General features: G+C 42.9%; 4 protein-coding genes and 1 pseudogene across 5 annotated transcripts in view; all 5 read right to left on the bottom strand.

Moving 5' to 3' along the window:
* Positions 1-40,507: 40,507 nt before the first annotated feature.
* LOC308662978 (E3 ubiquitin-protein ligase TRIM7-like) lies at positions 40,508-53,279 on the bottom strand (the record flags this gene model as incomplete). Its single annotated transcript, XM_081319122.1, has 7 exons — positions 40,508-41,025; positions 42,982-43,014; positions 44,910-45,022; positions 46,812-46,834; positions 49,561-49,791; positions 49,903-49,998; positions 52,878-53,279. 7 exons carry the CDS (start codon positions 53,277-53,279, stop codon positions 40,508-40,510), a joined length of 1,416 nt encoding a protein of 471 aa, XP_081175248.1.
* Positions 53,280-65,456: 12,177 nt separating this feature from the next.
* LOC308663283 (E3 ubiquitin-protein ligase TRIM11-like) lies at positions 65,457-76,911 on the bottom strand. Its single transcript, XM_081319581.1, has 7 exons — positions 76,467-76,911; positions 74,444-74,539; positions 73,626-73,856; positions 71,620-71,642; positions 70,314-70,432; positions 68,458-68,490; positions 65,457-67,307 (listed from the first exon to the last, which is right to left on the bottom strand). The coding sequence occupies exons 1-7, from the start codon at positions 76,869-76,871 to the stop codon at positions 66,811-66,813; spliced, it is 1,404 nt and encodes a 467-aa protein (XP_081175707.1). The 5' UTR covers positions 76,872-76,911; the 3' UTR covers positions 65,457-66,810.
* Positions 76,912-79,227: 2,316 nt separating this feature from the next.
* LOC308663286 (zinc finger protein RFP-like) lies at positions 79,228-89,909 on the bottom strand (annotated as a pseudogene). The gene is made up of 7 exons (XR_014028824.1): positions 89,483-89,909; positions 85,951-86,046; positions 85,140-85,358; positions 84,280-84,302; positions 83,033-83,151; positions 81,630-81,662; positions 79,228-80,057 (listed from the first exon to the last, which is right to left on the bottom strand). The product of XR_014028824.1 is annotated as a zinc finger protein RFP-like (transcript).
* Positions 89,910-98,142: 8,233 nt separating this feature from the next.
* Positions 98,143-113,343, bottom strand: LOC308663282 (E3 ubiquitin-protein ligase TRIM39-like). Its single transcript, XM_081319580.1, has 7 exons — positions 112,689-113,343; positions 106,848-106,943; positions 106,047-106,265; positions 104,936-104,958; positions 100,982-101,100; positions 100,179-100,211; positions 98,143-98,848 (listed from the first exon to the last, which is right to left on the bottom strand). The coding sequence occupies exons 1-7, from the start codon at positions 113,103-113,105 to the stop codon at positions 98,334-98,336; spliced, it is 1,422 nt and encodes a 473-aa protein (XP_081175706.1). The 5' UTR covers positions 113,106-113,343; the 3' UTR covers positions 98,143-98,333.
* A 20,919-nt stretch (positions 113,344-134,262) lies between these two features.
* Positions 134,263-144,179, bottom strand: part of LOC308663281 (E3 ubiquitin-protein ligase TRIM39-like) — a 10,419-nt gene continuing 502 nt past the window's right edge. The window contains exons 1-7 of the mRNA XM_081319579.1: positions 143,999-144,179; positions 142,828-142,923; positions 142,023-142,253; positions 139,559-139,581; positions 138,206-138,324; positions 137,001-137,033; positions 134,263-135,704 (exon numbers count right to left, since the gene is read on the bottom strand). The exon at positions 143,999-144,179 is cut by the window's right edge and continues 502 nt beyond it. Coding sequence (XP_081175705.1) covers positions 135,193-135,704; positions 137,001-137,033; positions 138,206-138,324; positions 139,559-139,581; positions 142,023-142,253; positions 142,828-142,923; positions 143,999-144,179 — 1,195 coding nt within the window. The 3' untranslated portion in view covers positions 134,263-135,192. The remainder of the gene's footprint in view (positions 135,705-137,000; positions 137,034-138,205; positions 138,325-139,558; positions 139,582-142,022; positions 142,254-142,827; positions 142,924-143,998) is intronic.

Genomic DNA, 144,179 nt, shown 5'->3' with positions numbered 1-144,179 from the left:
CTTTCAAAAAGGCTCCAACAAACAAAGTTTTCTGGTAAGAGAACATCTCTGCCTTTGGTTACTGCTGGTTCTAAAACTTGCAGATGTCCTCTGACATCTTCCAATGAGGAACAACTTTACTTTATGAGCAATCTCTCTTAGCTAGAGAGGTTTGTGCGGAATGAAAATGAAGGCACTATTCAATGGCCAACATGTCATTTCTGCCTGCAGCTTTCTAGTTTACATAATGCAAGATTTTTTTGCTAAGCCTTAACTTTAGACAAGATCTTCTACTTGGCTTTAAGTCAATAGAATGGGGCTGGAGCAGTGGTGGGATTCAAATATGTGAACAACCGGTTTTCTGGGTGGATGCTGCTTCTGGAAGTCCATCCTGGGCCTGGGCAACAAAAAATCAGCTACAGGTTCTGCCGAAAAGGTGTGAACTGACTGAATCGAACCACTGGGCTGGAGGTGTCTCATCACTTTTGTCTGGTTCGCCCTGTAATGTTGGGAAGAATAGTTGAATAAAGATGAAATTCAGGGAACTTGCCATCCATGAAGGGATCTCACTTGGACTTGTTCTACTAGATCCAGCCTGTTAGCTCATTGGATGGTTTTTTCAGACCCTGCTTTTTCCTCCTGTTTCTCTGTCTACAAATTCCTTCTGCCTGATATTCAGTATTGCCAAAAGGCACACCAGCCAAAAGTTATGCTCCAGAAATACCCCCAAACCTCTTCCTGTTCCATTCCCAGGAACATTCCATTAATATTCCTGTTTTTTCCTCTTTTCACAACAATAAAGCAGATGTCCCTACAGTTTGAAGAATTTCAATGCTTGTGTGACACTCTATCCAATTTTGCCCACTGGAAGGGGACTCTAATCTTAAGATCAATGCTTCATCCAAAGTCTATTTGTCTTAGCTGGATGTGGGCAGTTCAAAAATGTGGAAAAGAAAATAAATAAAAATAATAATATACCAGGGCAACTCATCCTATGAAATCAGCGAAATCGATACTGAAATTCTGCATTCTATGAGATGCTTAGTTGTCCTGTGAGAGTCTATATTGTGGGACCATATACAGTACAAATGTGTACAGTATGTCTGGTGTCTTACAAGTCGAGAAAAAAAACAGAAAACATAAAAAATATAAACATCTCAAGTCGGTAATATTTAAAAAATGGCATAGAATTTCTAGGTTAAGACTGAGGTGTCTAGAGGGGAAGGTAAAATGATTTAGACCTTCTTAAAAATGGAATACATTTTTTAGGAGAGGCTTCAAATCAATTCCCCCAGCACATACCAACCAACAAGTTGCTCTACATCTACGGGTAGATCAGTTTTAGCATCATCTAGAAATGAAACATTTCTCTTTTATAGAAAAACCAAGACTGAAAAAAAATACAGGACCTTGTTCTTATATATCGTAACTGCTTCAAGGCTTCCATATGCACAAAGGTGGGAGGATATATGAATTCACACAATGAAGAAATGGATTGTGAAGTTAAGGAATCTGGCCAAAATATCAAAATTGACTGCTTTGATTAAAGATATTAATTTTAGTGCTTTGGTTTCTACATGGAAACACTTAAGGATTATTATTTTTTTGCTTTATATAAAGTTTTGATTTTGGGATTTGATGATTATAGATGTTTTGGTAATGGAAATGTTGTGTACTGTTGATGTTTATCAGATGTATGTTTTTACTTTAGGTTTTTGTAGTTGTTTAAATTCAGAGGATGTTTTATTACAGATTTTTGAACTTAGAGATAATTAGGAGGATGTATATTTCTGGAATTGCTATTATGCATTATGGGTTGTATAATTTTTTAGATTAAGAGATATATTTTTTGTCCCTATTTAATTATTTGATTTTATATCTTTATATTTTTAGTTTTGCGTCTGCTTTCTTTTGTTAATCTAAAACAAGAGTGTATTTTATTATATCACATATTCATATTAAAGAGAGTTGGAAGTAACTTTTTAATGTTATCTTTTTCTGTGTCACTTGTTAAACGTTCGGTGTTATTCCACTCACCAACCCTTCCCTTTTTGTTGCAACTTTGTATTTTGATTTTATTTTTTGAAACTTAAAATCTGCTTTTAACAAAGAGAAACCAAGAGAATCAAAGAAATCAATACGGAATTAATAACCTTCCTGTTAAATAGTGGGTTCTTTGGCGCAGTAATGAAAACGAGGTAACAGAGTACAGGGTAACGCATAGTTTATTTCATGCAGAATCTGAACTGGGGGAAAGGCTGCAACTAGCCACAATATATAGTGTAGCCCCTAGGCGGCAGCCAATAGGTTTGAATCAGCCATTGATACCTAGTGATAGCCAATTGCAGCACTGGAGACTTGTAGTCTGGGTTGCTGGAGAGCCGTTAGCTCAGTACATAACACTTCCGTTGATACAAAATGACATGGATATTCATATATGTTTGTATATTTGTGTGTGCATGTGTATTTTCAGGAAAGTAACCACAAAGTACTGGAAAATCCTGTCCTTCTTGTTTACTGTCCATGAGATCAACCAGGATCCCAGTATCTTACCCAACCTCACTCTGGGCTACAACATTCATGACAATCATTTTGATGCTAGAACAACATCAGAGGCTGTGGTAGATCTGCTCTCTCCTGGGCTGGCAAATGTTCCCAACTACAAGTGTGGAGGAAGACAAAATAACCTCTTAGCTATAATTGAAGGGACACAAACGGACATCTCCATCCAGATTTCATTATTGTCAAGTAACTACAAAATTCCCCAGGTGAGAAAGTCTTTTCTTTAATTCCACTTAAAAAAGTGATAATGGGCGAGGGATCTAATTAGCTGGAATCTGACTAATGGGTATCAATCCAATATTTGTTTACACTCCAAAATAAGTATATTCTTTAACAATTACTGTCTAAAGAAAGCCATAGATGAGATGATATAAATCCAAATAAAGGCCCTATAAATTCCAAGCAAATGTTAGATACAGAGGACAATGAGATGGTGATATGAGAGACACATCATAAGACATTTTTTGATCTCTGGTGATCACCTCTCATTAATGCAGCATCCAAGTAAATAGGATATAAGGAGAGCATCTATTGTAGGCCTCCAAGGATCATGTTGCTGTAAGGATTGGATTATTGCAGAGGATTTTAGGAGACAAATGAATGAAACAGTAGTAACAAATATTACTATAAATAGGACACCCCATGCTAATAAGAATAGATTTGAATCTCTGAAACCATATTCAAGATTAACAGGAGTCTGGAAGCAAAACAGTTGCAAATGCTGTCCTGAAACTGAATCAGTCACCATGTTCTTCTCTTTAATAGGTCAGCTATTCTTTTGTTTCCCGTCTTCTGGGTGATAAAACACACTTCCCCTTTTTCTCCACCATCGTTCCCAAAGAAGGAATACAATATCCGGGAATCCTCAAATTGCTCCTGCATTTCCAATGGACATCAATTGGTCTCTTTGCTCCAGACACTGACAATGGCAAGAATTTCATAGCAACGATGATGCCAGTGCTGTTCAAGAATGGGATTTGTGTTGTTTTCTCACAAACCTTTTCAGGGATGAATACAGAGCATATGAATATTGACCGTACCTCAGTACGAGCATGGAAAGAGGTCAACGTATTTATTTATTTTTCAGAAGCCGGTTTCTTTTTAGATGGAGTAGTCGTAATAGAGACATTAATTAAATGTTATATATTGGACATAAAATCAAATGGCATGGAATCTACAACCCCCACAGGGAAGGTCTTTGTCACAACAGCTTTGTGGGATCTCAACGTGGACTTGAAATACAGTTACATTACACATCAACACATTCTTGGTTTCTTTTCTTTCCTCATCCAGAAAAAGAAAAAAGTAAAAGATATTGATTTCATTCCTCTTTTTACTTCTCTGCATAACTTTGCACAGAAAGCATTTCATTGCTTATACTCCAAGGCTGCCTCTACTGTAAAAGGCTGGACAAGATGCACCAAGAAAGAAGCAGTGGAGACCCTTCCCCAAGAAGACATTGAAAAAACTGTGTCTCTAGAGGGAACCTACATCTATCACACTGTCTGGGCCCTGGCAAGGGTCATAGATAGAGCTTATTCTGCCCGATCCCAAAAGAGACTGAAAGGTGGTGGAGAGATACCAGTACTGCCAATTATCCAGCCATGGCAGGTATTCCCTTTTCCATCACAATGGATTCCTACTGAAGATACATAGGAAACCCCAGAATCTTTGGAATATGTCAGCTTTAGTGGGAAGCAGATTGATTTACTAATATTTCCAAATACAATTTACAACATAGGGCTCGTGACAATTTAGAGTCCCATGATTATCATGTATTAGCTACAGTAGATACTAGACAATCCATGACTTGCTGAGTCATTGTTTCAGAGATATTTTTCAACCAAAGCTTTTAATTTATTCCCTGGAATTTATTTCACTGGAAAAGTTATTAAGAATTCATGGTGATATTCAGAGATGTAGCTTTCTTTGAAAATTGCTGATGTTCAACTGTATACCACCATTAAACCTCAGGAACTGACCACAAGAAATGTTTCAGGATATTTTGCATTTACTGTATGTCATAAAATGTTTTTATGTCACAAAATATTTTATAAAATATGCCAAATTTCATTTCCTAGAGGAGTCATGGGTTTTGGATTTTGGATGCATTCTGTGAATTTGAGGTATCTTGGTTCAGAGCCTTGGTGGAGCAGTGGGCTAATGCCTCCTTAAGTAACACCAGCTGCCTGCAATTAGTGCAGGTTCGCATCCCACCAGGCTCAAGGTTGACTCAGCCTTCCATCCTTCCGAGGTAGGTAAAATGAGGACCCAGATTGTTGGGGGCAATTAAGCTGACTTTGTAATAATGCCGCTTGGGGTGTGTGTGAAAGCCCTAATAAGCAGGCATATACATAGAATGAAGGCTACTGCTAAGCTTGTAAGCCGCCCTGAGTCTTCGGAGAAGGGCGGGATATAAATGGAATTAAAAAAAACACATTTCACCCAGTAACAATACACATACTGTAGGCAAAAAGGAGAGTATAGAGATAGAAATAAGAGCCCAAATGAACAAACGATCTTAAGTCAGGACTATCATCATTAGCATCTATTAGCTTTGTGGTTTAAAACAATCTGAAATGATTTCTTCATATATTTGCCACACTCTCCATCTGGGACAAAATATGTTCAGAAGTGTGGGGTGGCTGAAAGAATGAATTCATTGTGCCCTTTAAAATACATTTCAGGTCGGGGGCTAGCAACTTTTTCCTGCATTGAAACTATGCTGTGAGAAACTCATGGATCTCATTTCTGAAGACCCGGAACCATTAATTTTGTAAGAAAGGAAATTAGTTCAAAATATATAATTCTTATCATTTATAACAAGGTTAATTAATAGCAACTATTTCACGTTTATAGGACTTCTCAGCAGATATTCAGTGTCCATCTTTACTCAAGGCAGATTCTCTTCTCTCCTGTTTCAGTTTCACCCTTTCTTGCAAGACTCTCAGTTTTACAACACTTCCATTGATGGAATATATTTGGATGAGAATGGTGAAGTCGCAGCTGATCTGGACATTGTGAATTGGGTGAAGTTTTCAAATAAGTCTGTTGTCAGTATGAAATTTGGGAGCATAACAAGACAGGGTTTCCCAGAGCCCCTATTCAAGATTGATGAAGAAGCCATAGTATGGCCCAGATGGCTTAACCAGGTGGGGAAGAGAAGTCATTCCATGTCACTTCCTTTCTCCTACAATATATGTTATGTATTGAAGTAAATTATATCGGCAGTTATAAATGAGTAACTGCTGTGTTCATTTAAACGTTAATTGTCTGTCTGCAGTTTTGCAAGCTTGTGTTTTGGGTGGGAAAATTGGTTTAATTTCATTGACTGCCATGTATCGGCAGTCCGTATAAATAGATGTCAAGGCTGCTGTTAGAGCCACTTCTGTGTAACCTAATAAATGTTCTGTTACTTTCACCTTTGCCTCATCAATGCCTCAAAGATCCCAGTACACAACAATATAAATATTGGAAGGTTCTCTCTGTAGTTCTCTAAATCTTCTGAATCCTTATCAGTTTTGCTGTCCAGGTGGCCATGCAAAATGCAAAAAATCAAAATGCAAAATCAGAAGATGTGGATAGACCTGGTCCATAAAACCACCAAAGATTAGATGCAACTGAATGGATAACATCATCATCATCATCAACAACAACAACAACAACATCACAATACTGATAAAGGAGAATGTTTCTAATTCAGGGTTGAATTTTTATTTATTTAATTTATTCAGTAAGTTTATTTGCCATCCATCTCATTTCAAAATGACTCAAAGTAGGAATAGACTTATATAGCACTTCACAGTGCTTTCTGGAAGTATACGTTCTATTACATTTTTTATCACTCATCCTTAGACATAGCCCTGTTCCTAGTGTTAGTTAGTTTCACTTGTTTTTCTGCTTAGACCCTGCCTCCCTCCAGATGCGTGGAAAGATGCCGTCCTGGGCTACTCAAGGTGGTTCAGAGAGGACGGCCAATTTGCTGCTATGACTGTGTTCCTTGTGCGAAGGAAGCCATCTCCACTCAGGAAGGTGAGTGGCTCAGGCTGTTGAAAAAGATTACAAACCATTGCCAAGTTATTTTCTGTATTCAGCCATCATTTCAAATTGAGGAAGAAGAAATGATAGGGGAAAACAACTTATGACATGGCAGCAGATCAGCAATCTATGTGCAAGTGTTGCCCCTTAAGTGGTATGAGAACTCTTGTTTCCGGCTGATATTGGGGCTTTGAAGCTGGCTCCAAAGAGAAGCTTCAGAAGACCACTGGAGGTCAAGAGAGCATAAATGTAGCATATAACTCCAACTCATTCAGGCAGTCATGAATTTCTCTGAGTTTGATGCAGTGGTGGGATTCAGCCAGTTCACACCACTTCAGCAGAACGGGTAGCTAATTTTTTTCTTACCCAAGCTCAGAATGGACTTCCGAAAATGGCATCCACACAGAGAACCAGTTGTTCACATATTTGAATCCCATCACTGGTCTGATGGCTGCCAACACATGCCTACTGCCATGCACTTCTTCATCACCTCCAGTACCCTGGCAAAAGGGGGACTTAAATTCTATCTGCACATGTCTCAATGGTTGCAGGAACTCTGTTACAACTGAAAGCCATTTTAGTGAACTAGAACAACCCTTGAAATTTAGCCAACGCTGTTTTAATTTTAGAGGTATCCTCAGAAGGCATATAACAACAGTCCACACTCAAGTCCAGAGAGATATATCTCTTTCTGGCATAGGGCAAGTATCAAAGATACTAACATGATTACTTCCCTCTTCTTGTGAGAATTGCTCTACTAGGTTGTATGGATCTAAGATTTCACATTTGAAGTACTGGAGGCTATTTTTGAACCATCCACCCTGAACTTAATTTTAAGCGTGTCTGTCTCTATAGATGGGCTGTGTTTCAAAGATGTTATGGAAGAGGGACAGGTTTTACCAGAAAAGATTGAGACTGATCTGAAAATGTATTTTAAAATGACAAACTACAAGAAAGATACAAAAAAGATGCTTCATTGGACATACAAAAAGAGACCAGCTGATGTTTTAATAATTAAAAGGGATATACAAATAACAACACAAGAGGGTGACCTGGATATTTCCCCTCTATTTGATTTATGAAAGAGACTTGTTAAAGCTTTTTAAAAAATTGTGAGAAGAGACAAAGTAAAGATGAAAAGAAATCAAGTTTTCTATATTAAATAAGGAAGGAACTAAAAATCAAGATTGTTAAAAGAAAAAAAGAAATATAATGGTTTATTTGATCCAGGCTAAAATAGATAGATAAGGGAAGAAGAGAGAGAGGGAGGGAGGGAGGGAGGGAGGGAGAGGGAGGGAGAGAGGGAGAGAGAGAGGGAGAGGGGGAGGGGGAGAAAGGAGAGAGATGGATAGTTTTATTTATATTTATATTTATATTTATTATATTTTTATACCGCCCTTCTTATGATAGAATTGTCATAGAAATTGATGATAATTTCTATGTCATATTCTTATTCTTTTTTTCTGTTCTACTCTTTCTCTTGAGTGAACTTTTGAAATAATCTTACTACCACTTTTGTTTATTATGCATACTATTTTTTCTACTGGTCTTTCAGAAGAATTTAGGCAACTATTAGTTCACATATTGGTTGGTCATTTACCAAAAGGCCAACAATGATTTTATGTTTTTGCCTTTCTCAAACATTTTACCTTGGGGGAACCTTGAAAATAATTATCAGGTCTCAGAGGAAGACTGCATGAAAATTATTATATCTGTTGGTCAAAATATAGCATGTGGAATTAAAAACACAATGTTTATTGTATTTAAATCAAGATCTCTTATAGAATCCTGCACAACCTCTTGCAGAACCCTAGTTCCACAAGGCCCTGGTTGAGAAAGACCAACAGATTTTTGTATCAAGGCCAGAAATGCTCACTGAATCCATTGTTATATTATTATTTTTTTGACAAGTGGCTTTATTGAAGCAGGTTTATAAATAGGGACTGAAGGAATACTTGTCATAAATGGTATACCTGTGGATATTCAGCCTTGGTATATCCTTTCATGCCCCTCACAACTAAGCAGTTTTGATGGATTTTGAAGTTTTTGATAACTTTGAGCCAAAATAAGCATTAGAGACAGGAAACACTGAGATAATTGTTTTGACTTATCGAAACAAGCTTGGATATAATTCAGATGATCATTACATTTTTTAAAAAAAGAACAGTGTAAAGGGGATTTTTAAAAGATGGACCAGCAGAAAACAGCTACTCGGATAATGCAAATTTATATGAACACAATCATCTCTTTTTCACTTCCTACATTTCCTACACACCCTTATGTGTGATTCCATTATGTATAATTTATTTTTAAGTGGCCTTGTACTTTTATCCATTGCAGCACTTTCTGTAATCAAACAGGAGTTCCTGTTACTATACTAAGGAATTGCTTAGGGTAAATAAAGCAGATCTTCTCGTTCATTACAGATGCAATCCACTGCACCAGATGTTTGGAAGATCAGCATCCAAATGAACACCAAGATCACTGTCTTCCAAAGAATATCACCTTCTTGTCATATGGAGAATATTTGGGGATCATCCTAGCTTCCTTTGCTCTATTTTTGCAATTCATCACAATCTTTGTGTTAGCAATTTTCATTAAATACCATGAAACTCCAATAGTCAAAGCTAACAACCGTGATCTCTCCTACATTCTACTCACATCACTCCTCCTTTCATTTCTCACTAGCTTCCTCTTCATTGGCCAGCCAAGGAAGGCTACCTGTATTCTCCGACAAGCAGCCTTCATTATCATTTTCTCAGTGGCTGTCTCTTCCCTCTTGGCCAAAACCATCACAGTAGTGCTGGCCTTCTTGGCTACAAAACCAGGTAACAGTGTGAGGAGATGGCTTAGGAAGAAATTGGCCAATACTCTTGTTCTTGTTTGCTCTTCTGTCCAAGTTCTGATTTGCTCCATCTGGCTGGGGATCTTTCCTCCTTTCCCTGACACAGACAAGAACTCCCACCCTACAGAGATTGTCCTGCAATGTAATGAAGGACCTGTTGTCATGTTTTACTCTGCCCTAGGTTATATGGGTTTCTTGGCTGTTGTTTGTTTCATGGTGGCTTTCCTGGCCCGGAGGCTGCCTGGGGCCTTCAATGAAGCCAAGCTGATTACCTTCAGCATGCTGGTTTTCTGCAGCGTTTGGGTCTCCTTTGTGCCCACCTACCTCAGCACCAAGGGCAAATACATGGTGGCCGTGCAGGTCTTCTCCATCTTGACCTCCAGTGCTGGCTTATTGGGCTGTATCTTTTTCCCCAAGTGCCACATTATTTTGCTGAGGCCTGAGCTGAATACAAAGGGGATGCTAAACACAAAAATCAAATAATAGTTTTCATTCTTTTGGAACTGTTTTTCTAGGGCACCACACATACCCTCCATTAGCCTCCCATTAGGTTGCTATTGCTCCAAAATTTGATTTCTGCTTGTGTTATAGATTTACAATTTTTATATATGTATACTGTATGTGTATGTGTATATGTACCTAGTTCTAGATGTAGATGTAGATGTAGATATATAGATATAGATATAGATATAGATATAGATATAGATATAGATATAGATATAGATATAGATATAGATATAGATATAGATATAGATATAGATATAGATATAGATATAGATATAGATATAGATATAGATATAGATATAGATATAGATATAGATATAGATATAGATATAGATAGTGCTTTTTTTGTAAAAGAAAAAGGTGCTGGAACTCACACATGTCATACAACCCACCTTGCCTACCCTACAAGGTTCCATCCAAAAAAGGTGCCGGAACTCCGTTCTGAGCGTTCTATGAGGAAAAAAACCCTGGATATAGATATAGATATAATTTTACAGTCTCCCCAATATTGCCCACAGGCCTGATCAGACCTTGCGAGCTCGTATCATGCACCCTAAAGATCCATTCCCCAATGAAGAGAAGTCCTCACTCATATACAGGATGGCATGTGAAAACTACCACTGTAATTATATTGGGGAGACTGCAAAACGACTGAGGTACATGAACACAAGCTTGCCATCAAAAGACAAGAACAACATTCACATGTGTGGGCATACATGGCCACACACACTTTCAATCTGACGGGGGCTGAGGCGATCACCTGTGATAACACCAAGAAGGGATGATTATTCAAGGAAGCTTGGTTCTCTGACCACTCCTCAATCAATCGGCATATTGAGCTCTCCCTTGTGTATCAAGCCCTCAGGAGTTGGGTAGAGGAGCGATGCACACGGCACGAATGTAGACAACACGAGCACTCACTGAGCGCTCCGTCAAACCAAGATCAGAACTGCACAGTTACACAATCGCCCTCCATCACAGAATGTAAAAAAGAGGAAGAACAACCACTTAGACCCTCCAGCATGAGAACACGGGCAATGACAAGAGCAATGGCGGCTATAGCTAATGGGACTGACAGTAATCCTCTCCTGACAGCAGACACTCAGAGAAAATCGCACCTTACAGGAACAAATGCAAGGTGGCTCGAAAGAATACGGCTGGTTGAAACGAACAGACCAGTGACGTGTTCTATGAGTGGAGCGCAGAAATGCTGATGATATAAATGCAGTTTCCCTACTCCAATGATTTTATCCTGAGGACATTGGTAGTTAGCTAACGAAAGATTGATTCTTAATAAAACTGTTTTAGTTTTCTACCCTATCCCAGTGTTTGGACTTCTTGCTCTGATTTCAATATGCCTGGGATTCGTATTTTTAGTTTGATTAAGGAGTATATATATACTCCTTACACTCCCCATGGAACTTAGGACTGCCCCCGACCTTCGCTCATTTCACCGGGACCTGAAAACTTGGCTCTTCGAGCTGTCTGGCCCAGGCTGAGGGGTTTTAATTTTTTATTGGGTTTTAGTTTTAAATTTCTGGGACTTGATTTAATTAATTGTTTTAACTGATTTTAATTTTTGTATGTTATGCTTCTAATCTTCCCTGTAAACCGCCCTGAGTCCTACGGGAATAGGGCGGTATATAAATTTAATTAATTAAATAAATAAATAAATATATACACATATATACTCCACACATATATACATATTCAACCTTTTCACAGATTGTACCACTTTTAGGACATGACAATATTCGAGTACCCCCAGTGCTTAGCAAGGTATCAAAAACTTGATAACTGAAACAAAAATGGGGAGGGATTTGGGGTTTTACTGTTTAGATTCATTTGTTGTTACAGAAATGGTTAGTTTATTTATTTTATTTTATTTTATTTATTTATTTATTTATTTATTTATTTATTTATTTATTTATTTATTTATTTATTTATTTATTTATTTTAATTCCATTTATATCCCGCCCTTCTCCGAAGACTCAGGGCGGCTTACAAGTAAAAAGTTGAGGTTCGAAGTTAATGCTTCATTCTACTGCAACAGAGGAAGTTGGAAGTCAATGTTTTTTCTTTTCCCCTTCTCCCCCTCACTTTTTCCCCTTCTTCTTCCTCACTGTGTCCTGCTATTTGCTTTTGTATTTTTGTATTTAATTCCATAATCTAATAAAATGTTACAAACCAGGAAAAAAAGGGAAAAAGTACTGGTTTTGATTTCTTTGGTGGTGATTCTTTTGCTCTCAGGCCACACGGAGGACCCCCAGTGGTGCAGGCTACACAAAGCCCTGGGCAGTGGAGAGCAAGCACCCAGCTCGGCCCAGCCTTCCCCAAGGGGTTGCCCGGCTGGGCTTACATTCTCCTCAAGGCTGCTGCTATTGTTCTGTTCCAGCCTACGACCGGCCCTGTTGGAATGTCAGGGACAACCCCTTTTTTATATTCAATAGGCTGGAATTAAGCCAACCAAATTTATTTGCAAAAACTAAACGAAACAGTTCAAAACAGAGTTAAACAAATACAGACCGAGACTATATCAGAAGCTCTTCAAACGGTTGCCTTCAGCAACCAGCACCTCCCACACATTCCCCTTTTAAACAGCACTCTCAAGGCCTGGCTTCTCTTTGCCTTCTCCTGAGGTGCCTCATTGCTTTTCTTTGTTCACTTCTGCTTCTCTGCCTCCTGCTTCGAGCGTCCCTGAACAAAGCCAGCTGTGGATCATCTTTTTCCAATCTTTCAGGCTCACACAGCTGGGTCTGAGGAGGAATAAGACGGGAGGGGCCTGGCTGAGAGCTCTGCGGTGCATCAGAACTTTCCTCTGCAACCAAAGGCTCTCCAAACCCCTCCTCCTCCTCCTCTTCAGAATTGTCCAACTCAGCTGCCAAAACCACAGGCTGACGCTGAATCACAACAGCTATTTGGCTCACTCTCCTTGGCCAGATTGCTCATGGTGTGTGCGGAAGGGCAAAATGTGTGGGTCAAAGGAAGGTCCACTCCCTCTCCATGCAAGGAGACATGGATTTGTAACCAAACCATCTTCAGCAATAGGATGGGACACCACCAGGAGAGTCAGGTGGAGGGGACAAGGAGATGGAAAAAAGACAGCAGGGCTGGTTGTGCCCAAGTGCTAAGACAGAACTTCCCTCAAACCCTCCCTCCCTCTCATTATAATTTCCTCTCTTCCTTCCTCCCTTCCTCCTGCCTTTCTTCTTTTTCCTTCCCTCTTCATTCTCCTTTCCTTTTTCTTCCTTACCCTCTTTCCTTCTTTTTCCTTTCTTGCTCTCTTCCCCTCTTCCCCTTTCCTTCTTTTTTTTCCTCATTCCCTTTCTCCTTTCCTGTCCCTTCTTGGATGCTCAAATGCAAAAGGGGAAACATTTCTAAATGCCTCCTTGTCTTGTGATCAAATGCCACTTTTGCTAGTAGTTTGTGACCACTTAAAAGATTGAGAACAAACCAGGCTCAGTTTATCCCATGCTTGCATTTAGTGGGGGTGTCCACAGACAACAGTACAGCAAAACTGTCAAAATGGCGGCTCTTTCTTGTGGCAGCCCCTCAGATACTGGAATACTGCTACCATGTCTCCCCTATTTCTTCATTTCTTTAGACTAGCCAAACCCAAGTCCCACAGCCATTGTTCATATGTTTTAATCCCCATACGTTTGATCTTCTTTGCTGCTCTTCTTTGAATTTTTTCCAAACTTTCAGCAACTTTTTTGTGATACAGTGACCAAAATTGGCTGCAGTATTCCAGGTGTAGTCTTACTAAGGTTTTATAAAACAGTACTAACACTTTGTACTTGATTCTATGCCTCTGTTTATACAACCCAGGATTATATTAGGTTTTTGGTTGCTGCTGCACATTGCTGGCTCATAGTCAAGTGAATGTCCACTGGGACTCCCTCTTACAGTTACTGTTTGTAACCGGGTCTCACCCAATCTGTACTTGTACCTTTGATTTTTCCTGCCTAAATGCAAAATTTCACATTTCTCCACATTGAAACTCATTTTGTTGGCTAGGACCCATTGTTCAAGTTTGTCTAGATCTTTTTGGATCCCGAGTTTGTCTTACAAGGTGTTGGCTATTCCTGTCAATTTGGTGTCATCTGCAAATTTGATGAGTTCCCTTTCAATTCGCTCATCTAAGTCATTTATGAAGATGTTGAAGCAGTGGTGGCATTCAAATATGTGAACAACCGGTTCTCTGTGTGGATGCCGCTTCCAGAAGTCCATTCTGGGCCTGGGCAACAAAAAATTAGCTACCAGTTCTGCTGAACTGGTGCGAACTGCCTGAATACCACCATTGTGTTGAAGAATACTGGGCCTAAGACAGAACCTTGTGGTACCCCATTGCTTACTTCTCTCTATGTGGATGTAGTGCCGTTGATGACTACTCATTGAGTACGATTTGTCAGCCAGCTACAAATCCATCTGTGGTGATGTTGTCTATTCCACCTTTTTCTAGCTTACCAAGGAGTAGGTTGTGGTCTACTTTGTCAAATGCCTTACTGAAATCTAACTATACTACGTCCACAGCATTTTGCTAGTCTAGTAGTTTAGTCACTTTATCAAAGAATGAAATAAGATTGGTTTGGCATGATCTGATTTTACAAACCCTTACTGGCTACTGGTTATGACTTTGTTTGCTTCTAGTTGTTTGCAGATCTGTTTTTTTATTATCTTTTCTAGGATCTTCCCAGGTATTGATGTTAAACTGATTGGTCTGTAGTTTCCTAGGTTTGTTTTTTTCCCTTTCTTGAAGATGGGAATCACATCCGCCCTTTTCCAATCCTCAGGTACTTCCCCGGTGCTCCAGGATTTATGAAAGATGTGGTGCAATGGTTCTGAGATAACAGTTCTTTCAGAGGTGTAATCTGGGGTGTAATCTGTCAGGTCAGTGATTTATATTCATCAAGATCAGATAGGTGTTCTCTTACCATTTTATTGCTTATTTTAATTTTTGTTTCTAGTGTGTCTTTAGCAGTGTTTTTTTTTTGTGGGGGGTATATGTTGGGCAATAGTTTCTTTTTGTGTGAAGACTGATGCAAAGTGTGAGTTAAGCAGCTCTGCTTTCTCCCTGTTGCCTATTATTTCCTTGCCATCTTCTCTCTTTAGTAGGCCTACAGTTTCTTTGACTTTTTTCTTGTTGTTAATATGTTGGAGGAAAAAATTTTATTGTCCTTTATTTCTGTTGCAAGTCTTTGTTTGTTCTGAGCCTTTACTTTCCTGACTTCATCTTTGCATGTTCTGGCTATCTGCTGATAATCAGCCGTGGTTATATGTAGATATCCCAGACTCCCAAAAGACCTTTTTTGATTCCAATATTAAAAATTACAAAGTTCTCCCTTCCTGTCTCTAGTGATAACATTTCTGCAATTGTAAAATCTGCTTTCCTCTGCCTGCAAAAGACCTTTTTGATTCCCATATTAAAAGTTTAACACTTCTGCCTTCCCTCCATCTGCAATTGTAAGGTCACATTCCTGCATTCAGTTTAACACTTTTGCCTTCCCCCCATCTGCAATTGTAAGGTCACATTCCTGCATTCCATTCCTGCCTCTGGTGATAAAACTCTTTCTTCATCCACAACCACATTCCTGCATCTGATGATTCTTCATTCACATTTGTATATAACAAGACTTGTTTCATGTAATTGCCCATGCCTCAAGATATGGCTTCCTGTCTCCTGTAATTGTCTCTGCTTTAAGACTATGTCTTTCAAGTCATGTCTTCCTGTGATAACCTTTGTCTTCCCTGTTAGCATTTGTATATGGTCCCTGTCTCCTGCAATTATCTCTGCCTCAAGTTATGTCTTCCTATGATAATCCTTGTCAACTTTGTTAACATTTGTATAAGATAGCTATGCATTATTGTTTCCTGTAATGACCTTTGCCCTCTTCATTAGCAGTTCTCTGTTAGCATAAACTATGTTTTATTGTTTCCTGTGATGACCTTTGCTCTCTTCATTAGCAGTTGTATACAATGAGTTATGTTCCATATGTTGCTCCCTCATGAGTATGTTTCCCCCTCCCAAATGAAACAGCCTAATAAAAAGAGGGTGTGCGAAGCTGTTCGGGGGCAGACCATCCACCCCGGGCACTCTGTGCTCTCTCACCTTGAACAAACTTGTGTTGGTGCCTCAGTTTGTCCTAGGACTCTGTCTCTGAGCTATCGCAGTTCCCAAGTGTGACCGTTGGAACGTCCGGCACACTGGGTCGGTGGCAAAGGGCAAGATCCTTCCATATTCAAGGTGTTCACCCTTGCGAGGGTCCCTCTAAATTCTCACCCCTGTTACGGGGCTCTAAGAGTTGAGGCCAGAACCCTGATCGGTCGCTCAGCGCAACAGTTATATGCCCCTCTTTCCATTTTTTTGTATTTGTCCTTTTTGTCTTTCAGTTTTCCAGAGAGATCTTTGTGCAGCCATGCTGGTTTCTTCTTGAATTTCTTGTTTTTCTTTCTCAGTGGTATTGTGCTGGACTGGGCTTCAATGATAGCATTTTTCAGAGTTTCCTACGCTTCTTGGATTGTTTTCTCCTTTAGGATTTTCATCCATGGGATCTTTCCTAGGTTCTCTCTGAGTTTGTGAAAGTCAGCTGTTTTGAAGTATAAGACATTGGTTGGATTGTTTTCTATTGCTAGTGTTTGCATTATATTAAATTCCAGTATGACATGGTCACTTTCATCCAAGGTTCCGGCAATTTCAATTCCCTCTATCACTTCTTCTCTATTTGTAAGGATTAAGTCAAATATAGCTTTATGTCTAGTTCCCTCCTCCACCTTTTGGGTGACAAAGTTGTCAGCTACGTTGGTTAGGAATCTGTTTGATCTCCCGCTCACTGCAGAGTTTGTCTCCCAATTATAAATAATAAAATAAAAGATTTTATCTTTGATCATGTGCATTTCTGTAGATATGTAGTGTTCTTTTACATATAGTGTAAGAATAATGTAAACTACCCCATCCTCGCTAGAAACTGTAGGAAATCATGTTTGGGAAGTACTGCATTCTGTACAATAACCAGCAGAGATTTTGTCTATAGTTCTGCTGGGGAGGTTGACAGAAAATTTTTGTTCTTCCTCCTATTGAGCATTTATATATTTATTTTAAAATATTTATATGTCAAGCCCCTTAGGAAATCAGGAGATTCAGACAGTTCAAAAGAGTATAAAGATTTATTGCAAGCTTAAACGCTCTATAAGAATCTGACCAACTAACAGTCAAAGGAAATTCACAGGAATTAAGGATACAAAGGAATTCAAGGTGGGCTGGACATAGATGTCTTGTGGGCATGCAGGGACTCATGACTTATAATGTGTTTGATCCCTCCCTCAGCCTCAGGTTGGTCATCTCTACATTATATAGCTGTTAATATTGCAGTATTAATCCTGAATAACACATAAAACAGTGCAAACAACAGAAAATCCCAAACCATGAAATAAAAATAAATAAATACTCATGGTACACCACAGCAGCAATAGTGTTAAGCTCCATTTTACTGGCATCCATAAGATGATTTATTTTACTTTCATGGTTTTACTTTCATGGTTAGCTGATACTTTGTATTCAACTCCGGCCTCAGTAAAATAATGTAGCACTTGGGGAAAAAGATGCAGCCCAACAAGCCAGCACTAGAGGTCAAGATGGAGAAGACCTGCACAGCCACCATGTACTTGCCCTTGGTGCTCAAATAAGTGGGTACAAAGGAGATCCAAACACTACAAAAAACCAGCATGCTGAAGGTGATCAACTTGGCTTCATTGAAGGCCCCAGGCAGCCTCCGGGCCAGGAAAGCCACCATGAAACAAACAACAGCCAAGAAACCCATATAACCTAGGGCAGAGTAAAACATGGCGACCAAACCTTCGTTGCACTGCACAACAATTTCTCCAGTCTGGGAATGCATATCCAAGTCAGGGAAGGGGGGAGTGGTGCCCAACCAGATAGCACAGATCATAATTTGGACAACAGAGCAAGAAATGACAATAGAGTTCCCCAAAGACTTCCCAAGCCATCTCCTCATGCTATTGCCTGGCTTGGTGGCTAGGAAGGCTAGCACCACTGTGATGGTTTTGGCCAAGAGAGAAGAGATGGCCACTGAAAAAATGATGTTGAAAGTTGTTTGTCGTAGAAGGCAGGTGGCTTTCCTTGGCTGGCCAATGAAGAGGAAGCAAGATAAGAAAGAAAGCAGGAGGGAGCCAAGGAGAATGTAAGAGAGATCTTGGTTGTTAGCCTTGACTATTGGAGTTTCTATAAATTTGATGAAGATTCCCAACACAAACCCGGTGGTTAAGGAGAAGAATAAGGCAAAAGTAGTTAGAATTATGCCCAGCTGTCCTTCATAGGAAAGGAAGGTTTTAAGTTTGGAAATGCATTGATCACTGTTCTTATTTGGGTGCTGATCTTCTGGACACTTGTTGCACTTTTCAGCATCTGAAAGAGTAAGTGCTAGATCTTTCTTATACCATTCTTTTTTCACATCATGCAATAAGGTTTTTTTTAATGACATTTGATACCAAAATTCAGAAAAAGCACAGCTGATTATATGTGTGGGAGGACAAAATCTCTCCATAACAATGTTCATCCCATGCCCCAATCACCCACATTGACCCTAATTCTCGCTTGTCCTTTGTCCTCAACAGCCATGACTTCCAAATGTCATTAATGTGCAGTATCAATCGCTTTAACACAATATTAACAATTTTATTGTTTTGCATTTAGAACTAAGTACAGTCTAAGACCTATTTTGCCTATCTCGACTAAAATGGATTGGGCTAAGACAAAGCAATTAGGGTTAAATTCCCTGGGAGCTTTCATAGTTGATGTGTAATGAACACACAAAATAACTTTAAGGCAGGGCTTTTCAACCTTTTCACCCATTGTACCATTTTTAGAATATGGCAACATCCAAGTACCACCAGTCACCTAGCAAGGTGTCAAAAACTTGATGACAAAAAAAAAGGAAAAAAGTGATGAGGTACAGGTAGTCCTCGACTTACAACAGTTTGCTTAGTGACTGTTCAAAGTGACAGTGTCACTGAAAAAAGTGCCCCCCAAGCCACAGCCAAGCAAGACATCTCCTTCCCGACCAGCGGCACTCTTCCTGCTGTCTGAGATTTTCATTGTTGTGAGCATTTCTGTTGAGGATTGGCAGAAGGGGTGGGGTAGGGTGGGGTGGGAGTTTGGTTTTTATTCCCCCCCATCTGCTGGGTGGTTGCAGCAGGTGTTTGTCACTTCACATGACCCTGGGACACTGTGACTGTCATAATTATGAATCAGTTGCCAAGCACCTGAATGTAAATCACAAGACCCTGGAGATGCTGGAACATTTCAGCTGATCAGTGCTTCTTCTGGCTCAGAAGCGCCAGGATCAGCGCCGAGCTCCAGCTGGAGCCTGGTGCTGATCCTGGTGCTTCCGCTGAGCCCTGACAGCCCTGCAGCTCCAGCCATCTCTCGCTCTGGCTTGTGCGGTGCTGCCACCAGTTCAGCTCATTCCCCTCCCTTGCTACCAGTTCTCTAGGATGGTCACGTACCACCTGCCAGGTGCCAATGTACCACATATGGTACCTGTACCACTGGTTGAAAAGCCCTGCTTTAAGGAACAAGAAGAATAGCCACAACCAGCTAAAACAATTTTGAACCTGAGGTGGAAATATAATTTGAGAAACTATTTCAAACTTGACTCTCCCTGTTTTTGATAGGGAGGGAGCGCCTTTAGACTTGCAGGATTCTGTTACAGTAACCTTATAACAAAAGTATATTAGTATTTATGAGTTTGGTTTCCTAGTCTAGTCTATCTCAAAGGGCTCACATGAGGAGGGGCTAGAAACTGGGTCTCTTTACTCCTGGTCTAACTCCTCCACTTACACCACACTGGTTTTTAATCTGGAAGGAAGGAACTGTCCCAGATCCCTTCAAGGAACTTCTGTGGATGGAGTCGGGCTTGAACCTATATCTTCCTGCTTCTATCCAAGCTTCTTTACCTCTATATCATCCTGCTGTGGGGCTGAGATGGTGATTGACCGGAATCCCCCAGAGAGCCTCTGTGGCTGAGGATGGAAAGAGCCTGGGTCTCTGTGTATCTAATCCTTCTTTATTAACTCACACTCGGTTGAATAGAGGGGAGCAGCTCAAAGCCCTCCTGTATTCAAGCAAGGGCCAGACCGCCATCTGTCATGGATGTTTCAATTTGGATTCCAGCCCTAATTGGTTGATTGGCTCCTTCCAATACTAAGATTCTAAAATTTCCCAAACTAACTTCTATTATGAAATTTGTCTCTACTCTGAGAAAATGCATGATCTTAGCCACTTAAAAAAAAGGAATTTCTGCATTTGGTAAAGTAAAAGTTGTGTTGAGGCAAGCTGTGCTTGGCCGATCCGTATCTCTTCTTCAAAATCATTTTGGAGTAAGTTGTGCATATGGAAAATAAAACGGCAAGAAAAGAATCAAAGTCCTTTTAAGGAACCCGTTGTTTTGGAATGATGTGGAGAAGTCCATTTCCCCAAAGATAGCCTTCTACTTTGGAGTCACTCACCTTCCTGAATTGAGATGGTCCCTTCTGCACATGGAACACAATCATAGCAGCAAACTGGCTTCCCCCGTTGAACCACCTTAAGGAATCCAGGGAGACAACTTTTTCCACATCTAGATGGAGGCAGAAACTAATCACACAAGGAAAGAAGATCAAGGAAAATACATTAGCAGCCATTTATCTGCTTTGGCTTAATACAGATAGTCCTCGATTTACAACAGTTTATTTAGTGACCATTCAAAGTTGCAATGACACTGAAGAAAGTAACCTATGACCATTTTTCACATTTACAACCATCACAGCATCCCCATGGTCAAATGATCAAAATTCAGATGCTTGGTAACTGACTCATACTTATGACGGATGCAGTGTCCTGGGGTCATGTGATCACCTTTTGTAACCTTTTGACAAGCAATGGGGAAACCGGATTCACTTCACAACCCCGTTACTAACTTAACAACTTCGATGATTCACTTACCAACTGGGGCAAGAAAGATCATAAAATGGGGCAAAACATTAACATTAACAAACGTCTCATTTAGCAACAGAAATTTGGAGCTCTGTTGTGGTCATAAGTCAAGGACTTTCTATGTAAACTAGCCTTGAATTCCTCTCCAAACTGATATAATATTTATTTGTTTGTTTGTTTAAATTTATTTATTTATTTCTCGCCAGAAGCTTATATGTTCTTTGTTACCCCTCCCTATGTCCCCTTCTGTGATGCTTTAGATGCTTATTTTTATTCTTCAGGACAAGGACAGTCCTTTAATTCTGGATAGAGCTATCATTCTGATGATCTGTTAGAGCTGTGTGAATGGAGAAATGATGGAAGTGCCATATGATTAGGTAACATTAAGTGGTATTCTAAAGGTGGCCAAAATGGTAGACTAAAGCCATTTCCCCACCTTGTTCAACATCTGTGCAGTATCATCTGGGTTGATCACAAGCTTGAAGTCAAGGGTGCTCTGTCTTTTTAGGTTCCCAAATTTCACTCTGGAAATGGACTTATTTGGTAAGATGGTCCAGTAGATGATGTCAAAGACAGAGGCCAGGTCTCCTTTCTCATCTAAATAGACTCCATCCATGGAAGAATTGTAGAATGGAGAGTTTTGCAAAAAAAGGTGAAGCTGGAATGGAAGAAGAAACCGCAATGGATAGAAAAGCCAAGTTTCTTATCATGCTTATTGGTCCAAACTGATGGCTCAGGTGAATTTGGACAGCTGATTTGATTGAGATTGATTCAGTTTTCTGGATCAAGGGGAATAAAAAGAGAATGGACAACTCATTTGAACCCACCTGATTCAAAGTATTGATCCCAATTAGAAAGTCAAATCAAAGATTTAATCAAAGTGTACACAGACTGAATCTCCAGACTGAATTTATTATATTGTGTCTTTTTAAGATTTGAACCTACCTACCTACCTCTCTCCCTCCCTCCCTCCCTCCCTCTCTTTCTTTCTTTCTTTCTTTCTTTCTTTCTTTCTTTCTTTCTTTCTTTCTTTCTTTCTTTCTTTCTTTCTTTCTTTCTTTCTTTCTTTCCCTCATTTATTAACACACTCCACAGCCTAGATTTACTTCATGTATTTCCTGATTGAAGCAGTCTTCAGTCCAGTCCTTTCACTGGAAACTTTCAAACTCATCTTGGCTTCCTTTCAGACAAAGCAAAATTATTGTTTAGTATTACAAATTAAGGCATTGTTAAAAGGCACTAAACTATGTATTGTATATGTTTAGCTGATTGATTCAATTTCCTGCACTGGGCATTGAATTGGACTGATTAGCGAACAGTGTAGAGTAAATCATTGTTCACATTTTCTTTGTTTTTCTCACTCCTTTTCTGTTTTAAAAATGGATATATTAGTTTTGTTGTGCAAAATATGAAACTAGTTTACACTAGACGAATTATACATATATTAATATAGTATCATTATATTTATTAATATCACTAATAAAATGCTAAAGAATCAACTAGGAACAAAATACAAAGTCAAACATACACACACACACACACACACACACACACACACACAGAAACACAAATATTAGCAAGACATCCAAAGACATCAGCCATAGGAAATCCATACAAACAATTCTCCTTATGAGTCTGTGGGTCATCCAAACTTCAATGTCAGAGAAATGCCAATTTACTGTATGTGTTAATTGAAAGCAAGAATCTTAAATGAAAACTCAAGGTTTGTTATAGTTGTAGTATTATGGGGAAAAGTGGAGGCAACATAGAAAACTATACAAATGGGTGACATCCCCAAATTTCTACCTCACCAACATTTGATGAAATTTGGGAATAAAGTTTTGTTTGCTTGCTTGTTTGTTTCACAACTAATCAAGGAAGAGAATCAACCTAGAACTAAAGAGAAATTTCCTGATAGGGCAATTAATCAGTGGAGCAACTTGCTTCCAGAATTTGTGGGTGCACCATCACTTCAGGTTTCTAAGAAGAGATTGGACAGCTATTTGTAGGGTTTCCTGTATGAGCAGGGGGGTTGGACAAGAAGACCTCCAAGGTCCCTTCCAACTCTGTCATTCTGTTATATGGAATTTGCATCATGGATTCTTATGCGCGAGAAGAGGTCTGAGGACAAATGGATTACCTGCCAAGCCTGTAGCTTCTGAATCTCTAACCTGCTTCCACCCTTCATCACCCACCTCTTGGAGAGAGATAAATGCGCAGCATTTAAGGCCCGTGCTGTGGCCCAGATGATGTTGTAAATGCGAGAGCTGTCTAAAGACAAAATCCTTTGGTAATCTTCCTGTAGTAAGGTCTTTCGTTTCCCATTCTCTGTGCATCTTATCCAGCCTTTCACAGTCAAGACATCCTTCAAGTATGAACAACTAAAGGCTTTGTCTACAAACTCTCCAACGGAATCATAAAAGGCTTCAAAATCACCAGGTTTTCTCGTTGGATTTGTTGGCATGAAAAAAGAAAAAATGCCGCGGATATATTGAAAAGAGACATCACTATACAGCAACTCTAAAGAGAGGTCCCAGAGAGCTGTCGTGACCCAGATTTTTCCTACAATAGGTCTCGTCAAGACAGTGATTACTTTTTGTATAACAAATATTGCTTTTAGGAAAGAGCTGGCTTCAGCATAATAAACAAAGACATTGACTTGCTTCCATTTAAAGAACTGGGCAAAACGAATGTTGACACTCCTGTCAGTGACCGAAATGCTTTGGGATACAACCGCACAAATGCCGTTCTTTATTAGCATAGGAGTCAAAATTCTCATAAACCTCTCTCCATTGTCAGTGTCTGCCACAATGAGTCCTATCAAGGTCCAGCTAAAATGCAGGAGCAGTTTGATAATTCCAGGCTTCTGGGTTCCATCTTTGGGGACGACATGGTAGGAGAAAGGAAACTGAGTTTTATCTGTCTGAGCTGGCAAAACAAAATTATAACTGATCTGAAAAGAAGAGGGAGAGGTATAATGATTTACTTTGCATCAGAAGGCAAAATATTAACTAATCCCCAAATTGGTAAACGTGCTAGTCCTCAGGAGGTGCTCCTGCTTCTTCTCAAGAAAGCTGTTTAATGGGAGGATTCTATTCCCACTTTGAAGCTACTTCTTCTGAATTTCTGTGCATAAGAATTTCTTTTAAAATAAGCTAGTGTGGAGCACACAATCTGCTATGGAGAAGTCAGGGCAATCTTAACCTTTTGCTTCTTCTGAGGATCTGCATCCACCAGCTTTGGTACTATTATCTCCATATTAATAATCTCATCCTGAATTGTGTATACAAAATTTCAAGAGAAATTAATTGATTCAAAAATTTAATTAATTAATTAAGTGTTGGATCTTATAATTTATGCTGAAGTGTTGCATTTTATGATTTATGATGAATGTATTTTCATGTTGTTTATGATTACTTGCATGTACACTGAGAGCTTATGCACCAGAGACAAATTCCTTACATGTCCAACCACACTTGGCCAATAAAGAATTCTATTCTATTCTATTCTATTCTATTCTATTCTATTCTATTCTATTCTATTCTATTCTATTCTATTCTATTCTATTCTATTCCATCCCATCCCATCCCATCCCATCCCATCCCATCCCATCCCATCCCATCCCATCCCATCCCATCCCATCCCATCCCATCCCATCCCATCCTATTCTATTCTATTCTATTCTATTCTATTCTATTCTATTCTATTCTATTCTATTCTATTCTATTCTATTCTATTCTATTCTATTCTATTCTATTCTATTCTATTCTATTCTATTCTATTCTATTCTATTCTATTCTATAAAAGCTACCCTCCTTCCTGACACACACCCAGATATACCTGTGGTATTTTGAAGATGCCCAAAATGGCTGAGATCTGGATGGAAATATCAGCGTCAGATCCTTCAAGGACAGCCAATAGGTTTTCCTGTCTTCTACAACTATAGTTTGGAACATTTGCCTCCCCAGTAGAAACCAGGTTTAGCAGACCATCTGAAGTCATCCTGGTGCTATAATAGTTGTCATGGATATTGTAGCCCAGGGTGATGTTGCAGAGAAGTCTGGGGTCTTGGTTGATCTCCTGAATGGCAAAGAGGAAGGAGAGAATTTTCCAGAACATCATGGATCCTTTCCTGTGAATATATGTTTACAGAGGATCCTATAATTTATTTAATTTGTGCTTTTCCATGTATAGTTTACAACTAATCCAGAGTCAGAGTCAACTAAAATTTAATGCCTTGGTCTATTGATAGTCTTCTAACCATGTTCAGGGACCTTTTACAAAACAAGGAGGGTGATTGAATATGTTTCTTATCCACTCAAAACTCACTGAAGTTTTCTTAGCAGATTATGATGCTTTGAAAACTAGGAAAACAGGATACAATATGCCATAAAGGAAAAGGCACCATGGGGAAAAATTAAAACATAAAAACCACAATTTCATTAGACAGCAATCAACTGAATGGAAGAAATAAAGAAGTTGAGTGTGTAGACGTAAAGTTGCTAGACTAGCAAAGGGAAATTCAGGTTCCAAGCCACTTCCTGAAGCTCCCTGGAGATCATTGGGCCAATGGGTTTGAGGGCCCTCATAAGAACAGAAGAACTAAATTCAAGGATTTTGTGCCAACCTTTGCTAATATACTGTGTCTCTTTGGACAAAGAAAGGATTTAACTGGGATTGCACGAGCAAATTGCCCCTAAATCATTGCCACGGAAATTGACTTCCCAGGTTAACTGGAAACATACTGGAGAAATTTAGCTTTGGGGTGTGTTAATTTTGCTCTTTTAACAAAACCAAGATCATGGCATCCGGCCCTCTCAGTTCCTGGCAAATAGATGGGGAAGAAATGGAGGTAGTGACAGATTTTATTTTCCTGGGCTCCAAGATCACTGCAGATGGGGACCGTAGTCAAGAAATTAAAAGACGCTTGCTCCTCGGGAGGAAAGCCATGGCAAATCTAGACAGCACACTAAAAAGCAGAGACATCACCCTGTCAACAAAAGTGTGTATAGTCAAGGCTATGGTCTTCCCAGTTGCAATGTATGGCTGTGAAAGTTGGACCATAAAAAAGGATGAGTGCCAAAGAATTGAGGCCTTTGAACTATGGTGCTGGAGAAGACTCCTGCAAGTCCCTTGGACTGCAAGGCGATCAAACCAGTCAGTCCCAGAGGAGATCAACCCTGACTCCTCTTTAGAAGGCCAGATCCTGAAGCTAAAACTCAAATACTTTGGCCACCTAATGAGAAGGAAAGACTCACTGGAGAAGAGCCTAATGCTGGGAAAGATTGAGGGCAATAGAAGAACGGGAGGACAGAGAATGAGGTGGCTGGATGGAGTCACTGAAGCAGTAGGCGTGAGCTTAAATGGACTCCAGAAGATGGTAGAGGACAGGAAGGCCTGGAGGAACGTTGTCCATGGGGTCGCGATGGGTCGGACACGACTTCATAGCTAACAACAACAACACAGCAATTTTGCTCTTTAAATTGATTTTTTAAAAATGTTATAACATTATATATTACATGGCTAACAAAACCATTATTAAACTTAACAAAAAATAAAATTTAGAAGAGACAATCTCAAACAAACTAAAAATATAAACTAAGAGAAAATATATCTACCTTTATTTCATACTTATTAATAGTTCACTGGCTTACTCAGTAATACACTATTATCCATGCAAAATATTACTGTAAAATATCACACATCTCTGCCTTGCTCTTTAAAATGATGTCAAAAACATATCATAAGCTTTGCCCAGTGCAGAGTGGGTAGTGTGTGTCATTGCCTTAAAAGTCTTTTCTCCAAAGCAGGAACTCACTTCTATCAGATAAAGGGGAAAGAAATGAATCCTTCTACAAGGCTGGTCCTTTAGATATCTGCGGCAAGTGTAGTGACCTTGATGGGTCTACCTTACCAAAAAACCTCAGCAGTGGGTGTCTTGCCAAAACTGCATGCTTGAAACTGTGCCTGAGACACCGAGATGATCCCACCTATGAGAAGCTCTCCTGGCCTGTAAAAATTCAGGGGTTGTGCTCCATCCATCTTCAACATCAAGGGGCATTTGGTTCTGAGCCTGCTGTCCACTACCTGGGATAGCAGCAATGCAAGTAGAAAAAAGAGGGGCATTCTTTGTATGGCTGGGTCCAATTCTTGCTTTGCCCAGGCTTGTTTGGAATCACAAGAAAAAGTTAACAAGCTCAGTCCCAAGACTAAAGCATGGGTGGGTTTCCTGTTTCAGATGGTGCCTCACTAAGGTTGAACATTTGAAGATGATGAGATTTTAGGCATTTTCAGCATTCTGTCTGCCCACCCTCAGTAAATGCCACCACAGGCATTTATTCACCAGGTCTTTCTGATGTAATACCTTGGCATATGTTGCTCTTGAGTCAATTCTTTCTATGGCTGGCAACTTGTTAGTCTCTGGAGCTTTGGTACAAAACAACAACAAAACAAAAACACTATTATTTGGGTAATTACAAGGAGGAGAAAAATCCATCTGCAACATCCTGAACTCTGTGGGATCCTGATCCAGATGGGACTGCAAGGTATGTTTTCCAGGCCTGTTTCAGCATGTTTTCTGGATGATTCCCTATGTCCCTTTTTAACTTAAAAGTTGGACCAATATGCTATTTTATTCAGGGACTAAAACTCCCAGGAAGAATTTTTGGAACAATCTTCTTCTTTCTATTAAACCTAACTCCCACAATTGTTGCTATGCTAAAAATTGGAGGTGGGGCCTTATATATGCCACCTTGAGTTGCACAAAATAAAGGTGAGATATAAACCTGACAAGCACAATTGAGTTCACTCCTGGTGAATTTATGGAAGCAGCCTAGCACAATCTGTTCATTCAACTTCTGGATCTAACCAGAACCATGATTGGTGGTTTCCCATTTAAGAATTAACCAGGGCCAATACTGCTTAGCTTTTCAGGGGTCAGAGCCAAGATTGGTGCATCCTATTGGTGGATGATAGACGATAGATTTAATTAATTAATTAATTGCCACCCAATGAACTCTGGAGCTGTGGAGAACTAACTAATTTGTTGTGAAGAGCTAATGAACTAATTAGTTGCAGAGAACTAATTTGTGGAGAACTAATTAGAAAACAATGAAGGCAACCCTTTTTTTTCCTCCTGAAATTAATAATCTAATATTTCTTTATTAAGTTTTTATTCTGTGGTGTAATATATGGTTCTTGGTGGTGGTGCCTGCAATCAAAAATCATCCACTGTAAAATAAAATATATAACTCACCATTACCATGAACAGTTCAATCCAAATTTAAAAGCAGAATAATATACAGATGAAGTTGTATTAAATTTCATTCATTTTTTTAAAAAAGGTAAAGGTTTCCCCTGTCCAGTCGTGTTCTACTCTAGGGGGCAGTGCTCATCTCCATTTCTTAGCCGAGGGAGCCAGCTTTGTCTGAAGACCGCTTCCATGGTTATGTGGACAGCATGGCTATACTGAACACCGAGGTACATAGTGGTACCGATTTACCTACTCGCATTTGCAGGTTTTCGAACTGCTAGGCAGGCAGGAGCTGGAGTGAGGACGGGAGCTCACCCCATCATGTGGTGCTTGTGTCTTAAACCCAGGCTGTCAGCTATCCAACTGACAAGCTCAGCATCTTTAAATCCTGAGCCATCATGTCCCCACATTTCTTTAAATGACTCTTCAGAAGCTGTTGGATCTCTTTATTTTCACTTTGCTTCCCTTTAAAAGACATGAACGTGCAGAGGATCATCCACTCACAGCCCCCCTCCTACCCGTCAAGGCCTCTTTCCTTGTAACACTAACAAGAGGACTATTGTTAGCAATGGTCTGTGGCAGGGCTTTTCAACCAGTGGTATAGGTACCACCTGTGGTACATTGGCACCTGGCAGGTGGTACGCGACCATCCTAGAAAAGTGTTAGCGGGGGTGGGGAATGAGCTGAACCGGTGGCAGCACCGCACAAGTCTGAGCGAGAGATGGCTGGAGCTGCAGGGCTGTCAGGGCTCAGTGGAAGCACCAGGATCAGCGCCAAGCTCCAGCTGAAGCTTGGCGCTGATCCTGGTGCTTCTGAGCCCAGAAGAAGCGCTGATCAGCTGGAATGTTGCAGAATCTCCAGGGTCTTATGATTTACATTCAGATGCGGAATCATATTTATGACGGTCACAGTGTCCCAGGGTCATGTGGCGTGACCAAAACCTGCTGCAACCACCCAGCAGACAGGGGGAATAAAAACCAAACATCCCCCCACTCCACCCCTGCTGCCAATCCTGAACAGAAATGCTCACAACAATGAAAACCTCAGACTGGAGGAAGAGTGCCACCGGGCGGGCAGGCAGGTATCTTGATCAGCTGTGGCTTAGGGGGGGGACTTTTTAGAGTGCCGTTGTAACTTCGAACAGTCACTAAGTGAACTGTTGTAAGTCGAGGACTACCTGTACTTCATCACTTTTTTCCTTTTTTTTTGTCATCAAGTTTCTGACACCTTGCTAGGTGACTGGTGGTACTCGGATGTTGCCATATCCTAAAAGTGGTACAGAGGGTGAAAAGGTTGAAAAGCCCTGGTCTATGGAAATGACCTTGGGAGATAGAGGGATAACTTGTTCTTGCTTAGCAGCTATAAATACAGCTAATTCCTCAATACTCAACCACAATTGAACCCCAAAATTTCTATTACTAAGCAAAACAGTTCTTAAGTGAGTTTTGCCCCATTTCATGACCTTTCTCATCACAGTCGTTAAATGAATCATGGCAGTTGTTAAGTTAGCAACACAGTTGTTAAGTAAATCTGTCTTCCCCATTGGCTTTGCTAAATACATGCCAGTTGACAAACATCTGAATTTTGATCACATGACCATGGGGAGGCTGCAACAGTCATTAGTGTGAAAAAACAGTCATGTCACTTTTTTCAGTGCTGTTATAACTTCAAACAGCCACTAAACAAATGGTTGTAAGTTGAGGACTACCTGTTTCCTAAAAGGAACATACTGAAGTTATTGTATAGGCGAAACCGTACCTGCTGTTTTTGCTTGAGAAAGTCTTTGTTTTTAAGAGTTTACACATTCAATTGGGTAAATTCACTTGGCATCACTGCTGGGGTTCTTACAGTACAAAATCAATTTATTATTTCACAGCAAGGACAAGATAAGGGGAATGAAATGGAAATGCAAAACAAAACCCTTTTAACTCAGGATAGATGCTGATTAAGGGAAATGTGAGGCATGATGCCAGTTGGTGAGAAACGAAACAGTGAAGTTGTGCTTATCAGCTGCTCTTGTGGCTATTGATCCTTTTGTGATCACGTTTTCTCAGGATAGGGAGATTCCTTGGAGGGCAGAACAGTGGGGACTCCTTGGATGAAGTTGTAACCAGTCTTGACTGGTCATCAAACGTTTTACAATTTAAGCAGCTACAAGGTGGAGTGTTAAAGCGAGTGAAATGAAACGAGCCATCAGTGCTAGGCCTGGCCCCAAAGGATCATTTTAAAAGTCCTGGGTGACTTGTGTTGGAGAACAGGAGAAGAATAGTTGACTCTGCAGAAGAAGAGGGAGTCAAGCTATTCTCCAAAGCCCCTGAAAGCAGGACAAGAAGCAACGGATGGAAACTAGTCAAGGAGAGAAGCAACCTAGCTCTTACGGTGGCGACGCGGCACCGAAGACAGCTGTTTTCGGGCTGTCCGCTCCGCAGCTGTGTTTATCCACTGAAAACAGCGCCGATCAGCTGTTTAGGTGGATTTGAAGCCCCCTCCTCGGGAGAAGAGGAGGGGGTGAGGCCCCAGGTAGGGGTTGAGCTCTCCGGGGCCGCCTGAGCTGAAAGTTTGGGCGGCTGAAGGATTGAGCCCCCCCGAAGCCTGGGTAGCTCCGAGCTGCGCAGCGTCTCTGCTCCGTGATTTTTGGAGCAGAGCCAGGCGTTAGCAACCACCCCTGCCAGAAGGAAAGTCTCTCGAGTATTAAGGTGCAGGCAGAGCGGTACAGGAGGTCAAGGTGAAGTGGACTTTTATCTTTACTCTCTAGCTCAATGGACTTTATAGCTTTAAAGTGAAAGTACGCAACAAGTGAAAGTGGGGAAAGATGGCGTCTAAATCTTCTAAAGTTCTTCGGAGTGCGGGAACTTCCCCGGTGCAACAGACTTCGTTGCAAGCTTTGCTTCCTCCCGCACCTCCTCTGGCACTGACGCTTAAGGACTTACAAGATGCCTTTGCAAAGCAATCGCAAGTAATGTCAGATATGATGGATGATAAGATGGCAAAGCTGGAGGAGAAATTGGAGAAATTGGAGGAGAAGATGGAAGAGAAGTTTAGTGCAATGAGGGTAGACATTTTGTCTACAATTGAAAGTGTGGCTGAATGTGTGCAACGTTTGGATGAAAAAGTGGAGGATCTTAGTCAAAAGAACTCTATATTAGAAGTAAAGGTACTAGAGAATGAAAATATAAGGGATAAAATGGATGGAGAATTGAGCCTTGTCCAGTACCATCAGATGCAGTATGCTATTAGAATCAGGGGCTTAAAAGAGAATCCTAAAGAAGACTTAAAACAGCTGATCTCTGAGGCTTTGGAAGTAGTACTGGGCCAGCCAGCATCTGAAATAGAGGGAAGTTTGGATAAAATTTTTCGTGTAAATTCATGGATTGCAAGGCAGAGGAAGTTACCTAGAGATGTGGTGGTCTATTTTACAAAGAGAGCAACTAGAGATGAAGTTATTCAAACTGCATACGATACTAAATTTGTGGTTGCTGAGCAAGAAGTCTTGGTTCTAAAAGAGATTCCTCCAAAGATTTTAAGGAGAAGGAAAGATTTTGCATTCCTTGCACAGAAACTTAAGAAATGTGATATCAAGTTTAGATGGGAGATTCCAGTCGGAATGGTGGTGATGCATGAAGGTAAAAGACATCGTCTGGTTACCGTGACTCAGGCACGTGATTTTTACAGCAATGTGTTAAAAGCAACCCCTCTATCACTTCTGGCAGCTGCAAAGGGATTTGAAGAGGGAAAGCCTCGGGATGCTGAAGCTAGACAGACAGAGGAGAATGGTGCTGGAGGGGATCAAGTTACAGTTTCATCAGCTGCTGCTGGAGAGCAGAGGATGACGCGTGCCGTGTTAAGACGAGCGAGACAAGAGCGAGAGCAAGACCAGCAGAAAGTTATGGAACTTCCAAAGCGTACTTACAGTGAAGCTGTGGGAGGGGCGCGGCCCAAGGAAGCCACAGGGGCCATTGTAGATGTGCTCCAAAAGCTTCGGGACGCCAAGCATGGCGACTAAATTTTTAACTTGGAATGTTAATGGATTAAACTCACCACAGAAGAGAAAGAAAGTTTTTCAATATCTAAAACAATTTAAGACTGATGTTATCTGTTTGCAAGAAACGCATATTAGGGTTATGGACCAAAAGTACTTATCGAACTCAAGGTTGGGTACGCAATTTGTTGCTTCTGCGATGAACAAGAAAAATGGAGTGGTTGTCTACGTTAAAAGTACTCTAACAGCGGAACTAATTGAAGTAGATAAGCAAGGAAGATATGTTATGATAGATTTGCTGTTAGAAGGTAAAAAAACGCTTCTAGTTGGATTGTATGCTCCGAATCAACAACAAGCTGACTTTTTTAACTTACTACACATGAAGGTTACCCAACTGGATTATAAATCTTTTATTTTTATGGGAGACTGGAATGGTGTCTTAGACGTGCAGATGGACAAAGCTGGTTCTTTTAAGCGTGTTCCGAGTCATGCTAGATTGCCTAAATCTTTTTTTGAAATGAAGGACGATTTGGAACTGCGGGATATTTGGCGTGATACACATCTACATGAAAAGGATTATACTTTTTTTTCTGACAGACATCAGTCTTTTTCCAGGATTGTTTTTATTTTGCTGACTAATGACTTTTTTCCTAGGATTAAGAAGGTAAAGATCTGTGCAAGAACTATCTCTGACCATAGCCCAGTTTGGTTAGAGATCAATAAGGACAATAGGGATAGGCGCTCTTGGCGCGTAAATGAGAATTTGTTTAGAAATCAGAGAAATGTGGAAGAATGTAAACAGCAGATGAAGGATTTCTTTGAAATTAATATGAATAAGGATACCTCTATGGACATGGTTTGGGATGCTAGCAAGGCCTACATGAGAGGGGTGTTGATATATATGAACAATAAATACAGACGTACTTTGGAAGCTAGAAGGAAAGAACTGGAGAATGAAATTAGGGAAAAAGAAAAGGCCCTAATTTTGAACCCATTGGATGTGAAGATTAAGGAGGTTATTAACCTATTAAGAGGACAATTTGATAAGTTGATGGCTGATCAAGTGGCAACCAATTTACGGTTCGCTAGGCATAATACTTTTTGCAATGCTAATAAGCCAGGTAGATGGCTAGCTTACAGGTTAAGGAAAAAGCAAAGGGCTTCTAATATAGATAAAATTGAATATAAGGGAAAGGTTGTGTTTCAACAAGATCTTATTAAGGAAGCCTTTGTGGATTTTTATTCTAAACTATATGCTAAGGAGAAGATTAATGAAAAAGATATTGATGTATATTTGAAGAATGCTAGCATTCCGGTTCTTACGCAAGAACAAAAGGAGGAGATTAATCAATTGATAACAGAAGAAGAAATTTTTATGGCAATTAAGGAATTGAAGGTGGATAAAGCGCCAGGTACGGATGGTCTGACTGCGGTTTATTACAAAAATCTACAATTGGAGCTGATAAAGCCGTTAAAGGAATTGTTTCAGACAATTCAGAGGGGGGGAAAGGTGCCTCCATCTTGGAGAACTGCCTTTATTTCTTTGATTCCGAAGGAAGACCAAGATGCTACTCAAGTTAAAAACTATAGACCGATATCACTTTTAAATACAGACTACAAGATATTTGCCAAGGTGTTAGCTAATAGATTGATGAAGGTTCTGCAACAGGTGATTCATGGGGATCAAACTGGGTTTATTAGTGGTAGACAAATGAAAAATAATGTGAGGCATATAGTTGATGTGGTGGAGTTCTTGGAAAGGAACAACCAGATCCCTGCGGCGCTAATTTTTCTAGATGCTGAAAAAGCTTTTGATCAATTGAATTGGCAATTTTTGATGAAAGTTTTAGAAAAAATGAATTTTGGGGATAAATTTTTGCAACCAATTAGGGTGTTATATCAAAAACAAACTGCCCGAATAATAGTTAACAATAGTTTGACCGAAGTATGCAGTATTGAGAAGGGCACAAGACAAGGGTGTCCGTTATCACCTTTATTATTTGTCTTAACGTTGGAGATATTATTGATAAAAATACGGAATTCGGAAAAAATTAAGGGTATTCAAATTAGAGATCAGGATTATAGACTGAGAGCGTTTGCAGACGATCTGGTTGTCACGGTGACCCAGCCAGAAAACTCTGTTGTGGACCTGATGGAGATAATAATGCAATATGGGAAGGTTTCTGGATTTAAGGTTAATGCACAAAAAACTAAAATTCTGGCCAAAAACATGACAGTATTGCAAAAAGCCCTTTTAGAAGGATTAACTGGATTTGAGATTGTTAAAAGGGTTAAATATTAGGGGGTGTATTTGTCACCCTCAAATGCAAAGTTATATAAAAATAATTATGAAAAGTTATGGGGAAAAATTCAAAAAGAATTGGAGAGCTGGGAAAAATTGCAATTGTCTTTATTGGGAAGAATTGCAGCAGTGAAAATGAATGTCCTGCCTAAATTTTTATTTTTATTCCAAATGATACCGATTCTTAAAAAAGATTCTAATCTGGAAGAATGGCAACGGGGTATCAATAAATTTGTTTGGGCAGGGAAAAGGCCACGAGTTAAACTTAAGATTATGCAGGATACTCGTGAAAGAGGTGGTCTTAAAATGCCTAATCTTAAATTATATTATGAAGCTGCTGCATTATCAGGAGTAAGTGATTGGATTAATTTGACACAAGAGAGATTATTAAATCTTGAGGGCCATGACTTGTTATTTGGCTGGCATGCATATTTGTTGTATGATAAGAAGGTAGATAATGTGTTTAAAGTGCATATTTTAAGACAGGCATTGTTGAGAGTTTGGAAGAAGTATAGACATAAGTTAGACTACAAGATGCCGTTGTGGGCAATCCCGAAACATGCAATAGAAAACATAAATGTTGGCTTCAAACATGATGTGACTACGTATAAGGAGATCTTAAGCTTGGAAAGGAACGTCTGGTGTTTGAAGCCGTACAATCTCTTGCGAGATGAGAAGATCGTTCAAACTTGGTTTCAATATACGGTACTCAATTACGTGCCAGGTGGAAAGAAGATCAGAAAATTGGTTTCTCAATGACTGATGAAAATTTGATAAAGCAAATTAGAAACCAGGGTCCAGCACATATCAAACGGATTTATCTTGCATTGATAGATATTGACTCAGAAACAGAACTTGTTAAAGATTGTATGATAAAATGGGCCCAGAATATTCAAGAAGTTATTACAATAGACATGTGGGAAAAGATCTGGGTGAGGAACGTAAAATTTACGCAAGCTCAAAACCTAAGAGAGAACTTTTATAAAATGTTTTATAGATGGCATTTAGATCCTAAAAAGCTTGCAAGTATGTATCCGAATTATCAACCTAAATGCTGGAGGTGTGGTGGTGAAGATGCAACGTATTTTCATATATGGTGGACCTGCAAAAAGGTTAAGGCTTTTTGGATAAAAAATTGGTGGAATATGCAGAAGATCTTCAAGCAAAGGATAAAGTTTTGTCCGCAATTGTTTTTATTGGGCATAATTACAGATGCTACTGTTGTGGACATTAAGTTGATGCTGAACTTAATTACAGCAGCAAGACTTTTAATAGGTCAATATTGGAAGAAGGAGGAACTGCCGACTATAGAAGAATGGACTCTAAAGGTTTCTGGCCTGGCGGAAATGGCAAAGATCTCGGCTTATTTGAAAGATCATTTGCAAGAACGTTATATTATGGAGTGGAAAAAATGGATTGATTATATCCAGAACAAATATGGGACTAAAAAGTTTCATTTAGCATTTGAATAAGTCTTCCTTTCTTTTTCTTTTCTTTTCTTTTTCTTTTTATATGTATATTAATATTGCTGGTAGTTATCTTATATGAGCAAGAGAGCGATAGATTTAATAGTTTATTGTTAGCATATGGATGTTTATGATTGTTTTTTGTTTTTATACCTTGTACTTAGCTCTGGGAAGTTTGGGGGGAGGGGGGAATGGGGGGGAGGGATAGGGAGGGTTAGGTAGGGGTGGGGGAGGGGGGGATTGTTACAGATAAAATGTACTGTAAAACTTTTCAATAAAAAAAAAAGGAGAGAAGCAACCTAGAACTAAGGAGAAACTTCCTGACAGTTAGAACAATTAACCAGTGGAAAAACCTGCCTCCAGAGCTGGTGAATGCTCCAACACTGGAGGTTTTTAAGAAGAGACTGGACAGCCATTTGCCTGAAATGGTATAAGGTTTCCTACCTGAGCAGGGGGTTGGACGAGATGACCTCCAAGATCCCTTCCAACTTATTATTATTATTATTATTATTATTATTATTATTATTATTATTATTATTATTATTATTATTATTATTATTATTATTATTATTATTATTATTATATTATATTATTATTATTATTATTACAACAATAATAACAACAATAATAATAACAACAACAATAATAATTTATTATTATTATTATTATTATTATTATTATTATTATTATTATTATTATTATTATTATATCCCAATAATAATAATAATAATAATAATAATAATAATAATGATAATGATAATAATAATAATAAATTATTATTATTATTATTATTATTATTAATAATAATATAATATAATAATAATAATAATAATAATAATAATAATAATTTATTATTATTATTATCATTATCATTATTATTATTATTATTATTATTATTATTATTGGGATATAATAATAATAATAATAATAATAATAATAATAATAATAATAATAATAAATTATTATTGTTGTTGTTGTTGTTATTATTATTGTTGTTATTATTGTTGTTGTTGTTGTTGTTATTATTATTATTATTATTATTATTATTATTATTATTATTATTATTATTATTATTATTATTATTATATCCCCATAGTTCCTTGAAATTCCTAGGATAGTGGTGGCAAACCTATGGCACGTATGCCAGAGGCAGCACTCAAAGCCCTCTCTGTGGGCACACGTGCTGTCGGCCCAGCACCACCTCCCTCCATGGCCCCTTCCTCACTAGCAGCCCCTCTGGAGGACAGTTGCCCCGGGCACGGCCTGCATGGAGCAGCACAGCCAAGGACATGGCAGCTGGGCAACAGGGACAAGACACTGCCCTCGCACCCCATCGCACGCAGATGATGCTGGAGGGCACAAGAGGAGGGTGTGGCCACCATGGTGCTGCTGGGCTGCCTGGGCGATCTGCTGCTGCAGGCCATGGAGATGGTGGGTGGCCCTGCGGGCAGGCAGGGTGGGGGAAGGAGCGGGTGGGGGCAGAGTGGGGGTGGACGGGGACAAGAGAGGGGGTGGGGCAGAAGTGAGGGCAGTTTGGGGGCACTCGGTCTCAAAAAGGTTCACCATCACTGTCCTAGGATCTCTTCCATTCTATTTTATCTCAAATTACATGGGGGTTACTGATGGGTTGCCATATAGCTGTAAAAAAAAAAGTTAAAAAATTCTACTGGGGCATGCAGTGCTTAGAAATTGTGTCTGTTTGAACAGAAGCCCACCAGGTATAAAAGGTAAAGGTTTCCCCTGTCCAGTCATGTCCGACTCTAAGGCACAGTGCTCATCTCTGTTGTGATTCCTCACCAGCCAGTGGATCTAGCAGCTGAGTCTGAGGAATCAGATGTGAAGGAGGGGCCTGGAATGACATTAGCATCAGAGGAATGCTTTGAGGAGCTCCAAGACTTACAGTCAGACAAGTAGCCTGGCCCCTCTACTCGCACTCAGGCTGAGACACAGCTGTGCTGGGAGCCTGAGCTGGACAGTGATAAGGAACAGTTGGGACAAATCCTGGATGCATGAATGCACAGGCAAGAGAAGCGAGTAGGACAGAGGAATGCAATGGGGCAGCTCCAAAGGCAAAGGAGAAGGCATTAGGAAGCCACGCCTTGGCTGAATTATAAAAGGGAATGTGTGGGAGGTGCTGGTTGCTGAAGGCAACCGTTCATGTGGAGGATCAAGTTTCTGTGGACTGTGTTTGTTTGCCTTGGACATTGACTCAGGTCTGTGAGAATAAAAGGGGTTGGCTTTTTCTTGCGGTTCCTGCCTGTTTCTTGGAAGAGGGGCTTCGCCTTGTGAGCATAACAAGGACTCACATAGGCTAGGAGAGAACAATCTCCGTTTATTGGCCAAGGGAACCAGCGTTGTCCAAAAACAATTTCCATGGACATGTAGCTAGCATGACTATATGCTAAAGGCACACGGAACGCTGTTGCCTTCCCACCAAAATGGTACCTATTAATCTACTTGCGTTCACATGATTTTGAACTGATAGGCGGGCAGGAGCTGGGGCAAGTAACAGTAGCTCACCCTGTCCTGAATCCCAGCTGTCAGCTCTCCAGCTGAAAGCTCAGTGTCTTTAACCGCTGAGCCATCATGTCCCCTTCAGGTATAACCCTGGACAAACCTTGGCTTAATTTATTGAAGCTTGTTAAGATAATCCTAAAAGGCAGACTTTGAGATTCAGGATGAAAGTAAAATTAATTAATTAACAAGTGAATAGTCTTCCAAGTCTGAAGAGAAACATCAGGCAATGGGAAGAAAAAGTGTTGTGAAAACACATCTTAATATAATTAAGAAGTCTTCTCAAGCTATTCTTATATATAATGTGGTGCAGTCAGTACAGATCTCTTTATTTATCTAAAGCATTTCTTAGCTATATTGTCCAAGTTTAGAACAGCTTCTGTGTGATAAAATCAGAATTTCAAAATAAGTAGGATAGTGTGATAGAATGCTATTAAATGAATGCTATTAAATGAAAATGTCCTTCCCTTTTGTCACAAAAAAATCATTTGACTGTGACTAAATCACAGACCCACTCCTACAGCTCATCTGCTCAGTAAAATTTCTGCAAACCAGCCTTGTTGAAGAACTAAGTTGTCCTGAGTATATAATATGAGTTTCCATATAGAAGGAAGGAAGGAAGGAAGGAAGGAAGGAAGGAAGGAAGGAAGGAAGGAAGGAAGGAAGGAAGGAAGGAAGGAAGGAAGGAAGGAAGGGAGGAAGGGAGGGAGGGAGGGAGGGAGGGAGGGAGGAATGAATTTGGATTAAATGCAAAGACTGCACTTTTTAAACACTTTTGATAATAAAGAAAAAATCTTTCCCCTTGCCTTGACTTAACCTATTTCTATGTGAATGTCAGCTCTCCAAATTCCCTTGCCAATATGCCCCTCCCTGAAAATTCTGGAAAAAGTTATCTGCATATCTGGTGGGACACCTAAATTGAGGAACCCTATATTTGATTAAAGCATTTGAGAGTGTCTCCACTGTGCAATGGCCTATATTAGCATTTCTCAACCTTGGCAGCTTTAAGTTGTATGGACTTCAACTCTCAGAATTCCCAAGCCAGCATGCTGGTTGAGGAAATTGTGGGAGTTCAAGTCCACACATCTTAAAATAGCTAAGGTTGAGAGACACTGGCCTTATATAATTACATAAACCTCGGTAGGTCCACAAATGTACAAGATCACATATGCCTCGGTAGGTCCACAAATGTACAAGATCAACAGTAAGGATTCTTTATATCAGCAGATACTTAAAAAAAAACATGACAGGAAGATGCACAATGCAAGAATTAAGTTCCCAAGATGTTTCTGTAATGGGAGCCTGAGAGAACCAGGCGCTTTCTTGAGGTTGATGATAAGCCATGATGGATTTACCCACAACTGTGCTAAATTCTGAACTGAAGAGAATATGAAAAGGCAAGCCTTGGTTTTGATGGCAATGCAGCCAAACAGCCCTTATCCATCTTCCTACCCATGAATTTGAGGAAAAGGAATTGCTGCACAAATTTATTAAAAAAGATCAGTTCCTAACAAATTTGGTAGCTTTAAAGCTGGAAGGAAGATCAGTCAAACTTGGCCATGTGTGGACTTCAAGTCCCAGAATTCCACAGCAAGCATGGTTGAATGAAAGTTCTGGAAATTGAAGGCCACTTATCTGGATATCACCAAGGTCTTGAGATAATGACACTCTCATCATGTGAGAAGCCCTAGTTCTTTGCTGAGAGGACATATTACCTTTGACCAGTAATGTTATAGCTTTTTTTAAAGAAATAAAGATGAACTCAGCATTGTTAGCTATTAGCCTGTCTGAAAATTAATGGAGGTTTGGTAGAGCTGTCAGAGATTTCCTTGTTGACCCTCCTCATACGTGCTGGGACTTGCACCTTTCAGAAGACAGAATAGAAAACAATCACACTGACGTGGGAAACTTGAAAGCTGCAGTCCCACCACCCCTGGAGGGACCAAGACAAGAGAAAGGCCACTTTAGACCCCACACTTGTTTCTTGTTCTTCTTGATGATTGATTTTCCAGGCTTGCATTTGGTAAATTGTATTTACCTACTACCAATCAAGGTTGAGAAGCAGAGATAACAGCCTTAGTGAGCGATGGTAAGGCAAGCATTTCCAAACACATAAAACAAGGGAAGAATCACCTCTCCACCGAAGGGGTGTGCAGAAAACGCAAAGAGAGGAGCTCCTGTATCGGCATCAAAAAAAGTCACCCATCCCCCTTCGTAGTTCAGAATTATTCTGATCTTCTTGGGCATCCTACGCAAGGTCAAGGGAGTATAAAAGGGAGGGTTGTATGCTGTATAGTTGCCATCCCATTTCCCCACAGCCCAGAATCCTTCTTCTGGACTAAATTCAATATCTCCTTTTTTCCTGACAGACTTTCGGGCAACTCCGACACCCCAGGTGTCTTCCGTCCCCACAATGACTTCCCAAAAATGTCTGCCAGTAGTGAATCCTGAACAGGCCAACACAAAAGGCCATTCGTCAAATCTTTCTGGGATTTTGGGGAGAGCTTGATACCATTCGCCCATTTTCAGACTTTTACAGTCGTCCGACAGAATGAGACGAGGATGCGCTGTATCTGGATCCAGAAATACATGTGCTGTTGAGGGGGGAAGGATGAGAAAAGAAAAGATAAGCAGCATTACTTGTTAAAATGGCAGTATGATATTGATGCAAATTGAGATGTTGGTTGTCCCCTTATAAGGCTCTACATGGCTCAAGAGCTGGATATCTCTATATACAGTATCGGGATAGATGGAACCATGGTGGTGCAGTGGTTAGATTGCAGTATTGCAGGCTAACTCTGCCCACTGCCAGAAGTTCGATCCCGACTGGCTGCAGGTTGACTCAGCCTTCCGAGGTCAGTAAAATGAGGACCCAGATTGTTGTGGGGCAATATGCTGATTCTGTAAACTGCTTAGAGAGGGCTGAAAAGCACTATGGAGCAGTATATAAGTCTAAGTGCTATTGCTATAAATGTAATGGACCACTCTATACAATGCAGGAGTTCCTGTTAAGAGGACTGTCCATCCATCAGAGCTCATCCCTTCCTCTGATCATTGATTCCTCTACCAAACTCATCCCAACAGAAAGAGCAGTTTAATAGAGGTCTGAACCTGCCTTCCTGTAACTTAAACCTATACCTACACTTGGGGTCCTAGGGCAGGGCTTTTCAACCAGTGGTACGGGTACCACCTGTGGTACATTGGCACCTGGCAGGTGGTACGTGACCATCCTAGAGAAGTGGTGGTGGGGGAGGGGAATGAGCTGAACCGGTCGCAGCACCGCACAAACCTGAGTGAAAGATGGCTGGAGCTGCAGGGCTGTCAGGGCTCAGCAGAAGCGCCAGGATCAGCGCCAGGCTTCAGCTGGAGCTCGGCACTGATCCTGGTGCTTCTGCTGAACCCTGAAGAAGCACCAATCAGCTGGAAAGCAGCACTGATCCCAGCACGTCTGGTGAGCCCACAAGAAGCACCAATCAGCTGCAATGTTGCAGCTTCCCCAGGGTCTTGTGATTTACAATCAGATACTTGGCAACTGATTCATATTTATGATGGGCACAGTGTCCCAGGGTCACGTGAAGTGACCAAAACCTGCTGCATCCACCCAGCAGAGGGGGGGGGGTTAATAAAAACCAAACACCCCACCCCACCCCACTCCCGCTGCCAATCCTCATCAGAAATGCTCATAACAATGAAAACCTCGGACAGGAGGAAGAGCGCCACCGGGCGGGCAGGCAGGTGTCTTGCTCAGCTGTGGCTGGGGGGGGGCACCTTTTTCAGTGCCATTGTAACTTCGAACAATCACTAAGAGAACTGTTGTCAGTCGAGGACTACCTGTACTTTTTTCCTTTTTTTTTTTGGTTATCAAATTTTTGACACCTTGCTAGGTGACTGGTGGTACTCAGATGTTGCCGCCATATCCTAAAAGTGGTACAATGAGTGAAAAGGTTGAAAAGCCCTATTCTATATATCACCCTTCAGGCACCCTTTCCCAACCTCCTGTCCTTTACTTACTTTGAGAAGTATTCACAAGCAAAAGATGTGCCCCAAAGCACTTTTCTACTCAGGCTTTCTACAAAGTATCGAAGTGGATCTCCTATTAGAGCAGGAGTGGGCCACTATAGCCCTATTATGACCTGTGAACTTCAACTCCCAGAATTCCTGATCCAGCCATGCTGGCTGAGGAATTTTGGGAGTTGAAGTCCACAGATCATAAAGGGGTTATATTTGCCTACCCCAGTACTAGAGGATCCTACTGGAGGCAACGTGAAGTCATCAGAGTTTAAAACATTCGTAGAACTCTACTGCATGTGTTGGTTTATTCTTCTTGCAATGCTATGAAGTTCTGGGATGATGCCCTTTATCCGGTCATTCCATATATACTGCACAAAGCTTCTATCATCCCCAGCCCTTCTGCCTTTTGTGCATTTCATCTATTAATTCTAAGCTACTGGTGGTTTGGGAATCTCTAGAAACGAAAGTTCAAGGAAATGTAACAAACCAACTTTCCCATATTCCTTCTCTTACGCCATCTTCCTGACAATAGAATTTACCTTTCTGCAGCTGAATTCCAGCCATCAGAGACTCTGAGGGTGAAAAAAAAGAGGAAGAGAACTTGTAGCACTGTCATAAATCCAGGAAGAACAAAAGCAGCTTATACAAGAACGTGGCATGCTAGGGAAATGTTAAGTAGAAACCAACAAGAATTTGGCAGGAAGGCAGTACACTTTCCTGTTATGAATCTAGTGATCAGATTCCAATAATCTGTAATAGCCAAAATAAATTAATAATTTGTTTTAGAGCAGACATGTCAAACACAAGGCCCGGGGGCCAGATCCGGCCCGCGAAGTGGTTTCATGTGGCCCGTGAAGCCATCCTGGAAACACTGAGGGAACGGCCCCCGCTGCCTTGGCTCTGGCCCAGGCTGGCCAGGAGCCAATGTACAATTTTGTGGTGGTCATCTATGCTGAAATACATTCAGTCTTAGCTCCACAAGGCCATCTGGAAACAGTGAGGGACCAGCCCCTACCGCATCGGCCCCGCCCCCTGGGTGCACGCTAGGGAGGTATCACCCTTTGTGAGGAATGAAGAAATGCACCATCGCCTGGAAGTGGCCAGCACATGGCCCTGCCTACTTCAGGCAGGCTAGGGGCTGGGCAGCATTGTGCTTCTCTTCAGATTTGTGCCACCTGGCTCAGCCTCTCGGCGCTGTGAGGAGAGGGCCATGTGCTGGCCACTTCCAGGCGATGGTACATTTCTTCATTCCTCATGAAGAATGACACTTCCCCAGCTGTGTTTCTTGCCTGTTTTTCTCCCTCCCTCATCTCAAATATTTTCCCATCAAGGAAGGAAGGAAGGAAGGAAGGAAGAAAGGAAGGAAGGAAGGAAGGAAGGAAGGAAGGAAGGAAGGAAGGAAGGAAGGAAGGAAGGAAGGAAGGAAGGAAGGAGAGGGAGGGTCTGAGGGAAGTCCTGCCTTAGTCCTTCCCTGCTGCCCTTTCACCATCCCCTTGCCCCCTCCTCCTGGCCTAACCTGGGTGGTCTCCCATCCTATTGCTAAGGAAGCTTTGGAAACAAAGCCAGGTCTCCTCACATGGAGAGGAAGTGAGCCTCCCTCTTGACGTTGCCCTCATACCCATCATGAGCAACCTGGCTAAGGAGAGCAAGCACAGCAGCTGGGCACCCCCTTGGGGAAGTGGGTGTGGGCTTAGTGCTGCGGGTGCTTGAGGGCTAGGCTGGGCATTTGACCTCTGCATCACCGTCCAGCCTCCCCCCCCACATGGCCTGAGAGGAACAGTGAGGCTCCTCCAGTGGACCACGCCTCGGCACTTGCCCCAGTCCCATCTCCTTCTGCCAGAGACCCTCAGATCTATCCCACTCCTGCCCAGCCCCCATAGGCACCCTTGACGCGAACAATGTAGAGCTGGCCATGCCCAGCCAGTAGGTCGCACACACTCCAGCCACGCCCAACCAGTAGGCCACGCCCACCCTGGCCACACCCACCCGACCCCTCAAGGGTAACCGCAATGCTGATGCGGCCCTCAATGAAATTGAGTTTGACACCCCTGTTTTAGAGGAAGGAAAGGGAAAAAGTAAGGAAGGGAAAAGGGAAAAGGGAAAAGGGAAAAGGGAAAAGGGAAAAGGGAAGGAAAGGAAAGGAAAGGAAAGGAAAGGAAAGGAAAGGAAAGGAAAGGAAAGGAAAGGAAAGGAAAGGAAAGGAAAGGAAAGGAAAGGAAAGGAAAGGAAAGGAAAGGAAAGGAAAGGAAAGGAAAGGAAAGGAAAGGGGTAGCCTACCAACATTTGTTTTCGACAAGGATATCTGGTAGGGGAGTGTCAAGTTAGCAGCAGTGATCTTGTGTGCAAAGTTATGTTCTTTTTTTACATGGGCTGCCCTCTTGCCCCTCCCCCCAATGTCTCTGACAGACACCCCTGTTTTGGACCCAATCATGTGAAACACCAAACAGAAGCATCAATTCTACATTACCATTGAATATCTTCCCAGCATTTTCCAGAAAGGGATTTATATCACAGAAATCCCAGGACCTCCATTTCAGTTCGAGAGGGAAAGCAACTGGGTTTTCAAGTGCTTTGTCATATCTAGGGGACAGAAACAAAATAGACATATGGAAGAGTTATGTTGAGATTCAGGGTCAGCCTGTGGGTTCGGCAGTTGGGTCGGACGACTCAGAGGAGGAGGGGGGTGTTGAAGAGCTTGCTGAGGGGGTTGGAGAGCTTGCTGATGAGAGCCCTCAGCCAGGCCCCTCCCACCTAGTCACAACGCAGACCCAGCTGTGTGAGCCTGACAGCGTGGATGAAGATGACCCACAGCTGGCCCTGTTCAAGGACGCCCGACGCAGGAGGCAGTCAATCAGGAGTAAACAGAGGAAGGCAATGGGGCACCTTGGAAGGAGGCAGAGAGAAGCCACACCCTGAACTGTATAAAAGGGGAATGCGTGGGAGGGCTGGTTTGCTGAAGGCAACCGCTTGAATAGCTCCTGTTTCATGGTTCGTGTCTTGTTTGCTTTTGTATCCATAAATTTGGTAGGCTTAGTTCCAGCCTCTTGCCTTCTTGTAAAAGGGGTTGTCCCTGCCTTTTCTGCAGGGCCGGTAGCAGGCTGGTACAGAACAAGTTCCAATCTGCAGCTCGAAGCCCACACTGGCAATGGGAATAGTTTGGAAAACATTTGGCACGAAGGAAAGGGGTGCTTAAGGGTTTAGAGAAATGTTATTTTGCAGAAAGCAGCGCCATTGATATTATAGGCAAAGATGCTAAACATGCTTTAAAAAATGACGGTATCAGCAACTTACAAGAAAATGAGTTGAAATGGCTTAGAAGATGGTTGAGGTCCTTCAGATAGGCAGCTCTGATGGCAAAAGGACTGTCATATCTCTCTCCTTACCATGTTAGTGACATTTATAAGATACATAGGGGAGCAGGTGCAGGCACTGTTTTTCAGATCAAGATAGTTTGAATGGCTTAGTGGAGGTCACAGACCAAAAGGTGAGCAGGGCCAAATAAAAATCATGTAACATGTAATTACAAATATGTTCTCCCCAACTAGAGCCAGTTTGGTATAGTGGTTAAGATACCAAGCAAGAAACTGGGAGATGGTGAATTCTAGACCCACCTTAGGCACAAAGCCAGCTGGGAGGACCTGACCAGTTCCTCGCTCCCAGCCCTAGGGAGAAAAAGGCAAAAGCAAACCAATTCTAAAATCTTGCCAAAAAATTGCTTTGTTCAGGCACTTGCCAGGCATCAAGACTGACTTGAAGGGACCAAAACCAAACCAAACCAAAGTTTAAAAACAGCAGGGAGTTTAGCACTATATCAAAACCTGATCTAATGTTCTGCCCAGGTGGGTTCAAAGAGGCCCTGATTATCGATATAGTTTTGGGCATGTGTTTAATGCTATCCTAGAGCAGCATCTGCAGACAAAAAACAAAGTTCTTCTCCAATATTAAGTAAATAGAAGGCTGCAACCTAAGATAGGGATGGGAAGAATATTTGCTTTAAAAAAGTGTTTTTAAGTGAAGAGGAAAAAGAACACTCTTATTGGGAGGAAGGTAAAAAAAAATGGATGGTCAGCTGCAGCAGAGCTGTCATTCCAGGTTATGGTTTTCTCCTTTTATCTTTTTCACGCACGCGTTTTTAAAAATCGCTCTTTTTTTCTTTGAAAAATAAAGGGAGAGTGGAATTCCACACTTCCCGCACAAAAGGAGTCCGGAAAGCCATGTTTTCTGTGTGCTTCAACTCCCACTGTTTCCTTTTATTGACCATGCCTGCTACTGGTTGACCGGATTTGAGGTCCAGCATATCAGGAGGGTGCCCTATTTTCTGTTACATGGTCTTAGAAAGGATGGGAGGAATTGAGCAGGATCCACTTACCTCTGCATGTTGCCTTTAAAATCCTATGAAGAAAAGAAAGAGAAATCTCACTCTTTGCAATTGACTAAAGTAAGAAGGTTGCTTAAGCTCTCAGAGATCTCCAAACTTGGCCACTTTAAGACTTGTGGACTTCAACTCCCAGAATTCCTTAGCCAGCCGTGCTGGCTAGAGAATCCTGTAAGTCAAAGTCCACAAGTCTTAAAGTGGCCATATTTGGAGACCCCTATCCTAAGCAATGATCTCCTCTAGATCTTTGAAGAAGCTATAACTTGATGGGAGACTCACAGAACAAATGAAGCTCCCTACCACATGCTCTTAACCATGTATTTGATAAGATGCTCTTATTCACAAATTCTTCACTTTGACTGAATTACTGATTCTCCAGCCATAATTAGACCAGTGTTGGACCTCAGTTGCCAGAATTTTTGAGTCAGATATGGAGAATCCTGGGAGTTCAGGTCCTCACATTTTATGGTTGCTAAGATTGAAAAATGCTGAATTAGACATTGCAGGGTATAGGTCCAAAGCTACTCACATGAATTGAGGTGTTGTTCAATTGACACCGACACTGGGTACCTATCACTGCTTCTGAAGGAAATTACATCAACCGAACAGTTGAGGAGTTTTATTTAATTTGGAGGTGATTTGAATTTTCATTAACTTATGCCCATAGAGTATTTTAAGGGGAAAAAATCCTGGAAATTTTGTAGGTCTTAAATTAGCATGAGAGGAAAGACAGTTAGGGAGTAGCACTGGGAAAAGACAAAGATAACTAGAACAAGGAATGGGTCTTAGGCACTGAGAATATCAAATATGAATGAGTTTTAGGAAATATACTAAATAAGAGAGAACTATGGTTCCTAGTTTGGGATTCTTGTTTACACCATAGCCTTTTATTCAAATTTGGGAAAAAGCTACTAATCTCTTTTTTTTGAAAAATGAAATATTGATTCAAATGATTGGATTAATTTCTGAGACCTCAAATCACAATTTTGCTCACAGCCACTACTTTTCACAGCCGCAGACATTTGCACTTCTGTGACATGGATTACTATAGGAGCAGGAAATTGTTAGATTAGAAGGAACCATTTTATGTTCTGAGGTAAAACCCAATCTCTGCTTTGTGTCCAGGTTAGTCGCATTATAGTTATTTTTTTTCTTTTCACCTCTTTCATTTCCCACCTCTTTCATTTTGTGAATGTCCATGATCTCAGCAACATCTGTTTTGGATTGAGTACCCCACATATAGCCAGAAGTGTCCATTACTCCAAAAACATGAAAGAATCTTAAGGAATAGAACCGAGCAGAGCAGAGCAGAGCAGAACAGAACAGAACAGAACAGAACAGGGAATGGGAATGGGAATGGGAATGGGAATAGACTAGACTAGACTAGACTAGACTAGACTAGACTAGACTAGACTAGACTAGACTAGACTAGACTAGACTAGACTAGAATAGAATAGAATAGAATAGAATAGAATAGAATAGAATAGAATAGAATAGAATAGAATAGAATAGAATAGAATAGAATAGAATATTTATTTATTTTTAATTCCATTTATATCCCGCCCTTCTCCGAAGACTCAGGGCGGCTTACAAGCTTAGCAGTAGCCTTCATTCTATGTATATGCCTGCTTATTAGGGCTTTCACACACACCCCCAAGCGGCATTATTACAAAGTCAGCTTAATTGCCCCCAACAATCTGGGTCCTATTCTATAGAATAGAATAGAATAGAATAGAATAGAATAGAATAGAATAGAATAGAATAGAATAGAATAGAATAGAATAGAATAGAATAGAATAGAATAGAATAGAATAGAATAGAATAGAATAGAATAGAATAGAATAGAATAGAATAGGTTTTATTTGGGCAAGTGTGGCTAGACACAGAAGGAATTTGTCTCCGTTACATAAGCTCTCAGTGTACATGCAAAACAAGAGTATTAATAATCATAATAATGTTATCAATAAGAGAAGGCAATAAAAAAGATGAGAAGGATAATAGTAATATAGCCATACTACATGGGTAAATATCATTAGACCTAAGACAGTACTGTGGGGATTAGATGTTCAGCAGAGTGATGGCATGAGGGGAAAACCTGTCTCTATGTCTGATTGTTTTTGGTATGCAACACCCTATAGTGGCATCCTGAGGGGAGGAGCTGAAACAGTTTATAACCAGAATGTGAGGGGTCTGTAGACATACAGGTTCTCAATGGAAGGCAGGCTGATTGCAATTGTTTTTTCTTCCTAACTAACCACTGAAGTCTGTACCTGTCCTGTTTGGTTGCTGTACCAAAACAGATGGTTATAGAAGTGCAAATGATTTGATCTTTTCACATGTTAAGGAAGTGAAGTTCCAAAGGTGCTTTGTCACAAGGCAACCGGACTTCCTTGTCTTTCTTTGAAGACGTTTCGCTTCTCATCCAAGAAGCTTCTTCAGCTCTGACTGAATGGTGGGGAATGGAAGAAAATCCAGTTGCCTCCTGAAAAAGCACCTTTGGGACAACCAGGACCTGGATGACCGAGAACCTCCATAGACATGAAGTGAAGGTGTCCCCTTAAGGTTCTGAACTGGCTATCCTCTGTCTGGTGGAGAGCCAGGCTACTTTTAAAACCATCTTTTTTTAAAAAAAAATTAAATTTTTGTATATTGTATTTTATTGCATTGCCCTGTATACCGCCCTGAGTCCTTCGGGAGAAGGGCGGTATATAAATTAAATTAATAAATAATAAATAAATCCTACCATTAAGAACTCCACAGCTGGCTGCTCACACACCTCCTGCATCTCCCGAATGATACTTTTAAGCACGGTGCGTTCCTTTGAAAGCCCCTCCAGGTATTCTGCCTTGTTTTTTTGAATATCCTTCTCCACCATTTTCATTCGGTTATGCAGTTGTTTTTCCTGTTTATGCAGAAAATCATGGAGTTGTTTGAACACGTTGTCTAACTTCTCCCTCTCTTCTTCCATTTGTCCCTTTAATGAGGAAGAGAGAAGAAAAAAAAAAGGCAAGGTCAGATTCACCATCTTTTGGGATAAGATTGATAATTAGCTGGTTTTCCAAAATTCAGAATGAGCAAGACTTACAAGCAACTCGGCAATTTCCTTTTCTGCATCTGAAGGATGAGCCTCCATTAAATCCTTCTTTTCCTCCAGAAGAATAATCCTGCTCCGTAGCTGGTCCTGAAAGAGAAAAAGTGGGTCATATTTCAAACATGATCCCCAATTTTACAAGTTTATTTACTTATCCATCAGGATCTTTCTCTGCACCAAAAAGTAGAACTGTTCAAAACGCTAGCTGCCTGTATCTCTCATGAATGAAGGCAAACATATGTGTCCCAGAATAATAACAATAGCACTTAGACATATACTGCTTCACAGTGCTTTACAGCCCTCTCTAAGCAATTTTACAGAGTCAGCATATTGCCCCCAACAATTTGGTAATGACTTACAAAGCCCTGCATGGCATGGGTCCGGATTACCTACGGCAACACCTGCGGCCGGCGTCAACTTCCCTCCATCCAGTGCGCTCCCACAGAGAGGGCCTCCTCAGGGTGCCTCCGATCAAAGAATGTCGACTGGTGGCCCCTAGCAGGAGGGCGTTCTCTGTGGGCGCGCCAGACCTGTGGAACCGCTTGCCGGTTGAGCTCCGGATGGCCCCCGACCTTCGCTCCTTCCGGCGGGATCTAAAAACTTATTTGAGCAATCCAGCCTGGTTTGATGGGTTAGGGGTTGGGGTTTTAACATGGTTTTTAATTACTGTATATATCGGGCATAATATTTAATTGTTTTTTAACTTTTGTATTTTGTTTTTAATATTTATTGCCCTGTACACCGCCCTGAGTCCTTCGGGAGAAGGGCGGTATAAAAATTTATTAAAAATAAAAAAAATTAAAAAAATTGGGTCCTCATTTTATCTACTTCAGAAAGATGGAAGGCTGAGTCAACCTTGAATTGGTCAGGATCGAACTCCTGGCAGTCGGCAGAGTTAGCCTGCAATACTACATTCTAATCACTGCACCACCACAGCTCTATTTACGTTGCATTATCTTATAAATAGAGAGAGAATGGAGAGAGAGAAATTCCCTGAGGATGGGCTCCAGCACAAGGATTAAAACTTGAGAAGAATAAACCTTTGGTCCCAGTGACCGACTCAGATTGGATCCTGCAAAAAGTAGACTTTTGCAATCCGCCTACCTTAGTATTTTCAGTTATTCAGCAACACCTCAAGCTCATATACTGCTGTTCTTTCTGAGTCTATCAAAAACTAATGTTTCATAGAACCAAAAATGTAAGATTGGAAGAGATCCTTGAGAACATCTAGTTCAGTATATATCAACTTTGACAACTTGAAGATGTGTGGACTTTAAGTCCCAAAATTCCCCAGCCAAAGTGCTGACCAGAACAGGAACCCACTACAGGTATTCCTCGACCTACGACCATAATGGAGCCCAAAATTTTTGTTGTTAAGTGAGACATTTGTTAAGTGAGTTTTGCCACATTTTTAGCACTTTTCTTGCCACAGTTGTTAAGTGAATGACTGTATGTATTAAGTTAGTAACCCAGTTCTTAAGTGAATCTGGCTTCCCCATTGACTTTGTTTGTCAGAAGGTCACAAAAGGTGATCACATGATCCCAGGACACTGAAACTGTCATAAATATGAACTAGTTACCAAGCATCTGAATTCTGATCACATGACCATGGGGATGCTGCAATGGTTGTATGTGTGAAAAACAGTCATATGTCTTTTTTTTCAGTGCCGTTGTAACCTCAATGGTCACTAAATGAACTGTTGTAAGTCAAGGACTACCTGTACTATAATATCCCTGCAGATAGTCATCCAACCTCAGTTTAAACACTCCCAGGGGTAGACAATTCATCATCTCCAAAGACATCTTCCATGGTTGAACAGCCCTTAATGTTAGGAAATTCTATGTGATGTCCAACTGAAATCTCCTTCCTTGAAATCAAAATCCTTGTTTCTTTTCTGGTCTTTTAGACTAGAGCAGCACTGAACAATTCTACCCTATCCACCCCATGACAGGGTCTCAGATATTTGAAGACCTGACAGTCTCCTCTCCTCCTGGCTACTCACACTCTTCCAACCATTTTTTCCTAGTTCCACACTGATTCCCTGTCTCTGTACAAACTTCTGAATACTTCCCCGGTGCCACTTTGCCCCATGACAGAAATAACACATCTAATTGCATTCTAATTAAAGCAAACTGTCTTAAAAGATGGTGGATTTTCCTTAGTGAAGTAAAGATATAGTTATTGTTCAGTGACAGGTTTTCTGCACTGATTTTAAAAAATCAAATTAGATGACTTGGGGTTTCTTCCAGATCTATTACTCTGCAATTCTGTTTTGTCAGTCCTGGCAAAACCACCCTGTTACTGTCTGCCAGTTTGAGCCCAGAAGCCAACAAGCTTCAGGAGTGTTGCTAACATGGGGTTTGGGATTCCCATTATATTGGAAATCATCAGGTATATATACAACATATATGACAGTTGCAGTGTGCCAGGGTCACACGGTCACCTTTTGCAACCTTCTGACAAGCAAAGTCAATGTGGAAGCCAGATTCACTTAACAACTGTGTTGTTAACAACTGCAGTGATTCACTTAACAACGGTGGCAAGAAAGGTTGTAAAATGGGACAAAACTCAGTGAACAACTGTCTCGCTTAGCAACAGAAATTTTGGGCTCAATTGTGGTCATAGGTTGAGGGCTACCTGTAGTATGGGGGTTTTTTTTCTGTCATACTTCTTTCACTTTTTTCACATTAAAAAGAAATTTAAAAATAAATAAGAAACGAACCATGCAGTTGGAAAACAGCCAATCTTTTGACAGGCTGTAATATTCAAAAAAAGGATGAACAGGCAGTGTTGCCTCCAGGCAGTTTCATGCAAAGAAACATACATGAAAGCCGAATCTCTGGAACGAGTGTCTAAACAAGATTTTCATCAACTCCAGAGGAAAAGATGCCGGTATGTAAACCGCATTTTAGAGGCAATATGCATCTGCCCTTGAAAATCCAAAGATCCGTTAACAGCGATTCCCTACCTTTAATGGTTGGGCAGCTTGTTTGGGAGAAATTACAGTGTGAGTTTTATGTTCCGATGATAGTTGACAAATGGCACATATCAGCTTCTCATCATCTTGACAAAACAGATCCAGGGTCACCTTGTGTTTCGGACAGACAAATGATTTTTCCGGAAGTAATCTGAGTTTTTCTTCCACACTGGGCTGCTGCACGATTCGCCGGAGTTTTCCTTCAGGGATTGGCTCTTCGCAAGTAGGGCAGAAAAAAAGGCCTTCCTTTTTCCATTCCCGATAATGATCAATGATGCAAGGCCGGCAGAAATTGTGACCACATTCTACAGATATTGGATCTTTCACGTATTTAGTACACTGGTCACAAAATCCATCTTTTCTCTCAGATGTAGCAGTTGAGGCTGAGGCCATGACAGAGGGAGAATTCCCTCTCTGAACAGCAGCAACGAGCTACGAAAGGGAGCAACGAATATTCAGTACCTATTTTCAAAACTGTTTTAGGGTAACTTTTACTTCCACAATTAAAGAGGTGGTCTTTTCTACAGATGGTGAGCGATCTGGATATGAAAGGTAAATTTCTCTCTTTTTAAACAGGATTTCAATAAATGAAATGATATTTTTCTTCTTATTTTGTCAGGGGGAAAAAACACCAACCCACCCATGCTACTGAATTTATAGCCATCTTTGCTCACGTGCTTAAATAAGCATGGAAGTGCTGGAGTCAGCTAGTCAATATATTTACTAGTCGTACCAGCTAGTCACTTATTTTTTAATCGTAGGTATTCCAGAGTTGTTGGGAATTGGGAAGCTTATACACTGAATGTATGCAAGTATAAATAAATAAATGTTATGGGCTTCAGGAGAAAAGACTGAAGATGAAATGTCTTTCTAGAATATTCCTTTTATTCACTGACATGCAATGGATCCAAAACAAGAAGCCAATTGCTTAGAACAGGGGTGTCAAACTCAATTTCATTGAGGGCTGCATGAGCATTGCGGTTGCCCTCAGGGGGCCGGGTGGGTGTAGCCTGGGTGGGCGTGGCCTACAGGGTGGGTGTGGCTAAAGTGCGTATGGCCTACTGGATGGGCATGGCCAGCTCTACATCGTTCGCATCAAGGGTGCCTATGGGGGCCTGGGCAGGAGTGGGACAGATCTGAGGGTCTCTGGCAGGAGGAGGGTCTCTGGGCCAGGGCCAAGGCAGTGGGGGCCGTTCCCTCACTGTTTCCAGGATGGCTTCGCGGGCCGGATCTGGCCCCTGGGCCTTGTGTTTGACACGTCTGGCTTAGAAACAGACAAAAAAAACCTACATCCTTACCTGTTACCTTGATGTGTAATATCATTACATTACAGATCGTGAATCTTTGTGTTTAGAATAGTGTTTCTCAACCTTGGCAACTTTCAGATGTGTGGACTTCAACCCCAGAATTCTATATTCTGAATTCTATATTCTGAATTCTGAATGCTGGTTGAGGAATTCTGGGAGTTGAGCTCCACACATTTGAAAATTACCAAGATTAAGAAACATTGGTTTGGTAGCTCCTTATTTTCTAATGATATAAATGACTTGTTATTGCATCAATTGCCCTTTGTTTTCATATTTGTAAATAACAGGAAGGAAGGAAGGAAGGAAGGAAGGAAGGAAGGAAGGGAGGGAGGGAGGGAGGGAGGGAGGGAGGGAGGGAGGGAGGGAGGAAGGAAGGAAAGCATCACTAATATGATTATGACTACTGTCCTACTATTAAACAGATTTAAAGCCTGGAAACTTTAGAGGTCTAACTTACAGAATATTCACATCTAAATCTCTCTATAATATCCCATCTTTTCTGTTCCAGGAAAGCCTTCAACTTAGAGAGGTTTAACACGTATGTAGAAGGAAGTACTACTGTATATAACAATATCCCATTCTCCAAATTGTAAAGTCCGTAATCTAGCTAATAAAATCATTGAAAGCATTTTTCCATATCTTACCGTATCATCCTTTTTTTTACATTAATTTGCACTCTGAACTAATAAACCTGTTCCTAACTGAGTGTCCAGGCTGGCCTAAGAATAGGATTGTTTATTTTTTTTATTAGCAGATCAGTTCATCAACAACTACATGAAAGGAATTCTGTTCAGTTGTGATCACCATTCAAAAGTACCATATTTCAATTTAATCTGCTGGTTTATTTTTATTTTCTCCTTTTTCTCTCTGTTTATCTGACAAAAATGTTTCTTGGGCCTGTGGCTATAAATACAGGAAACTTTAAATCTTCCTGACAAAGACCATGGCAAACCACCATAACAGCAGTAGCACTTACATTTATAGATCACTCCATAGTGCTTTACAGCCCTCTCTGAGCGGTTTACAAAGTTATCATATTGACCCCAACAATTTAGATCCTTATTTAATCGACCTCAGAAGGATGGAAGGCTGAATTAACCTTTAGCCAGTCAGGATCGAACTGCTGGTAGTGGGCAGAGTTTGCCTGCAATACTGCATTCTAACCACGTTGCCACCACAGCTCTTGTGGTACCAAGAAAACTACATGGACAACTCCATGATGTCACCAGGATTTGAACTCAACTCAATGAAGAAGCTTATTATTTTGTTTTGTATTTTGATTTATTTTGATTTATTTATTGAAGGAAATATTCTGTTGCTTTTTTATTTGAACTGTAAATAAATTTGGTTGGTTTTTTCCAGCCTGTTGACTGTAAAAAGGAAAAAGGGGTTGTCCCTGACACACAAACAGGGCCAGTCGTAGGCTGGAACAGAACAAAAGATTCAATTCCACAGGTGTTGGAAAACAAAACAAGTTTTATTGAAGCGTTTGCAAAAGCTGGTGGACCCTCCTACCTGCGAGTAAAGGGCCACACCCAGAATAGTTCAGCAGAAACCTTTATTCCTGTCCTGTAGAATACAGCACATCCTTCATTTCCAGACCCACTTGATAGGTGCAGTCTGGTCACAGGCTTTTCGACCGCTTAGGAAAATTATTAGACATACAATTAATCATTATCCTTTGTTTTACCTTTATCTTTCCTTTTTCATGTTTGTGACATTCAACCAACTCAGCTCACAATAGGAGCCCATTTGCCTAAGTTCGATGATACAAGTGCTTCCACCCTGTTCCATTGCCTATCTATACAATGTAACTAACTCAAATCAAAAGTTGTGTATGTCATCACTTTAGCAAGGTTAAATATGGCTGCACTTTAGCTATATACCTTAAAATACTGGCTCTAAATAGTTTTTTTTTTAATAAAATATAAGTTAACCTAAGTTAACAGCCACAGTGATTCACTTAACAATTGTGGCAAGAAAGGTCATAAAACGGGACAAAACTCACTTAACAACTGTCTTATTTAGCAATGGAAATGCTGGGCTCAAATGTGGTAGTAAGTTGAGAACTACCTTTGTGAGACTAGGCCGAGGCCACCATATCTAAAAGGGGTGAAGAAGGTACATAAGCAGGATGGACAAAAGCCAGGAAAAGCGGACTTCTGGTTTTGCACCTGTAGTGCATGGTTGCGGGAGAGCGGAGATCCGTTCTCCATGGCTAGTTTCTCCCTGCCAGGAGAACCCTAGATGGGTCTGAAGTTGCCCTGAAGAGTTGACTATGAAGGAGGGGCGCCCTGTTGATCCCGAAGCGACAGCGGTCACTTCATTTGATCCAGGGGAAGCCCTCTGACCCCACAGGAGAAAGGCTAGTGTGAGATCAGCATAGTGGCGAACTTATGGCACGCGTGACACAGGCATAGTGTGAGATCAGCATAGTGGCGAACTTATGGCACACGTGACATAGGCAGCATGCAGAGCCCTCTCTGTGGGCACACATACTATCACCCCAGTCCTAGGCCTTCAGTCCCATCCATGAGCACTCCACTTATTATTTGTATGTATGTATGTATGTATGTATGTATGTATTTTATATCTTACCTTTATTATTTTTACAAATATCTCAAGGCAACAAACATATCCAACACACTTTCCTTCTCCAATTTTCCCAGCAACAACAACCCTGTGAAGTGGGTTGGACTGAGAGAGAATGACTGGCCCAAAGTCACTCAGCTGCCTTTCATGGGTAAGGCAGGACTTGAACTCAGTTTTCCTCTTCCTATACTGCCACCTTAATCACTAGACCAAACAGGATCTGACTGTCATCTCAGTATCGAAGCCACTTTTGAGGTGCCTCAGATTGCTGAAGCCCTCGTGACTGCCTGGACAAAATCTCCCTGCGCTTTTCTTGGCAAGGATTCAGGCGTGGTTTGCCATTGCTTGCTTCCTAGGGCTGAGTGAGAGTGATTGGTCCAAGGTCATCCAGCTGGCTTTGTGTGTAAGGCAGGATTAGAACTCATGGCTTCTAGCTTGATTTCTTAACCACTACACTAGACTGGATTCTTCTTTTACAGTTACTCAATAAAAGGCAGAGTGGCTTAAAGGAAGAAAGAAAAAAAGCGCTATTTGGCATCTTAATAATAATAAATAAACCTTTATTGTCAAAGTACAACATGTGTACATTGAGATTAGCTGAGCCTCCCCCTGTGCTCTCTCCCCCCAACACACAGTGACAACAAACCCTCCATCCCACCACACTATGTGAACCAACTACACCACACACCGGCCTCCCAAGTCAATTCTGCATAAGATTATGTCCCATTTAAAAGCCTAACAGCCCACGGATAAAAGCTATTTTTCAGCCTGTTGGTACAGCTGGCTATATTCCTATATCTCCTACCGGATGGTAGGAGAGTAAAGAGTGTGAGTCATCCCTGAGAATCTTCCTCACTCTTCCAAGGTCCAGGGTGTGAGTCATCCCTGAGAATCTTCCTCACTCTTCCAAGGCAACGAGCCCTGGCGATGTCATCCAGTGGTGTCAGGGAACAGCCCACAATGTCTTGTGCTGTGCTCACTACCCTCTGTAATACTTTCCTATCCCCGGCTGTCAGACCAGCATACCAAACCACAATACCATACGAGAGGACGCTCTCTATGGTAGACCGGTAAAAGAGGGTCATTAGCTGTTGTTCTACCCTGTTCTTCCGCAAGATCCTAAGAAAGTGAAGCCTCTGTTGGGCCTTTCTAGCCACCTGGGTTGTGTTAACTTTCCAGGTCAGATCTTCACAGAGGTAGACTCCCAGAAATTTAAAGGAGGAAACTCTCTCTACACAGTCCTCCCCGATGTAAAGTGGGGCAGGTTCCTCCTTTTTTCTCCGGAAGTCTAACACCATCTCTTTCGTCTTGCCGATGTTTAGGTGCAAGTTGTTGTTACTACACCATATGGATAGTTTTTGTACCTCTGCCCTATATGCTGTCTCATCCCCACCTGTAATGAGACCCACCACAGTTGTATCATCTGCGAACTTGATTATCGCAGTGGATGGGTCAGATGATACACAATCATAAGTGTATAAAGAGTACAGGTAGGGGCTAAGCACACAGCCCTTGTCCAGTCTGACAATACAGATAGTCCTCGAGTTTGGAGATGACAAGGCAGTCAGGATTGGCTGTGTATGGATCCAGAATTACATTTACTGTAAGGGGGAGGAGAAGGAAGGAAGGAAAAAAACAAGAGCTTCAGCTGCAGGCCTAGTTTGTGTCTTCACCCCCAAATATTAAACCCTACGGCCTCTTGTGTGAATGGAGTTCAGCTTCCAAACACCTCCTTCAGGACTGGAAGACATTGTTTTTTTAAACAACACCTAAGCTTTGCTTGGTCCAGGCTTCTCCAACTTTGGCAACCATAACTCTTATGGACTTCAACTCCCAGAATTCCCCTGATAGGGCTGCTAGTGTCCAGGTCCCCTCTGCAACCTTTTCCCCAAGCACCTGGGCTCTTCCACTGTCTTAGTTCCATCCTTTGTTAACTGCCGGCCTGTTCAGCACCCCTCTGGCCTCTCACCTTCTCGTCCCACTTACTTAGGCTGCCTTCACCACCTGTCACTCCAACTGCCTCCCCTCCAGCTGCCACTCAGCTGAACACCCTCAGGATCCATCAATTAGCTGTCCTGCTCTTGGCTCCATTACTCAGCTGATTGCCCTCCAGCTCCGTCATGTTGGCTGGGGAATTCTGGGAACTAAAGTCCAAAAGTCTTACAGTTGCCAAGGTTGAAGACGCCTGGCCAAGTCCTTCCACACTACATAGTTCTTCACCTTTTCCAGCAACCCTACACATCAGTCTCTTTAGCTTTCATCTTGCAGATGAGAGTAATGGAGTTGGGAGTGAAGAGCGGTTGGCTTTGCCTTCAGTGAGTTTCTGGTAGGGCCAAGAATTCCATGTTCCTTTCAGTACTGGCCCATATTTTTCCCCTTTCTCCACATATTTCATTCTATGCCAAGATTGACTTCCATTTTCTAAGATTATGAATGGGAATGGGAATGGGACTGGGACTAGACTAGACTAGACTAGACTAGACTAGACTAGAATAGAATAGAATAGAATAGAATAGAATAGAATAGAATAGAATAGAATAGAATAGAATAGAATAGAATAGAATAGAATAGAATAGAATAGAATAGAATAGAATAGAATAGAATAGAATAGAATAGAATATTGGCCAAGTGTGATCAGACACACAAGGAATTTGTCTCTGGTGCATAAGCTCGCAGTGTACATATAAACAGCAAGTAATAGGTCATAGATCATAAATCATTAAAGTTTACTGGATCGTCATATTCTTTAAAGTATCTAATCCCATATTTTTCTTTTTTGTTACTCTATTATGTTTCTCCTACAGTTAGTGGCATCATAGCTTAAATAGCAAGTGATTGTGATTCTTATAACTCATATTTACCTTCCTGTAGTTGCAGTCCAGTTTGCAGAGTATCTGGGGGAAGAAAAGGGAGGGATTCAGCATCTCCTCACTGGAACTGGAGCAACAGAAGGGCCTCCCTACAGACACCCTTGGACTCAAATCAGGAAATAAGGAATAAGAAAAGCTATCAGCCAGAATATCATTGGTGGCTATATATATTCTACCAGATATAAATATATTCTAGTACATATTCCATATACAGGTAGTCCTTAATTTACACCCATTCATTTAGTGACTCTTCAAAGTTACAGTGACACTGAAAAAAGTTATTCATGACCAGTTCTCACACTTAAGACTGTTGCAACATCCCCAGTCACATGAAAAAAAAATTGAGTCCTTGGCAACCAGCATGTATTTATGATGACTGCAGCATCTCAGGATTTTGGGATTGTTCTCTGCATCTTCCTAGGAAGCATCTGATAAGCAAAGTCAATGCAGGAAACCAGATTCGCTTAACAACCACGTGACTTATTTAACTGTGGCAAAAAAAGTTCATAAAACGGGGCACAATTCATGTAAAAACTGCTTTACTTAGCAGCAGAAATTTTGGGCTCCACTGTGGTCATAAGTCAATGACTACCTGTATATATCCCATTATATTTAGTGGAGACTTTTTCTGCTTCCCCAGTGATCAGTGCATATGGATTTGAGAAGTAAATACAGTCAGTCCTCATTATGCCCAGAATTTATGTTGATAAAGGAGAAATTTGTTAAGTGAGTTTTGCCCCATTTTACGACTTCTTTTGCCATATATGAGAGCCGTGGTGGCCCAGTGGTTAGAATGCAGTACTGCAGGCTACTTCTGCTAACTGCCGGCTGCCAGTAGTTCAGCAGTTCAATTCTCACCGACTCAAGCCTTCCAGCCTTCTGAGGTCGGTAAAATGAGAACCCAGATTGTTGGAGGGGGTAATATGCTGACTCTGTAAACCACTTAGAGAGGGCTGGAAAGCACTGTGAAGCAGTATAGAAGTCTAAGTGCTATTGCTATGGAATGGATGGGCCAAAAAAGTCCTATTTTAATTTTTTTTATTTGGGAGAAGCTTAGGAGGCCAATAGGTTTCTTGTGGAGGTTAGCATTTCACCTTATAAAACTTTTAAGATTTTGAATAGCTCAGCTGGAATACTGTCACCTCCACGAGCTTTGTTGTTGCTTAGTTTTTCTAAGGCCCACTTCACTTCACATTCTAGGATGTCTGGCTCGAGGTCAGTGACCACCTCATCGTGATTATCAGGGACATTAAGCTCATTCTTGTATAGTTCTTCTGTGTAATTTTGCCACCTCTTCTTAATCTCTTCTGCCTCTGTTAGGTCCCTGCCATTTTGGTCTTTTATCATGCCCATTTTTGCATTAAACATTCCCTTCATCTCTCCAATTTTCTTAAAGAGATCTCTGGTCCTCCCTAGTCTATTGTTTTCTTCTTTTCTTTGCACTGTTCATTTAAGAAGGCATCTCTTCTAGCTATTCTCTGGAATTCTGCATTCAGTTGGGCATATCTTTTTTTCTCCCTTGCCTTTTGCTTCCCTCCTTTCCTCAGCTATTTGCAAAGCTTCCTCAGACAGCCATTTTGCTTTCTTGCATTTCTTTTTCTTTGGGATGGTTTTAGTTGCTACCTCTTGTACAATGTTGCGAACCTCCGTCCATAGTTCTTCAGGCACTCTGTCTATCAGATCTAATTCCTTAAATCTATGTCACCTCTACTGTATATTCAACAGGGATATGATTTAATTCATACCAGAGTGGCCTAGTGCTTTTCCCTACTTTCTTCAGTTTAAGCCTAAACTTTGCAAGGAGAAGCTCATGGTCTGAGCCACAGTCAGCTCCTGGTCTTGTTTTTACTGACTGTATAGAGCTTCTCCATCTTTGGCTGCAGACCACATAGTCAATCTGATTTCTGTGTTGACCGTCTGGTGATGTCCATGTGTAGAGTTGGGTTGTTAGAAAAGAGTGTTTGCTATGACCATCGTATTCTCTTGACAAAATTCTATCAACCTGTGCCCTGCTTCATTTTGTACTCCAAGGCCAAACTTGCCTGTTATTCCGGTTATCTTTTGGCTTCCTACTTTAGCATTCCAATCCCCCATGATGATAAGGACATCATTTTTTGGTGTTAGCTCTATTTAAGGTGCTGTAGGGCTTCATAGAACTGGTCAATTTCATCCTCTTCAGCAACAGTGGTTGGGGCATAGACTTGGACTACTGTGATATTGGTTTGCCTCGATTCGAACTGAGATCATTCTGTCATTTTCAGGATTGTATCCCAGTATTGCTTTTCCTACTCTCTTATTGACTGTGAAGGCTACTCCATTTCTTCTGAGGGATTCTTGCCCGCAGTATTACACCTGATGGTCATCTGAATTAAATTCACCCATTCCTGTCCATTTTAGTTCACTGATTCCTAAGATGTCGATGTTCAGTCTTGTCATCTCGTTTGACCACATCCAGCTTTCCTTGATTCATGGATCTTACATTCCAGGTTCCTATGGAGAAAAAATCTTTACAGCATCGGACTTTCCTTTCACCACCAGATACATCCACAGCTGAGCGTCCTTTCGGCTTTGGCCCAGTTGCTTCATTCTTTCTGGCGCTACTAGTACTAGCCCTCTGCTCTTCCCCAGTAGCATATTGGACACCTTCTGACCTGAGGGGCTCATCTTCCAGCATCATATTATTTTGCCTTTTGGTACTGTCCATAGGGTTTTCATGGCAAAGATACTGGAGTGGGTTGCCATTTCCTTCTCCAGTGGATCACGTTTTGTCAGAACTCTCTGCTATGACCTGTCCATCTTGGGTGGCCCTGCACGGCACAGCTCATAGCTTCATTGAATTACGCAAGCCCCTTCACCACGACAAGGCAGTAATCCATGAAGTGGATTTATTCAATGTATTTATTTAATAATGTATTTCATTTTTACAATTCTATTAACAATTCGATTGGAATTTTGGCTAGAGCCAGGTGACACATTGAGTGCACGTATAGTAGCCCTCACATCTCCTATCTTGATAGCATATGGTATGTTTTGTTTCTTTGTATTACACTGAATAATCACTGATTTATTTGATTTCAAACAGCATGAAACCAATAGTCCCTCTGAAATAGAAATAAAATCTCATATTGGCAGAATAAAATAAGGTAACAATACATTTATTTACATAATACTGCAAAAGAAGGAATTACAATCCATGAATTAAAATCCATGAGACACCTATAAAATTAGAATCATTCTGACAATCAGTAATCTGATTGTTGTAGTTAATTGTTGTGGTATAAAAAGATAGAAACAGTACTAGGATTTAAAAAACAAAAACAAAATAAACCTATGAGAATGGAAAGTTTTATTGAGTGTAGTTTTATTTACTTGCTGAAGCCCGGCGTGGGTTTGTTAGGATTATGACAATTATGTGTTATTTAAAAGGAAACAAAAAAAGGGACAAGGAAAGCAAAAAAGAAGGGAAAGATTACAGAAAATACCAAATTTCAGAAACGTACAAAATCATTGATTACAACTAACATTAAACAAACAAGCATGATCCATAAATGGGATGGAGAGCTGTGACAGACATATAAAATCGTGTAGGTTTAGCTGTAAAGTACCGTAGTTTCCGGCGTATAAGACTACTTTTTAACCCATGAAAATCTTCTCAAAAGTCAGGGGTCGTCTTATACGCCGGGTGCTGAAAATTTAGGGACAGGGCTGGCTGGAAAACCTGGAGCGGATCTCCCATTTAGTCTGCGCAGGGAAAGCGGGACCAATTGGAGAAGAAGCTGCAGTCTGTGATTTTTTACAGGCTGGGGTCTGGGCGTCTTTCCTTCTAAAGTTGAAGAGCAGCTGTAGTATATCCCAACTTGAAAGGCAGGTGGGGAAGGCAGCAGCCAGAGCAGCGGCTTAGCTCTAAGGACACATTTGACTCAGGAACTGGGCGGGCTGGCTGGAAAACCTGGAGCGGATCTCCCATTTGGTCTTTTTTTTTAAAATCCCATTTATATCCTGCCCTTCTCCGAAGACTCAGGGTGGCTTACAATTTAAAGCACAAATCAATGTGCTTAGCAATAGCCTTCATTCTGTGTATATGCCTGTTTATTAGGGCTTTCACACACACCCCCAAGCAGCATTATTACAAAGTCAGCTTATTGCCCCCAACAATCTGGGTCCTCATTTTACCTACCTTGGAAGGATGGAAAGCTGAGTCAACCTTGAGCCTGGTGGGATGCGAACCTGCACTAATTGCAGGCAGCTGGTGTTGTTACTTAAGGCTCTGCGCAGGGAAAGCTTTAGAGTGAATTAGGAAAAGTGAAAAAGTGAATTAGGAAAATAGGGAACGGTTGCTGGAATTGGGTATGTGTAGTTTAACGAAGAGAAGGGTGAGGGGTGACATGATAGCAGTGTTCCTATATCTCAGGGGCTGCCACAAAGAAGAGGGAGTCAAGCTATTCTCCAAAGCACCTGAAAGCAGGACAAGAAGCAATGGATGGAAACTAGTTAAGGAGAGAAGCAACCTAGAACTAAGGAGAAACTTCCTGACAGTTAGAACAACTAACCAGTGGAAAAACCTGCCTCCAGAAGTGGTGAATGCTCCAACACTGGAAGTTTTTAAGAAGAGACTGGACAGCCATTTGCCTGAAATGGTATAGGGTTTCCTGCCTGAGCAGGGGGTTGGACTAGATGACCTCCAAGGTCCCTTCCAACTTATTATTATTATTATTATTATTATTATTATTATTATTATTATTATTATTATTATTATTATTATTATTATTATATTATTATTATTATTATCCACTTGCACTGTTTTATGTTTACATGTTTGATGACAAACAGCCTTATGTTTATAAGTGACAGTTTTCCTACTAAGCACCTGCATGTCATAAGCATTTGAATTAAAATTACCATATTAAAATCAAATCTGATGTTTTTTAATTTTTATTTGGTGTGCGTTGGAAGAGGGGTAGTCTTATACGGCAAGTATAGCCCAAACCATCAGAGTCTGATGTGGAGGAATCAGGCGGTCTTGAGCATGTTATCTGGACTGAGTTCGACCCTGTTTCCCCTGATGATGTGGACAGGATCATGGGGAGACTGAGCTCCACCACCTGTTTGTTGGATCCGTGCCCCTCCTGGCTAGCTTATGCGGCTCGGGAGGGAACACGAGGCTGGTTCCATGCAGTAATAACTGCTTCTTTGAAGGAGGGTGTCTTCCCTGCCGCCCTGAAGGAGGCGGTGGTGAGACCCCTCCTCAAGAAGCCTGCTTTGGACCCGGCTGTTTTAAACAACTATCGTCCAGTCTCCAACCTTCGCTTTCTGGCGAAGGTTGTTGAGAGTGTGGTGGCGCATCAGCTCCCTATGTTCCTGGAGGAAACTGATTATCTGGACCCGTACCAATCGGGCTTCAGGCCCGGACACAGCACGGAGACGGCATTGGTCGCACTGGTGAATGATCTCTGGAGGGCTAGGGACAGGGGCTGCTCCTCTGTCCTGGTCCTATTAGATCTCTCAGCGGCTTTTGATACCATCGACCATGGTATCCTGCTGCGACGTCTCAGGGGGTTGGGAGTGGGAGGCACCGTTTTACGGTGGTTCTCCTCCTACCTCCAGGGCCGCTCGCAGTCGGTGTTGACAGGAGGGCAGAGATCCGCCCCGAGGTCTCTCGTTTGTGGAGTTCCTCAGGGGTCGGTTCTCTCGCCTCTCCTGTTCAACATCTACATGAAGCCGCTGGGTGAGATCATTCGTGGTTTTGGGGTGGGGTATCACCAGTACGCTGATGATACCCAACTTTTTCTTTCCACCCCAAACCAACCCAGTGATGCCCTCTCCGTGATGTCCCGGTGCCTGGAGGCGGTTCAGGTCTGGATGGGGAGAAACAGGCTTCGTCTCAATCCCGCCAAGACTGAGTGGCTCTGCATATTGGCGTCTCGGGTTAACCATGTTATTCCACCTCTAACGATGGGGGGTGAGGTGTTGCCCCCCGTTGATAGGGCTCGCAACTTAGGCGTCCTCCTGGATTCACGGCTCAATTTTGAAGATCATATAGGAGCCGTGACCAGGGGGGCTTTTGCACAGGTTCGCCTGGTGCGCCAGTTGCGTCCCTATTTGGACCGAGACGCCCTACGCACAGTCACTCATGCGCTTGTGACCTCCCGTTTGGACTACTGTAACGCTCTCTACATGGGGCTGCCCTTGAAGACCACTCGGAGGCTTCAACTGGTGCAGAATGCGGCCGCGCGAGTTGTAATGGGGGTTTCCCGATACTCCCATGTAACACCTCTACTCCGCGAGCTGCATTGGCTTCCGGTTGCCCTCCGGGTGAAATTCAAGGTGCTGGTTATCACCTATAAAGCCCTACATGGCCTGGGTCCGGGTTATTTGAGGGAACACCTGCTGCCGGCATCAAACGCCCTTCGCCCAGTGCGCTCCCACAGGGAGGGTCTGCTCAGGGTTCCGCCGGTGAGAGATTGCCGGCGGGTGACACCCAGGGATAGGGCCTTCTCTGTGGGAGCGCCTGCCCTCTGGAACCAGCTGCCGGTGGAGCTGAGGACTGCCCCCGACCTCCGATCATTCCGCCGGGGCCTGAAGACCTGGCTCTTCGAGCTCTCGGGCCCAGACTGAGGAGGAATTTTTAATTTGGGGTTCTTTTTTAACTGACTACAGGGTTAATTTAATTTCTTTTTTAATTTGGTTCTTAATTTTTGTATTTTGGATTTTTAATTCCCTGTAAACCGCCCTGAGTCCTCAGGGAATAGGGCGGTATATAAATACAATTAAATAAATAAAATAAATAAATAAACCCTATAATTTAACAGGAAATGTAGGGGGTCGTCTTATACGCCCAGTCGTCTTATACGCCGGAAAATACAGTACCTTTAATACTGATACACCTGAACACATGATGCTAAAGCCTATAAAGCTCCTAGGACACCTCATTTTTTTATCCAGACAAATAAAAATGATGGTCAGATTATCCCTTTATAGATTAATTGACTGACTGACCCTTTTTTTTAATTTAAAAGGCCACTTAACTACAAGCAGCTGAATGTGGCATAGAACACTGAAGGAAAGGGTAGTAGCCAGAAGCTAAGTAATGGCTTTCAAAAACCACCACTTGGCAAATAGGGATTTTTTCCCAAAGTTTTGTCTTTTGACCCTCTTTTAGGGGAGGGTCAGGGCGGCATCTTTGTGCAAATAGAAAGAGGGCAGAAGGGTCTCTCCAACCAAGGAAGCATCCAACAATCTACAGAGCAGAGCTGCAGTCCTGGCATCAAAAAAGCTCACTTGTCCCCCTTCGCAGTTGAGAGAGATGCGGATCCTTGTGGGCGCCTCAGTCAGGACCACTTCCGAACGTATTGATGGAGAGAAGATCCTGTATGTCCCTCGCCATTTCCCAAAATGCCAGGGAATGATCTGCTTACCAACACTTGTTTCGTTCAACGGCTTCTTGGCAACCCCTACACTCCATCCTGCTGTATTTCCTACAGTAACTTCCCAGAAATGTCTCCCTGTTGAGAACCTCTGAAAGCCAAGGACATAAGGTTTATATTCAAGTCTCTTGCGATGTCGAACAGGATCGACACTTTTGACGCTTTTTTGATCTTCGGAGACATCAAGGAGGTCAGGATGGGCTGTGTCTGGATCCAGAATTACATTCACTGTAAGGGGGAAGGGAAGGAAGGAGAGGAACAAGAGCTTCAGCTTGCAGGCCTGATTCGTGTCTTGGCCCCCAAGATATCAACCCTAAGACCTCCTCTCTGAAACAAGTTCAGCTTCCAAGCAACCCCTCCAGGATTGGAATATTCATTGCTTTTTTAAATGGCATCTAAGCATTGCCTAGTCCTTCCATCCCTTCACAGTGCTTCACCCCTTCTAGCATCCCTGCCCAATTTTCTTTAGCCTCCATCTTGTAGGGGAGCAGAATGGGGTTGGGATGAAGACAAAGAAGGTTTTATCTTCAGTGAGTTCCTGGGAGGGCCAAGGTGGGAACCGGGACCCCACCTGGAGCTTTAATCTAGAGGTTCAGGCACAGCAAGAGGCTGCCGTGTTTCAATTCTGAACTGCCAGAATCAGAGGGGTCCCCAGAGGTAACTTGGACACATGATGGAATGTGAGGAAGCTCTGCACTTTTTCTACAGTGGTCCCAAGCCTTTCCGGCTTGGTGGTCCAATGGGGGGAGGGAAAGGGGATGGTTCTGTCCAAGCGGTAGGCACAAGTGCAAATGTGCACAGCTGTTTGTGCAAGCAATGGGCACACGCATTCACCACTCAGGCAAGTGGAGCTGCATGCATTCACCCACTACGTGCACAGCCCAGTTCCAAACGGGCCACAGGCCAGTAGTGGGCCATGGCCAAGAAGCTGGACACCTCTGCTCTATGAGCATCAGGATGTCACAAGCATGTACAAAAGGGAGTCTCTTGCACAGGAAACCTCTGCTTTCATCATTTTGATGGCCCATAAGGTGGAGAAAACTGTAATGCTCCAACTTTGCTATTTGCTTTGACCCAAAAGACCTAATTTCTGTGCTCCCAAAGACCTGGTCGCTCACCAACTTATAGTCGGGCAGTAAAATCAAAAGGATTCTACGTTCCTTTCAATCACAGCCCATATTTTCCCATTTGTCCAGATATTTCATTATACATCAAGGCTGACTACAATTTTCTAGATTATAATTTATAGTACCTTCATAGTCTTTAAGGTATGTAATCAGATACTTTTTTCTTTGTTACTATATTATGTTTTTCTTAAAGTTACTGCCATCAGTGTTTAAAATAGCAAGGAATAAAGCTGCTTATAATTAGTATTTACCTTTCCGTAGTTGAAGTCCAGTTATCAGAGTATCTGGGGAAGAAAATGGAAGGATTCAACATCTCATCACTGGAATTGGAGCAACAGAAGGAAAGCTACAATCCAGAATGTCATATGTATGTATGTATGTATGTATGTATGTATGTATATGTGTGTGTACATATGTGTATGTGTGTGTATATATATATATAAGGTAAAGGTAAAGGTTCCCCCGCACATGCGTGCTAGTCGTTTCCGACTCTAGGGGCCGGTGCTCATCTCCGTTTCAAAGCTGAAGAGCCAGCGCTTGTCCGAGGACATCTCTGTGGTCATGTGGCCGGCATGACTGGACGCCAAAGGCGCACGGAACGCTGTTACCTTCCCACCCTAGTGGTCCCTATTTTTCTACTTGCATTTTTACGTGCTTTCGAACTGCTAGGTTGGCAGAAGCTGGGATGAGTAACAGGCGCTCACTCTGTTACGTGGCACTCGGGATTCGACCCGCCAAACTGCCGACCTTCTGATCGACAAGCTCAGCGTCCTAATCCACTGAGCCACCGCGTCCCTATATATATATATATATAAAATATATATAATTTTTTTTTGGCTTGCTAACAAAGAATAAAGGGAGACCGATATGATCATTTCAAACTTATTTGTTCTCATCAGTCAGCCATACCCTTCTGAGATTCGAACCTGGGCCGACTGCGTCTTAAGCAGTTGTTTTAACTGCTTAAGATGCAGCCAAAAAAAAAATTACACAAATATGAGCTGCCACTGCTGTGGCTACTGCCTGTAGATGGCCTTGTGCTAGGCTGAAACAGGAAATAAGATTTGTCCCGTGTCTGGGACTAAGCAAGCGTATTCTGAATGCTTAACAAACATTTAACACATATCTTCCTTGCTTCTCAGCTAACAAAGAGAGAGAGAGAGAGCCTGTGGCCTAGGGGTTAAAACAACTGCTTAAGATGCAGTCGGCCCAGGTTCGAATCTCAGAAGGGTATGGCTGACTGATGAGAACAAATAAGTTTGAAATGATCATATTGGTCTCCCTTTATTCTTTGTTAGCAAGCCAAAAAAAATTTACACACACACACACACATATATATATGTATGTATGTGTATATGTGTGTGTGTGTATAGTAGAATATATTCTACTACATATTCCATATACAGGTAATTCTCAACTTACAACTATTCGTTTAGTGACCATTCAAAGTTACAGCAGCATTGACAAAAGTGACTCATGACCAGTTATAGCATCCCCATGGTCACGTGATCAAAATTCGGGCACTTGGCAACCGACATTTCTTCACGATAGTTGCGCCATCCCATGGTTCTGGGATTGTCATCTGCAAACTTCCTGGGGAGCGTCTGACAAGCAAAGTCAATGGGGGAAGCCAGATTCGCTTAACAACCACATGATTCACTTGCCTGCAGTGATTGTCTTAACAACTGTGGCAAAACACTTCGTAAAATGGGGCAGAACTCACTTAACAATTGCCTTGCCTTGCAACAGAAATGTTGGGCTCAATTGTAACTCTAAGCCAAGAACTATGTATATTCCATTATTTTTAGTGGAAGTGTGTTCTGCTTCCCCACTGATCAGTGTATATGGATTTAGGAAATAAAGAATAAATGGTCACCTATGGTTCCCATTTTTAGCTAGCACATCTTTAATAGGAGAGACCAGAAAGCTCCTATTCTGTCCCCTGGTGCCAAGACACAAGGCCTTTCCCCAGAGAAATGAAGGTGTCTCCTCCACTGATCCTGAAATCGATCCCTCTTTGATCCAGGTGACATTGACCCAGAATCTCTCTTGGATGCTATGGGATCAAAATGTCATCCAATGTAAAATCTTGGCGGCTGTTTTTTACCTGTAAATTTTTTCATGGCGCTTTTCAGAAGCACTGCCATATCACTGTAATCCCAGATTGTCCACTTCGGCTCTAGAAATAAATCCACCGGATTCTCATATCTTTTCTTTGTCTGGTATCTGGCAAGACAAAAGAAGATTGTTTATCATCCTCCCAACAGAAGCAGCTTTCTAAAACATCAGATGGTGCTTGAGGGTTGGCTGGCTACAGGATCCAGTCTGAGTCAATCACCAGGACCAGAGGTTTATTCTTCCAAGCTTTTGGACTCCTGCTGGAGCCCATTCTCAGGGAATTGCTCGCTCTCTCCAGAATGTGAGTACTGGGCTGTTTTATGCATTGTATTTATCTGGTGCCTGGTTGTGTGTGGCTTTTAGTTGTTAAGTAGGGTGTTGATGGGCAGCTATTAAGTCACTGATTGTCATTTTCTTGTGTTACTTCATCTTTGGCTCCTTAGCACCGGTTAAGCTGCTAATAAATCAGCACTGTTGCCTGAAAAGAGGTCTGTTTCATAGGCTGGAAACATTTTTCTTGTTAGCTATTCAAATAGGGGCTGGGCAACCCAGTGGATCCTGACCCGGAACTGCACTCATCCATCCTCATCAAGCTAAGTGACAGATCTAATATAAGTTTCAATTTGGGGCTCCTTCCTCTTTAAAATTTTGGACCTCTTGGACAAAAAAAATGGATTCTACCTTACCAAATTTGAAAATGGCTAAATAAGGTGAGGTAGGTAATCAGTCTAGAAGATGGATGTAACATTCAAACGGTCACTGATGGATTAAAAGTAATCCAATGAAATGGAATAAAGAGGAATGCAGTTACAAGTAATACTCAATTTATTACTATTTGTTGGCAACCAGTAACAACGGCTCTCAAAAAAATGACTTAAAACCATTTTCACACTTAACATCTGTCACAGTGTCCCTGTAATCACAATTTGGAGACTTGACACCTAGCATGTATTTATGGTAGTTGCATTACTTGGAACAACTTACATCCTACAATGATACCTTTAAAACCAATAAACATCTGTATCTTTTTGGAAGGGCACAATAGGTGGATAAAAATGCCAAATTCAATGTACACATCTGGCTGAGTATGTGATGAACGATAATAATTCACCATACCAAATATTGCTAATTAAGTTGTGTTGAGGTTGTCTGAGGAAATATCTACAAAGCCCTGAATTATAGTACATTATCTTTAAATCAAATTACTGCAAATACAAACAGAACTTTCCAAAATAGGAAGTGCTGCAGGAGCTGCCTGTCTCTGAGATTGCAAAGAGAAGGGTGAATTCACTTACTTCTTCAAGATGCTTCCAATGTCCTAAAAAAAAAAGAGACAAAGCACTGAAAGGAGCCATTCCTATGCAGAATGTGTGTGTGTGTGTGTGTGTGTGTGTGTGTGTGTGTGTCGGGCGCGACTTTTAAAAATCAACCAGAGACCAGCCTTTTCCAGCAAAGCCGGAACCACTGTAATTATAAACGAGCAAGCTTGTCACGAACAGGCCACATCCACATTCCATAATTTGACCGTTGTAACTGCCATAGAAGTGTATGTACTGACTCCCTTATCATTCAGCCCTTGCTCTGATGATGTCAACAGCTTGTTGATGAAAGCTCAGCAATAAGGAAGAATTTTCTCTTATATCCCAGAGTTCATCATTTTTATTTTTACTAACTTCAAATGTCTACACATGGGATTCCAGTTTTTAAATTTATTAAATACACACACACAAACACACACACACACAAGATGTGTGTGTGTGTGTGTGTGTGTGTGTGTGTGTCTCCCCCTGCGAATCCCAGGCATATCCGTATGACAGTATAGAATCCTTGAGGAAATGATGCATCAATAGAATAAAAACAATTGCCCTGCATTTATGCTTCCGCCAGAATCAAGGCACTTTGGAAAATACAAGACTTATGACCATTTTTCACACTTAAGACTGTTGCAGCATCTCCATGATCACGATCAAAATTCAGCCACTTGGCAACTGATTCATATTTATGACGGTTGCAGTGTCCCGGGGATTGCATGAACAACATTTGGAACCTTGTGAAAAGCAAAGTCAATGGGGAAGGCAAATCCACTTAACAACCATGTTACTAACTTAACTACTGCAATGATTCACTTAACAGCAGTGCTAAGGTCATAAAATGGGGCAAAATTCACTTAACCACTGTTTCGCTTAGCAACAGAAATTTCGTGCTCAGCTGTGATCATAACTGTATGACCCCATATCTTCATATCTTCTAGTTTAGTTTCCACTGAAAGAGTAAAAAGATTACTAAATAAGGAGTTGAAAAAAGATTTTGAACTTTGTTACTGTACATCTTGAGTGCAGCCAGAATCCTACTTGCACAGAAAGATATATCAATCTCCACGACAGAAGAATGGTTGGAAAAAGTGACGGAGCTAGAAATAAAATGACAAAATTGAATGTTTTAATTAGATATCAACCTTTGTTTCTGCTTTTGGAATTTGTGCTCAAAATAGAAAAAGTGAACTCTTCATTTTGCTTATTAAGCTAATCTGTTTTTATAGACATGGCTAGTAATTACTAAATACGTAAAAGTAAAAAGTTGAGGCTATAATTTTATTTTGTATTTTACTTCACTGAAAAAAGTCGAAAGACAATTTTTTTTCTTTCCCTTTTGTCCTACACTTCTTTCCCCTTCTTATTCTTCTCCATTCCCCTATTTTCTTTATTTTCATTTGTACTTTTCACTTATTATAATTTCAATAAAATTTATGGAAAACCAAAAAAAGGAAAGAGGCAAAAAGAGTATTCTGTGGTGGGACTAAAGCAGGGCATTCAATTTCATCATGGGTACAAAACTCTATATAACGCTCCATACACTGTGATACAAAAAAGATGCTGAAGCCCTATAAAGAATGCAGAGAGGAGCAATAAAGATGATAAGGGCTCTGGAAGCCAAACCATACAATGAATGGCTAAGGGAACTCGGTATACTTAGCTTAACAAAGAGTCACGACAGCCATCTTCCAATACTTGAAGGGCTGTCATAAGGAAAGGGGCATCTATTTACTCTTGTCCTGAGGGCAAAGGATGGAAGCTCATCAGAAGGAGATCCAACCTAGAAATAAGAATTTCCTGACAATGAGAATAATTAATCAGTGGAACAGCCTGCCTACCCAAGTTGTGGGTGCTCCATCACTGGAGGCTTCCAATAATAGTTTGGACAATCATTTCTTCAGGATGGTATAAAGACAAAGCATTGGACTAGAAGACCTCCAAGGTCCCTTCCAGCCCTGTGAGTCTATGATCTCAACTTCCTGCCTGACCTGTAAGAGTTTGCTGGCTGGCTGCTGATGCTTCTCTTCTATCTCCTGGATGAGATTGTCAAGACAGCACAGTTCCTCCATGTACTTGGCCAAACCTTCCTCCTTTATAGCCATAATCTCTTTCTCCGTCTCTTCCATTCTAGCCAACAGAAGCTTCTCCTGTCCTTCTAACCAGAGTTGTAGTTCTCTGAATTCAGCCACTACATTTTGTTTCTGTTTTTCGATGAGGTCCTAGAACAAGAAGACAGAAAAAGCAAAAGGCATTTTTTTAATTTTAATTATACTTACTTAATTATATTTACTTTAATTTTAATTATTATAATAATTAGATGGATTCCCTGAAGTGTCCAGTAATGAGATGGGAGAATTTCTTAGGGACACACAAAAAAAGAAAGAAATCCTTTTGACATTAACAAGCACAGAGGGAAAGGTTTCCAAAAACCAAAAAAGGCTCCAATTTAAATGATCTCACAGGAAAATTTCCTTGGCAATCAGGGATTCCAAAAAAGTAGAGAGAAAAATGTTTTGAGTTCACATTTTTTTTCAATAAGATGAAACCCACTGTATAAAACAAGGTTTGTGGGATAGGTACCCGTTAACCGAACTGTGACTCGTTCAGCCAATGGTGACATTCCAGTCAAAGATACAACCCCAGGTTCAGAACAGCTTCTGTGCCCTAACACAGTCTTCAACTTGTATTTTATTTAAGTCAGAACTTGCACGTACCAACAGGCTGCCTCTTACAGGTATTAAAGATGGCAGATGCTATTTTCCTTCCTATTAACTAAGAAGCTCCTCACCGTTGGATCAATACTTACAAGCATCTCCTGAACTCTTTGCTCAGTGTCTGTTTTGTATGTAGCTATTTTTTCTTTCTCCTTCTTTGGGGCCTTCAGGCAATTCCCAACCTTGATCTGAAGAGAAAATACAAGTTTTGAGTTTCTTTTCTATAAAAAATTACATCGGAGGAAAGACACAGTTAGAAGATATATGTAACTGTTATGAATGCATGACAGTTGCCAAATGTTTGAATTTTGATCATATAACCACAGGGATGCTGCAATGACCATAAGTGTGAAAAACAGTCAGAATCCACTTTTCCCATTGCCGTCGTAACTTCCAACAGTCACTAAACGAATTGTTCTAAGTCGAGGACTACCTGTAATGGCAGGAAAGTGAGCTGCCTGAGTCACCTGAGAAGCATCACTGAGAAACAAAAGCTTGAGCTGGGATGGCTTCGGCCTGACCCACCAGGAGTGTTTTTCGGGGTCTGCACTCAAAGACTGTGGAGGACTCTAGGATGATCTTGCTCTACAGCAGGGGTGTCAAACTCAATTTCATTGAGGGCCGCATCAGCATTGCGGTTGCCCACAGGGGGCCAGGTGGGTATGGCCAGGGTGGGCGTGGCCTATGGGATGGGCGTGGCTAGAGTGCTTATGGCCTACTGGGTGGGCATGGCCAGCTCTACATCGTTCGCATCAAGGGTGTGCCTATGGGGGCTTGGGCAGGAGTGGGACAGATCTGAGGGTCTCTGGCAGAAGGAGGGTCTCTGGGCCAGGGCCAAGGCAGTGGGGGCCGTTCTTTCAGTTTCCAGGACGGCTTCGCGGGCCACATGAAACCACTTCACGGGCCGGATCTGGCCCCCAGGCCTTGTGTTTGACATGTCTGCTCTACAGCAAATGGTGGAAACTGAGCTGGCAAAGGGTGTCAATTTCTCCCTACAGGCAATTTCCGTTGGTAAGCAAGACAATTAAGTGAAGTTTTGTCCCACTTTACAACCTTTCTTGCCACAGTTGTTAAGTGAATCACTGCAGTTGTTAACTTAGTAACACGGCTGTAAAGCGAATCTGGTTTCCACATTGACTTCGCTTGTCAGAAAGTCGCAAATGGTGATCACCTGATCCCAGGACACTGCAGCCATCATAAATACATGCCAGTTCCCAAGCATCCGAATTTTGATCACTGACCACAGGGATGCTACATTACTCGTGTGAAAAACGGTAACAAGTCACCTCTTTCAAAGCTGTTGTAACTTTGAACGGTCACTAAACAAATGGTTGTAAGTCGAGGACTACAGTATAAATCTGTCTTCAAAAATTTGGAGGCACAGAGGAAAAAGCAAGAGGTGAAGGTCTCAGTTTGTTATTAGAGAAGTTTGTTAAAGGAATTGCCAAGGCAGAAAGTTGCAGATGAGTGTAATAAGGCCAGTAACCAATGGTGGGACACTATTGCCTAAAAACAGGAAAGTTACAAGAAAGTTAGAATGACTCTGTTAGAAGGATGCTAGCTAAGCAGTGCTTTTTTTGTAAAAGAAAAAGGTGCCGGAACTCACACATGTCATACAACCCGCCTTGCCTACCCTACAAGGTTCCATCCAAAAAAGGTGCCGGAACTCCGTTCTGAGCGTTCTATGAGGAAAAAAAGCCCTGTAGCTAAGGCACATAGAGGTAAACTTTGGTAACTTCTTATAATAATAAAACACATACCCTTTTGCTAAGAAAGCTCATCAGCATAACTATGCACTGTATAAAGGTTAAAGTAGGGCAGGACAAGAAATCAACCGAAACATATGTCAAGAAAGCAATGAGTGATTCTTAGGCTGTTAACTTCCTGAATCATAACTGTAATAAAATTTGTATATCCTTTGGGGACTTGGCTCCTTCAGCTGCTGAGACACTTTGGTGGAAGTATTTCATTAAAACTTCCTTGAACCTGTCTGCTTCTGACTGCCATCTGTGCCAGGCTAAACCCGGTTTGCAAACAACAGAGGCAGCTAGTAAATTGGTCCAAGGATTGCCTGGAAAGCCAAGGATCTGGATGGCCCTCTTGGCTGATTCCTACCTGGTACTCCTGAAAAGCCTCCTCCGCCGGGATCACCCAGTGGCCCCTGTGCTCATTGGATCGGTCGCAGACCAAGCAGATGAGGGTCTCGTGGTCCTTGCAAAAGAGCTTGAGGGGTTCCCGGTGCTTCGGGCAGAAGCTCCCTCCTTCCTCGCCACAACAACCCCCGCACCGCCCGGCCTCTTCCACCAGCCGCGCCAGCTGCCTGTTGGGCAGGACGTTGCGGGGCCCGAAGGTCTGTCTGCACTGGGGGCAGGAAGCCTCCGATTCCGACGTCCCCCAACTGCGAGTCAGGCAGCCCCGGCAGAAGTTATGGCCGCACTCCGGGATGAGCACGGGGTCCTGGAAATAATCCAGGCAAATGGAGCAGATGGCTTCTTCCAGCAAGGGCGCTGCACCCGCCATCGCCGTTTCTTCCGCACGAGAGAGAAAAGGGAAAAACAAAGTTAGTTTGGCGTCTTTTCCTGCGAATCAGGTGGTCGCCTTTGGGCGGGTCCAAGGGGGGAAACCGAGATGAATTATTGTTGGTGCTGCGGTCAGCCGCGCTGACTTCTTAAAGGAAAAAGAGAGTATTTTTTTTTAAAAAAAACAACAACTGGGAAGCAGCGAACTCCAGATCAATTATTATTGGCCCAATGAGCTCGCTAAAGGGGAAAAAAAATTCTTTTAAAAACTGGAGAGAAGCAAACATGCATGGGACGGATCCCCGATCAAGTACAATTGATCCCAGCATCCTGTTAAAGGACGGGTGGGAGGAGGGGGGGTTTAAAAAAAAACGGGGAGAAGGAAATATTCATGGGGCGGACCCCGACAATTATTGCTCCAAGCATCCTGCTAAAGGAAAATATATTGGGGAAAACCTGGGGAGAAAGAAACATCCATGGAACGGACCCCCTATCAATTAGAATTGATCCCAGCATCCTGTTAAATGGGGGGGGGAGTTTTTTAAAACTGGGGAGACGCAAACATTCTTGGGACGCCCCCCCCTCCACGATCAATTATTAATCCAAGCATTCTGCTAAAGTAGAGGTGGGGAACTGCGGTCCCTTTCTGACTTGTGGACTTCAACTCCCAGAACTCCTGAACCAGCATGGCTGGATGAAAATCTTCAACTTAGACCAGTGAGGTCCCTTAAGGCAAAAGATGGGATAGAAAGAGTAATTAGTAATCTCAGGCCAATCTAAGACGGGGGGGGGGGTCCCATGGAGTGAGGGGAACCTGGTGGGTGGAGAACATCTTATAGTCCCTTTGTTCAAGGGCTTTTGGGAGAGGCTTCCTTAGTGCAATGTCGCGTGGTCGCACAGAGAGACGGACACTTGAGCTGGGTATTACTTCTTTATTTGGATCGTGAATGAAGCTGGGCAAAGGGGTTTACCTGGCGTCTCTTATACCTGCCCAGGTGAATGGTGACCAATAGATTTGAACCTGGGCTTCCCGCCAGTGCAGGTGGCCAATGGATTTAAACCCTGGCTTCCCGCCAAAGCTGACCATGCCCCTGGGGCTGTCAACGACTCGCTCTATTCAGGCTTTCCCGCCAAAGCGGTTATAGCCTGGAGCTGTCCAGCCCCCTGCTGTGCTGGCATTTCCGTGTGTGCTTAACAGCATACACTACACTTAGTCACAACGGGGTCTTGGAGGGGCCATGGACACTCCCAAGCCCCTTCCTTTATTTTGCCTTTTCAGCCGTGGCGTCTCATTTATGGAATGCCCTTCCCAGAGACCCTAAATTGGCATCCACAGTGGCATCATTTTGGCACCAGGTAAAGATCTTGCTATGTTGGAAGGAGGGAGGGAAGAAGGAAAGGACCAGATTACTGTGGTACACGGGTGTCAAACTCACCACGTCACGTGAAGTGTCACAACGTATCGCGGCTCTTTGCATTGCCGGCAATGGGGTGGGCGCGGCTTCGGTATGATGAAAGCTGCCCACGGGCCGGCAGTGTCACAACCCTGCTTATAGTACTGCTTAACGGATTTAGGGCCTGGAAATTAGGCCTAATTTACAGAACATTCACATCTAAATCTCTTTTTAATATCTTGTATTTCTGTTGCAGGAAAACTTTCAGTCTAAAAAGATTTAACACTTTATCGTCTAGTGTGTTAAAGAGATGTACTGTATAGCAATATCTATTATCTGATTTTTTTAAAGTCCCTATTCTAGCTAATAAAATAACTGAAATCGTTTCTCTGTATCTTGCTGTAGTATCCTTCTTTACGATAACTGAGCTAATAATTCTGTTCCTAACAATTTTTCTGAGTTGTGATCACCATTCAAAAGCACTTATGTTTGAATTTATCATGGTGGTTAATTTTTATTTCTTCTTCTTTGTCTCTGTTTATCTGATGATAATATTTGACTAGCATTCTTGGACCTGTGGCTATAAATAAAACAAGCTTTAAATCTTCCAGATAAAGACTATGGCAAATTACCATCATAGTACCAAGAAAACTGCTTGGGCACTCTGACAATCAGTCAGAAGCAGTTGTAGGATTTGTCAAAAAAACAGGCTATGAGGCCGTAAAGCTTATAATAGGTCTAATTCTTGCTGAAGCCCTGCTAGGGTTTGTTGGATTATGACAATTATGTGTTATTTAAAAGGAAACAAAAAAGGGGGGTAAAGTAAAAAGAAGGGAAAGATTACAGAATATACCAAATTATGGACACCTACACAATCATTGATTGCAACTAACAGTAAACAAAAAAGTATGATGGTATGGAGAACTGAGGCAGACATTTAAAATCATGATTTACAGGTTTAACTGTAAAGGTACCTTTAATACTGATACACCTGAATACATGATGCTAAAGCCTATAAAGCTCCTAGGACACTTCATTTTTTTTATCCAGACAAATAGAAATGATGATCAGGTTATTCCTTTATAGACTAATTGACTGATTGACACATTCCTTTCATTTACAAGGCCAACTAACGAGAAGAAAATCAGGGTGGCATAGAACACTAAAGGAAAATGTACGTTATTAACAAAAATCTAAGGAGTCTGCTTTAAAGGCGTTCAGGGAATAGGAATTTTTATAGGAATTTTTCTGAAGTTTTGTCTATGGATGTCCCCTCTTTTAGGGGAATGTCATGCAGATGCCATCACACAAATAGAAAGAGGGCAGAAGGGTCTCTCCACACAAGGAAGCGTCCGAAAATGTATAGAGCAGAGCTGCTGTCCTGGCATCAAAAAAGTTCACTTGTCCCCCTTCACAGTTGAGAGAAATGCGGATCCTCATGGGTTCCTCACTCAGGACCAGTTCAGAGTATACTGACGGAGAGATGGCCATGTATGTCCCTTCCCATAACCCAATCTGCCAGTGTCTGGTTTGCAAATCAACATTTGTTACGTTCAATGGCTTGTTGGCAACCCCTACACCCCATCCTGCTACATCTCCTACAATAACTTCCCAAAAATGTCTCCCTGTTGAGAACCTCTGACAGCCAAGGACATAAGGATTATATTCAAATCTCTTCCGGTTTGCGGCAGGATATATTGCTTTAACTGGCTTAACTCCTTTGATGCTGTTTTGATCTTCGGAGATGTCAGGACGGTCCGGATGGGCTATTTCTGGATCCAGAATTACATTCACTGTATGGGGGAAGTGAAGGAAGAACAAGAACATCAGTTGCAGGCTTGGTTTTTTGTCTTGACCCCAGGAGTTCAACCCTATAGCCTCTTTGGCAACTGTAAGACTTGTGGACTTCAACTCCCAGAATTCCCCTGATGGGGCTACTAGTGTCCAGCTACCTGCTCTGCCCCATTTTCTGTAAGCACTTAGCTCTCCCACTGTCTTAGTTCCGTCCTCTGTTCACTGCTGGCCTGTTCAGCATCCCTCTGGCCTCTGGCCTTCTACTCCCACTTACTCAGGTTGCCTTCGCCAACTGTCAGTCCATCTGCCTCCCCTCCAGATGCAACTCAGCTGCACCCACTCAGGATCTGTGGATTAGCTATCCTGCTCTTGGCTCCGCCCCTCAGCTGTTCATCACTTGGCTCCACTGGTAGATTCTGCCAGCCGAGGCTCCTATGTGACTGCCAAGTCTCCAAGCTGGCCAACATTCAGCTGATCGCTCTACAGCTCTGCTGCTCAGCTGTTCATCTCTTGGCTTGGCTGATCTATTCCCCCATCCAAGTCTCCCATGCGGCTGTCACTCAGCTGATCCTCCTCCAGTTCGACCATGCGGACTCAGGAATTCTGGGAATTTAAGTCCATAAGTCTTACAGTTGGCAAGTTTGGAGACCCCTGGCCTAGAACATTTCCAACGCTTCATAGTGCTTCACCTCTTCCAGCAACCCTGCACATCACTCTCTTTAGCTTTCACTTTGCAGATGACAGTAATGGGGTTGAGAGTGAAGAGTGGTTGGCTTTGCTTTCAGTGAGTTCCTGGGAGGGCCAAGGTGGGAACAGGGAATCTACCTGGAGCTTTAATACAGAAGATCAGGCGGAGCAAGAGGCTGCCATGTTTCAACTGTGAACTGGTAGAATGAGAGGAATACCCCAGAGGTGACTTGGGGTACATGATGGAACGTCAGGAACCTTTGCCCTTTTTTCTGCGAGCATCAGGATATCACAGGAACGTACAAAAGGAGAGGCTCTTGCACAGGAAACCTCTGCTTTCATCAATTTGCTGGCTCACCCTAGTGCTCCAACTTTGACCCCAGGTGCTCCACCTTTGACTCTAGGACCTAATTTTTCTGCTCCCAAAGACCAAGTAAAATCAAGAGGATTCTATGTTCCTTGCAGTACCCATCCATATTTTCCCATTTGCCTAGATATTTCCTTCCACACAAAAATTGACTTCAATGATCTAGGTTACATTTACCCGGAGCTTCATAGTCTTTAAGGCAGGGGTCCCCAAACCCCGATCCGTGAACCAGTACCGGGTCGTGGCATGCTAGCAACTGGTCCGCACAAAGAAGCAAAGCCCCATCCGTGGGATGCAGGCAGCACACAAAACCATTCACCCTCCGGTCCGTGGAAAAACCTCTCTCCACGGAACCGGTCCCTGGTGCCCAAAAGGATGGGGACCTCTGCTTTAAGTTATCTAATCCTATACTTTTTTCATTGTTACTTTTCTCTTAACGTTCTCTTATTTCTCTTAACATTACTGGCATCACAGCTTAAAATAGCAAGCGACTGAGATTCTTAAAACTCATATTTACCTTCCTGGAGGTGAAGTCCACTTTCCAGAGTATCTGGGGAAGAAAAGGGAGGGATTCAACATTTCACTGGAAATGAAGCAACAGATACCCTGGTTTCCCTTCCTTGGACTCAAATCAGGAAATCAGGAATAAGAAAAGCCACAAGCCAGAATGTCATAGCTGTTTGTTTATGTATATTCGACCAGATATATATTCTACTATATATTCCATGTACAGGTAGTCCTCAACTTACAACCGCTAATTTAGTGATCATTCAAAGTTACAATGGCACTGAAAAAAGTGACTTATGACCAGTTCTCACACTTAATGATCACTGCAGCAGTCATGTGATCAAAATTCGGGCACTTGGCAACCCTCATGTACTTATGTATTTATAGCTTAACAACCATATGCCCTTGAAAACCACCCGGAGGCTTCAGCTGGTGCAGAATGCGGCTGCATGGGTAGTGATGGGAGCTCCCCAATACTCCCATATAACACCTCTGCTCCATGAGCTGCATTGGTTACCGGTTGCCCTCCGGGTGAGATTTAAGGTGCTGGTACTTACCTTTAAAGCCCTACATGGCTTAGGCCCGGGATACTTGCAGGACCATCTACTACCGGGAACGAATTCCCATCGCCCAGTACGCTCACACAGAGAAGGCCTCTTCAGGGTACCGTCGGCTAGACAATGTCGGCTGGCGAACCCCAGGGGAAGAGCCTTCTCTGTGGGAGCGCCAGCCCTGTGGAATCAGCTCCCCCCTGAGCTTAGGATGGCCCAAGATCTCCGGTCCTTTAGCCGCGGCCTCAAAACACTCCTTTTCCACCTGGCTGACCTGGACTGGCAGGCATTTTAATTATGTTTACAATTTTTAATTTATTTTTAATTTTTAATTTTAATTTATTGCACAGATGACTTTAATTTTATCTTAATTTCTGTTATATGCTATTGTTGTTAGCCGCCCTGAGTCCTTCGGGAGATAGGGCGGGATATAAGTCCCATTAATAAATAAAATAATAAAAATAAATAAATAAAATGATTCACTTAACTGCAGTGATTTTCTCAACAACCTTCGGAAAAGAAAAGGTGTCAGTTTTCAGCTTGGTGCCTCAGTGGCATCCTGCCATCAAAGACTAAGGGGAGAGGGGGCATGGGGAGAACAAATGGACAATAAAGATATACAATATGGGGATGTGATGGGAAATAGGGAGGGGGGATGACAGCTTGACAAAGGCCAGTTTCTGCCAACGCTCAAGGCCACGCATGCTCAGATTGGAATGTGAAGCATCCCAAACACCTCAGCGTTTCTCAAAACACCTGTGTGGCTCTTCATTGGCTGAAGACGAACTGGTCACTGCGGGAGGACTGGGATGAGGGCCTTTGTCATTTTTTCACATGGAAAATTCATTTCTTTTTTTGTTACCTCTCAATTTTTTCATGGCGCTTTTCAGAAGCACGGTGATATCATTGTAGTCCCAGATAGTCCACTTTGGCTCTAGAAGTAAATCCACTGGATTCTCAAATGTTTTCTTTGCCTGGTACCTGGCAGAGCAAAACAACATTGACTAGAAGATGGGTATAACATTCAAATTGATCTTTTATGGGTTAAAAGTAATGCCATGCCATGAAATTTAATAGAGATGAATAGAGTTACATGGAATCCTCTATTTATGATTATTTGTTAGCAACCAACACTTTAATAAGAGACTGGACAGCCATTTGTGTGAAATGGTATAGGGTTTCCTGCTTGAGCAAGGGGTTGGACTAGAAGACCTCCAAGGTCCCTTCCAACTTTTTTTTTAATCCCATTTATATCCCGCCCTTCTCCGAAGACTCAGGGCGGCTTACAATCTAAGAAGCACAAATCAATGTGCTTAGCAATAGCCTTCATTCTATGTATATGCCTGCTTATTAGGGCTTTCGCCCCCCCCCCAAGCAGCATTATTACAAAGTCAGCTTATTGCCCCCAACAATCTGGGTCCTCATTTTACCTACCTGGGAAGGATGGAAGGCTGAGTCAACCTTGAGCCTGGTGGGATGCGAACCTGCACTAATTGCAGGCAGCTGGTGTTACTTAAGGAGGCATTAGCCTACTGCTCCACCAAGGCATTAGCCTACTGCTCCACCAACTTCTTCTTCATCATCATCATCAATATCATCATTATTAGTTGCAACGGCTCTCAAAAAAGTGATTTACAACCCTTTTCGCACCTAACATCTGCCACAATGTCTTCGTAATCACAATTCGGGTGTTTGGCAACTGGTATGTATTTACACTAGTTGTAGCATCCCAGGGTCATATGATTATGTTTCTTTCCAGCTGGGTTGCAACAAGTTGGTGGAAGAATCCAAATTTTCTTAACAACCATATAATCTGCTTAATCAACCACATGATTTAAAAAATATGGCAGAAAAAGGTTGTAAAGTTGGGCGCTGCCACATGATCACTCACTTAATCACCACATTGCATAGCGAAAGAGATTCCAGTCCCCATTGTTGTCGTAAGCCGAGGACTATCTGTACTAGTTGCAAGGGAACCCAAATCAGCAGTGTTATCTATTACAGAGGCAAAGTTTGCAAATCTGGGTTTTGTGCTACTTCCACTTTGTTCTATACTAAAGGGTTGTGTACCGCATATTAAAAAGTGTTGTAGAAGGAGCTGGAGCTTACTTCTTCAAGATGCTTCCAATGTCCTAAAAAAAGAGAGACAAATCACTGAAAGGAGCCATTTCCTATGCAGAAAATAAAATTCATATATTCATAAAATAAATGAGGGAAACCAATGTACAACCAGACGCTAACAAAAATATACTTCCATTTTTATTTAAAAGAATCCCACTGCTCTTTTTTCCCCAGCAGTTCACCTATTTTAGAGAGGTATTGTTTATTTTTATTTTCTTGTGTTTGAAGAATTATACCCTGGTTGAATCCGACCCAATTATAAAGATTGTAGAATATAGATAAATAAATAATAAAACATCATAGCAAAAAGAAACAAAAAACGTTTGAAAAAGAAAACAATGCATCAATAGGATACAAAAATTCCCTACATTTAGTTATGCTTCTGGAATCAAGGCACTTTGGAAAATCCAAGTGGTTTTAACTTTGTAGAAGGCCATCAATTTTGGGGTTCTCTTTGTCCTGGAGATTAAGGGGAAGGGAGACCCCTAAAAGAACACCCACCATCAAGTCCTTTTATAGGTAATAGGATCCCTCAGCAGGCACTCTTAAAACCATTAAGGCCACTGACCAGCACTTTGAATTCTTCCTTTTCACATGGCCTGCTTTTTCTGAATTAAATATTAACCATTGCAGGTAGTCCTCGACTTTCAACAGTTCATTTAGTGACCATTGAAAGTTGCAATGCCACTGGAAAAACCTGACTTTTTCCCACTTACAACTGCTGCAGCATCCCCTCGGTCACATAATCAAAATTCAGCCGCTTGGCAACTGATGGTGTTTTTGATGGTTGCACGTTCCCAAGGTCCCTTCCAGCCCTGTGACTCTATGATCTCAGTTTCCTGCCTGACCTGTAAGAGTTTGCTGCCTGGCTGCTGATGCTTCTCCTCTATCTCCTGGATGAGATCGTCAAGAGAGCACAGTTCGGCCAAACCCTTCTCCTTTATCACCAGAATCTCCTTCTCCGTCTCTTCCATCCTAGACAACAGAAGCTTCTCCTGTCTTTTTAACCAGCGTTGTAGTTCTCTGAATTCAGCCACTGCATTTTTTTTCTCTTTTTTGATGAGGTCCTAGAACAAGAAGACAGAAAAAACAAAAGGCATATTTTTATTTTATTTTAAATATTTCTGTTAATTATGGTTATTGTTATAATAACTAAACTGATTCCCTGAAGAGTCCAGAAACGAGATGGGAGAATTTCCTAGGGAGAAAAAAATATCTCTTGACATCAACAGACATAAAGGGAAAGGTTTCTAAAAACCAAAAAAAAGGCTCAGGTTAAATGATCTCTCATGAAAATTTTCTTTGGGAGATCAGCGATTCCATAAAAGTAGACAGAAAAATGCTTTGATTTCACAATTTTTTTCAGTAAGATGAAATATGGTTTGCATTAATTTATTATGCAAACCAAACCCATTGTATAAAATATGGCTCATAGGTGCCCTTAACAAACCTGCGACTCATTCAGCCAATGGTGACATCCCAGTCAAAGATATAGTCCCCAGCTTAACAACAGGTTCTGTGCCCGAACACTGTCTTTAACTAGAATTTCATTTAAGTCAGAACTTCTACTTACAAACAGGCTGCCTATTATTAAAGATAGCAGACAATGTTCTCCTTCCTATTAACTCAGAAGCTCCTCACTCTTGGATCAATACTTACAAGCATCTCCTGCACTGTTTGCTCTGTTTGGGTTTTGTATGTAGCTATTTTTTCTTTCTCCTCCTTCCGAGCCTTCAGGCAATCCCCAACCTTGATCTGAAAAGAAAATACAAGTTTTGAGGGTTTTTTCTGTAAAGAACTACATCTGAGGGAAGACCTAGTTAGGAGATATATACAGCCGTTATAAATACATGGCAGTTTCCAGGCATCCGAATTTTGAACAGTCACTTTGAACAGTCACTAAATGAATGGTTCTAAGTCGAGGAATACTTGTAATGGTGACTTCTGGTGAAAAGATGGACAGCTGAGAACACGCCCAGGGAAGGATCCCTGAAGCATCTTTCCCTGGACTGTAGCTTTTTCAACTACCAACAGAAGAAACCGGCATTCCTTTAGTTTAAATCACCCCTATGGGTTAGGGAAAGTCCTAGAATTATCCCATAAGATCCTCTGATACAGCAAAGGTCTGCAAGTAGCCTCAGGAGCTTTGCTTCAAAGCAGTCTGTGTGCCAAAAGCTGGGGGAGCACTGCAATCAGCTTGTTGTTGAAGCAGCAGCCATTTTGGAATTTATTTTTCAAACAGGCAGTGTTGTGCCTTTCATTTCCTAATCATTTTTAAGCACTTTTAATGTTTACTAAGCTAAAAGAGGCTCTCTTTAGCCATAGCCTATTATTCTTTTTTGAAGATCTGCCCCATTTTAGAGGTTTCTTCACTGTCAAACAAGGAAGAAGACTGCTGAAGGCAAGCTAAAATAAGGAAGTGTGGAATATCTTTTTTAAAAGAATAGTTGATGGAGAAATATTTAAGGGTAGAAAGCTGTGGTTTTAGTTTATTATTTTTACTAATTTGTAGCTTGGTCTGCTTTGCTGTGGGTGGCTAAAACTTTCTGATTTTTATGATTTCTGACTGGAAAGCAATTCTTAAGTGACTTTAAAAATGCTACTCTTTGACAAAAGAGGAAGTTAAGAAGATGGAGGAGCAAAGTATTAGAGATGTATTTGAAAAATCTTTAAATAAAATCCATCAGTTCATAGATCGACTATGCTCCAAAGATGTTTAAACAAACTTCTCAAACTACATCAGAGATATAAATTTGTGTAGAAAGTTAAAAAAAAAAACCACTGAAGCAATTGCACAAGTAGCTGACAATGCAGAGGAGTCAATTGCAATTTTGGAATATAAACCTGACACCAATTTTTATTATGATAGTTTAAATATAAACCTCCCATCACAATTAAAATAAGGGCTCCAAGAAAATCTGCAACTTTTAAAAGAACAAGTTTGGGACTTGTTTCTCATGGACATTAACAAGATTGAGAAATCCTTGAGAAAAAGAGAATCTGGACAGACTCGAACACTGGGCACTAACTAACAAAATGAAATTCAATGGTGAAAAAAGTAAGGTTCTACATTTAGGCAGGAAAAATCAAATGTACAAGTATGGTATAGGTGGTACCTTGCTCAATAGTAGTAACTGTGAGAGGGATCTTGGAGTCCTAGTAGACAATCACTTCAATATGAGCCAGCAGTGTGCTGCAGCTGCCAAAAAAGCCAACACAGTGCTAGGCTGCATTAACAGAGGGATAGAATCAAGATCACGTGAAGTACTAATACCACTTTACAATGCTTTGGTAGGGCCACACCTGGAATACTGCATCCAGTTTTGGGCACCACGATGTAAAAAAGATGTTGAGACTCTAGAAAGGGTACAGAGAAGAGCAACAAAGATGATTGTGGGACTGGAGCTAAAACATATAGGGAACAGCTGCTGGAATTGGGTATATGTAGTTTAACGAAGAGAAGGGTGAGGGGTGACATGAAAGCAGTGCTCCAATATCTCAGGGGCTGCCACAAAGAAGAGGGAGTCAAGCTAATCTCCAAAGCACCTGATAGCAGGACAAGAAGCAACAGATGGAAACTAGTCAGCAACCTAGAACTAAGGAGAAACTTCCTGACAGTTAGAACAACTAACCAGTGGAACAACCTGCCTCCAGAAGTGGTGAATGCTCCAACACTGGAAGTTTTTAAGAAGACACTCGACAGCCATTTGCCTGAAATGGTATAGGGTTTCCTGCCTGAGCAGGGGGTTGGACTAGATGACCTCCAAGGTCCCTTCCAACATCATCATCACCATCATCATCATCATCATTATTATTATTATTTGACAAACATTTCAGAGAAGAAAAATATTTCATTCTATGAAGACAAGCTGGAAGGAATGACTTGAACTTAATGAGTCAATTGGAATTAGGATGGATTTTTATTGGTCTGATAGTTGTACCTGAAAGAGTGTCTTAATCTAAAGTTTGAAAATGTATTTTTTTCCTTTATATATAATGTTCAAGTAATTCCTAAAGTTTGTAAAATATTATTAAAATGAATTTGAAAGTATCTTAAGAGAAAGTTAGAGAAAAAGATCTATTAGCCTAAAGAAACTTTAGAGTTTTAAAAAGGATGTTTACAGGAATATTTACATTCTATGAGGGTAAACTGGAGGGAGTGATCTAAATTTAATGAGTTAATTGGAGTTAGTTGGAAATGTATTGGTCTGAAACTGAACTTTAAAGTACACGTTAAGATGGAATTTTTAAAAAGATGTATTAGAAAGCTTTGATTTTAGAAACATTTTAAATAAAAGTTTAGTGCTTTAAAATGGCTGAAAAAGTATTTTTCCCTTTAAACAATCTGAAAGATTACAGTGAATTTTTAAAATATAAATGGTGATCGTTATTAAGTGCAAATAGAAATACATATTATTTCCACAGCAAGGAAGATAAAGCAGAAATGGTTAAATTGATTGTATTATTCAAAGAGGAGGATATACTTAATTATGTTTTTAATTTGGGTATCACTTCTGGATTTTGTGCTTGTGATGAAAAAAATGAATGACTTTGGTTTTGCTGATTAAATAAATTTGTTGTTATAGAAATAACTAGTTATAATGTGAAAAAGTAAAAAGTTGAGGCTTAAACGTTGTTATTTTGTATTGTGCTAAAAAGACGGAAGTCAACGTTTTTTTTCTTTCTTCCGTTGCATCTCACATTTTCTTTCCCCGTCTTTTTCCTTCCATTATTTTCCTATTTTTATTTTATTGTTTTATCAATGTGAACGGACCTTATTGTGCTTACGATTTTATGATGCTTAAGCTTGATATTAGTATTTTGTAGCTATTTTATATAATTTTTTACATGCAAGCAGTTTTCTAGATAGAAGAAGCGTTTTATGTATACTGAGAAAGTAAATGTCTCATGCTAAATATACAGGAGACTGCTTACAAGAAAGGAGCAAGGTAAGGTTCAGTGGTCCGAGAAATAGGGAGAGGGGAAGGTGAGTTAGCCTGAATTGATGTAGATGAGCCATCACCTTGGGATTTGTTTTCCTGTGCTTCCTTGCTCCTGGTACAGAGACTTGAATCTCTTTATTCTGAAGAGGTATACAAAGTGGAAGAAGTCTCTTCTGGGTGTGCTCCAAACGTAACTAGTGCTGGCACTGGATGGCCCTCCGCAGGGATTCCTACTGACTGATTCCTACCTGGTACTCCTGGAAAGCCTCCTCCGCAGGGATCACCGAGTGGCCCCTGTGCTTTTTGGATCGGTCGCAGACCACGCAGATGAGGGTCTCGTGATCCTTACAAAAGAGCTTGAGGGGTTCCCGGTGCTTCGGGCAGACGTTCCCTCCTTCCTCGCCCCAAGGACCTTCGCATCGCCTGGCCATTTCCACCAGCCGCGCCAGCTGCCTGTTGGGGAGGACGTTGCGGGGCCCGAATGTCTGTCTGCACTGGGGGCAGGAAGCCTCCGATTCCGACGTCCCCCAACTGCGGGTCAGGCAGCCCCGGCAGAAGTTGTGGCCGCACTCCGGGATGAGCACGGGGTCCTGGAAATAATCCAGGCAGATGGAGCAGGTGGCTTCTTCCAGCAAATACTGCAAGGGAGCTTCGGCTGCTGCCATCGCTGTCTCTCCCGCCGAGAGAAGGAAAAAGAAAGTTAGTTTTGCATCTTTTCCTACGAATCAGATGACCGCCTTTGGGCTGTGCCTAGACGGGAAATCGAGACGAATTATTGTTGGTGCTGCGGTCGGCTTCGCTGACTTCTTAAAGGATAAAGAGAGTATTTTTTTTAAAAAAACAAATAGGGAAGAAGACTCCCGATCAATTATTATTGGCCCAATCAGCTCGTTAAAGGGAAAAAATTTCTTTTAAAAACTGGGGAGAAGCAAACATGCACGGGACGATCCCCGATCAAGTACAATTGATCCCAGCATCCTGTTAAAGGATGGCGGGAGGAGGGGGGGGTTTAAAACACTGGAAGTTTTTAAGAAGAGACTGGACAGCCATTTGTCTGAAATGGTATAGGGTTTCCTGCCTTAGCAGGGGATTGGACTAGATGACCTCCAAGGTCCCTTCCAACTACTACTACTACTTCTTCTTCTTCTTCTTCTTCTTCTTCTTATTATTATTATTATTATTATTATTATTATTATTATTATTATTATTATTATTAAAAAAAACGAGGAGAAGGAAATATTCTTGGGGTGGACCCGGACAATTATTGCTCCAAGCATCCTGCTAAAGGAAAATATATTGGAAAAAACCTGGGGAGAAAGAAACATCCAATGGAACGGACCCCCTATCAATTAGAATTGATCCCAGCATCCTGTTAAATGGGGGGGGGGGAGTTTTTAAAAACTAGGGAGAAACAAACATTCTTGGGACTGCCTCTTCCCCCCCCCAAATCAATTATTGATCCAAGCACTCTGCTAAATCAGAGGTGGGGAACCATGGCCCCTTTATGACTTGGGGCCTTCTGCTCCCAGAACTCCTGAACCAGCATGGCTGGATGAAAATGTTCAAGTTAGACTAATGAAGTCTCTTAAGGCAAAAAAGATGGATAGAAAGAGTAATTAGTAGTCTCAGGCCAATCTAAGACGGGGGTCCCATGGGGTGAGAGGAACCTGGTGGGCGGAGAACATCTTATAGGCCCTTTGTTCAAGGGCTTTTGGGAGAGGCTTCCTTAGGCATAACGGGGTCCCCCCCCCAAGGGAACATAGACACTCCCAAGCCCTTTCCTTTATTTTGCCTTTTCAGCCGTGGCATCTCATTTATGGAATGCCTTTCCTAGAGACCCTAAATTAGCACCCACAGTGGCATCATTTTGGCATCAGGTAAAGATCTTTCTGTGTTGGAGGGAGGGAGGAAAAAAGGAAGATGACTGCGACTATTGTACTACTACTACTAAACAGATTTACATCTTGGAAGCTAGGCCTAATTTACAGAGCATTCACATCTAAATCTCTTTTTAATATCCCATATTTCTATTGCAGGAAAACCTTCAATCTAGGAAGATTTAACATTTTGTCATCAAATGTGTTAAAAGAAAGTACTGTATAGCAAAATCCCATTATCTATTTCTTTAAAGTCCGGATTCTAGTTAGTAAAGTCACTGAGAACATTTCTCTATATCTTGCTGTAGCATCTTTTTTTACACTAATCGACACTGTGAGCTAATAATTTGGTTCCTAACTAAATGTTAAGGCTGGGCTGAAAATAGGATGATTTTTTTTATTAGCAGGTCAATTCATCACAATCTACATAAAAAGAATTAAATTCTTTTAGTTGGCTTCACCATTTAAAAGCACTATGTTTGATTGTAGTCTGATAGTTTATTTTTATTTCCCCCTTTTTGTCTCCGTTTATGTGATTAAAATATTTAACTAGCCTTCTTGGACCTGTAGCTATTAATAAAAGAAACTTTTATTTCAGATGAACACCATGGCAAGTCACTATCATGGTACCAAAAGAAATTGCATGGGCATGTTCATGGTATGACCAGGATTCAATTCAATTCAGCAGAGTTTATTTTTTTTATACTTCTGCAACCCCATTCAGTGATTTGTAAGTGGTCCTGTGAGAGAGCTTATTTCATTTTCAAGAAATTATTAATATCATTTGATTAAATTATTACTAATATTATTAAACATCCATGTAAAAAGAGATGTCTCTCAGTACAAACAAAACTCCTATTTAAAATGCACCCATCACCACCACCAGGGCACAATTTAAGCACTATCAAAATTACAAATGAAAACCTCAAACAGTTAAAATTACTGTTATTGTTTTACTGCCATAAAAGCCATGAAATCCATAGCTACCATGATCTATTTATAGCCAGGGTAAAAAAAAAAATAACCCATGAACGATACTATCTTAGTCCTCTAAATCTGACGCCTATAAGAATATCCAGAGCTGTGGCCCTTATTGAAAATGCCACAAAGAAATGGGTGCATTGCAACCTAAGGCAGGATGAAATTGATTGCAGACCCTGAAAACCCCTGAGCTCGTACCTCCCATTCAACAGGTCTTTTCCTCTCTTGCAATCATGCTTACAAACCTAGGTAACCTTACTTGAACTGAGTTTGGCTGGGCAAAGCAAACTAGGCTTGTTTAGAGCTGCTATGGGTTGGCAAAGGCTGGGTGTCAAGTCCTTCAACTTTGCAGGCCTAATTTTCCAAGACAAACTCTGGGTTGGTGATTGAGTTCCCCAAACTTATAGTTTTGGGTGACTTCAATCTACCATCCCTGGGAGGATCATCTGAGTTAGCTCGGGAGTTCATGGCTTCCATGACGGCCATGGACCTGACGCAAGTAATTTCTGGACCAACTCATGTGGGAGGCCACACCCTTGACCTGATTTTCTTATCTGGACGGTGGTTAGATGATCTTGGTGGGGGCTCCCCAATTGTTATGCCCCTGTCATGGACCGATCATCATCTCCTGCGGCTGGTCTTCCGTTTTGCCACTCCCCACCGTGGGTGGGTGGAACCAACTAGATGGTACCGCCCCAGGTGCTTAATGGACCCTGAGAGGTTCCAGGCAGCGCTGGGATCCCCACCTGCCTCCTTCGCTCACAACTCGGCGGATGCCTTAGTGGAACCTGGGAAAGGGCAGCCACGGAGGCTCTCAACCGAGTTGTACCCTTGCGGCCCCTGACCCGGTGCAGATCCCATCGAGCTCCATGGTTTTCCGCGGAGCTTTGGGAGATGAAGCGTCGGAGACGGGGCCTAGAGAGCTGTTGGAGATCCAGCCGATCCGAATCCGACCGATTGCGACTAAGAACCTACATTAGGTCTTATCTCGCTGCAATAAGGGTGGCGAGGTCTAATCACTTCGCTACCCTTATCGCGTCCGCAGATAATCGCCCGGCTGCCCTGTTTACGGTGACCCGCTCCCTCCTTAATCAGGAGGTGAGGGAGGAACCCTTGCAGGGTCGTGCCGAGGAGTTTAACCAACATCTGTCGGACAAAATCGCTTGGATTCGGACCGGTTTGGACTCCAACTGGGCAGAGTCTGACGATCAGGACACGGGTGGTCTTGTCAATATTATCTGGGAGGAGTTTGTTTCTGTGACTCTGGAGGAAGTGGACAGGATTATGGGGCGGCTGAGCTCCACCACATGTTTATTGGACCCGTGCCCTTCCTGGCTGGTTTATGCGGCCCGGGAGGGGACACGAGGCTGGTTCCAGGCGGTTATATCTGCCTCTTTGAGTGAGGGTAGTTTTCCCACCGTCTTGAAAGAGCCGGTGGTGAGACCTCTCCTCAAGAAGCCTGCCTTGGACCCAGCTGTGTTGAATAACTTTCGTCCGGTCTCCAACCTTCGCTTTCTTGCGAAGGTCGTTGAGAGTGTGGTGGCGCATCAGCTCCCTCTGGTCCTGGATGAAGCGGATTATCTAGACCCGTACCAATCGGGTTTCAGGCCCGGGCACAGCACGGAGACGGCATTGGTCGCTCTGGTGAATGATCTCTGGAGGGCTCGGGACAGGGGACATTCCTCTGTCCTAGACCTCTCAGCGGCGTTCGATACCATCGACCATGGTATCCTGCTGCGGCGTCTCAGGGGATTGCGAGTGGGAGGCACGGTTTTGCAGTGGTTCTCCTCCTATCTCCTGGGACGCTCGCAGTCGGTGTTGGCAGGGGGGCAGAGGTCGACCTCGAGGTCTCTCGTTTGTGGAGTTCCTCAGGGGTCGGTCCTCTTGCCTCTCCTGTTCAACATCTATATGAAACCGCTGGGTGAGATCATTCGTGGTTTTGGAGTTGGGTATCATCAGTACGCCGATGATACCCAGCTTTTCATTTCGACCCCAAACCACCCCAGTGATGCCCTCAACATGATGTCCCGTTGCCTGGAGGCGGTTCGGGTCTGGATGGGGAGGAACAGACTTCAACTCAACCCCGACAAGACTGAGTGGCTGTGCATACTGGCATCCTGGGATATTCAGAACATTCCATCTCTTTCCATGGGGGGTGAGCTATTACCCCCCCCCCCGTAGATAGGGCTCGCAACTTGGGAGTCCTTCTAGATTCATGGCTCACTTTGGAAGACCATATAGTAGCTGTGACTAGGGGGGCCTTCGCCCATGTTCGCCTGGTGCGCCAGTTGCGGCCCTATCTAGACCGGGATGCTTTATGTACGGTCACTCATGCGCTCGTGACCTCTCGTCTGGACTACTGCAACGCTCTCTACATGGGGCTGCCCTTGAGGACCACTCGGAGGCTCCAACTGGTACAGAATGCAGCCGCGAGAGTTGTGTTGGGAGTTTCCCGATACTCCCATGTCACACCTCTGCTCCGTGAGCTGCATTGGTTACCAGTTGTCTTCCGGGTGAGATTCAAGGTACTGGTAATGGTGTTTAAGGCCCTACATGGCATGGGTCCGGAGTACCTCAGGGGGCACCTGCTGCCGGCATCAACTTCCCTCCGCCCTGTTCGTTCCCACAGAGAGGGCCTCCTCAGGGTGCCACCGGTCAGAGAATGTCGACTGGTGGCCCCCAGGGGGAGATCCTTCTCTGTGGGCGCCCCGGAGCTATGGAACCAGTTACCGGTTGAGCTCCGGACGGCGCCCGATCTTCGCTCCTTTCGCCGCGATCTAAAAACATACTTGTTCGAGCAAGCCGGCCTTAACTTTTGTATTTTTGTATTTTTTATATATTTGCCCTGTTCACCGCCCTGAGTCCTTCGGGAGAAGGGCGGTATATAAATAAAAAAAAAACTTGCTGCCCAGCTGCCTCTAAAATTCACTTTTGGCTTCCCCATAGCTCCACCCACATTTCCTCCTTCCCTCCTCCCCCCATAAAAAAGGGGAGGATTCTTCCATTGCTAGCCAATCTCATCTCCCCATTGATTCTCACAGACCCCTCTTTCAAAGGCCCTGCTCCCCAAAAATGGGGAGATGCTGCAAAGCAGGAAAAACTGTAGTGGGAACCAACAAAGGCCTCAGGGATCGAAGCCCCGCCCCTTATTTACATATGGGTAGAAGGCAGGTCTGGCTGCCATCTTGACTTTGTTGACCTGCCTTGGGATACCCTTGCTGTAGTCTCCATCCCTTTGAGAGTTTGCTAGATCAGTGGCTCTAAATTTGGCGTCTATGGAAGTCAAATAAGTAAGCATTTGTTACATTCCTTGTTTTCAATTTATATAGACATTAAAAATGTCTTATGATACATTTTCATACTTACAACCATTGCAGCATCCCCTTGATTACTTGATCAAAATTACTTGATCAAAATGGGGGGTGAGCTCTTACCCCCCGTGGATAGGGCTCGCAACTTGGGAGTCCTCCTAGATTCACGGCTTACCTTGGAAGATCATATAGTGGCCGTGACTAGGGGGGCTTTCGCCCAGGTTCGCCTGGTGCGCCAGTTGCGGCCCTATCTGAACCGGGATGCCCTGTGTACGGTCACTCATGCGCTCGTGACCTCTCGCCTTGACTACTGTAATGCTCTCTACATGGGGCTTCCCTTGAAGACCACTCGGAGGCTCCAACTGGTACAGAATGCGGCCGCGAGAGTTGTCTTGGGAGTTTCCCGGTACTCCCATGTTACACCTTTGCTCCGCGAGCTGCATTGGTTACCAGTTGTCTTTCGGGTGAGGTTCAAGGTTTTGGTTACGATCTTTAAGTCCCTACATGGCATGGGTCCGGGATACCTCAGGGACCACCTGCTGCCGGCATCAACTCCCCTCCGCCCTGTGCGTTCCCACAGAGAGGGCCTCCTCAGGGTGCCGCCAGTCAAGGAATGCCGACTGGTGGCCCCCAGGGGGAGGGCCTTCTCTGTGGGCGCTCCGGCATTATGGAACCAACTGCCGGTAGAGCTCCGGACGGCATCAGACCTCCGAACTTTCCGTCGTGGCCTGAAGACCCACCTATTTGAAATGGCTGGTCTGGCCTGACGGGGGATTATGGGTTTTAATTTGTTGTTTTAGATTTGTATTACTGTTTTAATTGGGCATGGGTTTAATCTTTTTTAATTTTTGTATTGTCTTTTTTATATATGCCCTGTGAACCGCCCTGAGTCCCTACCAAGGAGAAGGGCGGTATACAAATTAAATAAAACTTAAACTTAAACTTAAACTTAAAATTCAGTCGCTTGGCAATCGGTTCATATTGATGACCGTTACAGTGTCCTGGGGTCACGTGATCACCTTTTGTGACCTTCTCATAAGCAAAGTCACTGTGGAAGCTGGATTCACTTAACAACTGTGTGACTAACTTAACAACTGCTGTGATTCATTTAACAACTGTGACAAGAAAGAGCGTCATGGAGTGCTACCCCACAAAGAGTCACTGGGGTCCAGGTTTCCCCGGCCCTCTTTTCCAACCATCCAGGTGCCTTCCCCTGCTACAGTCCGTGGTTGTGGCTGCCCGTCCACTCTGCTCCCTCACTCAGACACCTCCACTTGCCCTGGTCAGCTGGACTATGCTGTCTTGTCCTTCCAGCCGGTCCCTTGGGCAGCCTCCTCCCACAGGTGGGTCACACGGTGTGGGGGTGGTCAGACAGCCAGTCAGCCATTCTTCCTCTCTCTTCTCCTGATGCTTGCTGGTCTCTCCTGCCACTGCCTCTGTTCCTCCGTTGATTCCCCTGCCTCCCTGCCTCCCTTTCTCTCCATCTCTCTTTCCCCTTCCTCCTCCTCTTTTCTCAACTTTTCCTCAGAGACTTTTCCCTACCTTTTCCCTCACACTCCTTTCTCCCTGTTAGGTAGATGACTATGGCCTAACTGGTTGGGTTGGCAATATATATAAACTATGATTGTGGTGTTGTAATAGAAACTGTATTGTATCACTTTAAATGTGTGATGATTGGCCAACGCTGTTTTTCCAACGGCCATAAGAGAGAGCTAGAGACACAGCTTCTTTCTCTCTGCTATTCTGTCTGTAACTTTTGCTGTTACTTGCTGATTATTGTGGTTTGTGGGTTTGCTACTGTTTGCTAAACCTGACTACTCTCAGTATCCCCTTCTCCTGTGCACGCTCTTGTTAGCTCAAGAGGTACTATGCACATGCTTACCACTCCCCCTTTCCTCAACCTATCCTCATGCGTTGCTCCCCCCCTCACTCAAGTTAGCGGGAGGCCCCACTCCCCTCTCGTCTCTGCCCCCAAAGACTCTCCTTTCCCTCTCGCCTCCTCTCTCTGTCCCCTGCTCTCCTCCTTCCTGCCAAAACCTCCTCCTTTTCATTTTGATCCTTTGCCAGCAGCACTTTGTCCATCTTCGATTGTTTAGATGCCTTGAGATGTTCCAGAGAGCTGCGGTTAGCATTCAGAATCACATATCAGAGTTAAGGTTCACTCCCCTTATATAGATATATATACTTGTTTGTTTGTGTATTATGTGTAACTCACCTTTATTATTTTTACAAAGGACTCAAGGTGGCAAACATAGCCAACACAGCTTCCTCCTCCAATTTTCCACCCAACAACCCTTTCAATTGGGTTGCACTGAGAGAGAATGACTGGCTCAAACTCACCCAGCTGGCTTTCAGGGCTAAGGCAGGACCGGAACTCACAGTCTTCCTGTTCCTACCTTGGCGCCTTAACTACTAGGCCAAACTGGATCTGACTCTTAGCTCAATATCGAAGGCACTTTTGGTGTGCCTCAGAGCGTTGACCCCTGGTGACTGCCTTGGAGGAATCTCCCTGCAATTTTCTTGGCAAGGATTCGGGAGAGGCTTGCCATTGCCTGCTTCCTAGGGCTGAGTGAGAGTGACTGGTCCAAGGTCATCCAACTGGCTTTGTTCGTAAGGCAGGATTAGAACTCAAGGTTTCTAACTTGATTTCTTAATCACTACACTAGATTGGCTTCTTCTTTTACAGTTAATAAAAGGCAAAATGGCTTAAAGAAAGAAGGAAAAAGAATGCTATTTGGCATCTTGTCGAATAATGTATTTATTTAATAATATATTTCATTTTTACAATTCCATCTATAAGGCCACCCAACTGCAAGCAATTCAGTGAGGCAAAAAGCTAAGAAACAAAACCACTGGTTTAACGGCTTTCAGGCACCCCTGTTTAGCAAATAGGGATTTTTCCAAAGTATTGTCTATGGATTCCCGTTATTTTAGGGGAGTGTTATGCAGGCATCATCACGCAAAAAGAAAGAGGGCAGAAGGGTCTCTCCAACCAAGGAAGCGTCCAAGAATGTATGAAGCAGAGCTGCGGTCCTGGCATCAAAAAAGCTTACTTGTCCCCCTTCGCAGTGGAGAGAGATGCGGATCCTTGTGGGCTTCTCAGTCAGGACCAGTTCAGTGCATACTGATGGAGAGAAGATCCTGTATGTCCTTTCCCATAACCCAATCTGCCAGCGTCTGGTCTCCAAATCAAGATTTCTTACGTTCAATGGCTTGTTGGCAACCCCTACACGCCATCCAGCTGTATCTCCTACAATAACTTCCCAGAAATGTCTCCCTGTTGAGAACCTCTGACAGCCAAGGACATAAGGATTATGTTCAAATCTCTTCCGGTTTGCGGCAGGATATATTGGTTTAACTGGCTTAACTCCTTTGATGCTTTTTTGATCTTCGGAGATGTCAAGACGGTCAGGATGGGCTGTGTCTGGATCCAGAATTACATTCACTGTAAGGGGGAAGGGAAGGAAGAACAAGAGCTTCAGCTGCAGACCTGATTTTTTGTCTTGACCCCAGAAGTTCAACCCTATAGCCTCTTGTGTGAATGGAGTTCAGTCCCCAAACACCCCTTTCAGGACTGGAAGACTTTTTTTTTTTTAAAAAAAAAAACACCTAAGCACTGCCTGCTTCTCCAACTTTGGCAACTGTAAGACTTGTAGACTTCAACTCCCAGAATTCTCCTGATGGGGCTGCTAGTGTCCAGGTCCCCACTCTGCCCCCTTTTCCGTAAGCACTTGGCGCTCCCACTGTCTTAGTTCCGTCCTCTGTTCACTGCCGGCCTATTCAGCATCCCTCTGGCCTCTGGCCTTCTCTCCAACTCACTCAGGTTGCCTTCACCAACTGCCAGTCCATCTGTCTCCCCTCCAGATGCCACTCAGCTGCACCCACTCAGGATCCGTGGATTAGTGCTTCACCTCTTCCAGCAACCCTGCACATCACACTCTAGCTACCACCTTGCAGATGACAGTAATGGGGTTGAGAGTGAAGAGTGGTTGGCTTTGCATTCAGTGAGCTCCTGGGAGGGCCAAGGTGGGAACAGGGAATCTACCTGGAGCTTTAATACAGAAGATCAGGCAGAGCAAGAGGATGCATGTTTCAAATGTGAACCGGCAGAGTCAGAGGAATACCCCAGAAGTGACTTGGGGTACATGATGGAACATCGGGAACCTTTGCCCTTTTTTCTCCAAGCATCAGGATATCACAGGAACGCAGAAAAGGAGAGGCTCTCTGCTTTCATCAATTTGCTGGCTCACCCTAGTGCTCCAACTTCGACCCCAGGTGCTCCACCTTTGACTCTAGGACCTAATTTTTCTGCTCCCAAAGAACAAGTAAAATCAAGAGGATTCTATGTTCCTTGCAGTACCCATCCATATTTTCCCATTCGCCTAGATATTTCATTCTACACAAAAAATGACTTCAATGATCTAGGTTACATTTACTGGAGCTTCATAGTCTTTAAGGCAGGGGTCCCCAACCCCCGATCCGTGAACCCGTACCGGGCCATGGCATGCTAGCAACCAGTCCGCACAAAGAAGCAAAGCCCCATCCATGGGATGCAGGCAGCACACAAAACCATTCAACCTCCAGTCCATGGAAAAGCCTCTCTCCACGGAACCAGTCCCTGGTGTCCAAAAGGTTGGGGACCTCTGCTTTAAGTTATCTAATCCTATACTTTTTTCGTTGTTACTTTTCTCTTAACGTTCTCTTATTTCTCTTAACATTACTGGCATCACAGCTTAAAATAGCAAGCGACTGAGATTCTTAAAACTCATATTTACCTTCCTGGAGGTGAAGTCCACTTTCCAGAGTATCTGGGGAAGAAAAGGGAGGGATTCAGCATCTCCTCACTGGAAATGGAGCAACAGAAGGGCCTCCCTAGAGATACCCTGGTTTCCCTTCCTTGGACTCAAATCAGGAATAAGGAATAAGGAAAGCCACAAGCCAGAATGTCATAGCTGTTTGTTTATGTATATTCTACCAGATATAAATATATTCTACTATGTATTCCATGTACAGGTAGTCCTCAACTTACAACCGCTAATTTAGTGATCATTCAAAGTTACAATGGCACTGAAAAAAGTGACTTATGACCAGTTCTCACATTTAATGACCACTGCAGCAGTCATGTGATCAAAATTTGGGCACTTGGCAACCCTCATGTACTTATGTATTTATAGCTTAACAACCATATGATTCACTTAACTGCAGTGATTTTCTCAACAACCTTCGGAAAAGAAAAGGTGTCAGTTTTCAGCTTGGTGCCTCAGTGGCATCCTGCCATCAAAGACTAAGGGGAGAGGGGGCACGGGGAGAACAAATGGACAATAAAGATATACAATATGGGGATGTGATGGGAAATAGGGAGGGGGGATGACAGCTTGACAAAGACCAGTTTCTGCCAGCACTCAAGGCCACGCATGCTCAGATTGGAATGTGAAGTATCCCAAACACCTCAGCGTTTCTCAAAACACCTGTGTGGCTCTTCATTGGCTGAAGATGAACTGGCCACTGTGGGAGGACTGGAATGAGGGGAAACCTTTGTCATTTTTTCACACGGAAAATTCATTTCTTTTTTTGTTACCTCTCAATTTTTTCATGGCGCTTTTCAGAAGCACGGTGATATCATTGTAGACCCAGATTGTCCACTTTGGCTCTAGAAGTAAATCCACTGGATTCTCAAATGTTTTCTTTGCCTGGTACCTGGCAGAGCAAAACAACATTGACTAGAAGATAGGTATAACATTCAAATTGATCTTTTATGGGTTAAAAGTAATGCCATGCCATGAAATTTAATAGAGATGAATAGAGTTACATGGAATCCTCTATTTATGATTATTTGTTAGCAACCAACACTTTAATAAGAGACTGGACAGCCACTTGTGTGAAATGGTATAGGGTTTCCTGCCTGAGCAAGGGGTTGGACTAGAAGACCTCCAAGGTCCCTTCCAACTGTATTGTTGTTGTTGTTGTTACTATTGATCATCGCAGTCAGCCAGATGTTCAGACTGGATTTGGCATTTTTGTCTACCTATTGAGTCCTTACCAAGGACCTGAGATAGGCAGATGTGGATTTTTGATGGTATTACAGATATCGTCGCAGGATGGAAGCAGTTCCTAATAAGGCCGCCTTTTGCAATTGACTGATGGCGACTTTGCCAATGCCAATGGTGTTCAAGTGGTGCTCCAGTTGTTTTGGGATTGCACCCAAGGTACCTATTACTATTGCTTGCCTTTGTCGCACTCTTTATTTCTATTTGCAGGTCTTTGTATTTTGTTATCTTCTCCAGTTCTTTCTTGTTTATTCTGCTGTCTCCAGGCACTGCCATGTCCACTATCCAGACTTTTTTGTCTTTCTTATCAACCATTGTTAAGTCCAGGGTGTTATGTTGCAGGTGCTTGTCTGCTTCAATTCTGAAGTCCCAGAGCAGTTTAACTTTTTCATTTTCTATGACTTTCTCTATTTTATGATCCCACCAGTTCTTGCTTATAGGAAAATGATATTTCTTCCAAATTTTCCAATGCACCATTGTTGCTACTTTGTCATGCCGCTGCTTGTAGTCAGTCTGTGCAATCTTCTTGCAGCAGCTTACCACGTGGTCCATTGTTTCTTCAGCTTCTTTGCATAGGTGGCACTTACTGTCTGTTGCTGTCTTCTCAACTTTGACTTTGTATGCATTTGTCCTTAAGGCTTGGTCTTGTGTAGCCAGAATTACTCCCTCAGTCTCTTTCTTCAATTTTCCTGCTCTTAGCCATTGCCAGGTCTTGTTATTATCTGCTTTCCCAGCTATTTCTTTTAAATGTACTGGCCATGTAGTGCTTTGCCTTCCCATGCCTCTATTCTGTTCTTCATTTGGTCTTACTTGTAGGCCAGTTTGGTCTCTCCATAGTCAGTAAGGCTTCCTGATATACTAATTTCAGTGCATCTTCATCATTGTCCTTCAGATATTCTTCCAAAGCCATTTTTTCTTCTTCAACCATCTGATGTACTTGCAGCATTCCACACCGACCTATTTGCCTTGGTAGATAGAGTCTGTCAACGTCACTGCATGAATGAAGGGCATGATTCATTGTCATTATTTTTCTGGTCTTCCTATCCATTGCTTTTAGTTCTACTTGAGTCCAGTCCACTATTCCAGCTGTGTATCTAATGACTGGAATTGCCCAGGTGTTGATTGCCTTCACGGTATTTCCTCCATTGAGTTTGGACTTTAAGATCTTCACTCTCTTGATGTATTCACCTCTAATCTTTTTCTTGACGTCAGTGTGCTTGATGTTGTCAGCTTGAAGGATACCCAAGTATTTATAGTAATTTTCCTTATCCGGACTCTTAATGTTATTTTCATGGGGCACCTTGATTCCTATAGTTTTCACTACTTTTCCTTCTTTGATAGTAACTATTACTATTATTACTATCATTGCTATTATTATTATCATTGCTATTATTATTATTATTATTATCATCATCATCATCATCATCATCACCATCACCAGTTACAACGGCTCTCAAAAAACTGACTTACAACCGTTTTCACACCTAACATCTGTCCTTGTAATCACAATTCGGGTGTTTGGCAACTGGCATGTATGTACAATAGTTGTAGCATCCCAGGGTCATGTTATTATGTTTCTTCCCACCTGGGTTCCAACAAGCTAGTAGAAGAATCCAAATTTTCTTAACAACCATGTAATCTGCTTAATCAACCACATGATTTAAAAAATATGACAGAAAAAGTTTGTGAAGTTGGGTGCTGCCACATGTCATCTATTACAAAAACAGAGGAAAAGTTTCCAAATCTGGGTCTATGCTACTTCCACTTTGTTCTGTACAGAAGGGTTGAGTTTTGTGTGCCGCATATTAAAAAGTGTTGTAGAAGGAGCTGGAAAGAGAAGAGCAGCCAAGTTAGCTAGAAACAGTTCTTTGAAAGGTACTGAAAGTAAAAGTTTCGCCTTCAGAAGAGAAAACTCAGAGGACATAAATTGTGGAATCAGCTGGGAGGGTTCAAATGTACTTCCTAGATAGAAACAAATTATTTTGTTCATGAAAATGAGTGATAAATCCTGGGGTCAAATAATCTAGTATCAAAAGCGGTTCTTACAATAACTATAATTATACTAAACTAATGGGACCATTAAATAGACTAATAAGTGATAGAAAAAGAAGAAGCTAAAGCGCTTTGGGACTTTAGAATTCAAAGGTATCCACCTGCTCCTGCATAACACCCCAGACCTAACAATTCTTGATGAGAATGGCAGAAAAGTCTGGATATGGCACTATCTGGAGACAGTGGAATAAAAGAGAAAGAACTGGAGAAAATTACAAAATACAGAGATGTAGATTACTGCAATGCTCTCTACATGGGGCTGCCCTTGAAGACCACCCGGAGGCTCCAGCTGGTGCAGAATGCAGCCGCGCGGGTAGTGATGGGAGCATCCCGATACTCCCATATTACACCCCTCCTGCGTGAGCTGCATTGGTTACCGGTTGTCTTCCGGGTGAGATTTAAGGTGCTGGTACATACCTTTAAAGCCCTACATGGCTTAGGCCCGGGATATTTGCAGGACCGTCTGCTGCCGGGGACGACTTCCCATCGCCCAGTGCGCTCACACAGAGAGGGTCTCCTCAGGGTGCCGTCGGCTAGACAATGTCGGCTGGTGACCCCCAGGGGGAGGGCCTTCTCTGTGGGAGCACCAGCCCTGTGGAACCAACTCCCCCTTGAGCTCCGGATGGCCCCGGATCTCCGGTCCTTTCGCCGCGACCTCAAAACCTTCTTTTTTCATCAGGCTGACCTGGATTGACGACGGGTTTTTAAAATGTTTTAATTTTTAATTGTTTAGTTAATTTATTTTGGGGCTGTTTGTTTAATTTCTTTTAACTTTTGTATTGTTGTTTTTATTGTTGTTAGCCGCCCTGAGTCCTTCGGGAGATAGGGCGGCATATAAGTCCCAAAAATAAATAAATAAATAAATAAAATAGAAGTAGAATGACTGCGGCCAAAGAAAGCAAAGATAGCACCAATAGTAATAGATCCCTTGGGTGTAATCCCAAAACATCTGGAGCACCACTTGAACACCATTGGCATTGGCACATTCGCCATTAGTCAATTGCAAAAGGCGGCCTTATTAGGAACTGCTTACATCCTGCGATGATACCACTTGAACACCATCGGCATTGACAAAACTATTATCAGATGATTGCAAAAGGCAGATTTCCTTAAAACAGCTTACATGCTACGATGGCACCTTTAGTACCATCAAACATCTGTCTATCCTTGGGAAAGATTCAACAGGTGGATAAAAATACCAAATTCAATCTAAACATCTAGCTGACTGTGGGATCAACCACAATAATTCACCATATCGAATATTGCTAATTATATTGTGTTGAGGTTCTCTGGGGAAATATTTACAAGGCCCTGAAATACAATACATTGTCTTTAAATTAAATTACTGCTAAATACAAACAGAACTTTCCAAAATAGGAAAACTGCAAGAGGAGCTTCTGATCTCTGAGTCTGTAAAAGGTGGATTCACTTACTTCTTCAAGATGCTTCCAATGTCCTAAAAAAAGAGAGACAAAACACTGAAAGGAGCCATTTCCTATGCAGAAAATAAAATTCATATATTCATAAAATAAATGAGGGAAACCAATGTACAACCAGACACTAACAAAAATATACTTCCATTTTTATTTAAAAGAATCCCACTGCTCTTTTTTCCCCAGCAGTTCACCTATTTTAGAGAGGTATTGTTTATTTTTATTTTCTTGTGTTTGAAGAATTATACCCTGGTTGAATCCGACCCAATTATAAAGATTGTAGAATATAGATAAATAAATAATACAACATCATAGCAAAAAGAAACAAAAAAACGTTTGAAAAAGAAAACAATGCATCAATAGAATACAAAAATACCCTACATTTAGTTATGCTTCTGGAATCAAGTCACTTTGGAAAATCCAACTGGTTTTAACTTTGTAGAAGGACATCAATTTTGGGGTTCTCTTTGTCCTGGAGATTAAGGGGAAGGGAGACCCCTAAAAGAACACCCACCATCAAGTCCTTTTACAGGTAATAGGACCCCTCAGCAGGCACTCTTAAAACCATTAAGGCCACTGACCAGCACTTTGAATTCTTCCTTTTCACATGGCCTGCTTTTTCTGAATTAAATATTAACCATTGCAGGTAGTCCTCGACTTTCAACAGTTCATTTAGTGACCATTGAAAGTTGCAATGCCACTGAAAAAAACCTGACTTTTTCACACTTATTTTATTTTAATTCCATTTATATCCCGCCCTTCTCCGAAGACTCAGGGCGGCTTACAAGCTTAGCAGTAGCCTTCATTCTATGTATATGCCTGCTTATTAGCGTTTTCACACACACCCCAAGCGGCATTATTACAAAGTCAGCTTAATTGCCCCCAACAATCTGGGTCCTCATTTTACCGACCTCGGAAGGATGGAAGGCTGAGTCAACCTTGAGCCTGGTGGGACTCGAACCTGCACTAATTGCAGGCAGCTGGTGTTACTGCAGCATCCCCTTGGTCACATAATCAAAATTCAGTGGCTTTTGATGGTATTTTTGATGGTTGCATGTTCCCAAGGTCCCTTCCAGCCCTGTGAGTCTATGATCTCCACTTCCTGCCTGACCTGTAAGAGTTTGCTGCCTGGCTGCTGATGCTTCTCCTCTATCTCCTGGATGAGATCGTCAAGAGAGCACAGTTCGGCCAAACCCTTCTCCTTTATCACCAGAATCTCCTTCTCCGTCTCTTCCATCCTAGACAACAGAAGCTTCTCCTGTCTTTTTAACCAGCGTTGTAGTTCTCTGAATTCAGCCACTGCATTTTTTTTCTCTTCTTTGATTAGGTCCTAGAACAAGAAGACAGAAAAAGCAAAAGGCATATTTTTATTTAATTATTACACTTAATTATTGTTATTGTCATAATAACTAAACAGATTCCCTGAAGAGTCCAGAAACGAGATGGGAGAATTTCCTAAGGAGAAAAAAAATCTCTCTTGACATCAACAGACATAGGGGGAAAGGTTTCTAAAAACCAAAAAAAGGCTCAGGTTAAATGATCTCTCATGAAACTTTTCTTTGGGAGATCAGGGATTCCATAAAAGTAGACAGAAAAGTGTTTTGATTTCACTTTTTTTCCAGTAAGATGAAATATGGTTTGCATTAACTTATTATGCAAACCAAACCTATTGTATAACATATGGCTCATAGGTGCCCTTAACAAACCTGTCACTCATTCAGTCAATGGTGACATCCCAGTCAAATATACAGTCCCCAGGCTAAGAACAAGTTCTGTGCCTTAACACTGTCTTTAACTTGAATTTCATTTAAGTCAGAACTTCTACTTACAAACAGGCTGCCTATTATTAAAGATAGCAGACGGTGTTCTTCCTATTAACTCAGAAGCTCCTCACCGTTGGATCAATACTTACAAGCATCTCCTGTGCTGTTTGCTCTATTTCAATTGTGTATGTAGCTATTTTTTCTTTCTCCTCCTTCCGAGCCTTCAGGCAATCCCCAACCTTGATCTGAAAAGAAAATGCATGTTTTGAGTTTCTTTTCTGTAAAGAACTACATCTGAGGGAAGACCTAATTAGAAGATATAGGCAACCATCATAAATGCATGGCAGTTGCCAAGCGTCCGAATTTTGAACACTTTGAACAGTCACTAAATGAAAGGATCTTAGTCGACGAATACTTGTAATGGTGACTTCTGGTGAAAAGATGGACAGCTGAGAACACGCCCTGGGAAGGATCCCTGAAGCATCTTTCCCTGCACTGTAGCTTTTTCATTGGTAACAAACCATTCTGGTCTGAATGTATAAATTCAGTTAAGTATCTTTTCAGTCTCTAAAAAAGCTTGATTCAGTCTTTATTGAAGTAAAAAAAATTATAGTTCACATTCAATAACAATAGCGGTCTGTAGTTTTTTATCTGTGTCAAATCTGAGTCTTCTTTTGTTATTAAAGTAATATTTGCTTCTACCTATGTCTTTGGAAGTTTGGCCTCCGACAAAAGTTATGGACTGCAGCTTTTTCAAGTAACAACAGAAGAAACCAGCATTCCTTTAGTTTAAATCACCCCTGTGGGTTAGGGAAAGTCCTAGAATTATCCCATAAGATCCTCTGATACAGCAAAGGTCTGCAAGTAGCCTCAGGAGCTTTGCTTCGAAGCAGTCTGTGTGCCGAAAGCTGGGGGAGCGCTGCAATCAGCTTGTTGTTGAAGCAGCAGCCATTTTGGAATTTATTTTTCAAACAGACAGTGTTGTGCCTTTCATTTCCTAATCATTTTTAAGCACTTTTAATGTTTACTAAGCTAAAAGAGGCTCTCTTTAGCCATAGCCTATTATTCTTTTTTGAAGATCTGCACCATTTTAGAGGTTTCTTCATTGTCAAACAAGGAAGAAGACTGCTGAAGGCAAGCTAAAATAAGGAAGTGTGGAATATCTTTTTTAAAAGAATAGTTGATGGAGAAATATTTAAGGGTAGAAAGTTGTGGTTTTAGTTTATTATTTTTACTAATTTGTAGCTTGGTCTGCTTTGCTGTGGGTGACTAAATCTTTCTGATTTTTATGATTTCTGACTGGCCAGCAATTCTTAAGTGACTTTAAAAAATGCTACTCTTTGACAAAAGAGGAAGTTAAGAAGATGGAGGAGCAAAGTATTAGAGATGCATTTGAAAAATCTTTAAATAAAATCTATCGGTTCATAGATCAACTATGTTCCAAGGATGTTAAAAAAAAACTCTCAAACTACATCAGAGATATAAATATGTGTAGAAAGTTACCAAACCACTGAAGCAATTGCACAAGTAGCTAACAATGCAGAGGAGTCAATTGCAATTTTGGAATATAAACCTGACACCAATTTTTATTATGATAGTTTAAATATAAACCTCCCAACACAATTAAAATAAGGGCTCCAAGAAAATCTGCAACTTTTAAAAGAACAAGTTTGAGAGTTTTTTCTCATAGACATTAACAAGGTTGGGAAATCCTTGAGAAAAAGAGAAGCTTATAACTACTTGACAAACATTTCAGAGAAGAAAAATATTTTATTCTATGAAGACAAGCTGGAAGGAATCATTTAAACTTAATGAGTTAATTGGAATTAGGATGGATTTTTATCAGTCTGATATTTGTAACTGAAAGAAAGTCTTAATCTAAAGTTTGAAAATGTATTTTCTTTCCTTTATATATAATGCTCAAGTAATTCCTAAAGTTTGTAAAATATTATTAAAAATGAATTTGAAAGTATATTAAGAGAAAGTTAGAGAAAAAGATCTATTAGCTTAAAGAAACTTTAGAGTTTTAAAAAGGATGTTTACAAGAATGTTTACATTCTATGAGGGTAACTTGGAGGGAGTGATCTAAATTTAATGAGTTAATTGGAGCTAGTTGGAAATGTATTGGTCTGAAAGTGAACTTTAAAGTACACATGTTAAGACAGAATTTTTAAAAAGATGTATTAGAAAGCTGTGATTTAGAAACATTTTAAATAAAAGTTTACTGCTTTAAAATGGCTGAAAAGGTATTTTTCCCTTTAAATAATCTGAAAGAATAAAGTGAATTTTTTAAATATAAATGGTGATAGTTAATAAAGATTATTAAGTGCAAGTAGAAATACATATTATTTCCACAGCAAGGAAGATAAAGCAGAAATGGTTAAATTGATAGTTTTATTCAAAGAGGAAGATATATTTAATTATGTTTTTTATTTTGATATCACTTCTGGATTTTGTGCTTGCTGATTAGATAAATTTGTTGTTATAAAAATAGCTAGCTATATATTAATGTGGAAAAGTAAAAAGTTGAGGCTCAAATGTTGTTATCTTGTACTGTGCTAAATAGACGGAAGTCAACATTTTTTTCTTTCTTTCCTTGTATCTCACATTTTCTTTCCCCGTCTTTTTCCTTCCATTAATTTCCTATTTTTATTTTATTGTTTTATCAATGTGAATGGACCTTATTGTGCTTATGATTTTATTATGCTTAAGCTTGATATTAGTAGTTATTTTGTAGCTATTTTATATAAATTTTATATGCAAGCAGTTTTCTAGATAGAAGCAAGTGTTTTATGTATACTGAAAAAGTAAATGTCTCATGCTAAATATACAGGAGACTGCTTACATGAAAGGAGCAAGGTAAGGTTCAGTGGTCCAAGAAATAGGGAGAGGGGAAGGTGAGTTAGCCTGAATTGATGTAGATCAGCCATCACCTTGGAATTTGTTTTCCTGTGCTTCCTTGCTCCTGGTACAGAGACTTGAATCTCTTTATTCTGAAAAGGTATACAAAGTGGAAGAAGTCTCTTCTGGGTGTGCCTTTGTCCCTCTAAGCAGCCACAAAGAGGAAGAAGTTTACCCAACTCTGTCTTGGCCAAAATAAAGTTGCTTTTCTTTGCTGAAACCTCAACTTAGGGGTTTCTTTTGGCTCTTTGAAATTTGTAAGTAGCGCAGGGAAAATTGTGAGGTTAAGTGGAAAACCTTTGTTGTTGTTGTTGTTAGTTGCGAAGTCGTGTCCGACCCATCGCGACCCTATGGACAACGTTCCTCCAGGCCTTCCAGTCCTCTACCATCTTCTGGAGTCCATTTAAGCTCACGCCTACTGCTTCAGTGACTCCATCCAGCCACCTCACTCTCTGTCGTCCCCTTCTTCTATTGCCCTCAATCTTTCCCAGCATTAGGCTCTTCTCCAGTGAGTCCTTCCTCCTCATTAGGTGGCCAAAGTATTTGAGTTTTAGCTTCAGGATCTGGCCTTCTAAAGAGCAGTCAGGGTTGATCTCCTCTAGGACTGACCGGTTTGATATAAAGTGCAAAGTCATGAGGTAAAGGAATACTTGTAATGGCAGTGATAAATATGTATCAGTATGATGAATCTTCAGAGACAGCTAAAGCTACAATACAATGGAAACTAATTGAATAGAAAAACAAGTACAATGGATGGGAATCAGGAAAGGATAACACATAAGGAAGTAAGATAAACATGTAGGCAAAAAAATAGCTGGGTCTTAGAGTAGGAAAAGGAAGAAGACAAACTATAAAAAAACAGCTGTAAGAGGAAATGGCTAACCAGGAAAAGCATACTGAATTGAAAAACAGGAAAATAAGCTGAATAAGATAAGAGGAAAGGCATACTGAATTGAAAAACCAGAAAGAACCTATTGTTCTAAAAGGGGGACATAAATATCCACAGAGTTCAAAATAACCATTCAAATGTCTAATTCTTCTTATTATTTTTGTATATCTGAATATGATTTAATATGTTAGCAGGAAATGTGTAAGAAGCGGATGGAAAGAGTGTAACCTCATAGTACCTCAGGCAATGGGGAAAGAGGAGGGATGTGGCGGCCGGGACATGGCTGTATAAAGGGAATATTTTGGGTTAGAACTTTGGAGAGAACCAAGCTTTGAAAGCTTCTGTTCTGCTTACTGCAATAAACAAAACAAAAGGCCTTCACTGTGTCTTGGCTGGTTATTGGTCAGGCAAGCCTGCCTCAGGTCATGAAGGAAAGTAGCCAGGAACACATAACAGCAGGAAAGTGAGTCTCCCGTTTACAGTCATCTGAGAAGCATCAGATTAGCCACTGAGAAACAAAAGTTTGGGCTGAGATGGCTTTGGCCTGATCCAGCAGGAATATTTTTGGGTGTTTCAAGACTTTGCAGGACACTATAATGATCTTGCTCTATAGCGGTGGTGGCGAACCTATGGCACACGTGCCAGAGGCGGCACTCAGAGCCCTCTCCGTGGGCATGTTCGCCATGCCGCGGATATGGCAACCATCCCTCTTCAAACAGCCGCCCGCTAACTCGCCAAGGTCCCACGTCACCGGATGCATCCCAGCATGGCTAGTTTCCCTCCCTCCCCCTATCCCGTCCCTCCTGGCCTCGCATCCTCTCCTTTTCCTGGGTATGACCCACTGCATCACCTCCTCACCTGGCGGCCGGCTATCCAGCTCAGAGGCGGCTTCTTTGAACTGCTGGCGGTGGGCTGCGGAGCCCCAGAGTTCACCGGTCGAGGGCCCGGCAGGCTGTGGCTGCTGACAGACGTCGTCGGCCCCCATGCATTTGCTGGCCTCTGTGTGCAGGGACCGATGGTGTCAGGCAGCAGCCACCCCGGCCCTTGCCCCATGGCAATGGCACCCCCGCCCTGCCTTGCCTCACCCCACAAGACGAGCCTCCTGCCTGCCGCTCCACCTGCCAGAGACCCCCTGGATCACCTTCATCCCGGTCCACCCCCCACAGGCGTCCCTCCCCACGAGCAGCATTGACCATGCTCACCTTGGCCTCACCCACCCAATCTGGCATGACCACCACAGTCACGCCCACCCGGTGGGCCATGCCCACCTGGCACCGGGCGATAAAGAAGTGGGTTTTGGGTTGCAGTTTGGGCCCTCGGTCTCTAAAAGGTTCGCCATCACCACTCTATAGCAAACGTAGAAAAATGTCATTTGAAAGAAAATCTAGTGTTTCCTTCTCCATCTGATCTCTAAACTTCAGCCAGTTAATTCTCTTGCTGATATTTAGATTAGATCTTTCTTATCTTTCCTTAGAAAAAGTGAGCTGGCGAAGAGTTCTATTTCTCCATTGCTAAGCAAGACAGTTAAGTGAAATTTTGTCCCATTTTACAACCTTTCTTGCCACAGTTGTTAAGTGAATCACTACAGTTGTTAAGTGAATAATAATAATAATAATAATAATAATAATAATAATAATAATAATAATAATAATAATAATAATAATAATGTTGGAAGGGACCTTGGAGGTCATCTAGTCCAACCCCCTGCTCAGGCAGGAAACCTTATACCATTTCAGGCAAATGGCTGTCCAGTCTCTTCTTTAAAAACCTCCAGTGTTGGAGCATTCACCACCTCTGGAGGCAGGTTCACTTAACAGAGCTGTTAAGTGAATCTGGTTTCCCCATTGACTTTGCTCATCAGTCGATCTCAAAAGGTGATCACACGACCCCGGGACACTGCAATTTGAGAGTTGGTCAAGTATCTGAATTCTGATCAGTGAAGCAGGGGTGCTGCAATGACCGTAAGTATGGAACCTGATCATAATAACTTCTTTCAGTGCTGTTGTAACATTGAACCTTCGCTAAATGACTGCTGGTAAGTTGAGGGCTACTTGTTAACCTGTTTTTTTTTTAAAAAAAATGCAGGCACAGAGGCAAAGGAAGTGGGATAAAGGAGAAGGAAGCAAGTAAACTGCTCCAAACGTAACTAGTGCTGGCACTGGATGGCCCTCCGCAGGGATTCCTCCTGGCGGATTCCTACCTGGTACTCCTGGAAAGCCTCCTCCGCAGGGATCACCGAGTGGCCCCTGTGCTTTTTGGATCGGTCGCAGACCACGCAGATGAGCGTCTCGTGATCCTTACAAAAGAGCTTGAGGGGTTCCCGGTGCTTCGGGCAGACGTTCCCCCCTTCCTCGCCCAAAGGATCTTCGCAACGCCTGGCCATTTCCACCAGTCGCGCCAGCTGCCTGTTGGGCAGGACGTTGCGGGGCCCGAAGGTCTGTCTGCACTGGGGGCAGGAAGCCTCCGATTCCGACGTCCCCCAACTGCGGGTCAGGCAGCCCCGGCAGAAGTTGTGGCCGCATTCCGGGATGAGCACGGGGTCCTGGAAATAGTCCAGGCAGATGGAGCAGGTGGCTTCTTCCAGCAAATATTGCAAGGGAGCTTCGGCTGCTGCCATCGCTGTCTCTCCCGCCGAGAGAAGGAAAAAGAAAGTTAGTTTTGCATCTTTTCCTACGAATCAGATGACCGCCCTTGGGCTGTGTCCAAGCGGGAAATCGAGACGAATTATTTGTTGGTGCTGCGGTCGGCTTTGCGGACTTCTTAAAGGATAGAGTATTTTTTAAAAAAAAAACAAATTGAGAAGAAGACTCCCTCCCGATCAATTATTATTGGCCCAATCAGCTCGTTAAAGGGAAAAAAAATTCTTTTAAAAACTGGGGAGAAGCAAACATGCATGGGACGGATCCCCGATCAAGTACAATTGATCCCAGCATCCTGTTAAAGGATTGCGGGAGGAGGGGGGGGGGTTAAAAAAAACGGGGAGAAGGAAATATTCTTGGGGCGGACCCTGACAATTATTGTTCCAAGCATCCTGCTAAAGGAAAATATATTGGGGAGAAAGAAACATCCATGGAAGGGACCCCCTATCAATTAGAATTGATCCCAGCATCCTGTTAAATGGGGGGGGAAGTTTTTTAAAACTGGGGAGAGGCAAGCATTCTTGGGACGCCCCCCCCCCCACGATCAATTAAAGGATTGACCAGGATTCAATTCAATTCAGCAGAGTTTATTTTTTTATACTTCTGCAACCCCATTCAGTGATTTGTAAGTGGTCCTGTGAGAGAGCTTATTTCATTTTCAAGAAATTATTAATTAATTAATTTATTTATTTTAATTCCATTTATATCCCGCCCTTCTCCGAAGACTCAGGGCGGCTTACAAGCTTAGCAGTAGCCTTCATTCTATGTATATGCCTGCTTATTAGGGCTTTCACACACACCCCAAGCGGCATTATTACAAAGTCAGCTTAATTGCCCCCAACAATCTGGGTCCCCATTTTACCTACCTTGGAAGGATGGAAGGCTGAGTCAACCTTGAGCCTGGTGGGACGCGAACCTGCACTAATTGCAGGCAGCTGGTGTTACTTAAGGAGGCATCAGCCCACTGCTCCACCAAGGCTCTTAGAAATTAATATCATTTGATTAAATTATTACTAATATTATTAAACATCCATGTAAAAAGAGATGTCTCTCAGTACAAACAAAACTCCTATTTAAAAGGCACCCATCACCACCACCAGGGCACAATTTAAGCACTATCAAAATTACAAATGAAAACTTCAAACAGTTGAAATTACTGTTATTGTTTTACTTCCATAAAAGCCATGAAATCCATAACCACCATCATCTATTTATAGCCAGGGTAAAAAAAATCCATGAATGATACTATCTTAATCCTCTAAATCTGACACCTATAATAATAAATTGCAATAAATTCACAGCTTTTCTAGAGGAACATTTAAACTAAATGGGGACAGTGAGTTAATTGATACAGAACATCACTGTCCCTGGCAATCTAAGAAAATAGGGGAAGTCATGTACCACACAAGTTATGTAGCAAGTAAACACAGGGTCAGTCATAAAGGACTCAAATCTCTATACACCAATGCACAGAGTATGAACAGTAAGCAGGGGGAACTAGAAATTCAGGTAAATGAGGGCGGATATGATATTGTTGCCATTACGTAAACAAGGTGAGACGAAACCCACAAATGGAGCACATAGCTAGAGGGATTTAAATTATTTAAAACAAACAAACTAAACAAAAGAGGAGGTGGAGTTGCTCTCTATATAAGAAATAACTTTATCTCTACAGAAATAGAACACAACAATGATGAAAACTGTAAACTTGAATGCATTTGGGTCAATATAAAAGGGGGGAAATGACATTGCCATAGCTGTATACTATAGGCCACCCAACCAAGCAGAGGAAATAGATGAACTTTTTGCTAGCTAACTAAAGTATGTAGGAAGCACATCACAATAGTAATGGGGGACTTTAATTACCCTGATATCAACTGGGAGACAAACTCTGCACCAAGTGGAAGATCAAACAGATTCCTGATAAACCTAGCAGACAACTTTCTCTCCCAAAAAGTAGAGAAGGGAACTAGGGGATTAGCCATATTGGATTTAATTCTCACTAACAGAGATGAAATGATAGAAAGTGTCGAAGCCACAGGAACCTTGGGAGGAAGTGATCATGCAATATTGGAATTCAACATTCTGGAAGCACAAAACAGTCCAACCTACCAAAACCAGTGCCATAAGATAGGTAAGAAAAGGGTAAGTGAGCACCTTTCCAGCCTAGACAACTTCAAATCACCAGGACCAGATGGATTACATCCCAAAGTTCTCAAGGAACTGGCAGACGTGATCTCAGAACCACTGAACTGTTTCAAAGATCCTGGAGCACTGGGGAACTACCAGAGGACTGGAAGAGAGCTGATGTAGTTCCCATATTCAAAAAGGAAAAAAATAGATCCAGGAAACTACAGACCTATCAGCCTGACCTCAATACCTGGGAAGATTCTGGAAAAGATAAGCAACAAATTGGCAAACAAAGTCATTACCAAAAGCCTATATGGGTTTGTCAAAAGGAGTTCATGCCAGATAAATCTTACTGCATTCTTTGACCAAGTGACAAATTAGTGGACCAGAGGAATGCTGTGGATATAATTTACTTGGACTTCAATAAGGCACTTGATAAAGTAGACCATGACCTACCACTTGACAAGATAGAAAAATGTGGGTTAGACAGCATCACCACCAGATGGATTCATAGCTGGCTGATATTTACAAATCAGCAAACACCTTGATGCACACAAAGTCATCACTAAAAGTCAACATGGGTGTGTCAAAAACAGATCATGCCAGTCAAATCTTATTGCATTCTTTGACCAAGTGACAAAATTAGTGGATCAGAAGAATGTGGTGGATATAATTTATTTATTTATTTATTTACTTACTTAAATTTTTATACCGCCCTATTCCCGAAGGACTCAGGGCGGTTTACAGGGCAGCATAAAATACAATATAAAAATAGTATAAAATTAAAATAGATTAAATTAATTAAGCCCAACAATTAAAACAATATTAAAAGCTAAAACCCCTTCAGTCCAGGCCTGACAGATCAAAAAACCAGGTTTTCAGGTCCCGGCGAAATGAACGCAGATCGGGGGCGGTCCAAAGTTCCACCGGTAAATCATTCCAAAGGGCAGGTGCGCCCACAGAGAATGCCCTCCCCCTGGGGATCACCCGCCGGCACTCCTTAACTGCCGGCACCCTGAGAAGGCCCTCCCTGTGGGAGCGCACAGGACGATGGGAAGTTGATGCCGGTAGCAGGTGTTCCCTTAGATATTTACTTGGACTTCAGTAAGGCATTTGATAAAGTAGATCACAACCTTCTACTTGATAAGATAGAAAAATGTGGGTTAGACAGCATCACCACCAGATGGATTTGTAGCTGGCTGACAGGCTGTTCTCAACGTGTGGTCCTCAATGGAACTGCATCTACATGGAAGGAAGTGTGTAGCGGGGTGCCCCAGGGCTCTGTTCTGGGCCCAGGGCTCTTCAACCTCTTCATCAATTTGGATGAGGGGATAGATGGGGAACTCATCAAATTTGCAGATGACACCAAGGTGGCAGGAATAGCCAATACTCCAGAAGATAGGCTTAAAATACAGGAGAATGTGGACAGACTCGAACACTGGGCGCTAACTATCAAAATGAAATTCAATGGTGAAAAAAGTAAGGTTCTACATTTAGGCAGGAAAAATCAAATGCACAGGTATAGTATAGGTGGTACCTTGCTCAATAGTAGTAACTGTGAGAGGGATCTCGGAATCCTAATAGACAATCACTTCAATATGAGCCAGTAGTGTGCTGCAGCTGCCAAAAAAGCCAACACAGTGCTAGGCTGCATTAACAGAGGGATAGAATCAAGATCATGTGAAGTACTAATACCACTTTACAATGCCTTGGTAAGGCCACACTCGGAATACTGCATCCAGTTTTGGTCACCACGATGTAAAAAAGATGTTGAGACTCTAGAAAGGGTACAGAGAAGAGCAAAAAAGATGATTGGGGGACTGGAGGCTAAAACATATAGGGAACGGTTGCTGGAATTGGGTATGTGTAGTTTAACGAAGAGAAAGGTGAGGGGTGATATGATAGCAGTGTTCCAGTATCTCAGGGGCTACTACAAAGAAGAGAGAGTCAAGCTATTCCCCAAAGCACCTGAAGGCAGGACAAGAAGCAACGGATGGAAACTACTCAAGGAGAGAAACAACCTAGAACTAAGGAGAAACTTCCTGACAGTTAGAACAATTAACCAGTGGAACAACCTGCCTCCAGAAGTGGTGAATGCTCCAACACTGGAAGTTTTTAAGAAGAGACTGGACAGCCATTTGCCTGAAATGGTATAGGGTTTCCTGCCTGAGCAGCAGGTTGGACTAGATGACCTCCAAGGTCCCTTCCAACCTCTTCTTCTTCTTCTTCTTCCTCTTCTTCTTCTTCTTCTTCTTCTTCTTCTTCTTCTTCTTCTTCTTCTTCTTCTTCTTCTTCTTCTTCTTCTTCTTCTTCTTCTTCTTCTTCTTCTTCTTCCTATTATTATTATTATTATTATCATCATCATCATCATCATCATCAATATCATTATTATCATTATTATTATTATTATTATTATTATTATTATTATTATTATTATTATTATTATTATTATTATCTAGAGCAGTGGCCCTTTATTGGCATGAAAATGCTACAAAGAAATGGGTGCATTGCAATCGAAGACAGGATGAAATTGATTGCAGACCCTGAAAACCCCTGAGCTCATACTTCCCATTTAACAGGTCTTTTCCTCTCTTGCAACTATGCTTACAAACCTAGGTAACCTTACTTGAACTGAGTTTGGTTGGGCAAAGCAAACTAGGCATGTTTAGAGCTGCTATGGGTTGGCAAAGGCTGGGTGTCAAGTCCTTCAACTTTGCAGGCCTAATTTTCCAAGACAAACTCGCTGCCCAGCTGCCTCTAAAATTCACTTTTGGCTTCCCCATAGCTCCACTCTCATTTCCTCCTTTGCTCCTCCCCCCACAAAAAGGGGAGGTGCCTACCCATTGCTAGCCAATCCCATCTCCCCATTGATTCTCACAGACCCGTCTTTCAAAGGCCCTGCTCCCCAAAATCAGGGAGATGTTGCAAAGCAGGAAAAACTGTAGTGGGAACCAACAAAGGCCTCAGGGATGGAAGCCCCGCCCCTTATTTGCATATGGGTAGAAGGCAGGTCTGGCTGCCATCTTGACTTTGTTGACCTGCCTTGGGATACTCTTGCTGTAATCCCTATCTCTATGAGAGTCTGCTTGATCAGTGGCTCTAAATTTGGCGCCTATGGAAGTCAGATAAATAAGCATTTTAAACATTTCTCATTTTTAATGTATATATAAATTAAAAAGTCTCATGACTGACTTATACACTTACGACCATTGCAGCACACACACACACCCCAATTACTTGATCAAAATTCAGTTGCTTGGCAGTCGGTTCACATTTACGACGGTTACAGTGTCCCGGGGTCATGTGATCACCTTTTGTGACCTTCTCATAAGCAAAGTCAATGGGGAAGCTGGATTCATTTAACAACTGTGTGACTAACTTAACAACTGCTGTGATTCACTTAACAACTGTGACAAGAAAGAGCGTCATGGAGCGCTACCCCACAAAGAGTCACTGGGGTCCAGGTTCCCCCGGCCCTCTTTTCCAACCATCTGGGTGCCTTCCCCTGCTACAGTCCGTGGTTGTGGCTGCCCGTCCACTCTGCTCCCTCACTCAGACACCTTCACTTGCCCAGGTCGGCTGGACTATGCTGTCTTGTCCTTCCAGCCGGTCCCTTGGGCAGCCTCCTCCCACAGGTGGGTCACACGGTGTGGGGTTGGTCAGAGGGCCAATCAGCCATTCTTCCTCTCTCTCTCTCATGATGCTTGCTGGTCTCTCCTGCCACTGCCTCTGTTCCTCCGTTGATTCCACTGCCTGCCTGCCTCCCTTTCTCTCCATCTCTCTTTCCCCTTCCTCCTTCTCCTCTTTTCTCAACCTTTCCTCAGAGACTTTTCCCTACCTTCCCCCACACTTTCTCCGTTTTCCCTCCCTTTCTCCCCCTTTCCTCAACCTATCCTCACATGTCACTCGCCCCCCCCCCATATTCCATGAGGTGGAGACCAGGTGAGCCAGGAGGTCCCCCTCTTCCCCATTCTCCGCCCCCAAAGAGACTCACCTATTCCTCTGGCCCTCTCTATATCTCTATCCCCTGCTCTCCTCCTCTTTCCTGTCAAACTTCCATTCCCTTCTCCCTCTTCCCCCACGATACAGTTAAAATGGAGCAAAGCTCACTTAACAGCTGTCTCACTTGGCAGAAGAAATTTTGGGCTCAGTTGTGGTCGTGAGTCGAGGACTAGCTGTATGAGATACGTTCCTTTGGATTCCTCACTTGCTCCGTTGCCAGCAGCAGCTTGTCAGTCTTCAGTTGTTCAAGATGTTTTGAGATGTTCCAGAGAGCTGTGGTTAGCATTCAAAATCACCGTATCCAGCTTCACCTCCCTTATCATTTATTAACTATGTGTATCTCACCTTTATTATGTTTAGAAATAAATCAAGATGGCAAACATATCCCACACATCTTCTTCCTCCCATTTTCCCCTCAACAACAACCCCATCAGGTGGCTTGGTCTGAGAGAGAACGACTGGCTCAAACTCACCCAGCTGGCTTTCAGGGCTAAGGCAGGACTTGAACTCACAGTCTTCCTCTTCCTAGCCTTGTGCCTTAACCACTAGACCAAACTGGATCTGACTCCCATCTTAATATCGAAGCCACTTTTGGGGTGTCTCAGATTGTTGACCTCGGGCAACTGCCTGGACGAATCTCCCTGCACTTTTGTTGGCAAGGATTCAGGAGTGGCTTGCCATTGCCTGCTTCCAAGGGCTGAATGAGAGTGACTGGTCCAAGGTCACCCAGCTGGCTTTGTGCCTAAGGCAGGATTAGAACTCAGGGCTACTAGCTTGATTTCTTAACCACACCACCAGATTCGCTGCTTCTTCTTTTACAGTTACTAAAAGGCAGAGTGCATCAAAGCAAGAAGGAAAAAGAGTGCTATTTGGCATCTTGTCAAATAATATATTTATTTAATAATGTATTTCATTTATACAATTCTATTAACAATTCTACTAAATTTTGGTGACATATTCAGGACACATTTATTTATTTATTTATTATTTTGATTTATATACCGCCCTACGCGGTGGCTCAGTGGGTTAGGATGCTGAGCTTGTCGATCAGAAGGTCGGCAGTTTGGCGGGTCAAATCCCGAGTGCCGCGTAACAGAGTGAGCGCCTGTTACTCGTCCCACCTTCTGCCAACCTAGCAGTTCTAAAGCACGTAAAAATGCAAGTAGAAAAATAGGGACCACTCCGGTGGGAAGGTAACAGCGTTCCGTGCACCTTTGGTGTCTAGTCATGCCGGCCACATGACCACGGAGATGTCCTCGGACAAGCGCTGGCTCTTCGGCTTTGAAACGGAGATGAGCACCGGCCCCTAGAGTTGGAAACGACTAGCACGCATGTGCGGGGGAACCTTTACCTTTACCTTTACCTATTCCCATAGGACTCAGGGCAGTTTACAGGGCAGTTAAAATCATACCATACAAAAATTAGATTTAAAACAGTTAATTAAAACAATTAATTGTTTGGTTGGCATCTGGGACGGTTGGCGGTGAGGGAGTTGGAGTGCCGCGACCGCCTTGGTACGGTAACTATGGCTGGGTGGTGGAGTATGGACTTCTATGCCTGGACATCTGGAGGCATGGACTATTATAGCTCACTGGACCATATCCTTGAGCCCCACTCCGTGACTTTATGGGTTTTTACCCTAATCCACCTCGCTGACTGGTTTGCCCTATTGTCCTCCCTTTTTCCTTTCCCCTTGGGTTGTGGAAGGTGCCGGGTGTATAACCACTGTGAGAGAGTGGTTAAGAGTTAAGAGTTTCCATCTGTTCCGTCTTAGAGGTGAGAGCTCTAGGCGGTATCTCTCTCCCCGGCTGTATATCTCAGGCTGCTCCCCGGTTCTGACCGTTGTGAGAGAACGGGGATTGTCCCGGGGTTACCCAGCTCTAGTGGCAGAAGAGCTGGGTTTGCAGTCTGGATATTCTCCTTCCATTTTAAGATCCTCCCATTTTATTTATTTTGATCTGGGTCTGTTTTTGCTGTATTACCCAATTATTATCATGGTTTTGAGGTACTCCAGCACGGTTTTACTCGCCCTCAGGGGTGCCCCCCCATCCTGGGTGCGACCCGCCTTACCTTTTAATCTGCCTCTTGATGACAGGCCCGATTGCTGGGACCCTGAGAGATGGCCGGGCAGGAACAGGGGCCTAAGATATAAATTTAATAAGAGGCCCCTGATTACTTTTTTAGCCAAATTTTTTGTAGGGTTAGGGAGGGGGGAGGGTTGTGGTTGGTTGGAGATGGGGGGTAATCCACCAACTGTTGTTCAGGCCAGGCCCAGGAGAGATCGCGTTGAGGGGGAGCCGGGGTCGGTCATCTCCGGAGCTCTGGAGCGGGTCGTGGGATTGCCAATTCCCACGACGATAGGGAATGGCAGCAGGTGTAAGATCAGAGGGCCGTACCGACCTCCGGGAGGGCTTCTCCGCTATTTACAAGCGGTGAGGCGCTCCGACCCTCTGTCTTCGACCCAAGGTGCTGGGAGCGGGGATGTGCAACCACCTGAGCTCCGGCTGGTGTACCTGAATGCCAGGTCCGTTGCTAACAAGGCTCCTCTCGTCCGGGATCTGGTCGAGGGTGAGCATGCGGACCTGGCCTGCATCACGGAAACCTGGTTGGGCCCAGAGGGTGGTATCCCCCTGGTTGATCTTTGCCCACCAGGCTTCCGGGTGCTACACCGGCCTCGGACTCAGGGTAGGGGTGGGGGAGTGGCTGTGGTTATGAGGGAGACCTTATGTCCGCAGGAGGCCACCGTTCCTCAGATAGTCGGGTGTGAATCTCTCTTATTGAGGTTTGGTCCTAGGGCGCAGTTGGGCTTGCTGCTGGCGTACCTTTCGCCTAGTCGCGCAGCAGCAGCCCTGCCTGAGATTCTCGATATCCTCTCAGGGCTGGTGATTGAGTTTCCCAAACTTATGGTTTTGGGAGACTTCAATCTACCATCCCTGGGAGGAGCATCTGAGTTAGCTCGGGAGTTCATGGCTTCCATGACGGCCATGGACCTGACGCAGGTAATTCATGGACCGACTCATGAGGGAGGCCACACCCTTGACTTGGTTTTCTTATCTGGTCGGTGGTTAGATGATCTTGGTGGGGGCTCCCCAATTGTTATGCCCCTGTCATGGACCGATCATCATCTCCTGCGGCTGGTCTTCCGTTTTGCCACTCCCCACCGTGGGGTTGTTGAGCCAACTAGATGGTTCCGCCCCAGGCGCTTAATGGACCCTGAGAGGTTCCAGGCAGCACTGGGGTCCCCACCTGCCTCCTCAGCTCACAGCTCGGCAGATGCCTTAGTGGAAGCCTGGGAAAGGACGGCCACGGAGGCACTTGACCGAGTTGTACCCTTGCGGCCCCTGACCCGGCGCAGATCCCAATGGGCTCCATGGTTCTCCGTGGAGCTCCGGGAGATGAAGCGTCGGAGACGGGGCCTAGAGAGCGTTTGGAGGTCCAGCCGATCTGAATCCGACCGATTGCGACTAAGAACCCATATTAGGTCTTATCTCGCAGCGATGAGGGTAGCGAGGTCTAACTACTTCGCTGCCCTCATCGCGTCCGCAGATAATCGCCCGGCCGCCCTGTTTAGGGTGACCCGCTCCCTCCTTAATCAGGAGGTGAGTGGGGAACCCTTGTAGGGGCGTGCCGAGGAATTTAGTCAACATCTGTCGGACAAAATCGCTTGGATTCGGACCGGTTTGGACTCCGACTGGGCAGTATCGGACGATCAGGACACGAGCGGTCTTGTCAATGTCACCTGGGAGGAGTTCGATCCTGTAACTCCGGAGGAAGTGGACAGGATCATGGGGAGGCTGAGCTCCACCACATGTTTATTGGACCCGTGCCCTTCCTGGCTGGTTTATGCAGCCCGGGAGGGGACACGAGGCTGGTTCCAGGCGGTTATATCTGCCTCTCTGAGTGAGGGTAGTTTTCCCGCCGCCTTGAAAGAGGCGGTGGTAAGACCTCTCCTCAAGAAGCCTGCCTTGGACCCGGCTGTTTTGAATAACTTTCGTCCGGTCTCCAACCTTCGCTTTCTTGCGAAGGTTGTTGAGAGTGTGGTGGCGCATCAGCTCTCTCTGGTCCTGGATGAAGCGGATTATCTAGACCCGTACCAATCGGGCTTCAGGCCCGGGTACAGCACGGAGACGGCATTGGTCGCGCTGGTGAATGATCTCTGGAGGGCTCGGGACAGGGGATATTCCTCTGTTCTAGTCCTATTAGACCTCTCAGCGGCTTTCGATACCATCGACCATGGTATCCTGCTGCGGCGTCTCAGGGGATTGGGAGTGGGAGGCATGGTTCTTCAGTGGTTCTCCTCCTATCTCCTGGGACGCTCGCAGTCGGTGTTGGCAGGGGGGTAGAGGTCGACCGCGAGGCCTCTCGCTTGTGGAGTTCCTCAGGGGTCGGTCCTCTCGCCTCTCCTGTTCAACATCTACATGAAACCGCTGGGTGAGATAATTCGTGGTTTTGGAGTTGGGTATCATCAGTATGCTGATGATACCCAACTTTTCATTTCGACCCCAAACCACCCCAGTGATGCCCTCGACGTGATGTCCCGGTGCCTGGAGGCGGTCCGGGTCTGGATGGGGAGGAACAGGCTTCGACTCAACCCTGACAAGACTGAGTGGCTGTGCGTACCGGCATCTCGGAATATTCAGGATATCCCACCCCTCATTATGGGGGGTGAGTCATTACCTCCTGTAGATAGGGCTCGCAACTTGGGAGTCCTCCTAGATTCACAACTCTCCTTAGAAGACCATATTGTAGCTGTGACTAGGGGGGCCTTCGCCCAGGTTCGCCTGGTGCGCCAGTTGCGGCCCTATCTAGACCGGGATGCCTTATGTACGGTCACTCATGCGCTCGTGACCTCTCGTCTTGATTACTGCAACGCTCTCTACATCAGCGTACTGATGATACCCCACCCCGAAACCCCGAATGATCTTGCCCAGCGGCTTCATATAGATGTTGAACAGGAGGGGAGAGAGATCCGACCCCTGAGGGACTCCACAAACAAGAGACCTTGGGGTGGACCTCTGCCCTCCCATCAACACCAACTGCGAGCAGCCCAGGAGACAGGAGAACCACTGTAAAACAGTGCCTCCCACTCCCAACCCCCTAAGACGCTGCAGTAGGATACCATGGTCGATGGTATCAAAAGCCGCTGAGAGGTCTAATAGGACTAGGACAGAGGAACATCCCCTGTCCCGAGCCTGCCAGAGATCATTCACCAGCGCGACCAATGCCATCTCCGTGCTGTACCCGGGCCTGAAGCCCGATTGGTACAGGTCAAGATAATCAGTTTCCTCCAGGAACAGAGGAAGCTGATGCGCCACCACACTCTCAACAACCTTCGCCAAAAAGCGAAGGTTGGAGACCGGATGATAGTTATTTAAAACAGCCGGGTCCAGGGCAGGCTTCTTGAGGAGGGGTCTCACCACCGCCTCCTTCAAGGCGGCAGGGAAGATACCCTCCTTCAAGGAAGCAGATTACTGCTTGGAACCAGCCTCGTGTCTCCTCCCGGGCCGCATAAACCAGCCAGGAGGGGCACGGGTCCAATAAACAAGTGGTGGAGCTCAGTCTCCTCATGATCCTGTCCACGTCATCGGGGGAAACAGGATCAAACTCAGTCCAGATAACATGCTCAAGACCGCTCGATTCCTCCATGTCAGACTCTGTCCAGTCAGAGTCCAAACCGGTCCGGATCTGAGCGATTTTGTCCGCCAGGTGATGACTAAACTCCTCGGCCCGCCCCTGCAAGGGCTCCTCCCTCATCTCCTGATTAAGGAGAGAGCGAGTCACCCTAAACAGGGCGGCCGGGCAATTATCTGCAGACGCGATGAGGGCAGCGAAGTAATTAGATTTTGCCGTCCTCATCGCCGCGAGATAAGACCTTGTAAGGGATCTTGGTCACAATTGGTTAGATTCGGACCGGGTGGACCTCCAACCGCTCTCTAGACCCTGTCTCCGACGCTTCATCTCCTGGAGCTCCACAGAAAACCATGGGGCCCAATGGGATCTGCGCCGGGTCAGGGGTCACAATGGTACAACATGGTCGAGTGCCTTGGTGACCGCCCTTTCCCAGGCATCCACCAAGGCATCAGCCGGGCTGTGAGTGAGGGAAATAGGTAAAGACCCAAGTGCCATCTGGAACCGTTCTGGGTCCATTAGGCACCTGGGGCGGAACCACCTGGTCAGCTCTGCAGCCCAGCGGCAGGGGGGGGTGGCATAGTGGAAGACCAGCCACAGGAGATAATGATCGGACCATGACAAGGGGACAATAGTTAGCAAGCCCCCTCCCAGATCATCCAACCATTGCCCAAATAAAAAAACCAGGTCAAGAGTGTGACCCCCCCATGAGTCAGGCCCTGAATTACTTGGGTCAGGTCCAAGGCCATCATAGAAGCCATCAACTCCCAAGCTAACTCCGACAACCCTCCCAGGGAAGGCAGGTTGAAGTCACCCAGGACTATAAGCCTGGGAAACTCCACCGCCAACCCTGAGAGAGTGTCCAGCAGCCCGGGCAGGGCCGTTGCCACACAGCTGGGCACCAGGTATGTTAGCAGCAGGCCCAACTGAGCCCGAGGGCCACACCTCAGGAGGAGGGACTCACTCCCACCTATCTGCACAACGGTGGTCTCCCGTGGACATAGGGTCTCCCATATAACCACCACCACCCCACTGCCCCTGCCCTGAGCCCGTGGCTGGTGTAGCACACAGAAACCCGGAGGGCATAACTCAGTCAGAGGGACCCCTCCCTCCAAGCCCAACCAGGTTTCCGTAATGCATGCCAGATCTGCGTGTTCCTCCTCTATCAAGTCTCGAATGAGGGGGGCCTTGTTTACAACAGATCTGGCATTAAAATATACCAGCCTGAGCTCAGGAGCCTGATCCCCCTCACCCCCAGACAAAAGGGTACCAACCGGAGGGTCGTAGCACGCCACCGCTCGAAGACAGCGGGGGTGGGATCCCAGATGTTGATGTGGCCCTCTGAGTAGACATCTGCTGCCATTCCCAACCGTCGTGGGGATTTGCAACCCCACCCCAATACCCAAGGAACCGGAAGCCCCAAACCCTGACCCCATCCCACCGGAAACCATCACAGGCCCAGACTGACAGCCGGTTAATATACCCCCCAATTCCCTCCCAACCCTATCCTTCCCCCCCAACCCTTTAAAATAACTGGCTAAAAAACATACCAGGGGCCTCTTAATACATTTCCACCAGAGGCCCCTGTCTAAGCCCAACCACCTCTCAGGGTCCCAACAATTGGGCCCGTCATTAAGGGAAGTAAAAGACATAGCGGCAGGCTGTACCCAGGAGGGAGGAACCCCCGAGAGCATACAAATCAGCGCTTGAGTAACGCAAACGGGTTAGCCGATGTGTACATTTTCGGTTTGTTTACCTTCTTCTACGCGTCTTCTGTTTCTGTGTATTACACAGAATAATCACTGATTTCTTTGATTTGAAACTGCAATAATAATAATAATAATAATAATAATAATAATAATAATAATAATAATAATAATGTGAAGCAGCTTTCACAAGAGATCGATGGGACGTTAAGGTGCTTCCAAGTGAAATAGGCAGAATGCAGAAATGCAGTCATTATGAAGCTTTATTCATCGACAGGTTATATAAAAAGAGCTATATGGCATGGAAGCATCCATGCTTGTATGATAGAGAATGCATGCAAGTGAGAGATAGAAAAGAGAAGCAGAACAAAGAAGCAGCCCCTGGGCAGAGGTATTTATGGGGGGTCTCGGCCCCTCCCTAGCCATAAAACTCTCTCGCCAATGGGGCTGCTGCAGGGGAGCAAAGAAGCCTCTTTGCTCCATCTGATGACCTATTTGGGGAACTGCCATGGGCTGGCACAAAACATGTAACAATTCCCCTTCTTGCCAGCCAATGACAGGGACCAGTGAATGTGTGTGAGGGGGCGAGCAGGTGTCATAGACATGTATAAAAACGTTCAGAAGACCAAACACAAACGCTTACACAGAAGGTTGTGCCGGTCAATGGGAACAGGTTTGGTGAACAGATCAGCTATCTGGTCAGCTGTATTATAGCAAGGAGCCAATCACAGATCTGTAAAGCGTATTATCTGTGAACTCAGGACCGTCCTTGTGAGTATGGTTGTAAAAGTCGCTTTGCATTGGGCTATGCGTGGGATTAGATTCTGCCATTTTGCATTTGGCCAATAACTCCTCTATCTTTTCTTTTTGAGATAGAGCGAACCCCCCCTTAGTGGCCAAAATATGCACACCCAAGTACTTATCCACCCGCCCCAAAGATTTCAAAGTGAACTTTTCTTCCAGGGCCTTGGCAAATTCATCACACCCTTCCTTGTCAGGTCCTACATATAGTAGGTCGTCCACATAAACTAACACCCTTTCTGTGGTACCCTTTGAGTTGCGTGTGAAAACACATTCATCTGCACGGGATGCAGTGAAACCAACTCGTTCTAAACTTTTTCTAAGGCAGTCATACCATAGTTTCCCTGACTGCTTGAGACCATATAACCCTTTGTGGAGTAACCATGTATTTTCCCCTTCTTGCTGGTAGCCAGGTGGGGCCTTCACGTAGATCTGCCGGTCCAATTTGGCGTGGAGGTAAGCCGTCTGGATGTCGAATTGGAAGACTTCCTCCCCCAGAGCGGCTGCAGTCACGAGGGCGGTCTTGACGCTCTCTGCCCGGACAGTTGGAGAGTATGTCTCCCCATAGTCTTCCATATAGCGTTGGGCGAATCCCTGAGCTACCAAACGGGCCTTATACAGGTAGAGGCCATTGGCAAGTGGTTTTGCCTTGTAAACCCACCTTGTGCCAATGACTTTCCTCTCCTTTGGAGGTTGCTGGGCGGTGAAGACCTTGAGTTGTTTTAAGCTTTGCATTTCCTTCTCCATCGCGAGCTGCCATTTCTCCTGTTCTTCGATGGGCAGCTCCTGGATGTCAGAGAAGGATTTTGGGGTGACCACAATGCTGTTAACAGACGCGATGTGCCCAATGTCAATTCTCTTTGGTGGGATGCCTTTGTTGGACCACTTTGACCTCCTTACCTTCTGCCACTCACCGCCTTTTTCTTCCGCGGGTTTCTGAGGCGTTGCTGGGGAACTGGACAGCTCATCCTCCCCATCTGAACCAGGTGGGATGACATCCTCGTCTTGTTCCACACTTTCGTCGGTGGCAGGGTATGTGGACGTCTCAGGTGATGTCGTAGTCGGTGTGCCCTTGCTGGGACGGTTGATATATGGGCTCAGATCATTGGAGTGTATCTGGGCCCAATTGGAGTCCTCTTCGAAGGAGGCAGATTGGGAAGTCACAATCCTGCCCCCTTCTCCCAGGAAACGGTAGGCCTTGGAGCCAGGAGCGTAGCCCAAGAACCTCAGTCTCTGGGAGACAGATCTCCCCTTCTTCCGCAGCTGCTTGGGGATGTGAACCCATGCATAGGACCCAAACACACGTAAATGTCCAAGATTTGGTTTCCTACCATGAACTAGGAAATATGGGGTCTGGTTCACAACACTGCTCCAAGTGCAGTTTAAGGTATAATTGGCGTATTTTACCGCTTCTGCCCAGTATGATTCTGCGACCCCTGCGTCTGCAATCAGACTACGCATCATAGTTTGTAGGACTCCATTTCTTTTCTCTGCCACACCATTCTGAGCTGGGGTGAAAGGCGCGGTAAGAAAATGGCGGATGCCCTTACGCTTTACCCAGTCCTGGAATTTTCGGGACATGAACTCAGCCCCGCGGTCGCTCTGCAGTTGTGCGATCTTGGTTTTATACTGGGTCTCTACAAAGTTGTAGAGTGATTTTATGGCGTCAAAGGCTCCAGATTTTTCTGTGAGGATATACACGTGGCCGTACCGTGAAAAATCATCAACTGCAGTGAGAAAATATTGACTTTTCCCTAGGGATGGTGTGAAAGGCCCGACCAAATCAACATGAACTAGTTGGTATGGGTATTGGGTCTTACGCAGTGATGTTTTTGGAATAGGCGCAGCCTTCCTCTTTGACTTCTTACAGATTGCACAGTCCAGGAATACCTCACAATCTTTGAGCTGGACTCCCTCAGCAAACTCTCCCATCTTTTTAACCACAGGGAAGCTTGCATGACCTAATCTTCGGTGCAAAATATGGGCACACTTATCGTGGAGTGGCTTCCCGACTGACACCCTCTTGGCTTTGGTTGCCTTGAGCGGTGCTTCAGGTGACAGCTGAGGTTCGGATTTCTTATCCACACTGCCTTGCTGTGGGGGCTTGGATGCAACCGCTTCACCCTTGCGGTCGTTAAGCAGCCTTGGGGTTGTCTGTGAGGCCCCTTCTAAGGGGGAGAAATATGGCAAATCATCTATGATGGCTATATTTCCAATGACCCTCTGGTCCCGGGTGACATGACCTCCCCCTTTGCGAAATAAAACTTCCACCCCGTCATCGTCACATAACTTGATAATGCTCAATAGGTTGTTGGCAATGGAAGGCGCGTGTAAAACACCTTCAACTTTTCCAAGTCCAGGTACAGAGACAAACCCCTCACCAACAATTAAAACTTTATCACCGTTGGCCACCTTGACAGATGAGTTAATTTTCTTTAACCTTTTAAAACCTTGACTCACATTAGTAATGTGAGATGAATCTCCAGAGTCCAGTAACCATAAGTCAGTGGAGCTATCAGCTCTTGTGGTGGGGGCACAGGTAGACACAAGATTGTTAGTACTTTTGGCCCCGCCACGGCCCCTTCCTTGTCCCTTGCCCCTACCTTGATTGGGACCACGCTTGGGGCCTTGTTGAAAATGGGGGCAGTCCTTCTTGAGGTGCCCCTCAGAGCCACAGGTGAAACACTTGAGTAGAGCATTAATCTGCTCTGAGTTGCGGTGTCGTCTGCTGGCTGGCTGGCTGGTGACTCTGTTGCATTCTCCCATATCTCGTCGTCTGCTATCTTCGTCAATGAGTCTGCCCTCGAGGTAGGACAAAGGCATGGGTTCATCCCTGCCCCCTTCCAGGGAAATAATAAAATTGTTCCAACTTTTGTCCAGGGAAGCCACGATAACTGCGACCAAGTTCTCTTCAGGTATTCGGTAATTTTTGGACATTAGTTGCGCCCTGAGGGATTTTAATTTTCCAAGATGTTCTGCCATGCTGGCCCCAAACCTGAGTCTTGTGTTGTAAAACTCAGTTGTGAGTCTGGTGAGGGAACCCATGCTCTTGCTGTTGAATAAATTGTATAATAACCGCCAAACTGCGCAAGCTGTGAGTCCATCTGGAATGCTTGGGAACAAATTATCATCGATAGAAGCCATCAGAGTAGAAAAAGTCTGTCTATGGAGCCACTCTTCTCGTGAGCTCCACGGGAAAGGTGGTGGGTTCAGGGCCATTTCAAGAATCCCATCCTTTAATAGACATACCTGCAAATTTCTATTCCAACTGTGGTAGTTTTCCCACCCAATTTTCAGTTTTTCAAAGTTGGGATGCAACGTGGACACAGGCAGAAATGTTTTATCCCATTCCTGGAGCATTTGGGAGGTTTGCATAGAAAAAAAAGGTAAAGGTACCCCTCTAGTGGGCGTTGGTGGTATATTTCTCTGTTTTTCAGATGGCCCCCCTTCAGGGTTAAAAAGCCCGTACTGGGCATGTCCGGAAAACATGTGATCAGGGGGTGGGCGGTGCCCAAGATTGCCGGCCGGCACTTGGCTTTGAAAAAGCTCTGGAAAACCTTCCTGGAGCCCCCCCGGCCCTGGATTGCCTTGAGGAGCCCGTCGCTGGTCCGGAAAACCTTGGGGATGGCTAAAGCCGATGCTGGAGGAGGGGGCCAACCCCCCCCCCAAAGGCCAAGTAAGGAGAGCGCCTGGGCGGGGGCGAAAGGAAGGCTGGGGGCCCCGGAGAGAGGGTCGGGGGCCTTGGGGGGTAATGGGCAGTCTTATTGCCATCATAGGTCATGAGGGTTTCTGCTGGAGAGAGCCCAGGAGTTTGCATGTTGCTACGGCCGGATGCCAGGGGTTGCTGGGCCTCCAGACTTAATTGAGGCCTTTCTTTGTTAGAAAATGTGGGCGCACAGGGCTGCCATCTTGCTTCCTGTGCCGGGCCATGCGGTCTCCCTGGGCGCAGCCATCTTGTTTCCTGTTGCCCTAGGAAGCTGTAGGTCACAGTTAGGCAGGGGATTTCGCGCCAAAAGCCCTGGGGTCCCGGGGTTACTCAGGGTGGCAGGCGCCATATTGAGGGGCCTCGTGGTGGCTGAGGGGGGGGCTTACCCGGCATCCACAGTCCTTCTGCACTGATGTCCTTCGTGGAGAGGCTTGTGGGGTCTCCTGTACTTCAAGGAGTTTTAGAAGCAGTTCCTTGCATTCCGGTGTAGACATATGATCCACGCGTTGCTTGCGTTGGGCCCGGAGCGCTTCTGCTGCATCTTGACAGTCTTGGGTGGACTGTAAAACTTCCAAGCTTCCCTCTGTGGCGTGCAGAAGGAAGCCATCTGGGCTCTCACCTGGAGCGGAGCTTGCTTCAGGGGCTAGAGCTGCTGATCTTGATTGAAGACTCCTGGTCACAATCTGGGATCTCCGGCCATCCATTTCAGTTTCAAATCTAGGCATTAGCTGCAGGCTTGGAAGCGTTCCCTTTAACCATCCTCTCTGCTACCAACTTGTGAAGCAGCTTTCACAAGAGATCGATGGGACGTTAAGGTGCTTCCAAGTGAAATAGGCAGAATGCAGAAATGCAGTCATTATGAAGCTTTATTCATCGATAGGTTATATAAAAAGAGCTATATGGCATGGAAGCATCCATGCTTGTATGATAGAGAATGCATGCAAGTGAGAGATAGAAAAGAGAAGCAGAACAAAGAAGCAGCCCCTGGGCAGAGGTATTTATGGGGGGTCTCGGCCCCTCCCTAGCCATAAAACTCTCTTGCCAATGGGGCTGCTGCAGGGGAGCAAAGAAGCCTCTTTGCTCCATCTGATGACCTATTTGGGGAACTGCCATGGGCTGGCACAAAACATGTAACAATTAATAATAATAATAATAATAATAATAATAATAATAATAATAATAATAATAATAATAATAATAATAAAAATAAAAATAATAATAAAAAATATTAAGTTGGAAGGGACCTTGGAGGTCATCTAGTCCAACCCCCTGCTCAGGCAGGAAACCCTATACCATTTCAGGCAAATAGCTATCCAGTCTCTTCTTAAAAACCTCCAGTGTTGGCGCATTCACCACTTCTGGAGGCAGGTTGTTCCACTGGTTAATTGTTCTGTCAGGAAGTTTCTCCTTAGTTCTAGGTTGCTTCTCTCCTTGACTAGTTTCCATCCGTTGCTTCTTGTCCTACTTTCAGGTGCTTTGGAGAATAGCTTGGCTCCCTCTTCTTTGTGGCAGCCCCTGAGATATTGGAACACTGCTATCGTGTCACCCCTCACCCTTCTCTTCATTAAACTACACATACCCAATTCCAGCAACCGTTCCCTGTATGTTTTAGCCTCCAGCCCCCTAATCATCTTGGTTGTTCTTCTCTGTACCCTTTCTAGAGTCTCGACATCTTTTTTACATCATGGTGACCAAAACTGGATGCAGTATTCCAGGTGTGGCCTTACCAAAGCATTGTAAAGTGGTATTAGTACTTCACTTGATCTTGATTCTATCCCTCTGTTAATGCAGCCTAGCACTGTGTTGGCTTTTTTGGCAGCTGCAGCACACTGCTGGCCCATATTGAAGTGATTGTCTACTAGGACTCCGAGATCCCTCACAGTTACTACTATTGAGCAAGGTACCACCTATACTATATCTGTGCATTTGATTTTTCCTGCCTAAATGTAGAACCTTACTTTTTTCACCATTGAATTTCATTTTGTTAGATAGTGCCCAGTGTTCGAGTCTGTCCAGATCCTTCTGTATGTTAAGCCTATCTTCTGGAGTATTGGCTATTCCTGCCAGCTTGGTGTCATCTGCAAATTTGATGAGTTCCCCATCTATCCCCTCATCCAAATCGTTAATGAAGATATTGAAGAGCACTGGGCCCAGAACAGAGCCCTGGGGCACCCCACTACACACTTCTTTCCATGTAGATGCAGTTCCATTGAGGACCACACACTGAGTACGGCCTGTCAGCCAGCTACGAATCCATCTGGTGGTGATGCTAACTAACCCAAAACTGACTTGTCTCCATCGTGTCCTGCACTTGATTTTGGCTCGTGTTCTGCCATACAGAAACAGGAGGGGGATTGGTGACTTCCTAGGGTGGAGAATGCATGGGAGTTTGCTGTTGCCGGTGAGACATTATTCACCAAGGTCAGGTTATGAGATATGCTAAGATGACACAGGCCTGATTTCCCAAAACAAAAGAACTGAATTCAGTTGGTGAACTATGAACTGTGGGTGGCCCGGGGAGGGAAAGGGGTTTTTATCTATGTGGGTTTTTATAGGAAAACCCAGAACTGACTTTGTTTCTGCTGTGCCTAGATAGATCTTTCAGTAAAGTTTTACTCTACGTAGTTTTAAAGAGCCGGGAGTTCTGTAGGAAACCTGTGATATTTCCACCTTAGGCTCACATAAAATGGCGCAGGTCTGACTCAGGGCAGAGATAAGTTTCGTTTCTGTTCATAAGTTGCAGTTTACCAGAAATCAGATGACCTTGCTACGTGCAGACGGACAATCCCGTTGGAACACGTACAAGAAAGTAACACATACAAGAAAGTAACACATACAAGAAAGTAACAGAAACAATGACATTCCATACATGGCTATAGCTGAAATGTAACCATTGGATAGCTGAAATGTAACCATGAGATAGCTGCTTGTTGCTTGTGTAGGATGGTATTATCAATAAAAGAGAGCTTAGGACTTCGGTCTGGGCCCTCATCCCGAGAACGCTCAGAGAGACGTGTCCTCATTTATTGGCAAGTCATGAGGAGCCCCCCGGGTGCGAAAAACCCGCAGAGTTCCTTTTGTTGAAATGTGACAAATCGGACGATTGACAATAAAATTAATAACACCACTCTAAAATAGAAATAAGATCTCATATTGGCAGAATAAAATGAGATAAAAATAAATTGACTGACATAAAATAGCAAAGGAAGGAGCTACAATCCATGAGACACCTATAAAATTACAATCAGTAATCCGAGGACATCTCCGTGGACATGTGGCCGGCGCACGGAACGCTGTTACCTTCCCACCGTAGCAGTCCCTGTTTTTCTACTTGCATTTTTACGTGCTTTCGAACTGCTAGGTTGGCAGAAGCTGGGACAAGTAACAGGGGCTCACTCTGTTATGCGGCACTCGGGATTCAACCCGCCAAACTGTTGACCTTCTGATCAACCTCAGCGTCCTAACCCACTGAGCCACCGCATCCCTGAAGATCACTTAGGTAAGTATAAAAAGATAGAAGCAATACTGGGATTTGTAAACACACACACACACACACACACACACATCCTATGATGCTGTAAATTTTACATGGAGTCTGATATTTGCTGAAGCCCTGCTAAGGTTTGTTGGGATTATGATTATTGTGTATATTTTAAAAGAAACAGAAAAAAAGCAGAAAGGAAAAAAAATCAGGGAAAGAAAACAGAATATATTGAATTATGGGAACCTACAGAATCACTGACTGCAACTAAACATTAAAGAAACAAGCATGATACATAAATGGGAAGGAGAGCTGTGACAGACATCTAAAACCCATGATTTATGGGTTTAGCTGTAAGATAAGGTATTTTTAATATTGATACACCTGAACCCATGACCCTAAAACCTGTAAAGCTTCAATTGGACACCTCATTTTTTAGACTGATTGACTGACCCATTCTTTCCATTTCCAAGGCTACACAACTGCAAGCAACTCGGTGTGGCATAGAACACTAAAGGAAGGTGTAGTAGCAAAAAGATGAGGAACCTTTCAGAGATCACTGCTCAGCAAATAGGGATTTTCCAAAGTTTTGTCTATAGATGTCCCCTCTTTTAGGGAAGTGTCATGCAGGCACCATTATCCAAAGAGAAAAGGGGCAGAAGGGTCTCTCCAACCAAGGAAGCATCCGAGAAGGCATACAGCAGAGCTGCAGTTCTGCCATCAAAAAAGCTCACTTGTCCCATTTCACAGTTGAGAGAGATGCGGATCCTCGTGGGCTTCTCAGTCAGGACAAATTCAGAGAATGACGGAGAGCTAGCCAGGTATTTCTCTCCCCATTTCCTAAACACCCATTGGCTGGTCTTCGTATCAAAATAAGTTTCTTTCAACGGCTTCTTGGCAACCCCTACACTCCATCCTGTGGTATCTCCTACAGTAACTTCCCAGAAATGTCTCCCTGTTGAGAACCTCTGACAGCCAAGGACATAAGGATTAAATACAAAACTCTTGCGGTTTGGGTCAGGATATATTAGTTTGTCTGGCTCAACTCTTTTGACGCTTTTCTGATCCTCGGAGATGACAAGGAGGCCAGGATCGGCTGTCCGTGGATTCAGACATACGTTCACTGTATGGGGGAAGGGAAGGAAGGAAGGAAGAAGAACAAGAGCTTCAGCTGCAGGCTTGGTTTGTGTCTTGACACCCAAGTTATCAACCTTAAGGCCTCTACTCTGAAAAGAGTTCAGCTTCCAACACTCCCTCCAGGACTGGAAGAGTCACTGCTTTTTGAAACAACACCTCCGCATTGCCTAGTCCTTCCAACCCTTCATAGTGCTTCACCCCCTTCTAGCAACCCTGCACATCACTCTCTTTAGCTTCCACCTTGCAGATGACAATAATGGGGTTGGCAGTGAAGATTGTTTGGCTTTGCCTTCAGTGAGTTCCTGGGAGGGCCAAGGTGGGAACAGGGACTCTACCTGGAGCTTTAATACAGAAGATCAGGCAGAGCAAGAGGCTGCCATGTTTCAATAGTGAACTGGCAGAGTCAGAAGGATCCCCCAGAGGTAACTTGGGATGGAGTGTCAGGAACCTTTGCCCTTTTCTCTACGAGCATCAGAATATCACAGGAATGTACAACAGGGGAGGATCTTGCTCTGCTTTCATAACTTTGATGAGCCTAGTGCTCCAACTTTGCTATTTGCTTTCACCCCAAAGTCCTAATTTCTCTGCTCCCAAAGACCTGGTGTCTCACCAATTTATAGTCAGGCAGTAAAATCAACAGGATGTTATTAGCTTGGTAGAAAGTTTATGTTCCATTCAGTCCCAGCCCATATTTTCCCATTTTTCCAGATATTACATTCTACACCAAGACCGACTTCAATTTTATAGAATAGAATAGAATAGAATAGAATAGAATAGAATAGAATAGAATAGAATAGAATAGAATAGAATAGAATAGAATAGAATAGAATAGAATAGAATAGAATAGAATAGAATAGAATAGAATAGAATAGAATAGAATAGAATAGAATACTGTAGAATAGAATAGAATAGAATAGAATAGAATAGAATAGAATAGAATAGAATAGAATAGAATAGAATAGAATAGAATAGAATAGAATAGAATAGAATAGAATAGAATAGAATAGAATAGAATAGAATAGAATAGAATTCTTTATTGGCCAAATGTGATCAGACACACAAGGAACCTGTTTGTGCTACATAAGCTCACAATGAACATATAAACAGCAAGTAACAGGTCATAAATCATAAAATCATTAAAGTTTACTGGATAATCTTAGTCTTTAAGGTATCTAATCCTACACTTTTCTTTTTTGTTACTCTATTTTGCTTCTCTTAAAACTACTAGCATCGGAGCTTAAAATAGCAAGCGATATAAGAGATTCTTATAACTCGTATTTACCTTTCTGTAATTGCAGTCCACTTTCCAGAGTATCTGGGGAAGAAAAAGGAGGGATTCAGCATCTCATCACTGGAAATGGAGTGACAGAAGGACCTACCCAGAGATACCTTGGTTTGCTTTCCTTGGAGTCAAATCAGGAAATAAGGAATAACGAAAGCCACAAGCCAGGATGTCATTGGTGGCTGTATATATTCTACCAGATATAAATATGTTCTACTATATATTCCATATATAGGTAGTCCTCAACTTACAACCACTCATCTAGTGACTGTTCAAAGTTACAGCGGCACTCAAGAAAGTGACCTACGACCAGTTCTCAGACGTATGACCACTACAGATCAAAATTCGAGCACTTGGCAACCGGCGTGTATTTACAAGGGTTGCAGCATCCCAGAGCTTTGTGACTGTCGTAACATTCAAACGTTCAAACTGATCTTGCAACCTTCCTAGGGAACTTCTGACAAGCAAAGTCAATGGGAGAAGCCAGATTAGCTTATCAACCATGGCAAAAAAGGTCATTAAAGGGGGCATGATTCACTTAATAACCGCTTTGCTTAGCAAATGAAATTTTGGGCACAACTGTGGTTGTAAGTGAAGGACTACCTCTATATATTCCATTGCATTTAGTGGAAGTATATACTGCTTCCCCAGTGGTCAGTGCATATGGATCTGGGAAATAAACAATATAGGTAGCCTTCGACATACGACCACAACTGAGCCCAGAACTTATGTTGCTAAGTGAAAAATTTGTTAAGTGAGTTTTGCCCCATTTTATGGCTTTTCTTGCCACATTTGTTAAGTGAATTACTGCACTTGTTAAACTAGAAACATGGTTAAGTGAATCTGGCTTCCCCACTGACTTTGCTTGTCAGAATGTCACAAAAGGCGATCACATGACTTTTTTCGAACATTGAACAGTCACTAAAGGAACTGTTGTAAGTCGAGGACTACCTGTAATGGGTCAAATATCACTAGCTAATGGTTCCCATTTTTAGGTCACACACCTCTTTAATAAGAGAAAGCAGAAAGCTCCTGTTCTCCTAGTGCCAAGACACAAGGCCTTTCCCCAGAGAAATGAAGGCGTCTCCTCTACTGATCCTGACATCGATCCCTCCTTGATCCGTGTGACACTGACCCAGAATCTCTCTTGGATTCTCTGGGATCAAAATGTCATCCAGCGTAAAACCCCAGTGGCTGTTTTTTACCTCTCAATTTTTTCATGGCGCTTTTCAGAAGCACAGTGATATCACTGCAATCCCAGATTGTCCACTGCCGCTCTACAAGTAAATCCACTGGATCCTCATATGTTTTCTTGGCATGGTATCTGGCAAGACGAAAAAACATTCTTGAAAATTCTTGTGAATCTCTTGGCCAAAAAAAATGGATTGTATCTTACGAAATGACTGGTGACTAATTACTAATATGGGTGAGGTATAGGTAAGCAATCTAGAAGATGGATGTAACATTCAAACTGATAGTTTAAAGGTAATGCAATGAAATTTAATGGAGACGAATGCAGTTACCTTCAATTTGGGACTATTCATTCACAACCAGTTACAACAGCTCTCAAAAAAAAATGATTTAAAACCATTTTCACTCTTAACACCTATCACAGTGTCCCTGTAATCACAATTTGGGTGCTTGGCATGTATGCATGATAGTTGCATTACATCCAACAATGATACCTTTAAAACCATCAAACATCTGTCTCTTCTTGGGAAGGACTCAATAGGTGGATAAAAATGCCAAATTCAATCTAAACATCTGGATGACTGTGCAATCAGCCCTAATAACTGATCATATCAAATATTGCTAAGTATATTGTGCTGAGGTTGTCTGAGAAAATGTCTAAAAAGCCCTGAAATACAGTACGCTATCTTTAAATGAAATTACTGCAAAATACAAACAGAACTTTCCAGAAAAGGAAAACTGTTGGAGGACTGTTACAGTCTCTGAGACTGTAAAGAGGAGGGCAGATTAATAATAATAATAATAATAATAATAATAATAATAATAATAATAATAATAATAATAATAATAATAATAATAATAATAATAATAATAATAATAATTTATTTATATACCGCCCTTCTCCCGAAGGACTCAGGGCGGTGAACAGGGCAAGTATATAAAAATACAAAAATACAAAAGTTAAAAAAGAATTAAATACAATGCCCAAACTAAAACAGTAAATACATATATTAAAAAACAACAATAAAATCCCAAACCCATCCCCCCATCAGGCCAGGCCGGCTTGTTCAAATAAGTGCGTCTTCAGATCGTGTCGGAAGGAGCGAAGGTCGGGCGCCATCCGGAGCTCGACCGGCAACCAATTCCATAAATCCGGGGCGCCCACAGAGAAGGACCTCCCCCCTGGGGGCCACCAGACGACATTCTCTGACCGGTGGCACCCTGAGGAGGCCCTCTCTGTGGGAACGCACAGGGCAGAGGGAAGTTGATGCTGGCAGCAGGTGATCCCTGAGGTACTCCGGACCCATGCCATGTAGGGCCTTGAACACCATTACCAGTACCTTGAAGTACTGGTAAGATTGACTTACTTCTTCAAGATGCTTCCAATGTCCTAAAGAAAAGAAGAGACAAAGCACTGAAAGGAGCCATTTCCTATGCAGAAAGTTAAATTCTTAAATTTATAAAAAAAACAAACGTGAAACCTCTGGACAACCAGATACAAACTGATATATAAAAACTACTTCCATTTTTCTTAAAAAGAAATCCCATTGCTCTTTTTTCTCCAGCCGTTCACCCCTTTTAAGAGAGGTATTATTTTTATTTCCTTGTCTTACAAAAATTTTACCTCGGTTGAATCCAACACAGTTTATACAGATTATAATATTTATTATATATAAAACTAAATAAATAATAATACATAATTGAAAAATAAAATAGTGCATCAATAGAATACAGAAATGCCTTGCATTAATGCTTCCAGAATCGAGGCACTTTGGAAAATCCAAGTGGTTGTAACATTGTAGAAGGCCATCAGTGTTGGGGTTCTCCTTGCCCTGGACATTAAGGGGAGGGGAGACCCTACAAAGAACACCCATCACCCCATCCCCTAACAGGGGATAGGAACCCTAAGCAGGCACTCTTAAAATCATGACAAATATAGAGACAAGTGACTAGAACTTTGAATTCTTGCTTTTCAGATTGCCTGCTTTTTCTGAATTACACTATGTATCCCTAATATTAGCCATTACAGGTAAACCTTGAATTTCAACAGTTCATTTAGTGAGCGTTGAAAGTTACAACGACAATGAAAAAAACCCAACTTATGACCATTTTTCACATTTAAGACCGTTGCAGCATCCCCATGGTCACATGATAAAAATTCAGCCACTTGGCAACTGATTCATAACTGCAGTGTCCCAGGGGTCATGTGATCACCTTTTGGGACCTTCTGACAAGCAAAGTCAATGGAGAAGCCAGATTCACTTAACAAATGTACTACTAACTTAGCAACTGCAGTGATTCACTTAACAACAGGGGCAAGAAAGGTTGTAAAAATGGGGCAAAATTCACTTAACAACTGTTTTGCTTAGCAACAGAAATTTCAGGCCCAATTGTGGCCATAAGTTAAGGACCACCTCTAGCCTTCATACTTTCTAGGTTTCCATAGAAAGAGTCAAAAAAATAAAATAAGGAGCTGAAAAAAGATTTTGAACTTTGTACATCTCAAGTGCAGCCAGAGTCCTACTTGCACGGAAATGGAAAGATATATCAATCTCCACAACAGAAGAATGGAGGGAAAAAGTGATGGAGCTAGAAAAAATGAAAAAAAAAATGACAGCTTTGTTTCTACTTGGAAACTGCTTTTGGACTTTATGCTCAAGATAGAAAAAAAAAGTAACTCCTCATGCTTGATTTTGCTTATTAATTTGTTTTTATAGACATGGCTAATAATTTCTAAATATGTAAATGTAAAAAGTTGAGGCTGTAATTTTATTTTGTATTTTACTGTGCTGAAGTCAATGTTTATTTTTTCTTTCACCTTTCTCCTACACTTCTTTCCCATTCTTATGCCTCTCCATTTGCCTTTCTTTACTTTCATTTGTACATTTCACTATTATAATTTCAATAAAATTTATCAAAAAAAGGAAAGAGTCAAAAAGAGGATTATGTGGTGAGGCTAAAGCAGTCTACTCCACTTCATCATTGGTACACCAGGATTCAAAAAAGGATGCTGAGGCCCTATAAAGAATGCAGAGAGGAGCAACAAAGATGATAAAGGCTCTGAAGCCAATGGCTAAGGGAACTCTGTATACTTAGCCTAACAAAGACAAACGAGTCCCCTGGACTGCAAGGCGATCAAACCGGTCAGTCCTAGAGATCAACCCTGACTGCTCTTTAGAAGGCCAGATCCTGAAGCTAAAACTCAAATACTTTGGCCACCTAATGAGAAGGAAGGACTCACTGGAGAAGAGCCTAATGCTGGGAAAGATTGAGGGCAATAGAAGAAGGGGACGACAGAGAATGAGGTGGCTGGATGGAGTCACTGAAGCAGTAGGCGTGAGCCCAAATGGACTCCAGAAGATGGTAGAGGACAGGAAGGCCTGGAGGAACGTTGTCCATAGGGTCGCGATGGGTCGGACACGACTTCACAGCTAACAACAACAACAACAAAGACAAGGCTGAGGGGATACACAACAGCCATCTTCCAATACTTGAAGGGCTGTCACAGGGAAAAGGGCATCAATTTACATTCTGTAGCTCCTGAGGGCAGGACAAGAAGCAACAGCTGGAAGCTCATCAGAAGGAAATCCAGCTTAGAAATAAGGAAAAATTTCCTGACATTGAGAACGATTAATCAGTGGAATGGCCTGCCGTTCTGGGTGCTCCATCACTGGAGGCTTCCAATAATAGATTGGACAACCATTTGTTCAGAATGGTATAAGGACTCCTGCCTTGGGCAGAGGATTGGACTAGAACAGAGGTCACCAACCTATAAAACCTCCAAGGTCCCTTCCAGCCTTATGATTCTATGATTTCAATTTCCTGCCTGACCTCTAAGAGTTTGCTGGCTGGCTGGTGCTGCTTCTCCTCTGTTTCCTGGATGAGATCGTCAAGAGAGCACAGTTCCTCCATGTGCTTGGCCAAATCCTTCTCCTTTATTGTCATAATATCCTTCTCCGTTTCTTCTATTCTACCCAACAGAAGCTTCTCCTGTCCTTCTAACCAGAGTTGTAGTTTTCTGAATTCAGCCACTATATTTTTTTTCTCTTTTTCGATGTGGTCCTAGAACAAGAAGGCAAAAAGAGCAAAAGGCATATTTTTATTTTATTTTTACTTAATTACATTTATTTTTATTATTATAATATTTAAACTGATTCCCTGAAGAGTCCTGAAATGAGATGGGAGAATTTCCTAGGGAGAAAAAAAAACCATTTTGACATCAACAAACACAGGGGGAAAGGTTTCTAGAAACCAAAAAAGGCTGCAGTTTAAATGTTGTCTCGTGAAAATTTCCTTGGCAATCACAGATTCCAAAAATGTAGCCAAAAAAGTGTTTGATTTCACATTTTTTTCAATACGATGAAATATGGTTTGCATTAATGTATTAAGCAAACCAAACCCAGTGTATAAAACATGGCTCATAGGTGCCCTTAACACAACTGTGACTCATACAACCAATATTGACCTCCCAATCCCCAGCTTAAGAACAGGTTCTGTGTCCTAACACTGTCTTTAACTTGCATTTTATTTAAGTCAGAACTTGTACTTACAAACAGGCTGCCTATTATTAAAGATGGCAGACTGTGTTCTCCTTCCTATTATCTCAGAAGCTCCTCATGGTTGGATCAATACTTACAAGCATCTTCTGAACTCTTTGCTCTGTGTCTGTTTTGCACTTAGCTATTTTTTCTTTCTCCTTCTTCTGAGCCTTCAGGCAATCCCCAACCTTGACCTGAAGAGAAAATACAAGTTTTGAGGGTTTTTTGAGTTACATCTGAGGGAACACCTAGTTAGAAAATATATGCCACCATCATAGATACATGGCAGTTGCCAAGTGTCCAAATTTTGATCATGTGACCACAGGGATGCAGCAACGGTCGTAAATGTAAAAAACGGTTGTAAGACACTTTTTTCATTGCCGTTGTAACTTTGAATAGTCACTAAACGAATTGTTCTAAGTTTCCTGGTTCCAGTCATGCGAGAAGCATCACTGAGAAACAAAAGCTTGGGCTGAGATGGCTTCGGCCTGACCCACCAGGACTGTTTTTCAGGATCTGCACTCAAGACTTTGGAGGTCTCGATGGTGAACTTGCTCTACTCTGTAGCAAATGTGGAAAGTGAGCTGGCAAAGGGTGTTTATTTCTCCCTACAGGCAATTTCTGTTGATAAGCAAGGGATTAATTCAGCTGTCCCAACCTTTCTGCAGGGTGTGTGTATGCGTGTGTGCGTGCGTGTGTGTGAAGAGCTACATTTGGCAGGTGTGCATGCTCCTCACGCATGAATGGATCTGTGCATGCGCGCACCACCTCTCCCATGGCCTGGTTTCAAACTGACCACACCCCAGGGGTTGGGGACCCCTGATTTAAGTGAAGTTTTGTCCCATTTTTCAATCTTTCTTGCTACAGTTGTTAACTGAACCACTACAGTTGTTAAATTAGTCACAGCAAATCTGCCTTCCCCATTGACTTTGCTTATGGGAAAGGTGATCACATGACCCTGAGACACCGCAGCCATCATAACTACATGCCAGTTGCCAAGAATCCAAATTTTTATCGGTGACCACAGGGATGCTCCAATGGTCGTAAGTGTGAAAAAAGTGGTCATAAGTCTATTTTTTTTCAGTTCTGTTGCAACTGTCAACAGCCACTCAATTAATGTAAGTCGCTACACGAGTCTTCAAAAAAAAAATGCAGGCACAGAGGCAAGGGAGTGGGATAAAGCAGAAGGAAGCAAGAAAACGGGTCCTAGGGTTGCCAGTGCTAACGCTGGATAACCCTCCGCAGGGATTTCTCCTGGCTGACTCCTACCTGGTACTCCTGGAAAGCCTCCTCCGCGGGGATCACCGAGTGGCCCCTGTGCTCATTGGATCGGTCGCAGACCACGCAGATGAGCGTCTCGTGATCCTTACAAAAGAGCTTGAAGGGTTCCCGGTGCTTCGGGCAAAAGCTCCCTCCTTCCTCGCCCAAAGGACCTTCGCATCGCCTGGCC

Source organism: Vipera berus, assembly GCF_964194415.1.
Source record: "Vipera berus genome assembly, chromosome: 2".
NCBI classification, from domain to species: Eukaryota; Metazoa; Chordata; class Lepidosauria; order Squamata; family Viperidae; genus Vipera; species Vipera berus.
This window is presented reverse-complemented; position numbering and strand designations above follow the sequence as displayed.

Coding starts and splice junctions, on each gene's coding strand:
- LOC308663283 (XM_081319581.1), bottom strand. CDS start 76,871: ATGGCGGGTGCAGCGCCCTTGCTGGAAGAAGCCATCTGCTCCATTTGC. Junction 68,491..70,313: donor CGCCATGAAAAAATTTACAG/GTAAAAAACAGC, acceptor TTTCTTCCCCAG/ATACTCTGATAACTGGACTT. Junction 67,308..68,457: donor TGGACTTCAACTACGGAAAG/GTAAATACTAAT, acceptor TCCCCCTTACAG/TGAATGTAATTCTGGATCCA.
- LOC308663282 (XM_081319580.1), bottom strand. CDS start 113,105: ATGGCAGCAGCCGAAGCTCCCTTGCAATATTTGCTGGAAGAAGCCACC. Junction 106,266..106,847: donor AAACAGCACAGGAGATGCTT/GTAAGTATTGAT, acceptor TTCTTGTTCTAG/GACCTAATCAAAGAAGAGAA. Junction 98,849..100,178: donor TGGACTTCACCTCCAGGAAG/GTAAATATGAGT, acceptor TCCCCCTTACAG/TGAATGTAATTCTGGATCCA.